Genomic DNA, 144179 nt, shown 5'->3' on the forward strand with positions numbered 1-144179 from the left:
TCGCCCCTGCCTATGGATGTCACACACATTATCCGCTGCCTTTTGGTGGTTATATTAATTTTACTTCTAGCTAAAGTAAGCTGATTAGGATAGCTAACACATTGCATCTGAAATAGTTTTCTAGCGAAACGGTGTGAAGACCAACACCTGAGTTTAGAGACCTACATCTAAAGAAGGGACAGAAAAGAACACGATCATTTCAATCTGAGTGGCATCAACAGAAAGACTGGCTCTGTGGCTGCGATGCTAGCAGCCGACTCTACTGCTTCCCCTGCCTGCTGTTCTCCACCAGCGACAGCGTGTGGACAAGAGTCGGTTACTGCGACTTGAACAATTTGTCTATGAGAAACCTGTCTCACATCCAAAGCCAGATAGTGCTTAAGGTATTTGGCAGCTGGCGGATAGATCTGGCATTGAATGAACAACGGAGATTGAACATCAGCATGCACAATGCAAAGGTAAAAGAGAACCGTGACATTTTGAAAGCCCTAGCTAATAAATGTTACAGCATGCTACCTAGGTAAACAGAAGTTGGCATTTTGCGGCAACGATGAGAGTGCCAGCACATCAACCAGGCCTAGGTGCCACTATATGGAACTATTACATTCCTTTATTGATTTTGTTTTACAGTATGATGGAAATTACAAGATTATGTTATAATTCTGTTATTGCATCAAATGGTTGTTTTATGCAACAGAATAAGGGGTTGTTAGAACACTCATCTGTGTGTGTTCTACTGAGGATGGGCCTCTGGAAGATTTACCATGTCTTTGGGGATACCGCATTCCAGAGCATGAGTTAATGTTTCTGTTCTACACGGTACCAGGGAGACATGGCTCCAGTATGGAGTTGGGGGGGCCAAACACTGGTCTCTACACAATGAGTTGTCATGTTTTTACGGCAGATACTGTCTGCTGTGAATTCTAAGTATCTTTCATACAAATCTTAACCTCGTGACCCATTCCATACATCAGTTGTGTGTCATGCAGACTGAAGGAGGATGGACTTTGCTATAAAATCCTGTGGCTCAAACCAGCTGGTAGAGTTTTCAGTGATCCCCTCCAGGGGTGATTACTGACCAGCTCCATTATTGCACTAATTAAATAATAAAGTTTGATTGTTTTGAAGAAATCTTAAAAGTCTCTCCTTTTGATTACAATTATTCCACCACAACAGTTAGCAACCCATCTAGAGACCGCCACCGTGTTTCCTTTTTGCTCATGACCTAAGATGGAATTTTCAAGGAAACTGATCCGCTCTTGTGTTCTGCAGAACAAATTGATGGATATGGGTGTCTGCCATACCCAGATCAGTGACACAATGAAATCACTGGGATGGCAGCGGCACGACTTTGATCGTTTCTATGAGTGATTCGAGCAGAAATGCAATGATCTGGGCCTGGCACGAAGCGAAACTCGTAGTAAACAGCCAATCAGAGTAGAGAGGGGGCAAATCAACAACAACATACTGGACAATATCAATGTTCAGATGAGAGCCAGGCTTGACCACTTTGGTGAACTTTCCTTGGCTTAGTGGACTGCAGAAAAATGTGAAACAATGTCACAAAAATTTGACACCAGCAAACAAGAGCCTGTCTAAATATGCCAAGTACTTTTGTTAGACTTAAGGCTGATCTTGTCGGATTGTACAGTTCACAAATGATACCAGACAAATCACCTGGACAGCTCCTCAGCTTTTTGTTCCAGCGTGACCTGACACAGACTGTCACAAGGCAACAAAGTTACTGCAGCTGATCCTCACCATAACAGCCACAGCAGCATCCATTGAGAAGTCATTTTCTGCACTGAAACGGATAAAGACATAGTCGAAAACCAGAGCGATCAAGCACGACTCTCATCCCTTGCCATCATCTCCATCACATTGAGACCAAGAGACTTTTAAAACTGAGGGCCAACAGGGAGGAGTTTTACAGTTTAGTCACTGACGTCTTTACCCAGAAGGATAGACGAATGTACTTTGTTTACAGGTAAACAGTAGCGCTGTCTACTATTATGACATTACATGTCTACCACATAGACCATAGAAGTGCAAGTATATATCTCAATCAGTAGTGCTGACTACTAGGCATTTTGTGTGTGTAGCGCTGTCTACAAGTAGACCTACTCGCTAGGATTTGGGTCGCTGTCTGTGGTGCTGAAAGTCGCCTATTCGCGCAGGGCAGTTGCGTGGGGCACAAGCGATTAAAGCCTGTGAAAGCGTGTCTAATGGTTGAGCCGCCTATCTGCTGCTGTTTGATGGTTGGTTGTGGTTGTTTGATGGTCATCTTTGTGATCGTGTCATACCGATAAACCCAGCTTTATGAGCCTTTATGAGGCTCAGTAGAATGTGCCTACCCGGCCTCAGACCTCACCGCACGTCACAAGGTGTAGAAGATCAAGGGAGATTTCATACATTGAATTATATATGGATGTGCATTGATACCTAAAATGAATACATGTATGCAGTATAACGACGCATTTAAACCCATTGTTATTTCTATAACTTTTTTACATTGAATATAAAAGCATTATATAAATAACACAGTTTATGCATTTCAGTACAACTTGGTACCAATACCTATTCTGGTGGTCTAGAAAGTATCAAACCTTGTGCTATACCATATTGTGCAACAAAGTTAACCAATAAGCTTGAGTAATGCCACTGACAAAGTCTAAGACATCTTTTCTGGATCAATTCAAGCCACACATTCACATTACTGGATACAGTTATTGAATTTAAATGAGGTAATATCTCTATATCTGTAGTTCTTATTAGTCCTAGGGAATGATTAGCCATGCTGTATTACTAAGATACAGACTATTTATACAAATATTAACGAGAAGGGATATGAAAAGAGAGACAGTAAGAATGCTGTTTTTGAAACAAGTCGAGACAAAAAAAATGATTTAACAAATCAATGCTATACAGACACGATTGTGTGTTCTTAATGTCCGCATATAAAATGTTGTATAAAATCATAATGTACACTTGAGTTATCCCCTTCAGTTAGACACAAGTCAGAGGATAGAGAACGCTATAGATCCCCAATTTTTAGCTCCTATTGAGAAAACAAAATGGGCTCCTAGGGCCCAGTGCCTGGCCACAGACCAAGTCCAAAGCAGCAGTTCAAATGTAGAAGTACGTATGCCTAGCCTACCCACTCTCTGTCCTGTAGCTCTGAATAAACTTCACCAACAATAGATGTAAAACATAGATAAATGAAACGTGCAAAGCAAAACAACATTTCCCCTTGAGGGATAAATAGTCTTTATGAGTAGTTACGAAACCAGTGTTACTCCCACTTCTAACCACGTGCTTCATTCCCCTATTCCCTTACTCCCTTTCACCCTAGCTCCACCCGTCAATTTACTTCCCAAATTCACAATGCACAATATACTGAACGTTGCGGATAGAAATGTGATGAATAGAGCTCCCATGATTCCTTAATCTACATGTCAGTTAGGCATTCCTGCTGTTCTACATAACAAGTCGTTCAGATAGAAATATGTTACCTCCACAATGTTTTGCCCTACTGAACACAGCTCAGGGCTCTCAGTCTCAAAGTAGGAATGCTGATGAAAGATCAGCTTTGCCTATTAGATCATAATAAATAAGATTACATGTATAATATGACATGTACAGTCCTACTTATGGCTGGGAATTGCCAGGGATCTCACGACTATTATCACGATACTTAGGTGACAATACGATATGTATTGTGATTCTCACAATTCTATCTGTATTTTGATTCGATACTGCGATTTTATTGCAATTTGATGTTCCAAAGCTATTGCTCTCAATATGTTTGCTGCAGAGAGACAAGAGAGCATGAGAAAATGAGTTTTGATCAGTAATGGAAGTAAAAGCATTGAAAACATTTTGCCTCACTATTGAAAAAGAAGATGGAGAGCAACAAAAAACGAATTTTTGGCGCAGGCATAGCTGACTTGCGCTAGCAACAATAACAAAAAGTAGCGCTATAATATTATCCAAAATAGTATTGCAATATGTAACTGTATTGATTTTTCCCCGATCACTAGTCCTACTCTGAGACGGTTTGTGATTAAGGTCCCTGGCTTCCTTCCCCTCACAGTGGGGTGTTGATGCGTTTGGCAGCGCAGGGCTCCCTGGGCACCTTGATGGCTCCTCCGAACACCTCTACTTCCCGGTTGGTCCAGGGGGCCACGTTACCCTTTGGCTGGGGGCCGTGCTGGCTGCAGTGGGCCAGGCTGGACACCTCGCTGGGGGTCAGGACCCGCTCCCATACATTCCACTGGGATAGCTCCCCCACCAGGGCCTGGGACGAGTCGAAACGTCCGCCCAGAGTGTCCTACAGGCAGAAGGAGGTGGAGAAATTAAAGGGGTGAAAAGAGGAAGGGATGTTTCAGAGTTTGGTTTAGTGGTAACTCCGGGACTTGGCATTGCCCTGAGAGACGGGGTTTGATGTTCAAGTCCACCACTTAAAATCTGCATGTTCCGCTCATCTGCCCCCTTTCATTTCACCCCTGTGTCTATATCTCAATGAACAATAAAATAAGTTATCCTTTAAAAACAACAACCCCCTATAGGTCTATGCCCATCACCCATCACTCCTGGCCTCACCAAAATACCAACCCCTCCAGGTCTTACCTGTTCCTGCCCCAGGATGAGGACTCCCCCAGGCCTGATGTGGTGCCAGGCTGCCAGGCCCTGCCCCTCTCCTCTCAGCTTGCCCCCCTGGTAGGCCTGCCACGCCCCGCCTCTCTGGCTCCAGCTTACACAGATGTGGTGCCAGCTGCCCCGGGACAGGTTCAGAGGTAACTCCGCCGCCTAGGGGTGGGAGGACAACAGTGCTGGTTAGTATGAGTGTTAGTGCTATACTACAGGTAATGCAGTGATACCGCAGACTATATTAGAGTGCAAATTAAGTATTTCAAATGGCAACAACAGCAAATCAATGGACAATCAATCATACGATGAAGTGGTTCTTAGTACTGACCCTAAACCATGTGTTGTACAGAGTATCCTAGACTAAAACTCAATATTATATTAGATAAAATAGTGTGCTTTTAAAGTGCTGATATCTTGATGCTTAACCCACTGTATGGAGACATTAAACAAATATCCCCCTGGAATACATTAAGGCAATTATTTATTACAGTAACATTTGGGGACTGCAGCATTACTTTCTCAAAGGCACGGACTGCACTTCCTCAAGGGCACAGCCAGCTAGGTAGCTCTCTATGCCTTCCAGGCATTGTATTACCATAACGGCATCATGCTAATCTACACTATACTCCCAGCTCTAGCCTAAACGGTGCTTTGTCTCTGTCCCAAATGGCATCCTATTCCCTATGTAGTGCACTACTTTTGACCATGGGTCTGGTCAAAAGTAGTGCACTACATAGGGAATAGAGTGGCATTTTGGTCATAGACATCATTCCACAGTAAGCTCCCAGGTACTGTTATAGCTACAGATTAAATTGTAATGTGTCTAACACAGTGTGCCCTAAAATACTGCTACTCTGTTTCCTCCATTACCTTGTCGTTAATGAGCAGCTCCACAGGGGTGTGCATGCCCTGCAGCAGAACTAGCTCGTTGGGCTGCTCCGCCACAGCATAGGAGAAAGGGGTGCCGATGCCCCCCTCGGCAGGTCTCAGCCAGAGGCACACGGTGAAGGCACGCAGCTCAGGGATGGGGTGCTGTACCACTGCGTACATATAGTTGGTACGCGTTGGGAAGGACAGCTTGTAGCCCTCGGGGTAGGTGTACTCTGAGAGTCCTGGGGTAAGGAGGTATGGGTGGATAAATAGAGAGGGAGGAAAAGAGTATTTGAGTAATGAGGTATTTCGGTAGGGGGAATGTTGACTAGACTTCTCTTATTAGGACTTTGTACTGTCTTTTGGGGGTTTATGCAATGGTTACATCACACGTTTGACTTCCTTCCTGCCCCCAGGATATCTCATCTCTGTTCTATGATACTTCCACTTGGATTTTTTTTTCTTGTTGTGTTCTTTTTTTCTTATTCTGTGTCATAATGTGTTGAAGTCATTTTCATAGATTGATAATAAGTTACCTTTCTGGTAGATCATTTATGGTTCATTGTCCCCCACTCGTAACCTCCCCCACCATATCAATTAATATCATTCAGGTATGAGTATCACTCATGACCATTGATCTTCTCTTACACCTAACCCTCTGCCCCTTCTCTCACCCTCCTCCAGGCCAGCGATGCGGTGGTGTAGGGAGTTGATCCCCTGGTCAATCTCCTGCCTGTGTCTTTGGGATTCCTTTCGCAGGGCCTTCCTCTCCTTCTCCAGGAGTTCCAGCTTCCTCTCAAGCTCTCCCTCCAGATCCTCCATCCGTGGCCACTGCTCTGGTCCATCCCCTGCCCCGGCCTGCCCCACTAGCCCTGCCTCACGCCAACCATCAGGGGCCTCAGAGAGCCCACCACCACCTGCCCCTCTTGAAGTCACCGCAGTTGCTGCATCCGTGTGGTTGTGAGGGAACGCCAGCGGTCCGATATCTGACTTCATGGGAGGGAGTGTGGGAGGGAGGGAGTGTGGGAGGGAAGGAGTGTGGGAGGGAAGGAGTGTGGGAGGGAGGGATACCAGTGCAGTGGAGGTATACAAATGATCAATTATGTAGTACAATAGTAAAATCATGCAAAATGTAGCCTAAACAATTGCAAAGCAGGTGAAATATATGTACATGCGCGCAGCACACACAGCCTTGTTTCAGAGGAATATCATCTGCAGGCAGCAGGAGTGTGCAGCTGTCAACTGGTTTTATCATGGAGCAGCTCACATAAGAATGACATCGGTAGCCGGTAGGGTAGGACAGACTTTTTAACATATCTACTAGTAAATGCCAACTAAGGCAACAATGGGTATGCAAACCAGGTATTGAAAAAGTTTGGTCCAAAGTCTTGGTTTGTAGATTATTTGTGATGTGCAATGCAGTCATCATGAGCTGTTGGCATCAAGGCCATAGGCATGAGTGGGCCTGGGTGGACACAGGCCCATCCACTAGGGAGCCAGGCCCACCCAATCAGATTGAGAAAAACAGAAAAAGAATACATTATCATTACAAAAAAACACAGTTCCACTTACCAGATGATGATCATTTGAAAGAACCCTTTCCTGCAGTCAATGACCAAAAGCGCCCTCTTTGGCCTCATGGGTGGAATGCTATTAATATTTGTCCTAATTTCATAATTAATGATTTTTTTTTTTTTTTTTACTACAATCCGGTGTTTCTATGTATATTTCAGTCTTCTGTGGTGTACATACAGTAAAGTGTAATATCGGGATGCAAACGAAACATTTTATACATTTCAACTCTATATCTGACATGGTACAGGTTTTTTATTTTATTTGTATTTTTTGACAGTGTGTATGAGGTGTATACTTTTGTTTCAAAGTAGATTTGTTTGACTACCAAGAATCACTCTTTGTGACCCTGATTTAGCCCACTGCAGTAAAAGGTTAACTTCTTGTTGAAAGTTATTCTTGAAAAGGGAGAATCTCCTGTGTGGCGCAGCAGTCTAAGGTACTGCATCTCAGTGCTAGAGGTGTCACTACAGACCTTAGTTCGATTCCAGGCTGTATCACAACCGGACATGATTGGGAGTGCCATAGGGCGGCACACAACTGGCCCAGTGTTGTCCGGGTTAGGGGTTGGCTGGGGTAGGCTGTCATTGTAAATAAGAATTTGTTCTTAACTGACTTGCCTAGTTAAATAAAACATTTGCAACAACATCCTCTTCGATAACAGCTGCTGCAAATTAGTCTACAATAAAAGATAGCAAGCTAGATGGTGGGAAAACTATTGCTTGCTATTGCACGTTGGCCTGTGAGAAGAGAACATGTTTTGTTAAAACGATCCCACCGATTACAAGTCAAAATGTGATTTGTTGATTCCACTGTCACTCCAAAATGTTGCCCTAATACAGTTCAATGGCAGACGCCTTCTATCTAGGTTCTGAAGGCCTAGACAATGGCTGACCTAGCTAGCCCCAGAGATGACCAAAGAAAAATTGTGATTGAATATGTTTGTTTTTCTTTTCAGTGTTAACCCTTTCCTTTCCAACAAAAACTGAAGAGAAATAAATCAGAACATAATTGAAAATAATAATACAATTAGATTTTTTGTTATTATTATTTTATAAATCCTTTGCCCTTCTCTGAAGGCGTAGAAGGCCCTCGTTGTTCCCCACTGTGTTTGGATTAGTAATCATTTGTAGAGTGGCTCTATTTGCCCTCAGCATGCATTTTTTTTTACCATTCTGAATGTCTAAGAAATCCTTATGTTCTTCTGAAATACGAAGACAGAAATAGTGGACATTTTGAACTCTTATTATGATGGCGATTTGACTAAATTAAATCATGGTCTTGAATTGGACTCAAATTTTTCTGGTCTCGGTCATGACTCGGTCTCGGACCCCTTGTCTCCCTCCGATCTTGGTCTTGACTCTGACTCAATTTTCTCCAGTCTTGGTCTTGAATCGGTTACACTTCAGGCAGTCTCGAACGCAACACTGGAAGCCAGTTCGGTTTTTAGAGCTGCACTCACACTTAATGTGCTGTGATTAATGTGGGCCTTCGTGTTAGATAAGCACTCTAATCTCTGGAGTTTTTAACATTTTTGAATTATGCATAATCAATTATGTGCAGCGAAAAACAGAAAAAGTGCTGGGAAAACAAGTAATTAAAGGTCCTCTCAGTCATTAGTCAGCCAAGAAAAAAAACACTACAACCGCAGCAAAACGAAGTGCAGTCAAATAGACACACAGACAATGCCACATCTTATTTACAGTGAGGCACATGCTGTAAGTTACACACAGAGCAGTGGTTCTCAACATGAGGTACTAGTACCCGTGAAGGTACCTCACCTTTCCACATGGAGTAAATGCGTTATGGTTTGTTAAGATCAGTTCCAACGTGACTGGAGGTTCAGTGACCAAAGACGGTTGGGAACCACTGATACAAAAGGTACACCACTGATATAGTATAATAGTAGTGTGCTAGGCAGAGCCGGCAAAAAGAACATGATGGTCTCTGCTCTTGACAAATATAGGTAACTGGTCGGATGAATAATTGATGATATTTTCTCCAGAAGAAATGGTGTTGTACATCACATGTTGCTTGGCAGGCAGCTATAAAGCAGCTTTGTATTACTCTACCCTCCCCTCCCTCCTCCACCCCTCCTCCTCTTCTCCCCTGGGTTAGTTATATTGGGAAGCAGAGGTGGCTGGAATAACACATTTCTCCTGTGTCTGTAGATTAGGGCTAATCAATTATCCTACAACGTTCTTGTTTTGGGGTTTCCATTAATCAAATTGGCTAAATTTAACTTGAGTTGTGAAGCAGGTTGAGAAGACATCGTAATGGTGCAATAGCAACAAATGATACCAAAATATGTAAATAGATTTTGGTGAAGTAACTGATTGGTTCCTCAACATTGTTTTGAACTCTAATAAGCTATTGCTAAGTCGAATGTAATGCATCTAATAAATTGTAATATAATGCATCTAATCAATTTTCAGGAACAATAAGTTATAGACATTGATATACAGGTAACTGCCAAAATAAAGGAAACACTTGAGTAAATGAGGGATATAAAGTATATTGAATGCAGGTGATTTCACACAGGTGTGGATCCTGAGTTAATTAAGCAATTAACATCCCATTCTTAGGTTCATGTATAAAAATGCCCAGTTGCCCATTATTTGAAGTCCTTGCTATCCGGGATCCTTGGGACTTTGACATTAACCCCTTGAAGTTGAAATTTAAAATGGTTTAGGTCAGGGTTAAGTTCAGGGTTAGGTAAGGGTTATGGTAAAGTTAGGGCTATGGTAAGGGTAGGGATGTCCCAAGGATCCCGGATAGCACTAACCATTATTTTAACCATGTCTACAAAAATAGATCTCAGTGACTTTGAGAGGAGCATAGGAAGTTTGAAGTTTAAAGTGTGTGTGTGTGTGTGTGTGTGTGTGTGTGTGTGTGTGTGTGTGTGTGTGTGTGTGTGTGTGTGTGTGTGTGTGTGTGTGTGTGTGTGTGTGTCACCAGATGTCAACCCATTGGAACACTTATGGGAGATTATGGAGCAACGCCTATGACGGCGTTTTCCATCAACAAAACACAAAATGAATTTCTTGTGGAAGAATGGTGTCGCATCCGTCCAACAGAGTTCCAGGCACTTGTAGAATCTATACCAAGACTCATTGGCGCTGTTCTGGCGGCTTGTGGTGGTCCAATGCTTTATGTTGGTGTTTCCTTTATTTTGGCAGTTACCTGTAGGTGGTCATCTAACCTGATCGACATCCTGTCCCTGATTCTATTAACTGGAAATGGTCTCAATTAAACCGTAAAACCACGTAGCCACACAAACACCGACATACTGCCATCAGAGACGTGAGTAGAAATTCAGAGTGAGTGCTATCGAGGTCTGCCAAGCAGGTCAACTGACTCGCAAGAGGGGCAGAATTAGCCTATTCACTGCTTTATTTAAAGATACAATAACAGTTCGTTTAAAATAAAGATATGTGATAGTGGAATTCAACACCAACAGACATGACACATGTTTCTCCCATTCCCCCTTACCTCCAGTTTCTCTATGCGGTCTTTCATCTGAACGATAGCCTGTTCCAGCTCGTCTACAGCCTGAGCGGTGAGCAGCTGTGCCACAGACGACGGAGCACTGTCCCGGACCATGAGCCGGCCCTCATCTACCCTCTTACCTCCCCAGAGCCCCGCGCTACTCTCCGGGCCTCTACGCCCCTCTATTCCGCTCTCACACTCCGAAAGCTTGCCTGACAGATCCCTAATGGTCCGCTGGTCGGTGATAATCTGGTCCTTCTGCTGGAGAACTGTCTGTTTGAGTTCCTCTGCCGTGGTGCGGAGGTATCCCCAGTCCTCACCGGCGAACAGCGACGGGTCGTCGGCTTGTTGCTGAAAGTTTTTGGGGTTGCATTCTTCGGCGGGGACTGGGGTGCAGATAAGTCGGCTAACCTGCCTAGTTCCACCAATGCCGTCTGAGCCGCTGGGGACGTGGAAGAAGGTGGGCGCTTCTCCGTCCTGCGTTTCAGAACCATGGAGAGCGCCCAGTGGACCCGCTCGCGCCACGGAGCCCCCGGGGAAAGTCTGCTGCACTCCAGCGTCTGGTGAATGCGACTGGTTGTCTGCCACAGGCTGCTGGGGAGATTTGGCAGCGGAGCCGGTATGGACCGCGGCGATGATGCAGATGACTGCTCCAACGAAGGCCACCATCCCGGCGGCCAAGATGATAACGATGAACTTCAGGTTGGCGGCGTCAGAAATCAATAATTACAAGAAAAAAAACAGAGGACTTGTCTATCTATTTCAACGACACCGAAAAAGCGCAGTCTGAGTACAAAAAATAAATAAAAAATTGGCTGATCAAAAGATCCGTGAAGATATCACGAAAGACGCATCTTATGGCTTTGCTAGGCTATTAGTCAATATATAGGCTATGTTCCAATTAATTGAATCATTAGGCTATAATGAGTACAGATACTTGCTCCAACCGTTTCTATCTCATCCCTCTGTCTTTTGGCTTCAGTGTTGTTCGGCTTCTTTATCTCGTTATCACCAGGACGACCAGAGAGAGAGAGAGAGAGAGAGAGAGAGAGAGCGCGAGAAAGAGAGCGAGAGATAGATACAACCAGAGAGAGAGAGCGAGAAAGAGAGAGAGAGATAGATACAACCAGAGATAGAGAGCGAGAAAGAGAGAGAGAGATAGATACAACCAGAGATAGAGAGCGAGAAAGAGAGAGAGAGATAGATACAACCAGAGATAGAGAGCGAGAAAGAGAGAGAGAGATAGATACAACCAGAGATAGAGAGCGAGAAAGAGAGATAGATACAACCAGAGATAGAGAGCGAGAAAGAGAGAGAGAGATAGATACAACCAGAGATAGAGAGCGAGAAAGAGAGAGAGAGATAGATACAACCAGAGAGAGAGAGCGAGAAAGAGAGAGAGAGATAGATACAACCAGAGAGAGAGAGAGCGCGCAACAGTATGCAAGTCTATATCAAGAGGCGGGAACGGGAGATGGTAAGAATGTTACGAGACGGTGTCTCGCGTCACACAAAATGCAGATCGAGATGACAATAATCCAACATTTTGTCGTTTAATAACAATATAGTGATAAGCATTCCATTTGTTTGTGCTTTTCATATGCTGTGATCGCTTGATGGTATGTATTTATGGCGATGAATGCATAACCTAAATAACAAAACAGGACAACCCGTGGAACTGTAGTAGCCTAGGGTATCATCACGCTCGTACAGTGAGTTCTCATCGTTCTCGCCAGGGACGATGCGCGGGCACATAGCACACAATCTAGCGTGCGCCCCCATTAGTCAAATACAAGGTTCATCTGAGACAGGAAGACTGGTGGTGTTGGTGTTGTAAGCGTTGGTGCAGGATAACGAGAAAGCGTGATAAAGCCAATCAAAATACGATTAGTGTACCCGGATAACCATGAGATCATTCCTAGCACGACCGGGTCATTTTAGAAAAGGCAATCTTAGCTAAACACAGCACATAGGTGCAGAGTGGTGTGAGTGTGTGTCCCCGTGACTGCGCGGTGTTCTCACATAAGTGACTGCAAAGGGAGATTGTGGTGAGAGAAGAGTAATCAGCCTAGGTATGTTTATGGAAAGCTTTTCCTCTGCGAGGGAATAGGTTCTATGCTCTAAAATATGTTTCAGAGAGAATAAAATGTCCTAGACTTGAAGTGCGCCAACACTAGGCTCTGGGTTCGCTTAATAGAAGAATAGTAAAATAGGCTGGTTTTGGCGCATTCTCAGAGATCGAGGTTGAAGGTGAATTCAGAATAAAAAGAGAGATAGGGAGATAAATTCAATGGATGACAGCCCAACAGTAACGGGGCATGAATCTGTTTCATATTTTATCATTTCCATTAATAGATCTCAAATATTATTAATATTTTAAGCTACAGTTTTATCCATAAACAAATACATAGCTTGCCCGAATCCAGTCCAGGAGAGTTCAGAGGGTTCATTGGATCACCACAGGTGATGCATGTAATGACAATATAGGCATACAGCTGTGGCATCACATTGCAGTATTTATTAATGCAACTGATGGCCACACCAGATACTGACTGTTACTTTTGATTTTGACCCCCCCTTTGTTCAGGGACACATTATTCCATTTCTGTTAGACTGAACAAGTTCCACACACATTTGACTATGTCTCAGTTGTTGAATCTTGTTATGTTCATACAAATATTTACACATGTTAAGTTTACTGAAAATAAACGCAGTTGGCAGTGAGAGGACGTTTCTCTTTTTTGCTGAGTTTATTATGCATGTAATCCTTTATGGAAAAACCACATGAATTCCACATGTGATCTTGTGTGAAGTTAATGTGATAACATGTGACAACATGTGAAGCAACATGTGATAACATTAAACTGCCCATGACAACATGTGAGCATGTGTGGTAAATAATAAGTAGAATTCTGTGTTTTTACATGCAAAAGGGATTAATTTTGACAAAAATGCTTTATCTGCCTTAGCAATAAAAACTAGTTTAAGAATTCAATCATATATTTTATGGAAAATAAATGTTTCTATGTTTCTTGTCGGTACACCACATTGCCTTGTTGACAAGATGACCGAGCGGAGAAGATTACTGTTCCATTTTAGAAGGGAGCTCCTCCCTCAACACGGCCATAGCCGGGTGCACCGTGGCTCATGTTAATAGAATTCCCTCTATGTTTTCACATGTTTAGATTCATCAAATCAAAGCAAATTGTATTTGTAATATGCGCCAAATACAACCTTACAGTGAAATGCTTATTTACAAGCCCTTGACCAACAGTTCAGTTTTGAGAAAAATACCTAAAAAAATAAGAAATAAAGTAACAAATAATTAAAGAGCAGCAATAAAATAACAATAGTCAGGCTATATACAGGGGGAACCAGTACAGACTCAATGTGCGGGGGCACCGGTTAATTGAGGTAATATATACATGTGGATAGAGTTATTAAAGTGACTTATACATAGATAATAACAGAGTAGCAGCAGAATAAAAGAGGGGGGGGCAATGCAAGTACCCTTGAGCTCAGTACGGATGTTGCCTGTAATCAATGGCTTCTGGTTGGGGTATGTACGTACAGTCACTGTGGAGATGACATCATCGATGCACTTATTGATGAAGCCAGTGACTGATGTGGTGTACTCCTCAATGCCATCGGAAGAATCCCGGGACATATTCCAGACTGTGCTAGCAAAACAGTCCTGTAGCTTAGCATCTGCTTCATCTGACCACTTTTTTAGTCACTGGTGCTTCCTGCTTTAATTTTGGCCTGTAAGCAGGAATCAGGAGGATAGAATTATGGTCAGATTTGCCAACTTGAGGGAGAGCTTTGTACGCATCTCTGTGTGTGAAGTAAAGGTGGTATAGAGTTTTCCCTCTGGTTGCACATTTACAAGTTGATAGAAATGAGGTAAAACGGATTTAGGTTTCCCTGCATTATAGTCCCCGGCCATTAGGAGTGCCGCCTCTGGATGAGCATTTTCCTGTTTGCTTATGGCGTTATACAGCTCATTGAGTGCGGTCTTAGTGCCAGCATCTGTCTGTGGTGGTATGTAGACAGCCACGAAAAATACAGATGAAAACTCTCTTGGTAGATAGTGTGGTCTACAGCTTATCATGAGATACTCTACCTCAGGCGAGCAAAACCTCGAGACTTCCATAGATATCATATAACAGTTGTTGTTTACAAATATACATAGACTGCCACCCCTTGTCTTACCAGAGGCTGCTGTTTTATCCTGCTGATGCAGTGTATAACCCGTCAGCTGTATGTTATCATCTTGTCGTTCAGCCACGACTGTGAAACATAAACTGTAATATCTTTTCATGTCCCGTTGGTAGGATATACAGTTGAAGACGGACGTTTACATACACCATAGCCAAATACATATAAACTCAGTTTTTCACAATTCCTGACATTTAATCCTAGTAAATATACCTGTCTTAGGTCAACTGTCTTAGGTCAGTTAGGAACACCACTTTATTTTAAGAATGTGAAATGTCAGAATAATAGTAGAGAGAATGATTTATTTCAGATGTATTTTCTTTCATCACATTCCCAGTGGGTCAGAAGTTTACATACACTCAGTTAGTATTTGGTAGCATTGCCTTTAAATTGTTTAACTCAGGTCAAACATTTCGAGTAGCCTTCCACAAGCTTCCTACAATAAGTTGGGTGAAATTTGTCCCATTCCTCCTGACAGAGCTTATGTAACTGAGTCAGGTTTGTAGGCCTCCTTGATCGCACAAGCTTTTTCAGTTCTGCCCACAAATTGTCTATAGGATTGAGGTCAGGGCTTTGTGATGGCCACTCCAATACCTTGACTTTGTTGTCCTAAGGCATTTTGCCACAACTTTGGAAGTATGCTTGGGGTCATTGTCCATTTGGAAGACCCATTTGCGACTAAGCTTTAACTTCCTGACTGATGTCTTGAGATGTTGCTTCAGTATATCCACATACTTTTCCTCCCTCATGATGCCATCTATTTTGTGAAGTGCACCAGTCCCTCCTGCAGCAAAGCACCCCCACAACATGATACTGCCACCCCCGTGCTTCACGGTTGGGATGGTTGTTCTTCGGCTTGCAAGCCTCCCCCTTTTCCCTCCAAACATAACGATGGTGATTATGGCCAAACAGTTATATTTTTGTTTCATCAGACCAGAGAACATTTCTCCAAAAAGTACGATCTTTGTCCCCATGTGCAGTTGAAAACCGTAGTCTGGCTTTTTTATGGCGGAGCAGTGGCTCCTTCCTTGCTGAGCGGCCTTTCAGGTTATGTCGATATAGGACTCATTTTACTGTGGATATAGATACTTTTGTACCCGTTTCCTCCAGCATCTTCACAAGGTCCTTTGCTGTTGTTCTGGGATTGATTTGCACTTTTTTAAATACTTTTTTTGCACTCATCTCTAGGAGACAGAACGCGTCTCCTTCCTGGGCGGTATGACGGCTGCGTGGTCCCATGGTGTTTATACTTGCGTACTATTGTTTGTACAGATGAGCGTGGTACTTTCAGGCGTTTGGAAATTGTTTCCCAAGGATGAACCAGACTTGAGGAGGTCTTGGCTGATTATTTTCCTAAGGAATGTAGTAAAGTAAAAGTAGTCAAACATATTACTAGTAAAGTACAGATACCCCAAAAAACTACTTAAGTAGTACTTTAAAGTATTTTTACTTAAGTACTTTACACCACTGACTTATATGTAAGCTGAAAACACTGTATGTGAAAAGCACTGTCACGTGAAGTGTTCCAAAAACACATACATTCACATGTGAAATGTCACATGTGGAGTGTTCCAAAAACACGTTTTCATATTCGAAATGTCATATATGAAGTGTTCCAAAAACAAATTGGTGAGTTCAAATCCATTACATGTGAAATCATGTGCTTTTTCCGTAAGGGATTGCATGCGGATGTATCCAAATCTAAATGGTGATGTGGTTTAACCTGTTATGGATAGGGGGCAGTATTTTCACGGCCGGATAAAAAACGTGATTTTAAACAGCAGTTGACATGCTTCGAAGTACGGTAATGAAATATTTAGAAATCTTTTGTCACGAAATGCGCCATGCGCGTGACCCTTATTTACCATTCGGATAGTGTCTTGAATGCACGAACAAAACGCCGCTGTTGGAACAAAACTATGGATTATTTTGGACCAAACCAACATTTGTTATTGAAGTAGAAGTCCTGGGAGTGCATTCTGACGAAGAACATCAAAGGTAATCAAACTTTTCTAATAGTAAATCGGAGTTTGGTGAAGGCTAAACTTGCTGGGTGTCTAAATAGCTAGCCCTGTGATGCCGGGCTATTTACTGAGAATATTGTAAAATGTGCTTTCACCGAAAAGCTATTTTAAAATCGGACATATCGAGTGCATAGAGGAGTTCTGTATCTATAATTCTTAAAATAATTGTTATGTTTTTTGTGAACGTTTATCGTGACTACTTTAGTAAATTCACCGGAGGTTTGCGGAGGGTATGCTAGTTCTGAACGTCACATGCTAATGTAAAAAAGTTGGTTTTTGATATAAATATGAACTTGATTGAACAAAACATGCATGCATTGTATAACATAATGTCCTAGGGTTGTCATCTGATGAAGATCATCAAAGGTTAGTGCTGCATTTAGCTGTGGTTTTGTTTTTTGTGACATTATATGCTAGCTTGAAAAATGGGTGTCTGATTATTTCTGGCTGGGTACTCTGCTGACATAATCTAATGTTTTGCTTTCGCTGTAAAGCCTTTTTGAAATCGGACAGTGTGGTTAGATTAACGAGAGTCTTGTCTTTAAAATGCTGTAAAATAGTCATATGTTTGAAAAATGGAAGTTTTCGGATTTTAGAGTAGTTTGTATTTCGCGCCACGCCCATCATTGGATATTGGAGCAGGTGTTCCGCTAGCGGAACGTCTAGATGTAAGAGGTTAACCTGTTAGGGCTAGGGGGCAGTATTTACACGGCCGGATAAAAAACGTACCCGATTTAATCTGGTTACTACTCCTGCCCAGTAACTAGAATATGCATATAATTATTGGCTTTGATTAGAAGACACCCTAAAGTTTCTAAAACTGTTTGAATGGTGTCTGTGAGTATAACAGAACTCATATGGCAGGCAAAAACCTGAGAAGATTCCTTACAGGAAGTGCCCTCTCTGACAAGATCTTGTTCTTCTTGTCTCTGTTTATTGAAGAAAGAGGATCTTTGCTGTAACGTGACACTTCCTACGGCTCCCATAGGCTCTCAGAGCCCGGGAAAAAGCTGAATGATATCGAGGCAGCCCCAGGCTGAAACACATTTGCGCTTTTGGCAAGTGGCCGATCAGAGGATAATGGGCTTAGGCGCGTGCACGAGTCGACCCAGTGCTTTATTTTCTTTCGTCTATTTACCTAAACGCAGATTCCCGGTCGGAATATTATCGCTTTTTTTACGAGAAAAATGGCATAAAAATTGATTTTAAACAGCGGTTGACATGCTTCGAAGTACGGTAATGGAATATTTAGAATTTTTTTGTCACGAAATGCGCCGTGCTCGTAACCCTTATTTACCCTTTCGGATAGTGTCTTGAACGCACGAACAAAACGCCGCTGTTTGGATATAACTATGGATTATTTGGGACCAAACCAACATTTGTTATTGAAGTAGAAGTCCTGGGAGTGCATTCTGACGAAGAACACCAAAGGTAATCAAACTTTTCTAATAGTAAATCGGAGTTTGGTGAAGGCTAAACTTGCTGGGTGTCTAAATGCCGGGCTATCTACTTAGAATATTGCAAAATGTGTTTTCACCAAAAAGCTATTTTAAAATCGGACATATCGAGTGCATAGAGGAGTTATGTATCTATAATTCTTAAAATAATTGTTATGCTTTTTGTGAACGTTTATCGTGAGTAATTTAGTAAATTGTTAGTAAATTCACCGGAAGTTTGCGGGGGGGTATGCTAGTTCTGAACGTCACATGCTAATGTAAAAAGCTGTTTTTTGATATAAATATGAACTTGATTGAACAAAACATGCATGTATTGTATAACATAATGTCCTAGGTGTGTCATCTGATGAAGATCATCAAAGGTTAGTGCTGCATTTAGCTGTCTTCTGGGTTTTTGTGACATTATATGCTAGCTTGAAAAATGGGTGTCTGATTATTTCTGGCTGGGTACTCTGCTGACATAATCTAATGTTTTGCTTTCGTTGTAAAGCCTTTTTGAAATCGGACAGTGTGGTTAAATTAACGAGAGTCTTGTCTTTAAAATGCTGTAAAATAGTCATATGTTTGAGAAATTGAAGTAATAGCATTTCTAAGGTATTACTTCTACAGGATTCCACTGGCTGTTACGTAGGTGGGACGATTTGGTGCCACCTACCCTAGAGAGGTTAAGTACTGCAGTGCATCTCCTCCTCATGGACTGCACCAGATTTGCCCGTTCTTGCTGTGAGATATTACCCCACTCTCCCACCAAGGCGCCTGCAAGTTCCCGGACATTTCTGGGGGGGAATGGCCCTAGCCCTCACACTTCGATCCAACAGGTCCCAGACATGCTCAATGGGATGGAACTCCGGGCTTTTCGATGGCAGAACACTGACATTCCTGTCTTGCAGGAAATCACGCACAAAACGAGCAGTATGGCTGGTGGCATTGTCATGCTGGAGAGTCATTATCAGGATGAGCCTGCAGGAAGGGTACCATATCATTGCCTGCAATGACAACAAGCTCAGTCCGATGATGCTGTGACACACCGCCCCAAACCTTGACTGACCCTCCACCTCCAAATCGATCCCGCTCCAGAGTACAGGCCTCGGTGTAATGCTCATTCCTTCGACGATAAACGCGAATCCAACCATCACCCCTGGTGAGACAAAACCGCGACATGTCAGTGAAGAGCACTTTTTGCCAGTCCTGTCTGGTCCAGCGACGGTGGGTTTGTGCCCATAGGCGACGTTGTTGCCGGTGATGTCTGGTGAGGACCTGACTTACAAAAGGCCTACAAGCCCTCAGTCCAGCCTCTCTCAGTCTATTGCAGACAGTCTGAGCACTGATGGAGAGATTGTGCGTTCCTGGTGTAACTCGGGCAGTTGTTGCCATCCTGTACCTGTCCCGCAGGTGTGATGTTCGGATGTACCAATCCTGTGCAGGTGTTGTTACACGTGGTCTGCCACTGTGAGAACGATCAGCTCACAGTACAGACATTGCAATTTATTGCCATGGCCACATCTGCAGTCTTCACGCCTCCTTGCAGCTTGCCTAAGGCACGTTCATGCAGATAAGCAGGGACCCTGGGCATCTTTCTTTTGGTGTTTTTCAGAGTCAGTAGAAAGGCCTCTTTAGTGTCCTAAGTTTTTATAACTGTGGCCTTAATTGCCTACCGTCTGTAAGCTGTTAGTGTCTTAACGACCGTTCCACAGGTGCATGTTCATGAATTGTTTATGGTTCATTGCACAAGCATGGGAAACAGCGTTTAAACCCTTTACATTGAAGATCTGTGAAGAAATTTGGATTTTTACAAATTATCTTTGAAAGACAGGGTCCTGAAAAAAGGGACGTTTCTTTTTTTGCTGAGTCTAGTTGTATGTATTGCTGCTGCATAGACCTATATCTGTAGGCAGCCTTTAGGATTCCATTCAAACTGTAAAAAGTTTTAGTGTAGGGCAGGGGTGAGAAAACCTTTTGGCTCGAGGGCCACATCGGGATTTTGAAATTCAACGGAGGGCCACATTTTTTGGGGGACTAATTGTTTGTTAAAATCAATTTGTGGGGTCCTCCCGAGTGGCGCAGCAGTATGTCTTGACGTTGGCCTCTTTGGGTACAGGGAGGACAGTTGAATCCCTCCCCTTTGTACCATCCCCCAACCTACCTTCCCCCCCAACCCAGGCCCTGTGTGAAAGGGTTGTAAAAACTCTAAGAGGAGTTTTTACACATGTTTCATAGAGAGACAAAGGAAATTCTTCCAACTCATAGAATTGGAGAACCGAGCGACATGTGTGTTCTGGAGAGGGTATGGAAGATTGGTGAAGAATCCAGCTACGAACTGGTCCGCTTGGTACCATTTTGTGATACTCAGAAGAGACAATATAGCCATATTACCATAAAACTGTTTATATAATAGCCTCAGCGATGAGACTTGAATCCACATGGTTGTATAAAATGTCTTAATAAGGATAAAGCTATTTGTAATACATTGAGATGCTATGTACTGATGTTAATGTGATATAATTGTATTTCTGTAACCAAGTCTAACTCAGTCATAGGCACGCCCCAAGGGACAGAGACAGGACCAGGCGTCATTTGACAAGCCTGTTCAAGGGTCACTATAAAACAACACCCTGAGCTACATTTCTGAAGACCAGGCCTCCACTCCATTGCGAGTTGGCCCATAGGTTTGACCATCCAAGTACTCTACTGAAAGTGAACTATACCACGTGGTTAACTTTTACTATCGAGACCAACAGAATAAGAACAAGTCTTTGATATTAATTATTAGTCTGCAGCTAAGTAAATTATATCATCGAACGCGAAGACCAACGAAACATCCATTCTATGACGACATTAATGAATGTCGCTCTGAAAGATCCATTCTAACCGAGTGAGAGAGAGAGAGAACGCGGACAAAACTCCTCAACAGAACAGAACTCTCCAACAAGAATCCCGACGACACATGAGCGTAAATATATATTGATTGCAATTGTTCCCGAATGAGTGAGCCTTCAATTGTCAATATTAATGAACTCTGTGTAACTTCTCAGCTGACCGTTTATGACCCATTGTCTAACAGACCAGCCATGCTTGTTAGCCATTAGGGCACATTACTATACCAATCCTTTGTGACGATAATTACTGTTTGTATGTTTTCTGTTAATTACTTAGTGTAGTAAATAAATGATTTTAAGACAATTGATGTATGGATGATTTTAGTAAAGACTGGGTTCGTGCAGATACAACAATTTACGACGTTTGGAATGAGACTGGACTAGAGGTAAAATACGCCATTCAAACCAGAAGATAATCGGCCTATATTATAATATAGGTTAAGTTATATTAGGAAAATTATAACTTTGTAATCTGAATATTTTTCTTGGTGCCCCGATCTCCTAGTTAATTACAATTAAACGATTAATCAGTTTAATCGCGTGATAATAATTACAGGGAGTTAATTGATAAACCTATCTTCAGTTTAATGGTACCCAAAGACACGACAAGTCTAAGGCACTGCATCGCAGTGCTTGAGGCGTCACTACAGACCCCGGTTCGATCTCAGGCTGTGTCACACCTGGCCGTGACTGGGAGACCCATGAGGTGGCGCACAATTGGCCCAGCGTCGGGCGGGTAAGGAGAGGGTTCGGCAGGCTGAGATTTCCTTGTCCCATTGTGCTCTAGCAAGATAAATACACGTTCAATTGTTTATGGTTCATTGCACAAGACTCCAGTCTTGTGAGACTCCTGTGGCGGGCCGGGCGCATGCACGCTGACACGGTCGCCAGGTGTACGGTGTTTCCTCTGACACATTGGTGCGGCTGGCTTCTGGGTTAAGCGGGCGGGCATTGTGTCAAAAAGCAGTGCTGCTTGGCTGGGTCGTGTTTCGGAGGATGCACGGCTATTGACCGGCCTCTCCCAAGTCCGTACGGGAGTTGCAGCGATGGGACAAGACTGTATCTATCAATTGGATACCACAAACTTGGGGAGAAATTTTATTTTTAACGTCTCGCAAGCCGTTTTGAAGTGCCTGGCAGGCCATAATTTGCATGCCCCCCCCCCCTGGTGTAGGGTATGCTACAGCACCGCTGCGAGAGAGTCAATGATGTGTGCCAATGGAGAGTTCAGATGTTTAAAATTCCAGTCATGTCTCCAGTGGTTTTATGGTGCCACCTAGTGTACAAATAGCCATCAGACAGACAGACCATGATTACTGCGCCACTAGTTTTATGAGAGCTCAAGGGCCTTCTCTCTCTGTGTCATCTCTCTCTCTCTCTCTCTCTCTCTCTTCTTCTCTTTCCCTTCTGTTGTTTCTTTAACTCTCTCCATCTCTCTTTCTCTCATTATATCTCTATCTGCCCCTCTCAACTTCACTCTCCCCCCTTTCCAACCAACATCTTTCTTTCTTTCCTCCCCCCCCACACACTTTAAACCTCTTAATTGCTTAATTAACTCAGGAACCACAACTGTGTGGAAGCACCTGCTTTCAATATACTTTGTGTCCCTCATTTACTCAAGCGTTTCTGGCAGTTACCTGTATATTACAAACAAAAAACTACGATTTAAGTGAGAATAGGCATTGGTCTGAAGCCAAAAAAGAAAGGAAATTCACATGAACACCACAATACCTACTCCACCCATGCTATACCAAGGTTTTCCAGCACACGGTTTTGACCAACTACAGTAGCTATATTGGTATTGTACTTCAAACTACTGTATGTGTAGGCAGGTTGCTATGGATTCAAACCTTCTCAAACAGACTATTTCATACTCTTCAGAGGGATAATGGACTTTACATTTCTTGCTTAAACTGACAGATTTTGATGGGGATTTTTTTAATCGTGTTACTTAGATTTTAAGACAATTGAACAACCTCATGGAAAATGCACACATAATCAACATGTACACATTAACTATTTACATGAAAATGTACCTTATAATTTACTGAAGAAAGGCATAGTACTACAATACCAGTAAACAAAACTGAGTTATAACTAAATATCAAATTTACAACTAAATGGATAGTCAACTTTGTAAATACAATTCAGGGATGGCCACAACTGCTCTTGACAAACTACAGGTTTATGCAGTACCACACCGGATTCTACTATTTATGGTCTCAATGAACAGCTGAGTAGTATAATCAGGTGTTGTAGCACTGGGCTTGATCAGAAAAGTCTGCATAACGCTGTGGATCATCAAGAGCAATATTGATAACTCCTGTCATCATCAGAATGTCCAGTTAAATAGGCCAGACTGTCCATATAAATAGTGTCAAGTTGATGTGCTTATAAAAAGGTCCGTAGTGTAATGGTTAGCGTCACCGTCTTTGGAACTGAGGACACAGTTTGACCATTCTCTTTAGTGTATAGTTTTAAGTGGCTCTTAAAAGAGCCTTTGGGTTCGTGGAGTGGCAGGCAAGAGGCAGTGAGTGGGGTGGTATGTACTACCACATCCGTCTCGCTAGAACGGAGGAGAGACCAGCTCTCAGAAGAAAGAGGTCGTTGCCCTCATCCATGAGATGCATGCCATCCCTACAGTACTGCCCAGGGAAACAGTGCTGTACGGCAGAGTGGCGGATTGTGGACATGTGCCTGGAAGCTTTTGTTGCACAATGTTTTTGTTGTTCATTCACTCAGTACTGATTGAACGTGTATTTATCTTGCTTGCTAAAAAATAAATCGTCTTAAACAGTTGTGTTGAAAACAGTATCATTTCAGTTAGGTCATATATAGAGTTAGCTCTAACCAGGTTAGCGAGATTCGGTTGCACTAGCATGTTTTAACTGGGTGCATGTGTGGCAAATTCAGATTTTTGGGAACACACTGAAAAGTAATTTGACACTGTATTGATCAGTCAGTCAGTGCACATTTGGATTATAATGACAGGAAGACAATTGCGTTGAGAGAGGAGGGCGCGCACTGAATCAATGCATATGATAAAGTCTGTAATGTTAGCTAACGTTAAATGAGCAAGCTAGCTAGCAGCTGTTATGTTAAAAGTTTAAATCTGGTTGTACATATAACGTTAGCAAGCAAGCCAATTTTACTTTATGGAGTAGCAAACGTTAGATGAGCAATGCCCATTGCACAATGTATTATAAATTAGCTGTGTGGCAGTTTTCCAAAGTTTGGTGTTGACTATGAACTTTACTTAGCTAGCTAGATAGATAGCTATACTTTATGGAAGAGTGTGGGATATAAGTTATTGCCAGACAAATGTTGGTGTTGACTATGAACTTTACTCAGCTAGCTAGCTATGCTTTGTGGAATATTATGGCATATAGCTAGCTAAGTTATTGTCAACATTGAGTTTTTACTGGCTAACTAGCTTGCTAGCTAACTGGCTATAGCAGGCAAGGACATTAGCTAGCTTATCGGTTTGTTTACACAGATGACTTCAGCCTTATAAAAAAAACCTTCCCAGGCAAAATATAGGTAGGTAGCTTTCCTCGCTTGTTGGTTAGCTAGCTAGCCAACGTTAGTTCTCATCTGACACATAACTTATTCTGTGGTATAACGTTACGTTAGCTAGTTATCTAATGTTACAGCTGCTGGCTAGCTAACTAACATTAGCTAATCAAAACAAAACCACATTCAGCTCACTAATAACAACCAACCCATTTTTCATGTTGGACAATTATCTGTGTGCATTTATTGATTAACCTCATCTTGAATACCAACATATAGCTATCTATAGTAGCTTAGGTTTGTCCTCAACCACTTCTTATCATGGCTGGCTGCCTGCTGCCTGGCTGATAAAGGCGGTGACCTGTTTGTGTTGGCGAGTTGCTGAGCACTGAGATTCAGCTGAAAATATCTTAGCATTGTCAGAAATGTTACAAAAAGTTAGCACATCATTGTTTTCTAATTGACGGAAATGTGCACGTGATAAATGATACATTTCATGAAAACTGTTGCACCTACAAACTTAGCCTATCCGACATTGAATTTAAACAATGGACACTATAGTCTCGCTTTTAATCCGACTTCTAGAATTTGAGCAAGGTAGCCACAAGAAATACTAAATTGCTAATGACAATGTTAAAAAAAATCTGGTATGTGGTTCTTGGCAGTGTTGCCAACTCCTCAGTAAGGAAGTAGCTATTGGCTGTCCTAAAAGTCGCTAGAAGTCGCTAAATGACATCATCACCTAATTTGCATGATTGTCAATTTGCATGTAATTGTGATGGATGCTGTAGGAGAGAGGAATAATGTCGTAGGAGAGACAAAATGTGAGTAAAAAACACCCTAAATATGTTTAGATCTACAAATGAACTTTCTTCTGTCGATTCTTTTTTTTTTTTATGTCACAATGCCAACTTTATCCGGACTTGGGACCGGCAAAAGTGACCCAAAAGAGACACTCTGGCGGAGTTACTCCGGGTTTTTTTTCTTACTTTGGTTTGGTTTTTAACCTTATGGTCCACTTAGGAGCCAACAAGTCACAGTAAAACATGAACATTTTTAACCATAACATTCTTTACATTTTTTTGTATACAATCTACATGAACAATCTAAATGGACCAAAAAGAGACAATATAAAAAACTGTCAATGGCAATGTGAGAAAATTATGGTAACTAGTCTGGCCCTATAGCCTGTGTGCCTTATGGAACTGTTTTGTCATTTTGTTTGAGTGTTCTCTTTTCTAATAAAGTAATAAGATGAGCACTATACCCGCTGCGCTTTGGTCTGTCCCTATCGACGCCTATGACAACAGGCAGTATGCCCGTGTATCATCTCCAATAAACGGCTTCAACCAGCCTTTGAATTCAGGGTTTGATTCTCACTCCTTTCTGTATTTTTGAGTGTACAGTTTAGACTGAGACATGATGAGCTAGCCAGCTAGATGTTTAGCTTATGTCACAGAGAGGCACACACACAGTGGACAAGGTGAGTAAGTCACTGATGCTGTGTGAGTAAAATGCAGTGATTTATTTTAGACAAATAACATTTTACATTTACATCCCGCCCTGAATGTAAGCCAGGGCGGGATCAGCCAGCGGCGGCTTCCAGCATTCGCGATTCATTTGCAGTCTGGACGTGGAGGGGTGAACATCTCCTGCTCTGACTGCAGCTGGGAGGGACTGCTGCGCGAGGACTGGGTCGCCTGTGAATGCTTTGGAACGGTGGTGGGGCCCACGGCAGCACCAGCTGCTCGTTGAGAAGAGTAAGAACTATACGTGCTTTCACCTCAGAGTCTCCAAAAGCCTCCAATAACACCAGAAAAAGTTGCTAGATTTGTCGCTAGTCGATCTTTTTGAAAATGTGTCGCTAGAGGGGTCTGAATACTAAATATAGTGACAACGTCGCTAAGTTGGCAACACTGGTCATTGGTAACGGATGAACGGATCATGACGAGAGATGGAGAGTGAGTTGTGTATCTCCAATCAAGTTGATTTGAAATTGGTGTCATATTGGCTTAGATATAGTAGGGAGATTTGAATTTAACAGTGAGCTTCAACCAATAGCTATATAGACGAGACTATCATCATGTTTATGATACAGTTTGGCAGTTACCTGTATACATTGGCGAAAATCTGATATCAACTTTGGAGGGGACAATTACATGAAATTTTCTCAAGAGCAATTCCTGAGGGGGACACCAAAAGTAGTGCTGTAAAACATAGCCTACATTGTAATATGGTAAATGTATATTGAGGAACCAAAGAAATAAGGTGTTTGCCGTACTCCTAACTACCGGTACCCAAAACTACACAACTAATCACAACAGCAATACCATTGCCTTTAACAAATCTTAGTTCAGTCACCAGTTTAAGTTGAGAGTGGGGGTATCCATGGCATTTTCCAATTATGTTCCTATTTTACAAGTAAAAAAAATGTAGAACCTTTCATAATGTTGCCAAACAAAGACTCAAAAAACTTACCTGAGACTCCCTGTCTCTGCCAGTCTGTCCCTGCATATCTGTCCCCAACTCTGCTGTCTGTGTGCCATCTGTTGCCTGCTCTGCCTAATGACATCATTGTGAAACATTTCCATTAGAATTTCATTTCTTTCTTATGAACATTTTATCAACTAGTCTTTGAGATATTAGGCTACTAGGGTTCTTACTATGCGTTTTGGTGTACTGAAAAATACTCTGATGTCCGTCTTTTATTTTTCTGCCATTTTTCTACCTGGCTGGCTGGCTGGCTACACACACAGTGTGTAGGTTATTTACAGTAGGAGATGGGCTTCTATCATTCTATTTGGGCTTCGATCTAAAAGGTAGCTAGCAAATGTGAAACGGATTAAAATGACAAGAGTTGACAGCTGTATGAGTTCACCATTTACACAACATATGCTGCAACCTTTTGTAATTTTAATAGTTTGTTTCATATTGGCTGGCTTCCAACAATAGCTGAATTTGCAAAGCTAGCGAGCACCAATTCCGTTTCAGTGGTGTTTGCTATAATCTTTGCTACCCGGGTTAAATAAAGGTGAAATAAAATAAATAAATAAAAGTTCACTTGCGACAATTTAGCTTTTGCAACGAGACCATTAAATATATTTAAGACAATGGTAGAAGAGAGTGTAGTTCTGTTCAGTTTGGATTTCAGTTTATCGCTAACCTTATCACAGGGACTTTGAAGCACTAACTTACATCATCTGCATACTGATTCCATCTTTGATGACGCCACATAAATGGAATAGGTACTAGCTAGCTTAATAGTTAAAATTTGCGTGCTAGCTCTGCATATTCAGCTAGTGTGTGTGCGCGATTGACTGGATTAACCTCACGTCAGTTACGTTCATTGAGTGCCTTTCAGACAGTAGATACGACCTCTCTGTTACCTAGCAAGCTAAGGAACTGGCAGCGGATCAAACCATTGCGAGACCAAGGTTGGGGGGGTTGCAATCTTTTGAAACTTAAAAACGCGCTATTAAGTGTCTATAATCAGCACAATTGCTTTCATTGCGTATTATTAATATGATTTGAATTACATAGTTATGTTTCAGTGATATATTGGGGGGGACAGTGATATATTGGGGGGGATTTCCGCCCCTGCCTGTATATAAATAGGAAATACAATGATTCTTCTAACATTTTGTCATATTAAATATTATAATAATTATTCTTATTCGTAGTTGGAAATTGGGAACTATAGTTCTAGCTACTATCACGAGCCTTTGTAATAATCTGTATTGTATGTGAACAGAAAGGTTGGTAACAGTAGTCCGTGGGGAGATGGGAGAATTATTTATTATTGACTAGTTCACTGCCTCACCTGAGAGTTGTATGTGTTTGAGGTCACAGGAGAATCTTATCAGTTATTCCTATTGGTCTATTTATTTGATTGGGTCAGGACCCTATTGTTCTCCCAGTGATACATCTGAACCCTCATGCTGGGATAGCTCACACACACGTGCGCACCCGCACACACGTGCACACGCACACACTATTCTGGGTGTGAAAAATGAGCTCATGCTCATCATATTGTGAATGTTATAACATTCACTCATTGAATGATTCCAGTTAACTTTGACATCTGATTAAAGTGTTGATGATGGTTGAAATGTATTATTAAAGGGCAATTCTGCCACTTTTCAACCTTGTCTTCATTATCTCCAGCATCATACCAGTGTCTACATGGTGTCTTTCTTTGATCTGTGGTTAAAAATGTAAACAGTTATTCTCTGTGACATCACAGGGTAGGATTAAAAGTAAAAAAAACTGATTTTGTAAGGACAGACGCTTGGAGACAAGAAGCAAGTACAGGGAGTGAACATTTAATTAATAAACAGACATGAAACAAGACATGACAGCGTCTGGACATGAAAAACATAGCGACATCAATGCTGACACGGGGATCAAACTGAGGAACAGACAGATAGAGGGAGCAATCAACAAAGTCAAGGAGTTCAGGTGAGTCCAATGATGCGCTATTGCGCGTAATGATGATGACAGGTGTGCGTAAGGATGGGCATACCGTCCTCGAGTGCCAGAGAGGGGGAGCAGAAGCAGGTGTGACAGTAGCCCCCCCTCTAGGGGCGCCACCCGTCTTCCCACCTGGGCGAGCCTGACGAACCGGCTGAGGCGTGGGAGCCCGATGAGCCGGCTGAGGCGTGGAAGCCTGACGAGCCGGCTGAGGCATGACGCGGGATGGGAGCCTGCCAAACCCGCTGAGGCGTGGGAGCCTGACAAGCCGGCAGCCTGGCGCTCGAGGGGGAGCGGGAGCAGGCGTGACAGATTTTCTAAACCTGCAACTAGTTTCTAGCCAGAGGAATCTGTATTTTCTTTCTTCCCACGTCACCTGAAACCCATAGTGTTTGAAAATCACCATCTTTAAAATGTTTTAGGTTTTGATGATGTCATCGGGTAGAATTGTATATATTTTTCTACAAAACGTAGAAATGCACAGTTTTCACATATGTAGACGCTGGTATTGCAATGGAGATAATGAAAATGGCCATTTAAGGCCCCTACTTACACAGCTAACCTATCTTTGTTAAGCTTAGGTCACTAGTCGCTGCGTGTTCTGTGTTGTTGAGTCGTTTATAGCTTTGACTTGATTAATAATTGACAACAGTCCTCTCTGAGCTCCAGTGTCAATTACTCACACATTCTGTTCTGCTCCTCGCCCAGTTTCCTGTGAATTAGAACATCCGCGTTGATACGGATAGGGCACTTTCGGGACTGTCACCTTATGTTTCACAACGTATAAATAAATAGATTAAACGTTTCATAGGCAGCCAGTGGGAACACTTTGAGAGTCAGAATGTCTGGACAAAACTGCGACCAGTTGCATCGTTCTACTTTGGGCATATATGCGGTGAGTGAGATTGGTTTGAACTCTTGACAATTGTAGCGTAGCCCTAGATATAAGCTTCAACTAATCTGCAATGCACATTTGTTGTTTGTATATTCTGTTCAATTTGGCGCACTATACTTGTGAGCAGTACTGTATTCTATGGATAAATACAATATGACTTATGAACAGGGTATATCTATACAGCTTACTGTTCAAGTTAAGCACCACACCTTTCAATGTTTCACTGTGTGTGTGTCTCTCTCTGTCTCTCTCTCTGTATGTGTGTGTGTGTGTGTCTCTCTCTGTCTCTCTCTGTGTGTGTGTGTGTGTGTGTGTGTCTCTGTGTGTGTGTGTGTGTGTGGGTGTCAGCAGAGCCTGATGGATCAGTTCAACCCAAGTCTACAGAAGCTAGTGTCTTTGGGAAACAGCTACATGCAGGCTTTCCAAGGTGAGAAAGAAAGGAAGTGAAACCGATGACCTTTGTGGCATACATTTGACTACAATGAAGCATTCCAATAAAATAGAGTACATTGTGACAAAAGAGTCATTCTCAGCAGAGTCATACATACAGTTTATGACTCTGATTTATACTAGAGGTCCTTCTCAGAACTATACAAAGCTTCCACATCTCATCAATGAGAGATCATTTGTCGTGCCCTTCCTTGCCACCTCTCCTCCCTTCTACACAACAAACCTGGAAATAAATACAAATTACTTTTCATTTTGTTAACAGAGTTCATCAGGTTTCCCTTGTAAAGTACTGCCATATCACTTGGGGATGTTTATTACGATGAACCTATAGGACATAATATAATCTACACATGTTTCTATTGGTTGAACTGCTGAATGTAAATGTGTCTGTCCAGTTTATGTTCTGTCTGCAGCAGTCCTTTTCCACTCCAAATCAATGAGATATGGAAATATGGAACATGTATATGTGATGGGCCCAGCTATTTGAATGAATTATAGATGAATCTGTCGATGCATATTAAACAACCTTTCTGCAATTTGCTGCTTTCAGATTCATGTGTTTGTTGTGCTTTTACTGACATGAGTCTAACTCTGGCATGTCAGAAAAGTGAATCATATCAACTGGATATGCAATTCAATTGCTTGTTTGTTTCTGTGTGTGTGTGTGTTTAGCCCTTGCTGTGACCAGTGAGGCTTACTTCAGCACCCTTGCTAAGATAGGGGAGCAGGCCTTCCACACCATGTCGTCTCGCTCCATTGGTAAGAATCTCTTCATTCACTGTGTGTGTGTGTGTGTGTGTGTGTGCGCGTGTGTGCGTGCGTACGTGTGTGTGTGCGCATTACATATGTGCATGTGTCTGCGTGTGTGTCAGGTCAGTTAAAGAGTATGAGAAAGGTAGAGAGATGCAGGAACAAAGCTAGAGAAACTCAAAGGACCAATGTACTGTATGGGTCCTTTGTGCTGTTTATGGTTGTGGTTATTACCCCAATCAATGCAGTGTCCTTCATCGAACCACACAGAGCAAAGTTTACCTGACAGGCAGCACATTGGTACACTTCCTTTTACCGTCACAATACCTCTGGAGCTTTCTTAGACGAGGGCGTGTGTGCATGTGTATGTGTGTGTATGTGACAGAGGGTGGACACTGGGTTGGGTTGAATAGCAGTTGTGGTGTATGCGTGTGAGTTTTTTGTTGTTGTGCCATACACAGTATGTCTGTTCCTGTTTGTATAGAGCAGAGTTATAGAGGGCATAGGTGCGTATATCTGTTATTTTTACCCCATAGTGGAATATGAATTAAAATTAACTTTGCCCACATCAGTGTGACTGTAATGTTGATGCATTTTGAGATAACAAGACAACCTGTGCGTGAGTCTAACCATAACAACTGGTCCAGAGTCAGTCTTCCCATTTCCCTCATAATGCTAATAAGAGGTATAATGTAACCGGAGCCCTTGTTAGGGGGTGTTATCTGTACTATAGCAGTGGAATCAGGTGACAGACCGACAGGTAGTCTTCAGAGCCATATGCATAATAGAGTGTAACAGGCTGTGGGTCCTGTTTAGTTCATTTAACCCAGCCTGAACCTAGCCACTCACAGACACTCTGAGACAAAAAGGCGTTACAGATGTAGGATCTTAATTTGATCACCCTGTTGCATGAGAATTTTCCTGAAATGTAAAACATGTACTGTATTTGAGGTTTAAAAAGGCTTCTGAAATTTGTAATTTCCACTTTGACATGATTGATACATTTACCTTACGGAAAATGTATCAACCCCTACAAAAAGTCAATTCATTATACATAATAATTCACATTTCCTGTTGCTGCTAGGTTATTTTCCTTCTATAGGAAACTGGCTCAAATTAAGATCTTACATTTGTATGTAAGGTTGGCTATGGAAACCCACATAGCAAACGGGCTCAGTGTAGTTGAGCATTCACTGATTGGACTTCTCCCACATTGCAAAACATTTCCTGTAAAATATACAGTAACTTACTGTCAGCAACGCCAAGTCAGCCCGTGCTCATGGTTCTCACATGGGAAGTGGAATGATGGGCTACAATGACTTTGCTCATGATCATGGCAATTTTCTTTTTCGCGTATGCTTTTTCATTATCTGGATAAACACTTGTGGTGTCCAAAATGCTATCATATCACGCAATTATACCATTTATAAAATGGTCAGATATATCTATATAAAGCTCCTATCTATCTAGTGCCTTCAGAAAGTATTCATACCCCTCAACTTATTCCACATTTTGTTGTGTTACAGCCTGAATTCAAAATGTATTAAATTTACATGTTTTTATATATTTTGCAAATTTATTGAAAGTGAAATACAGAAATATCTAATTTATGTAAATATTCACCCCCCCCCCACCCCCCCCCGAGTCAATATTTTGTAGAAGCACTTTTAGCGGCGATTGCAGCTGTGAGTCTTTTTGGGTAAGTCTAAGAGCTTTGCACACCTGGATTGTACAATATTTGCTCAATATTCTTTAACATTCTTCAAACGGTCAAGTTAATTGTTGATAATTTCTAGACAGACATTTTTAAGTCTTGCCATAGATTTTTAAGTGGATTTAATTCAAAACTGTAACTAGGCCACTCAGGAACATTCAATGTTGTCTTGTTAAGCAACTCCAGTGTAAATTTGGCCTTGTGTTTTAGGTTATTGTCCTGCTGAAAGGTGAATTCGTCTCCCAGTGTCTGGGGGAAAGCAGACTGAACAAGGTTTTCCTCTAGGATTTTGCCTGTGCTTACAGTAGCTCTAATCCGTTTATTTTTATTCTAAAGAAATCCCTAGTCCTTGCTGATGACAAGCATACCCATAACATGATGTAGCCAAAATTATGCTTGAAAATATGAAGAGTGGTACTCAGTGTTGTGTTGGATTTGCCCCAAACATAATGCTTTGTTTTCAGGACAAAAAGTTAATTTCTTTGGCACATTTCTTGCAGTAGTACTTAAGTGCCTTGTTGCAAACAGGATGCATATTTTTTAATATGTGTATTCTGTACAAGCGTCCCTCTTTTCACTAGTATTGTGGAGTAACTATAATGTTGTTAAACTCTGTAACTGTTTTAAAATCCCCTTTGGCCTCATTGTGAAATCCCTGAGCAGTTTCCTTCCTCTCCGGCAACTGATTTAGGAAGGACACCTGTATCCTTGTAGTGACTGGGTTAATTGATACACCATCCAAAGCCGAATTAATAACTTCACCATGCTCAAATTCACTACTGGAATTGAGGGACCTTACAGATAATTGTATGTGTATGGTAAAGAGATTGGGTAGTCATTCAAAAATCATGTTAACTACTATTATTGAACACGGAATGAGTCCATGCAACTGATTATGTGATTTGTTAAGTACTTTTTTTACTCCTGAATGCATTTAGGCTTCACATAAACAAAGGGGTTGAATACTTATTGACTCAAGACATCGCGTCTATACATTTTTGCATTCATTTCTAAAATGTTCATAAAAACAAAATTCCACATTGATATTATAGGATATTGTGTGTAGATCAGTGACACAAAACCTTAATTGAATCAATTTTAACTTCACAACAAAATCAGGAAAAAGTAAAGGGGTGTGAATGCTTTCTGAAGGCGCTGTATAGGTAGGGGTAAAGTAACTAGCAGCAGCATCTGTGGTGAGTGAGAAAGTGTGTGTGTATATGTGAGTGTGTGTGCATGTTATATGTGTGTGGGGGTATGTAGTGTGTGTGTGTGTGTGTGTGTGTGTGTGTGTGTGTGTGTGTGTGTGTGTGTGTGTATATATGTGTGTTGGGGTGTCAGTGTAAGTATGTGGGAGGGTGTGGGTAGAGTCCAGTGTTTGTGCATAGAGACAGTGCAAGAGAGTAAGTGCAAAAAAGTGACTGTATACGGTATATGGGTCTTTCTAAAAGATAATTGACCAATGTGGGATAAAAATGTCTAAATGGATTGAAAAAAAATCGAATGTTTTTTTATGCAGTTCAACATGTGTACTTAGAGGAATAAAAGTGAATATATGCAAATTGGCCAATAACTCTACCTATACAACAACATAGGCCTAGGACTATACATTCTTTAAGCAGGGTTCATACAGACATTGGCAAGTCTAATTCAAGGACTTTAAGGGACTTTTTCAAGCACTTCATTGTAATTTTCAAGGACCTGAATGTTATACAATTGTATAATCTATGTAATTGTACATATAGGGCCTAATATAGAACCTCCATCCATGCAAAAAGTGTAAAAGAAAAATTACACTATTACCACTTTAACATATTATTTTTTTAGGCCTTGATATTCATATTATTATTACATTCTAAAATATGTGAGAATAACGTGGACATTGCCTGACTAAAATATTATCTTCCCAGTCATGTGAAATCCATGGATTAGGTCCTAATTCATTCATTTCAATTGACTGATTTCCTTATATGAACTGTAACTCAGTAAAATCTTTGAAATTGTTGCATGTTGCGTTTGTATTTTTGTACAGATTGGATTTATACATGCCGATTTTTCTGTAGCCTTGTTCCCGACGTCGGCACACATAATAAAGCCATGAATAGGGACAACATCCCTAGCCGTGTCCTCAAAGCATGCACAGACCAGGCAAAGGCAAAGATAACTGAACTAAATGACTACCGCCCGTAGCGCTCACTTCTGTCATCATGAAGTGCTTTGAGAGACTAGTCAAGGATCATTCACCTCCACCTTACCGGCCACCCTAGACCCACTTCAGTTTGCATACTGCCCCAACAGGTCCACAGACGACGCAATCGCCATCACACTGCACACTGCCTTATCCCCTGGACAAAAGGAATACCTATGTAAGAATGATATTCATTGACTACAGCTCAGCATTCAACACCATAGTACCCTCCAAGCTCATCATCAAGTTGGAGGCCCTGGGTCTCAACCCCACCCTGTGCAATTGGGTCCTGGACTTTCTGACGGGCCGACCCCGAGGTGGTGAAGGTAGGAAACAACATCTCCACTTCGTTGACCCTCAACACTGGGGCCCCACAATGGTACGTGCTCAGGCCCCTCCTGTAGTCCCTGTTCACCCACGACTGCGTGGCCATGCACACCTCCAACTCAATCATCAAGTTTGCAGACGACACAACAGCAGTGGGCTTGATTACCAACAACGACGAGACAGCCTATAGGGAGGAGGTGTGGGCACTCGGAGTGTGGTGTCAGGAAAACAACCTCTCACTCAACGTCAACAAAACAAAAGGAGATGATCGTGGACTTCAGGAAACAGCAGAGGGAGCACCCCTCGATTCACATAGAAGGGACAGCAGTGGAGAAGGTGGAAAGTTTTAAGTTCCTCTGCGTACACATCACAGACAAACTGAAATGGTTCACTCACACAGAAAGTGTGATGAAGAAGGCGCAACAGCGCCTTGTCACCCAAAACCCTGACAGACTTTTACAGATGCACAATCGAGAGCATCCTGTCGGGCTGTATCACAGCCTGGTATGGCAACTGCACCACCCTCAACCGCAAGGCTCTCCAGAGGGTGATGCGGTCTGCACAACGCAAACTACCTGTTCACACCCTACTATCCAGAAGGCGAGGTCAGTACAGGTGCATCAAAGCTGGGACTGAGAGACAAAAACAGCTTCTATCTCAAGGCCATCAGACTGCTAATCAGCAATCACTAACTCAGAAAGACACAATCACTGGCCACTTTGATAAATGGATGACTAGTCACTTTATACAATGCACACTAAATAACGCCACTTTAATAAAAAAAAAAATAAAAAAAAAAAAAAAAAAAAAAAAAAATATATATATATATATATATATATATATATATATATATGACCTTTATTTAACCAGGTAGGCTAGTTGAGAACAAGTTCTCATTTGCAACTGCGACCTGGCCAAGATAAAGCACATCTACCATTCCAGTGTTTAATTGCTATATTGTAATTACTTCGCCACCATGGCCTATTTATTGCCTTAAGTTACCTCATTTGCACTCATTGTATATAGACTTTTTGTTTTCTTTTGTTCTACTGTATTATTGACTGTATGTTTTGTTTCTTCCATGTGTAACTCTGTGTTGTTATATGTGTCAAATTACTATGCTTTATCTTGGCCAGGTCACAGTTGCAAATGAGAACTTGTTCTCAACTAGCCTACCTGGTTAAATAAAGGTGAAATAAAAATAAATAAATAAAAATATACAGTGAGTGCAAATGAGGTAAGATCAGGGAGTTAAGGCAATAAATAGGCCATGGTGGCAAAGTAATTACAATATAGCAATTAAACACTGGAATGGTAGATGTGCAGAAGATGAATGTGCAAGTAGAGATACTGGGGTGCAAAGGAGCAAGATAAATAAATAAATACAGTATGGGGATGAGGTAGATGGGCTATGTACAGGTGCAGTGATCTGTGAGCTGCTCTGACAGCTGGTTCTTAAAGCAAGTGAGGGAGATATGAGTCTCCAGCTTCAGTGATTTTTGCAGTTCGTTCCAGTCATTGGCAGCAGAGAACTGGAAGGAAAGGCGATCAATGGAGGAATTGGCTTTGGGGGTGACCAGTGAGATAAACTTGCTGGATGGAGCGTGTGCTACAAGTGGGTGCTGCTATGGTGACCAGTGAGCTGAGATAAGGCTGGGCTTTACCTAGCAGAGACTTGTAGATAACCTGGAGCCAGTGGGTTTGGCGACGAGTATGAAGCGAGGGCCAACCAACGAGAGCGTACAGGTCGCAGTGGTGGGTAGTGTATGGGGCTTTGGTGACAAACCGGATGGCACTGTGATAGACTGCATCCAATTTGTTGAGTGTTGGAGGCTATTTTATAGATGACATCGCCGAAGTCGAGGATCGGTAGGATGGTCAGTTTTACGAGGGTGTGTTTGGCAGCATGAGTGAAGGATGCTTTTTTGTGATATAGGAAGCCGATTCTAGATTAAATTTTTGGATTGGACATGCTTAATGTGAGTCTGGAAGGAGAGTTTACATTCTAACCAGACACCTAGGTATTTGTAATTGTCCACGTATTCTAAGTCAGAGCCGTCCAGAGTAGTGATGCTGGATGGGCGGGCAGGTGTGGGCAGTGATCGATTGAATAGCATACATTTAGTTTTACTTGCGTTTTATAGCAGTTGGAGGCCACGGAAGGAGAGTTGTATGGCATTGAAGCTCGTCTGGAGGTTAGTTAACACAGTGTCCAAAGAGGGGCCAGAAGTATACAGAATGGTGTCGTCTGCATAGAGGTGGATCAGAGAATCACCAGCAGCAAGAGCGACATCATTGATGTATACAGAGAAGAGAGTCGGCCCGAGAATTGAACCCTGTGGCACCCCAATAGAGACTGCCAGAGGTCCGGACAACAGGCCCTCCGATTTGACACACTGAACCCTATCAGAGAAGTAGTTGGTAAACCAGGCGAGGCAATCATTTGAGAAACCAAGGCTGTCGAGTCTGCCAATAAGAATGTGGTGATGGCAGGTCGATCAATACGGCTGCACAGTAATGTCTCTTATCGATGGCGGTTATGATGTCGTTTAGGACCTTGAGCTTGGCTGAGGTGCACCCATGACCAGCTCTGAAACCAGATTGCATAGCAGAGAAGGTACGGTGGGATTCGAAATGGTCGGTAATCTGTTTGTTAACTTGGCTTTCAAAGACCTTAGAAAGACAGGGTAGGATAGATATAGGTCTGTAGCAGATTGGGTCTAGAGTGTCACCCCCTTTGAAGAGGGGGATGATCGCAGCTGCTTTCCAATCTTTGGGAATCTCAGACGATACAAAAGAGAGAGGTAGAACAGGCTAGTAATAGGGGTTGCAACAATTTCGGCAGATCATTTTAGAAAGAGAGGGTCCAGATTGTCTAGCCCGGCTGATTTGTAGGGGTCCAGATTTTGCAGCTCTTTCAGAACATCAGCTATCTGGATTTGGGTGAAGGAGAAATGGTGGGGGGCTTTGGCGGGTTGATGTGGAGGGTGCCGGGCAGTTGACCGGGGTAGGGGTAGCCAGGTGGAAAGCATGGCCAGCCGTAGAGAAATGCTTATTGAAATTCTCAATTATAGTGGATTTATCGGTGGTAACAGTGTTTCCTAGCCTCAGAGCAGTAGGCAGCTGTGAGGAGGTGCTCTTATTCTCCATGGACTTTACAGTGTCCCAGAACTTTTTTGAGTTTGTACTACAGGATGCAAATTTCTGTTGGAAAAAGCTTTCCTTAGCTTTCCTAACTGCCTGTGTATATTTGTTCCTAACCTCCCTGAAAAGTTGCATATCACGGGGGCTGTTCGATGCTAATGCAGAACGCCACAGGATGTTTTTGTGCTGGTCAAGGGCAGACAGGTCTGGAGTGAACCAAGGACTATATCTATTCCTAGTTCTACATTTTTTGAATGGGGCATGCTTATTTAAGATGGTGAGGAAGGCACTTTAAAAAAATAACCAGGCATCATCTACTGATGGGATGAGGTCAATGACATACCCCGGCCAGGTCAATTAGAAAGGCCTGCTCGCAGAAGTGTTTTAGGGAGCGTTTGACAGTGATGAGGGGGGGTCGTTTGGTCGCAGACCCATTACGGATGCAGGCAATGAGGCAGTGATCACTGAGATCTTGATTGAAAACAGCAGAGGTGTATTTGGAGGGCGAGTTAGTTAGGATGACATCTATGAGGGTGCCCGTGTTTACGGATTTGGGGTTGTACCTGGTAGGTTCATTGATAATTTGTGTGAGATTGAGGGCATCAAGCTTAGATTGTAGGATGGCCGCGGTGTTAAGCATGTCCCAGTTTAGGTCACCTAGCAGCACGAGCTCTGAAGATAGATGGGGGGCAATCAATTCACATATGGTGTCGAGGGCACAGCTGGGGCAGAGGGTTGTCTATAGCAAGCGGCAACAGTGAGAGACTTGTTTCTGGAAAGGTGAATTTTTAGAAGTAGAAGCTTGAATTGTTTGGGTACAGACTTGGATAGTAATACAGAACTCTGCAGGCTATCTTTGCAGTAGATTGCAACACCAGCCCCTTTGGCAGTTCTGTCTTGGTGGAAAGTGTTATAGTTAGCGATGGAGATTTCAGGGTTTTTGGTGGTTTTCCTAAGCCAGGATTCAGACACGGCTAAAACATCCGGGTTGGCAGAGTGTGCTAAAGCAGTGAGTAAAACAAACTTAGGGAGTAGGCTTCTAATGTTATTAGAATATTTGCATTGACATGAAATCAGTCAAAACACCTCAAAACAAGACATGGTATCAATAACATGACGAAAAATGCTGAAATGAGTCACTTACGATTCCTCACACGGCATTTTGTCATTCTTGCTAGCAATCTGGCAATCCAGAATCACAACAGGCTGACTTCTGCCCCATGGAAGCGCGCACATCGTTTTTGTGACGTTGTCAGCCAACCCATCTATATAGCTAGATGCTAAATAATTTTATTGTAAACACACACACACACACATTATCTATTCACTTACTCCTGCAAATACAACAACCGTCTCACTCTGTGTTTGGTGAGCTGCATCTCTAGCCCTCTTTCTCAAGAATTTCCTATCTTCTATAAATTGGGAAAAAAAGTTATTCAGCTATCAAGCTTTGTTTTTCAACAGATACGGTAGCTAACTAATTGAGCTGACGTTACTGAAAGTAGCTAACGTTAGTCTTAAGTTAGCTAGCTAGTTTAGCAATTCTTTGCATATTTGAACAGTAGCGTTACTTGATTAGACAGTAATTGGTTTGTTAGTGATACTTGTGGGGTAGTGAACGAAGTTTTCAGTGTCTAGATAGCTAATCAATTACTGTCAAATGGTGTAAAGTACTTAAGTAAAAAATACTTGAAAGTACTACTTAAGTAGTTTTTTGGGGGATCTGTACTTTACTTTACTATTTATATTCTTGGTCACCTCCCTGACCAAGGCCCTTCTCCCCCGATTGCTCAGTTTGGCCGGGCGGCCAGCTCTAGGAAGAGTCTTGGTGGTTCCAAACTTCTTCCATTTAAGAATGATGGAGGCCACTGTGTTGTTGGGGACCTTAAATGCCTCAGACATCTTTTGGTATCCTTCCCCAGATCTGTGCTTTGACCCAATCCTGTCTTGGAACTTTACGGACAATTCCTTCGACCTCATGGCTTGGTTTTTGCTTTGTCATTGTGGGGTGTTGTGTGTAGAATGATGAGGGAAAAAAACTATTTAATCCATTTTAGAATAAGGCTGTAATGTAACAAAATGCGAAAAAAGTCAAGGGTTCACGCCTTATATGTTAATGAGCCAGCGATTCTTTTCCCTCCCACAATATTTTACCACAGCAATATTTTTATATAGCAAAAGAGCAATACAGTACTTTATTGTTGAATTGTACTGAAAAGCTATTCAGCAATTGCTAATAGTGAAAATGTAATTCTATATTACAGCATACCAACTGATATTTGGTGATTTATATCACTTGTACTTTGGGCCTTAACAAAGGCTTCGAAACTGACAGTGACTGCAGGGCAAAAGAGACACGGTTGTTGAATTCGTTCATTTTCAGTAATTTGGTCTTCACCAAGTGAGTTAATAGGATAATGTTATCATTATAATGAAATTCTATGAAAATACATTAGATAGTCCTTATTTTGAGGCCTAGCTTTACCTTAATACAGTGGCCTGAAACATATGGTTTACAGGCCACACACATCAGGCTAGCAAGTAGGTTTTCAAAGATCCAGTAACTTTCCCCAAATGTCCTGATTTTCCAAAAATCCTGGTTGAAGGATTTCCAGGAATCTTCCAATTGGGATTTCTGGAAAACCTGGGAAATTTACGTGTATTGCATGTTGTTAAAGGCCTGGTTTCTGTATAGCACTTTGTGACATCTGCTGATTTAAAAAGGGCTTTATAAATACAGTTGATTGATTGATTACAATATGTCAGTTAAATTCATACAGCATTCTCACTAATGGGTGCAACAAATACAGCCTCTTACAAGTCACACCTAAAAATATGTCAACAATCTTTAGAAACTGGTTTCATCCGTCTCCTGTTACCGGGCAGAAAAATTGTGGCTCAGTCAATCAGTGGCCTGGTTAAGGACAACACCATGCACCCACTGGTGTTAAAAAAGTGTTTGCGCTCCAAAAATGCAGTATGATACAGTATTTTGCATAACAGTGAATTACTGGCAGAAATTGACCAGTAAGTTACTGTACATTTTTGGGACAAAGTTTGTATATTACTGTATTCTCTGGGGGTAGAACATTCTCACTCAACTAGAGCTTCTTACAAGGCATGCCTTAAAATATGTTAATGAGATTCTTTCCCCACCCACAGCATTTTCCCACAATGCACCATCATGTATTCTGTAAAACACATTTAAGGTATGTGTCTGTGCATTCTACAGTGTTTTACTGGCTTGTGCCATCAAACCCCTGCAACTTTTACAGAACGCTGCAGTCCGCCTGGTATTTAACCTTCCCAAGTTCTCCCATGTCATCCCGCTCCTCCTAACACTCCACTGGCTTACAGTCGAAACTAACATCCACTACAAGACCATGGTGCTTACCTAAGGAGCAGGAAGAGGAACGGCCCCTTCCTATCTTCAGGCTACACTTAAACCCTACACCCCAACCTGAGCAATCTGTTCTGCCACCTCTGGTCCTTTCGCCTTCCCAACCCTACGGGTGGGCAGCTCCCACTCAGCCCTGTTCTGGCACCCCAATGGTGGAACCAGCTTCCCCCTGAATCTAGGACAGCAGAGTCCTCGGCCATCCTTCTACCTCTGAATTTTTCTGATATCTATTTTATTGAGGAAAAATGTACTTGCCTGTGATATGTGGTTGACCCACCTAGCTGTTTTAGGATGAATACACTAACTGTAAGTCGCTCTGGAGAAGAGCATCTGCTAAATGACAGAAATGTGAAATGTAAATGTAAAATGACAGAAAACTCTTACAACGTGCTTTAAAACACGTTTACGATATTTTACTGTGAATTCTACCGTGTTTTACTGTTGAAATTACAGAAACGTCTTACAGTGTAGTCAGAGAGATGCGCCTTGGGATGTTGTTAAAGATTATAAAAGCAGGCTCTCATTCAGTGTGTGTGTGTGTGAGGGGTGGCGGGGAAGGAGCGTATGTGTGTTCTGACACTGTGTGTCTCTCTTTCTGGGATGTGTGTGTGTGTGTGTGTGTGTGTGTGTGTGTGTGTGTGTGTGTGTGTGTGTGTGTGTGTGTGTGTGTGTGTGTGTGTGTGTGTGTGTGTGTGTGTGTGTGTGTGTCTTAATGTCTGCCTATGATCATTTCTCATTGTGTCTCCCAGGAGATGTCCTGATTCAGATTTCAGAGAACCAGAAGCGTCTCACCACTGAACTGGAAGGAATAGTAGGTTACTTTACACTCCTCATCAAACAGTAGAACAGTGGCACTGCACTAGTTCTTGTACTGTATTAGAATTCAAAATGAAGAATTACGAGTGTATTGTAATTAATTGTACCTGGGGTTGTAGGTACACCTGTCAAAACAACTCACAACTAAGCAACCCACTTATTAATATGTTGTACTGTATATTTTACTAGATGGTGTAACAACACAGTTGATTCTATAATCGGACAATTTGAGATGTGATTGTTTGGCTTACCAGTGGTGTTTCGACTACTGCGATCATAATAACCATTCTCTGTGTTGCTCTAGTTCCGCTGGTTCCACACTGAGGTGCTACAGGAGATGAACAACAATGTCAAACTGGATAGGGACTACATAGCAGTGAGTAGCCACTCTCCTTCACATATGGGGCGGCAGGGTAGCCTAGCGGTTAGAGCTTTGGACTAGTAACCGAAAGGTTGGAAGTTCAAATCCCTGAGCTGACAAGGTACAAATCTGTCGTTCTGTCCCTGAACAGGCAGTTAACCCACAGTTCCTAGGCCGTCATTGAAAATAAGAATTTGTTCTTAACTGACTTGCCTAGTTAACTAAAAAAATACTCCTTTCAAATACTGTAGCCCCTTGTGTTGACAGTACAGAAGTTGTGTAGTAAAGCTCATGGACTGGCAGACTGAATGTAGTGGGCAGTGCTCCAAGTTTGATGCTTGTGTGAGGATCAAACAAAGTGTTATTTACTCCTGGACCATTCCTTATTGACACTTTTACATGAAAACTATGGTGGTGTTATTATGTATACACTGAGTGTACAAGACATTAGGAACACCTTCCTAATATTGAGTTGTACCCCCTTTTGCCCTTAGAACACACTCAATTTGTTGGGGCATGGACTACATGCCCCAACAAATTGGGGCCCATGTTGACTCCAATGGGAGTCAACAACAACATGGGATGCTGGCCCATGTTGACTCCAATGCTTCCCACAGATGTCCTTTGGGTGGTGGACCATTCTTTATACGGGAAACTGTTGAGGGTAAAAAACCCAGCAGCGTTGCAGTTCTTGAAACACTCAAACTGGTGCGTCTGGCAAGGGCACTTAAATCTTTTGTCTTGCCCATTCACCCTCTTAATGGCACACATACACAATCCATCTCTCAACTGTTTTAAGGCTTAAAAATCCTTCTTTAACCTGTCTGCTCCCCTTCATCTACACTGATTGAAGTGAATTTAACAGGTGAGATCAATAAGGGATCATAGCTTTCACCTGGATTCACCTGGTCAGTCTATGTCATTGAAAGAGCAGGTGTTCCTAATGTTTTGTACACTCATTGTAAATGTATCTGACATTGATGTAATGTGTCCTCCAGGGCAGCAGGAGGCAATATGAGATGGAGGTACAGATCCAGGCCATATCTTTGGAGAGGCAGCTGAGGAGAGGGGCTCACCAGGTCAATCCACTCAATGTGTGTGTGTGTGTGTGTGTGTGCCAGAGGAGGTTGGTGGCACCTTAATTGGGGAGGACGGGCTCATGGTAATGGCTTGAGCGTAACAGGTGGGATGGTATCAAACACCTGGTTTCCATGTGTTTGATGCCATTCCATTTGCTCCGTTCCGGCCATTATTATGATCTGTCCTCCCCTCAACAGCCTCCGCTTGTGTGTGTGTGTGTGCGCGCGTGCGCGTGTGCGCGTGCGTGTGTGTGTGTGTGCGTGCGTGCGTGCGTGTGTGTGTGTGTGTGCGTGTGTGTGTGTGTGTGCGTGTCAGAAAGAGTATGAGTAAAATAAATAAAATATAAAGATTAAGAGTGCACGAGGGAGAACGCTATTACATTTCTGTAAAGTATTTACACAGTGCGTGTCTGTGTCAGAGGAAGTTCTATATTTACACATTGCATGTGTGCTCACAGGATGAGTACATTCACTTCCTGAGGGAGAGTCAGCGCGAGGCTCTGATGGAGGAAGAAAGGCGATACCGTTTCCTGGCTGAGAAACACTGTGGTCTCACTCAGTCCATCATCTACCTCATGAACAAGGTAGTGTAGCTTAGTTCATTGTACTACAGTCTCATTTAATCATACACACTCAATAATATGCCATTTAGAAGACACTTTTATCCAAACCGACTTACAGTCAGGGATGCATGCATTTTACATATGGATGGTCCCGGGAAGCAAACCCACTATCTTGGCATTGCAAGTGCCATGTTCTACCAACTGAGCTACAGAGGACCACCCTCTCCATTACTGTCATAAAACACATTCATCATAGAAAGAACCGTGGCTGGTTTGCAATATGACAACCTGCTCCTGGCCTTTTCCTTTTCCAAATCTCCAATTTGTGGATTTGAAGGGAATGAATAAGTAGAGGCACCACCTAGTGTGTTGCGTTCTGTTTTTATTTTTTGAGAGAGAGTGTTAAGTAAGAGAGAAGAGATTGAGTTTCCTGACTAGATTAAAGCCAATGAGTAAACAAGGTGAATGAAAGTAATGTAACGTGTGTGTTTTCGATGGGCCAGACAGGGGCAGGGGGAGGCCTACAGCAGATAGCTGATGGATGGAGAGACCAGGTCAACGCCACCAGACGACCTGGATCCCGGAACCCCTCTCGCCTGGACCAGGACAACACATCCAGAATGAGGGAGGAGGACAGGGGGAGCCAATGGTCAGGCAAAGAGGAGCAGCCTCTGGGAAGATTGCCCTCCAGAGGTGGGGGCATGATATACTGTATATCTACACTACAGTATACCAAACCTATAGTGTTAAATAGAGTACTCATCTTCGGGCTCAGTGGACAACTTTGGTGGAAGCTATCAATGGCAATGTCCATGCTAAAACAGGTTACGTCCATCTGGATAAATACTATGTACATACCATACTCATGGTGTTCAGGTGTCTTTCCTCTCCTATGACCTGCCTTCCTGGCCCTCTGATGTTCACACATCCTCTCCCCTCTCCTTCCTCCCCTCTCACCCTTCACCCCCCCAGGCCCATCACCCCAGAACACCCGTTCCCGCTCCAGCTCATTTGGCGAGTCCCTAGGACTGGGTGGAGGTGGAGGAGGGAGACCTATGAGAGCTCTGGTATCCCACCCCGCTAACTCCAACAGCCCCACCATGCTGCCCTTCTCCCGGGGGGAGGTGGTGAGCGTGCTGGTGCAGGAGCCCCGTAACGGCTGGCTCTACGGCCGGGCAGAGAGCAGCTCACGGTGAGGGCGAGGGAGGGAGAGAGAGATGCTCCTGCCTTCAAGGCAGAGCTGCCCTCACAGAACAACATTGTATAAGGAAAACTTAAATCCGTTCAAGAGATACTCCACTTGATACTGTAGTCTTTAGGATATGAACCAGAAAATGTAAAATACCATTTTAATATATATATTTTAGCCTACTTGCTTATGAAATGTGCTGAATGCTAGCATGCCATAGCTCTCTGTCCTTCATAGAAACTCATAGAAATGTATCTCTTCTCTGCTTCCCCCCACAGTCAGGGCTGGTTCCCAGCTGCCTATGTGGGGACACTGGAGGAGGCCCCTAGATCAACTGGCTCCAGGTGATCCACTAGCGCCACTGTCTCTTAAAGGGACAGTTCACCCAAATTTCCCCTCAAGGGAAATTATAATTTGCCTATAATTTCCCTTGAGGGGAAATGTGGGTGAACTGTCCCTTTAAGAGATAGTTGCTAATGAGTTGCTGATGCTAATGCTGTTTTGACTTTTGGTGACCTTTTGACCCTTTAGTAGCTCCACCCTTAGGAGCGCCCACAGTATGGACAACCTGCTGGACCAATCAGGAAGCAGCAGCCACGGTAGACCCCCGCCCCCGCCGCCGCCTCCACCCAATAGACAGACAGAGATGCGTCCAATCACACCCAGCATGGAGAGAAGGGCGGAGACTCACTCTGACAATAAGGTAATGCTGCCTGGGTGAATGATCACTGAGGATCGATGTTGGCCATGAAGTTCTTAAAGTCTAGTGTTTACACTGTTTACTCTATGGTGAGCCTGCTGTACGACACTAACGTGGTGTTTCTAATAAATCAATGTTGGTTTGTTATTGTTAACATGATAGTCTGAGGAAAGTCTCTGAGTGAAAGTCATTCCTATTCAGGTTTTTGGTGAGGCATAACAAGTAATGAAAAGCTACCTATAGTAAAAGCTAGTTAGAATGGAGTTAAAGCTGAAAAGGTTAGAGAAATTAGTATTTAAAATCTGCTGCATGTTTGTCCTCCGGCCAGCAGGGGCACTGTGGCAATGTGCTGTTCTCTATGACGCCACAGCCCTCCTTCTGGTGGATGCAGGGGGGAAGCTCCAGCTGCTGACAGTGTAGGGGGGTGAGGAGTGTGTGAGTGTGTGTGTGTGTCTGTTTGTGTGTGTGTTTGCATGGTGTTGGATCTTTGCATGGTGTGGATTGCACACCCGTAGATGCTCTGCCCCCCTCTCTGGGTTACAGCTATATATATGTAAAAATGTTTGCATGGGATGGAATACCTTTAAAGTTGTGTTCTTTCCTCCCCTTGCAGAGAGGAGAGCGCCATGGTGGACCTGGGCCAAACCTCTTCCCAAAGTAAGGAACAGCCATTGCAGTTCTCATCAGTCCTATTTGTGTTTATTCATTACTAAGAAGTGATATCTATAGAGATCGTTCAAGATTGACGTCGAAATTGGATGTTTATCCATGTCCCGAGGGAAATGCCATCCAAACCGGCAACTATGGGCAACAGTGAACACTATTACCGTCAAGTAGGCTTGGGTTTTGCTAGGGCGTGGTGCCTGGGTGTAATCCCATGATTCTGGGTCAGAAGGTTGTGTGTTCGATCCCAGTTGTGGACACAGTTTTTTTATACAGAGTGCCTTCGGAAAGTATTCAGACCCCTTAACTTTTTCCACATTTTGTTAGGTTATAACCATATTCTAAAATTGATTAAATCGTTTTTTCCCCTCATCAATCTACACACAATACCCCATAATAAAAAAGCAAAAACAGTTTTTTTGACGTTTTTGCAAATTCATTTTACTGAGGAGTGGCTTCCGTCTGGCCACTCTACCATAAATGCCTGATTGATGCTGTCCTTCTGTAAGATTCTCCCATCTCCACAGAAGAACTCTAGAGATCTGTCACAGAGTGACCATTGGGTTCTTGGTCACCTCCCAGACCAAGGCCCTTCTCCCCCGATTGCTCTATTTGGCCGGGCGGCCAGTTTAAGGAAGAGTCTTGGTGGTTCTAAACTTCTTCGATTTAAGAATGATGGAGGACACTGTGTTCTTGGGGACCTTCAATGCTGCAGAAATGATTTGGTTCCCTTCCCCAGATCTATGCCTCGACACAATCTCGTCTCGGCGCTCTAAGGACAATTCTTTCGACCTCATGGCTTGGTTTTTGCTCTGACATTCACTGTCAACTGGGACCTTATTTAAACAGGTGTGAGCCTTTCCAAATCATGTCCAATCAATTGAATTTACCAAAGGTGGACTCCAATCAAGTTGTAGAAACATCAAGGATAATCAATGGAAACAGGATGCGCCTGAGCTCAATTTCATGTCTCATAGCAAAGGGTCTGAATACTTATGTAAATAAGGTATAAATGTTTTTTAGTTTTAATACATTTGCAAACATTTCTTAAAACCTGTTTTTGCTTGTGTGTAGATTGCTGAGTATTTTTTTAATTTATTTAATCCATTTTAGAGTATGGATTAACGTAATGTAACAAAATGTGGAAAAAGTCAAGGTGTCTGAATACTTTCCGAAGGCACTGTATATAACCTATCCAAAACCTTAACCCTTACCTTAAAGCAGCAATCAGCAGTAGAAACAATAACAAAGAGGACTCCCTGCCACTGTTTTGGTAAAAAGCTGAGGGATGGGGCTGGAGAAATGCAATCACTCTCGAATTCATAGACAGACTATGGATGCAAAGACTGACCATCCATGATATCAAAATTAGAGTTTTAACCATGTTAACATTCTCTTTGTTTACAAATGTTGAGCAAAACAAGCTGATATTTTAAGTTCTACTGGGGTACGACAGTTGAACTAAGCTCCTGAGGCATTTCTAAGTTATATTCTTCAAGAATCAATGGGTACATATCATACATGTATAAGTCCAAAAATGGATGTAGCAATTGCTGATTGCCGCTGTAACCATTCAGAATGAGTGCCTAAACTTAATGTTTTAACCCTATCCCAAACCTTAACCCTTACCTTAACCTTTGGAATGAGTGGCTAAACGCATCCCTTAACTTTGAAATTTGACGTTTGGAGGAATGGAACGATACAGAGCAGCAGGAGTCAACCCAGGGTATCAAAAACATTTGGAGCAACTTCAAAATTTGACGTTTGGAGAACGTGGAAAAATGTCTAATTCTGCAGTGAGACTGTGAGAGCTTGTTGGAGATATTGTAATCTGCGTACACGTTCAAATGTCTCTCATTTTATCACAAAAGGTTATGCAAATGAGTTGCTGTATGTGATGATGCTGGGCCATGCTGGGTCAGTTAGTTTTGGAGAGGCGCCGCTGTGCGTTGGGTTAGTGCTGCTGTACACTCTGTTCATCCAAATAAACGACAACTTCATTATTTCATGGGAAATCATCATTCTGGACTGTTTATGCTGGTTAACAAACTACGTGTGAGTTTCGGTTTTCTTTCAGGTTCGTTTAAACATAATGCGGGAGCTAACACATCTCTGTTCTCTCACTGTCTTTGTTGTATAGGGGCACCAACCCTTTCGCCACTGTCAAGCTGAAGCCCACGTCCACCGATGACAGATCTGCGCCACGGCTCCGTCGGTGATGAGGTCACGCCCTTGGGAGGTATTGGGCGCGTTCCAGTTCGACTACATTCCAGTCATTGCATTCCATCAACAAATGGTTTCATTCCGCGTTATCGACTGTGCAGTCGACTGCTACATCATATGATTCACTGATATGTTAAATAAATACCTATCCAGGCGTTGTGAGATCTGGCAGGTGTCTGAAATGTAGTCATGCAAATGCAGCAGGGGTTTTAGGGTTGATGCCCTAAAACTGCCCCAAATCTTCCCAAACTGTTGAAAACTGTCTTAATTAAAACTGCCCCAAACTTTCTCTAAGCAGCTCCTGATACCAATCTTGTACAGTTGGTTATTTAAAAATATGATGGAGTTTATCAGATGATTACAGTGATAAAGGAAGTTCGGGCGGTAATGTAAGATGCCAGAAACCCGAACAGATGCTTGGTGCACTGATTTATCTGGCAAGTGCATTAATACGTTTTATTTAATTAGTGACAAATCTTTTAGGGCGCTCATTCATGCACTTTTATTCAGAATCAGGAATATTTTCTGACTTTATATACAGTTGAAGTCTGAAGTTTACATACACTTATGTTGGAGTTATTAAAACTCATTTTTTTCAACCACTTCACACATTTCTTGTTAACAAACTATAGTTTTGGCAAGTTGGTTAGGACATCTACTTTGTGCATGACACAAGTACTTTTTCCAACAATTGTTTACAGACAGATTATTTAACTTATAATTCACAATATCACAATTCCAGTGGGTCAGAAGTTTACATACACTAAGTTGACTGTGCCTTTAAACAGCTTGGAACATTACAGAAAATTATGTCATGGCTTTAGAAGCTTCTGATAAACTAATTCAATCCCAGAACAACAGCAAAGGACCTTGTGAAGATGCTGGAGGAAACAGGTACAAAAGTATCTATATCCACAGTAAAACGAGTCCTATATCGACATAACCTGAAAGACCGCTCAGCAAGGAAGAAGCCGCTGCTCCAAAACCGCCATAAAAAAGACAGACTATGGTTTGCAACTGCACATGGGGACAAAGATTGTACTTTTTGGAGAAATGCCCTCTGGTCTGATGAAACAAAAATAGAACTGTTTGGCCATAATGACCATTGTTATGTTTGGAGGAATAAGTGGGAGGCTTGCAAGCCAAAGAACACCATCCCAACCGTGAAGCACGGGGGTGGCAGCATCATGTTGTGGGGGTGCTTTGCGGCAGGAGGGACTGGTGCACTTCACAAAATAGATGGCATCATGAGGTAGAAAAATTATGTGGATATATTGAAGCAACATCTCAAGACATCAGTCAGAAAGTTAAAGCTTGGTCGCAAATGGATCTTCCAAATGGACAATGACCTCAAGCATACTTCCAAAGTTCTGCCAAAATGGCTTCAAGGACAACAAAGTCAAGGTATTGGAGTGGCCATCACAAAGCCCTGACTTCAATCCTATAGAAAATTTGTGGGCAGAACTGAAAAAGTGTGTGCGTACAAGGAGACCTACAAACCTGACTCAGTTACACCAGCTCTGTCAAGAGGAATGGACCAAAATTCACCCAACTTATTGTGGGAAGCTTGTGGAAGGCTACCTGAAACGTTTGACCCAAGTTAAACAATTTAAAGGCAATGCTACCAAGTACTAATTAAGTGTATGTAAACTTCTGACCCACTGGAAATGTGATGAAAGAAATAAAAGCTGAAATCCTTCTCTCTACTATTATTTTGACATTTCACATTCTTAAAATAAAGTGGTGATCCTAACTGACCTAAGACGGGGAATTTTTCCTAGATTAAATGTCAGGAATTGTGAAAAACTGAGTTGTAATGTTTTTGGCTAAGGTGTATGTAAACTTCTGACTTCAACTGTACATGTCAGGTACAGGAAATATCGTGGTAGAAGTAGTTGTTTTTGTCAAAGCTTTTTGCGTTGTTTTCTTCAAGTAGCACTTTCATTTAGTTTTGCTTGTACAGTAACAGTATGCCAATTTAAATCAATACTTCACTTTGATGCTAAACTACAGTGAACCACAGTGAGCTAATCTTTCTCTTAGGAATGCCATGCAGGTAGATTGTTATGACAAGTGAGTTTTAGCGCTTAACTTAACAGTGCTGTTTTGTTCAGTGCCTTTAGTAAATGTACTATGAGATTTGTTTTTGTTTGCTCATGCAGGCAGTAGGGTGGCCTACTACTCTAGTGAAGAACCCAGGGTTTGTCAATTCTAATCCACCAATGGGGATACTTAACCTAAATGACCCTTAGTGTGTATCCAGCTATGTAAATGGCTGACATGTGAGAGTGTTGCGCTAATGTAATATCTCTAACAAAACAATGGCTTTTGACTTTACTGCTAGAATAAAAATGGTAGCTGCTTTTCACATTGTTTCCAATTCCTTTAATCAGACAGAAACACATCCTCTGATTCTGTTTTTTAGTTGCTGTTGATATTTTACACATTTATTTTCTAGTTATTGAGGGCCAATCGGTAGTGCTGAGCGATTAACTGAAATTTATTGAACAACCAATTAACCGACGTCGGTTCATTTATTTGAATTCCATTTAGTTCTTTTTTTTTTGTGAGCCCAACGCGCCGTTTCTGTAGAGAGAAATCCAATAATTCACGAGCAAAATCAAGTCAAGAACTATGTGGGACGCTTGGCTGTAGTATTAAGCCAATAATTAAACCTAATTCAGCACAGAAATTTGGTAATTAACTACAATGACCATAATCCATTGCGCCTGTACTTCCCGGCTTGGATTTGAAACACACAGACCAAATAGACCGCATGAGAGGAATGTACAGAACACAACAATGAGAGGAACAGAGACAATTTGTGAAAGTATGCCTTACCTTCTTTGAAGAACTAGTAAAATAATGATTTTAACAGACTGCTCTGCAACATTATTAAACAGGCTAGCCTAGCTAAATAGGATGACTAAATACAGTACGGTATATGAAGCACAGAAATACTGTTAGATGGTCGGGATGGCTGGCTGCTACTACTTGAGCAGAGATGAGATGATGACTTTAAGGAATTAAAAATTATAAAGACATCAGATAAAAACGAAGTAATGTACTGAAATATGTTATCATTATGATAGTAGTTTTCTATTTTTCAATGGATGTCTACCCAATGTGGACCTGACAGAGACAATGGAATATTTGAAATGTTTTGACAATATAATGTTCACTATTTTTGGTTTGTAATTTCCATTAAAAAGCTTTAAAATCATTTAAATTGTTTTATTTCGTAATGCATTTAATGTGTACCCCATCCCTGCAGTCAAAGGACCAAATTGCCCTCTAGTGGCCTCATTGGTGGAATGTTATTAATAGTTTTCATAACTTCACAATTCATTAACATCCTTTTTAAAAAGCCGCCGAAAATCTATGTCAAACGGTTTTGCTATATTTCTGTCGTCTGTGATGCAATATTGGGAAGCAAACTCAAAATGTAATACATTTCAACTCTATATCTGACATGGTACAGGTGTCTTATTTTTTTAAGCCCATAAACATGTGAATGAGGGGTATACTTTTGTTTCAAAGTAGATTTATTTAACCAACACTCTGTGTGACTCTGATTTAGCCCACTGCAGTATAAGGCTAAATATATTATTGAAACCGAAATCGAAAACCGTGATTACTTTTTTGTAATCAAACCGAAACCGAACCGACCTCAAAAAGCACTAATCGCTCAGCAATACCAATCGGAGAAGAGAAGGAGACAAACAGAGGAAGCATTCAGAGTGAGTCAGTTGCTCTTGAGGCATTTTTTAAATTTATTTTAGTTTGATCGTTCACAGCTTCATCTTTTGGTGTGTTTTTACAACAGCTCATTACCAAAGGAGAGAGGGGAAGAAAGGAAAGGAGCAATGCCAGAAAGTTGAAATAGAGACAGAAACAAGGGACAGATAAAGATAAAGAGTGGGGGAAGAGGGACAGCGTAAAAGGAGGGTAAAGTAAAATGACTTTCTCTCATTTTGAAATATCTACATTATTATTTTAACTTGAGGTTATTGGCCTTCCAGGCGGTCTGATAACTATACATAAACAGAAACACATACGTTTTGTATAAAAAGGAAAAAATAAATAGGTTGTGGGTGGGAATTGTGGAGAGGGGTAAGTTAGCGGGGTGGGGGGCGGGAGCCACGACCCCATTCCTCCAGTGCAGTAGTAGTAGTGCGCTTGAGTGGGAGATAGCTGGATGTCAGTGAGGGCAGGTGGAGGGATGAGGTGGGGGGGGCTGCAGACTTGGAGAGGGGGAATATCGGGGCCGGGTGGTGGAGCGCTAGTCGGTTTAGGGATGTGTCTATTACTCGTGCACCAGGGCAACGAACTCTGAAAGAGAACAAGGAGAGACAAGAGGTTAGAGCACTCTGTGGAGTCTGTGGAAAATCGGATGACGCTATGATGACACAGGTGAGTATATGTGTCCGTCGGTCAGAGAAATAGTTTACTTACCGTCGATGCCGATCATGCCGTCTCCGTCCTTGTCGGCTTCGTTTAAGAACGCTTTGGTTTCTTTGTCGGTCAGGTCCCTGCCGTCTGAGGCAAATCCCTTCAGTACGAACCTATGGACAACAGGAGGATGGCAGAGAGACTTGAATAGAGACAGTACAAAAACTAGGAATGCTCTGGTGCCTAAACAGTTAAACGTGAGTGTTTGTTTGTGGATATGGGATGTGGACGCATGTCCACGTGGTCACTGGATAGTCACCACACACTGTATGTTATTTAATAAATGAAGGAGTGTGTAGTTAGTCAAAGTGTCGGTGTGTGTGTCTCTGTCTGTGTCTTTCTGGTTGTGTGTGTCTCTTACTTGAGCTCCTCCTCCTCTATGAATCCGCTGGCATCAGCGTCCAGCACCAGGAAGGCTTTCTTCACATCCTCAGCTGACTTGGCCTTCAGACCCACCATCTCAAAGAACTTCTTATGGTCAAACGAGTCAGCCGCTGCAAGGCATAATACACACACAGTTTAGTGAACACACACGCATGTGCGCACACACACACATACAGAGTACAGACACAAATGGAGGCAGGCACACGCATACATATGCACACACGCGACAGGCACGCATGCACGCAGACAGACCGCTTGGCAAGCGGTACCGGAGTGCCAAATCTAAGACAAAAAGGCTTCTCAACAGTTTTTACCCCCAAGCCATAAGACTCCTTGAACAGGTAATCAAATGGCTACCCGGACTATTTGCATTGTGTGCCCCCCCCCCCCCAACTCCTCTTTTACGCTGTTGCTACTCTCTGTTTATCATATATGCATAGTGACTTTAACTATACATTCATGTACCTACTACCTCAATTGGGCCGAACAACCAGTGCTCCCGCACATTGGCTAACCGGGCTATCTCCATTGTGTCCCACCCACCACCCACCAAGCCCTCTTTTACGTTACTGCTACTCTCTGTCCATCATATATGCATAGTCACTTTAACCATATCTACATGTACATACTACCTCAATCAACCTGACTAACCGATATCTGTATGTAGCCTCGCTACTTTTATAACCTCGCTACTGTAAATAGCCTGTCTTTTAACTATTGTTTTATTTCTTTACTTGCCTATTGTTCACCTAACACTTTTTTTGCACTATTGGTTAGAGCCTGTAAGTAAGCATTTCACTGTAAGGTCGACACCTGTTGTATTTGGCGCACGTGACAAATAAACTTTGATTTGATTTTAGACAGGCGCGCACACACGGATGCTTGCACACGCACACACTCACACAAAATACAAAAAACAGCATAGGTGGCTGCCTGGATACAACACTCCAGAGGCTAAACGTTAATGCTAAACAATCATTAAGAGATTACTGTTTTTACACTATGATACAGTGTTTGTCTGAGTGTATGTGCGTGTGTGGATCCAGAGCATGTGTTGTGCCAGTGGTCATATCAATTCTATAGGTTAGAGGACTGTGCCAACACCAGGACTAGCTGGCATCCTCTGGCAGATGTGTTTACACAATACCAGTTATTACACTATCATAATTATGTCAGATATGATGTGCTATTACAGTATCATAATTATGTAAAAATGTGTTGATCCCAAATGGCACCCTACTTGCTATATAGGAGGGCACTATAGGGAATAAGGTGCCATTTGGGACCCATCCAATGTGTATGTTTGACCAAGGAGCTCCTCCTGTTAACACTTTAGTATCGAGAACACATATTAGCCACTAACGTGTAATCAATAAATGAATGATACCTTTATTAAGTATTATTAGCCATTTATTTAGCCTCTATTCAGTATTTTCTTGTTTACACATTATGGGACAGTTTCCCATACACAGATTAAGCCTAGTCCTGGACAACAACAGGAAAACTTTCAATGGAGAATCTTCATTGAGAATGCTTCTTAGTCCTGGACTAGGTTTAATGTATGTCTGGGAAACTGTTCCTAAATGTGATGTAAGAAAATAAAATGGAGTAAAAGGTGTTTGGTCACCTGCGAATGCGTCTAGGGCTTTCTTGATATCGGCAGCGTTGAGAATGCTGTTCATCGCCATCTCTGCAGCTGGACCGTCAAAGGGGGGGGGAGAGAAGAAAAGGGGGGAACCAAGTTAAACACGAGGGTACATGAGAGCAAAGACATTCAGAGAGACATTCTCATATTACACTGCTGAGACTTGTGAACTGGAGCAAGGAAACCAGGGCGAGAGCGAGATATTGAGAGAACAAATTAGAAAGGAGGGAGGAGGAGAAACTGGAGGGGTGCTCAGTTCTCCATTTAGTGTGTGTGTGTGTGTGTTTTTGGGAGGGGGTTGAGGTTATTATAAGAGAAACATGGCTGGTCTCCAGGTGTCTACTCAGCAAGGTTAGTGCCATAGGATCTGTGCCTTGTGCTGTGTCGGACATACCATAGAACAAGAACGAGCTGTGGAGCTAGGAGGCCGTTGGACATACCGCAGAGTTGGAGCTGTGTAGAGCTATAGTGTGGGCCGGGGGCTCCTTCTGTCTCACACTTTGAAAGGTGAGCTGTGTGTCCAACTCTGTGTGCCATTGAAGTCAATTGCTTCGTACTTATAAACGTATCACCTTACCCTTCCTACCCCAGCTTCCATCTGTCTCCCAGAAGAGAGGAGAGGAGAGGAGAGCTGGGGAGTGAGTGGTGTTGACTAAGGGGTTATTGAGGAATGGATTAGTGGGTTGAGGTATGGTTGCTGTGTGGTGGCCATGCTATGATATCGTGCGAGGGCAATTTATACGTCTATTTTTGGATTAGTTTACGTCTGCAATGGCCCCCGAGGGGTGGCCCTGCTCCAGGACGTCAGGACCGCAGGGCCAAGTAGGGTGCTCTAAGATATTTCCCTAAGACACCGCTGAAGCAAAGGCTCATGGGATAAGTGAGCAAAAAGGCCCAGCTAGACATATATAGTACAATAGAGCTCGCCAGCTTGTAGTCCTAAAAAACGCATTGCCTCTGGTTCGTTCAGCCGTTCCTATGGGGGAAATGAATAGGGAAAGAATGGGGTTTTGGGATAAACGCCGAAAATAAGGTCTGAGGTTAACACAGGCTTAGGATATCTTATACGTTTTGTTCTATAAGATAATATCAGTTAGTTAAAATGACCTTTATGAATTATGAAGCCTTTCCCTTTCAGAAAAAAACACACCATTTCCCATGTGAAATCATGTGAAAACGTGTTTTTGGAACACTTCACATTTTTTCATGTGATTTTCCACATGTGAAATCATGTGGTTTATCCGTAAGGGGGATGCCAGCAATCTGATTTTCTGACTTCACAACCAGGCATTAGGCCACAGATTTATAGGCAAGAATAAAAGGTCAAAGTTACACATAAGGTACCTTCAGAGATACACAGGAATTCACATGGTACTGGCAGGGCCGGCTTAATGCAGGGGCTTACCCCAAAAATACACAGTATATATTACATATATAATATTCTGCAACTGCCAACCACAGGAGGATTCAGGAGCCCACTCTCAAAGAGTGTAGATAGCCTGCTGCTGCCTGGTGCCACTCTGCTAATCGTTAGATCAAGGGAGGAGATACATGTGACTGGTCAATTGTGTGAGTCAGGGGCAGAGGCAGGGGCCCAAGCCCATAAGGGACCCAGTTATTATATATATGTTTTTTTTCCAACAACAGGAGCCCATCCTCAAAATACACCAGAGAGCATAATTTAGCCACAGAGGAACAATAGTTTCAAAAAATATTACTGTGGATAAAATGTTATCACAAGCACATACAGGTAACTGCCAAAATAAAGGAAACACCAACATAGTGTCTATAAAGGGTTTGGCTACGAGCTGTCGGAATAGCTTCAATGCGCCTTGGTATAAAGACTACAAGTGGACCTAAAACAAACCATGCCAGTAAAATGCACACCAGACCATAACATATTATTTGAATCCCTCGTTTACTCAAGTGTTTCCTTTATTTTGGCAGTTACTTGTTGCCTACAGTCGGAAAGGCCAACCTTTTTGGCAAGCACGCACAACAAATATACAGCCTGTGGCACCAGGGCCATGACTTCTTAATATGGCCCTGGGTACTGGTCAATATCTTGTGCGGATAATCTAGTATAATGGTAATTTTTTCTAGGTACAATCGCTACTGCACTCCAAAAAAATGCTGGGTTAAAAGCAACCCATAGCTGACTACATAGTGGACAGAACACGTGTTGGGATATTTTTGACCCAGCCAGTTGGGTCACTTAGTTGGGTTATTGAGCTATGATCCAGCATGTCAGATCAGAATACTGGAGGCATAGCTTTCAGTTCTTTTTGGCCACCTGTGAAAGTAAATGTTGCTCCGGTTAATCTGTTCTGTTGTATTGTCAACACATGTTAAAGTTGAGCACTGACACTTTTGTAGCTTAATGAAGCGTTTTCTACTTTTTTTTTGTAACCAAGGGAACAACACTGTACACTAACCATACCCTTATTTTTTTGTATTTTCAAGCAATAAGTATGAACCCGGTGGCACTGCAGAAACTTTGATGCACTCAACCAAGCGGTTGAAAGTTTAAATCCCCCAAATATTTATGTATACTCTATGTCTAGCATTGCTAGTTTTAGGTTAATGCAACATTGGTGGTGATAATTGGGCAATTACTTACCTGATTCTGGGCAGCTTTTAGTAAAGTGCAGGAATGTATTATTGCCAATAAGTCTGTAGCCCTATCTCTTTTATGCTCACAGACCTGGTGGTGTAGCAGGACATTTCAGATGGCTACCAACAAAGAAGTTGTGAGTTAAAATCACAACTGAGGTTTAGTCCCAAGTAATCCAGGGTACCATGACACAATGTTCTAAAAAGGTTGTTGGGGATGTCCTGGGAACTAGACTAAACTTGCAGGGGACCATGACTGTTTAAACTGAATGCATGTCAATTATGCCGTTTAAAGTCAAATATTCTCAATGACATTCGACACCTGTGTTTTCACGTGCTCAAATGTCACGTGTAGTTTCATGGTATCACATGTTGAAATATGCCATCCCCATGTTGTCACATTTATTTCACATGAGATCATAATTTCGCATGTGCTACCATGATCACATGTTATCACATTAACTTCACATGTGATCACGTGAAATTCATGTGTTTTTTCCCGTAAGGCTTATGTGGTTTATGTTTGTTTTGATTACATAAATGCTTCAACATTCACAAAAAGTGATATTAGCTGATGAAGATTATCTCATGGAACGAAATGTACAAAATCTCCTAAGCCTGTTTACCACAGACGTTATCCTAAACCCCTCCAAACACCCCATTAATTTCCCCATAGGCTTTGGCCAATTAGCCATGGTGGAGTTAGTGCCTACAAAAAGACGCCTACAGGATCTCTACAGGATCCTACAAGACCCTATTTAGTAGTTAGCCTCTTTCCACAGTTTGTCCTATGCGAATGCCTCAACAGTCAGCCTCATCTTAGTGAGATATAGCGCTTCCTTTCACCCATCCCCTTTCTAACACTCCTCCATTTGGCTAACCCTTTGGCTCCAATGAAAAGTAGAAATATGAAACCCTCCTTTTTTCCTGCGTGAGAGCCGGCTGTGCCCTTCTTCTCACCCAGAGGTGAGGGAAACCCAACCGCGCCTCAGCAGAACGGACCGACTCCTAGCCTTGGAAGAGGGGTTCTGGGGATCAAGGGAGAATGCACTTGTGTCTCAAGAAACTCGAGCCCCTTAAGTTAAGCCCCCTCGATCTCAATTTACTATAACATGTGTACGTTTGAACGCGGTCGTTTGTAGTGTCAGTGTGTGAGGGAGAGTGTGGGTTTGTGTCTATGAATGTGTGGCTTTGCTAATATGTCTGTGACGTGTGTGAACTTAGATTTGATCTTAGTGCTTGGTATAGGTTAGGTGTGCACATGGGGGGGTTATGAGTTTGTGTGTGTGTGTGTGTGTGTGCATGCTCCCATGGGGTGGGGATGAGTTTGTGTGTGTGTTAATGTACATGCATATATGTACGTCTGTGTGCTGTTGGTGAGATAATATTTTGCGACATTGTGTGTCTGGACTCATATACAGTTGAAGTCGCAAGTTTAAATACACCATAGCCAAACACATTTAAACTCAGTTTTTCACAATTCCTGACATTTAATCCTAGTAAAAATTCCCTGTCTTAGGTCAGTTAGGATCACCACTTTATTTTAAGAATGTGAAATGTAAAAATAATAGTAGAGAGAATTATTTATTTCCGCTTTTATTTATTTCATCACATTCCCAGTGGGTCAGAAGTTTACATACACTCAATTAGTATTTGGTAGCATTGCCTTTAAATTGTTTAACTTCGGTCAAACGTTTCGGGTAGCCTTCCACAAGCTTCCCACAATAAGTTGGGTGAATTTTGTCCCGTTCCTCCTGACAGAGCTGGTGTAACTGACTCAGGTTTGTAGACCTCCTTGCTCGCACACGCTTTTTCAGTTATGCCCACAAATTTTCTATAGGCTTGAGGTCAGGGCTTTGTGATGGCCACTCCAGTACCTTGACTTTGTTGTTAAGCCATTTTGCCAGAACTTTGGAAGTATGCTTGGGGTCATTGTCCATTTGGAAGACCCATTTGCGACCAAGTTTAAACTTCCTGACTGATGTCTTGAGATGTTGCTTCAATATATCCACATAATTTTCCTACCTCATGATGCACCTGCAGCAAAGCAAGCTTGCAAGCCTCCCCCTTTTTCCTCCAAACATAATGATGGTCGTTATGGCCAAACAGCTCTATTTTTGTTTCATCAGACCAGAGGACATTTCTCCAAAAGGTACGATCTTTGTCCCCGTGTGCAGTTGCAAACCGTAGTCTGGCTTTTTTATGGCGGTTTTGAAACAGAGGCTTCTTCCTTGCTGAGCGGCCTTTCAGGTTATGTCGATATAGGACTCGTTTTACTGTGGATATAGATACTTTTGTACCTGTTTCCTCCAGCATCTTCACAAGGTCCTTTGCTGTTGTTCTGGGATTGATTTTCACTTTTCGCACCAAAGTACGTTCATCTCTAGGAGACAGAACGTGTCTCCTTCCTGAGCGGTATGACGGCTGCATGGTCCCATGGTGTTTATACTTGCGTCCTATTGTTAGTACAGATGAATGTGGTACCTTCAGGCATTTGTAAATTGCTCCCAAGGATGAACCAAACTTGTGGAGGTCTACAATTTCTTTTTCTAAGGTCTTGGCTGATTTCTTTTGATTTTCCCATGATGTAAAGCAAAGGCACTGAGTTTGAAGGTAGGCCTTGAAATACATTCACAGGTACACCTCCAATTGACTCAAATTATGTCAATTAGCTTATCATAAGCTTCTAAAGCCATGACATCATTTTCTGTAATGTTCCAAGCTGTTTAAAGGCACAGTCAACTTAGTGTATGTAAACAACTGACCCACTGGAATTGTGATATAGTGAATTATAAGTGAAATAATCTGTCTGTAAACAATTGTTGGAAAAAGTACTTGTGTCATGCACAAAGTAGACGTCCCACCCGACTTGCCAAAACTATAGTTTGTTAACAAGAAATGTGTGAAGTGGTTGAAAAACTAGTTTTAATGACTCCAACCTAAGTGTATGTAAACTTCCGACTTCAACTGTACCTCTTAGAGCTCTAACTTACAGATGATTTTACATTTAAATACTCACTATGTAAGTGAATCAGAATGATTTAAACACAACAAATTGGGGATTGTTTTGTTTTTTAGCATACTGTACAGCAGAAACATTTTATTGGAGTATTTTGATTCAGAATGATAGCCAACTTGTAAATGAATAGCTGAAAGTGTGTCGAGAACAGGTCAACTGGGTGGCTACAACGCAATGCTGTAGCTCCAACGGTAATGATGTCTTTAGTTATGGCTGCTATCTTGTGCTAAGTGTATCCAATCTAATGTTTGCTATTCACTGTCCATCAGAACAAATGCTATTGATTCAACAAGTCATTGATTTCATTATAAAAAGTGGAGTCAGACTTTCGTCAATCTAACGATACCGAAACACAAAGAGCAGTGGTCCGAGTGGCACTGCCATAATAACAACGCCCAGATGGATTGTGGAGGATCGTCTTTGGACATAACACCAAAGTCCACTATCTTATCTCACAGCATGGTGTTGAAAATAACTGCTGAGCTACCTACCACCACAGTACAACTGAACAATCAGACCTGTGTTCAAATACTTTCAAAAAACGTTTCAAATACTTTACCTGTACTTGACTAAATTTGACTGTTGCAACGGAACCAATAGAGCGGTCCGAGTGCAAACCTTGCCCATCTGGTTGTCCAGGTAGGCTGATAGGCTGATAAAATTATTTCAAATAGTATCCGAACCCAGGTCTGGATACCAAAGTACCCACAATTCAATGACTGAGCAGCCACAACAATAGGCATTGTGTAGTAGTAGGGACTCTCCTGGCTGGCACACAAAGGTACCGCTATGATAATGTAATCTTGTCTAATCAACTAATCACATCGTCTCGTAATTCCATTTGGGACAATGGGACAATCAATAATCTACATGCAAATTCCAAACATGTCAATAATGAAACCACGTCACAAGACATTTACATAAAACACAAACAGAATAATATTATATTATTAAATAAATAGAAATGTGAGTCGCTTAAGCCAACTATTAGCATTTAAATCAACATCTGAAGTCTTTAAGTCGTATATATTTCATTATGACACACAAACAACACATTAAATATGTCCCTAATGGCACCCTATTCCCTATATAGCGCACTACTTTTGACCAGAGCCCCATTGGGTTGTTATTTGTCTCTGTTTAATTAACAGGGGCTATAGCCATTAAAACAGTTCACTGACTCCATGAATATGCATTAACATAGAGATATGAGCAGATGAGTATCATGCAAATGCACTAATCATACTCAACGACTCAACGTAATCACATACAGAATGATAATGAGGGAAGGTTATGGTCTCGATAGGCGACTGAGTTAAAAAATGTAATTAATAAATACAATTTCCCAGTGTCAGCATTTTACACCATACTTAGTTAATGTCCTCTTCATCATTATTGAAAGGTTTGGTCGTTTGGTTCATATTCTTTATACAGTACCCATTCCCATTATACAACTAACACCACAAATTGCACCTGCTCATGCTATTTTCCAACACGTAACTACCTACATACTTAAACAAGAGCTTACGCACACAACTTTGCGTAGAACTTTTGTCATTTTTTTCCCAAAGTAGTTGTTAGTAAGTGTACTGCAAAACTGCCTAAAATTGAATTAGAGATATTCTCTACTGTGGTGACCAATTGATGAAACCTCTTCCATGCTATTACTAGGGTTGGGGTCAATTCCATTTCAAATCAGTCAATACAGGAAGTAAACTGACATCCCAATGTTTACTTCCTGATTTGGCTGAATTAAAATGGAATTGACCCCAATCCTGGTTGTTGACCAAAGTACGCAGCCTTACCTGAGTTAAGGTGAGGAGTAGTATGGAGGAGATGGAGAAATGGGCCAGAGAGGTAGGCTGGAGGTCTGATAAAGAGACAGAGGGTCCACTCCTTTCTTTTTTATACCCCTCCCCTCCACCTATTTTAGGAGGGAAAGATGGAAACCCTATCGCTTCCTTTAACCAGACTTAACTAATCAAACCCCTGCTATTAATAATCACCTGCTCAGTCTCCAGCACCCATTCCACTTGCCATTTCTTTCTTTGCCCTCGCTCTTTCTGCCTTCCCTCCACCCATCTGATTTTCTTACCTAATTTTCTCCCGCTCAAGGGGCTCTGTCCTTAAATCCTCCGTTGATGTCACTCTTTCTCACAAACTCTCTCTTTCTGTGTTATATCGCTCTCTCTTTCCTCCTCTCTCTCTGTCACTCTGTTCATCTCCTAAGTCCTGCATCTTCCAACTTCCCCTGTCTCTCACACTTAACCATTCTCAAAGCAGAGATAGGTAGTAGTTCTGTTACATGTATTTGAAATACGTATTTAAACTACTTCTGAGTATTTTGTACGTTGTATTCCACTGGGCTGAACTACAGTCCAATGTACTTTGTAACAATATATTTTCGAAAGCCGTAATTTTCAAATGACAAAATACTTTTCTATACCATTTCTTTATAGAAGTTAAACATTTTGTGGCCCTCTTTCACCCTACACTGTTATCAAAAGTCTGACGGCACTATGGAGTGATAAGACTATCTGCTAAATTAACTTGATGTAAATGTACAGTATATGTAAAAATGAACAATTGCAAGGCATGCTGAGTATTATTCTAATGAGCACCACCCTGAAACAAGGCCAATTACAATACCCAGTGTACTTTGCAATTGTTAATTTTCATATATACATTTTGGTAATTTAGCAGACACTCTTATCCAGAGTGACAGTGCATTCAAGTAAGGTAGATAAAAACAAAATATCAGTCATAGCAAGAAAGAAGTTTCTGTAACCGTTACTGAGAATGTTGTTTCTGTTTGGCCGGTTACTTGCAAATGTATTTATACAAAAGACATGTATTTAAATTAAATACAAAACTTTACAAAAGTATCTTATATTATATTTTGATACATTTGTCTTTAAGGTATTTTTTTAGTTGCATTTTCTAATTGTAATTTCTAATTTATGCGCATCCCTATCTCAACGTCTCTCTCATCTACCATTCTTTCTCATGGGGGATTAAAAACATCAACCAACTTCCTTAATCCATCCCTTTATATCCACCTTCATTATCCTATTCCTTTCTTTGTCTGTCCCTAATGAATCTATATTTAGCAGACACAAGGCAAAGCCAAACTGAAGGTATATCCTGAACAATCATTACTTATTTTTACGTCCATGATCATAACTGTAACTGAAATCTGATACCCGTGGGCTACCTTATGCTCTATGCTCGTATGAGTTTGTCCAAAAATGGCACCCTATTTCCTGTATACAGATGTAGCATCTTAATTTGACCAGTATTGTCGCAGCAAAATAATTCTGCAGCAACAGGACTTGAACGTTGCTTGATCCGTGGTTAGGCTATCAGCTGGTAAAAATTAGACTACATGAAAAGTGCAATACTGTTGACATAGCGTGTTTAAATGTGAATTCTCAGCAACAAAAGAGTGATCAAATTAAGATCTTATATATTGTACAGTGTAGGTGTGGTCAAAAGTAGTGCACTATATAGGGAACAGAGTGCCATTTGGGACACAGGCTATATTAATTTGTGGGGAGAAAATCCAAACAGGGTCTCGGCATCAATTAACCATAAAACACAGAGGCTTGGGTCACTCTGGCGCAAGCAGCACCCTGTCAGGAATCTCCAAACGCCTGTCATATATAGATATGTATTACTGATTATGGCTGTACCAGTGGACTGCACACATCAGCTGTTTCCATGTCTGAGATATTATTGAAGTGTGTGTGTGTGTGTGTGGGGGGGGGGGGGATTGTGTGTGTGTGTGTGTGTGTGTGTACAGTGTGTGTGGGTGCGCAAGCATGCGTGTGTGTGTAGTCGTTGACCTTTGGAAAGGTGGGTTTTGAAGGCTAGAGATAGGGACTGCGATGTGGGCTGCGTTGCTACTGTATTGTACATAAAGAGAGCAGTAAACAGGTTTACTATTGGAGAGGATGGGGGAGGTAATGGTGGTGGTTGTGGTGGTGATGTGGGTCACTGAGCTCCCATGTATAAATGTACTTGGACATGGTGTGATGAGGAGGGATTTGCTGCTCTGTAGGGGACCTCAGTGACTGTTGCTATTAAACCTTCTTACCTTACCTCATTGGGACCATTTGGAGAGCAGATGCTGTACTTTAAAAAAACCTGATATAAAGTTTTGTTTCTGGAATGACATGCATTTCTCAAACGAGGTTAATCACGCCGTTTGAGTAGACGTTGAGTCATCGTGTCATATTTCCAATCACTTTGATATGGAACACCTCCCCATCTGTACTTCTTTGCAATTTACCACTATAATTTACCACTCTATAATTTATCCCTCTGTTTCTCCTGTCCCTTATTCCCTCTGGTACCACTCATGGGAATGTTATTCCCCCGTCCAATTCTAATGCGCCCAAGCACTTTAATCTTTTTAACTCTTTCTCTCCTCTCTTTCCCTTCAACGTAGCATTCCTTCCGTCTTCCGTTCACTGCATGAAGAGGTATATACAGTACCCTCCTTTTAAGGAGCCCCTTTCTTCATTTCTTCCGCTAAACTTGTGTGCTCTCCAAACTTCCTTAGACTAAATGTATCATCCTCCTCTCTCTGCCTTTCAGGGCCATGCAGCCAAGAGCCACCAAGAGGCTTGACTTAACCCCACAGCGTGCTTGTTTGTTGTCTGGGTCTCTCTCAGGGAGGGATGACAGTGGTGCTCAGTGGTGGAGCCAGGGTGGTGGCAGAAACGGACGGGCCATAGGGCAGCTCGGCAAAATAACAGATAGGCTGGTCCATCTTTAGCTCAGTGGGTCGGTGATACATTTTTGGGGGGCTAATATTGAAGGGTTTGCAAAGAAAAAATGGGTTGGTGTGGGGACCTCAAGGAAATGCCCGGCCGGTTTCTGGTCACTGACTTTACCTGGGTGGAGGAGTGATGCAAGAGGGAAGCGGGAAGCAGAAAGGCGGGCCGAAGGGTGGTGAGATACATTAACAGGTTGTATGGAAATCAGTGTTGACCTGGGATTTTTCACCCTAAGTTGTCAGGGCCTGGAGGGTGGAGGGTGAAATGACATCTGTTCTCTTCCAAATCTCAACCTCTACCCCAATGCCCTAGCTGTCATTAGCAGGCATGGCACCTGACACCATCAAAAACCTTTTGAGCAAAACAATATAAAAAATGTGATACATGTCGTGGTTTTGTAAGGGAATTGATGGAAGGTGATGGAATTATTTGCTTCTTTGATTAAAAATGACCTTTTATTTACATTTCTGTTAATTTGAAAGGTTTTTGTTGAGGTTGACTTGAAAATGGATGCATCAATAAAATGTGTTCTGACTAGCATGTTAATAGGGAAATCAAAAGTTCCTTGTCGGTTTGTTTAAAGGGTGCGTGTTTTTGTTGTCTATCCCCAACAAAGCACACAATGCACATCGACGGGCTGTTGTGGGACAGGTCAAGAGCTGGTATTTCAGTTTTTTATGTTTAATAAACTGTTTTTAGCTTTTTCATTATGGGTACCGCAGGTAGATTGATGAGGGAAAAAAATGATTTAATACATTTTGGAATATGGCTTGTGTTATTATTTTATATTTTTCTCTACTATTTCTCTTTTTTTCCCTCTGTATTGTTGGGAAGGGCCCGTAAGTAAGTGTTTCACTGTTAGTCTACACCTGTTGTTTACAAAACATGTGACAAATAACATTTGATTTGATTTCAAACTGTAATGAGTTCAGTTGTATGTCATTTCCAGTAAAGGTCTTTGAGTGTTTGATTTCAGTTTGTCTTGTTATAATATGAAACAAAATGTCAAATTTGGTCATAAAACTTTTTCCAAACCACATATTACATTTTTACATTTCTGGTGGGCGTCTGTCGTTCCAAGGCCTTCTCTTTATAACACACTTCCTAGCGAGAGCCACTTCCTGTGGCTGAAGAAAGCACAAATATGTTTACATATTTCCCTGTTTCCCTGCCTGGAATAACAAAGACAGAGTTATTCTGAGGAAGACAAAGGATAGAGGATAAAACTGAATAGGTTTTAGAGGAAGCCGAATTCCAGGGAGAAAAAGAGAGGGGATGGGGATGGGGGACGGAGGGAAGCTTTGAAAAAGTCCTAAAAAAGCTCAGCTAAAACAGACAAAAATCTCATTCCCTTTGAAACTGACAGCTTTTGAAGAAGCAGAAGTCAGGGCTGTGCGGCTGGTCCAGGGTGAGATGAGAGGTAGTGGGATCTCCAAATGTCATCTTTGCAGAACAGTATGGGTCTGGATGAAATGTTGGACGATATGAAGGCTTGAAACAACCACAGTTTATATAAATGCGTTAGCATTTTTTTTCTTTTTCTTTTATGTACATTTTGGAGTGCTAGCCTTTTCTTGTCACCTGGTTTATTTACTGTATCATCAGTATCCAGTGAAATACTGGTGAAGTCTGATTCAGCAAACCACTGAAAGCAATGCATTGTTCACTTGTTTAGCTGTGCTGTGCTGAGCCTTGCCACCTGGCAGTAGGTGTGGGTATGTAGGGGCATTACTGTTACCGGCTGTCTGGCCTGCTGTGGGACATCACATGACAGACCTAATACAGACAATCTGTTTCAGCAAATTTCTCCAAGGGAGACGCAGAGCGAAAAATGACACTGACAGGGATGAAGGGAACAAGGGAACGATGGATGAAGGGAACATGAAAGGCGTAAAGAGCAAGAGAAAGACCAAGGGTAGGAAATGGAATCAGATACTGTCGGAGGGAGGGAGGGATGGAGGGAGGGAGGGGAGGGGGGAGGAGAGCGAGAGAGAGAGAGAGAGAGAGAGAGAGAGAGAGAGAGAGAGAGAGAGAATGGACAAGGACATCCATGGGTCCTGACAGAGGGAATGAGAGGAGAATGAGAGCTGGACGCCCATGGGACAGAAATTAATGAGTTATTTAATAAAGGAGCTACTGGGTCGTCCATCTGCAGGGATCCTCCCTTAGCCTTAACAAATGGGAGTCTGCATTTGAAACATTAAGACGGATGGGCTTCTTCTCTCACTCCGCATGATCAGCCGTTCCGTTGCAATGATGCAACACTATTTAGCGCCGCGAGCATCATCTGATGCAAGAAAAGACAGAATGCTGCAGGGCTGAGGAATACCAAGAGACACACAGAGACAGTAAGAATGATGGGCCAGTCAGGAGGCTAGAAGAGAAATAGTGTGCAGAAGATACAGAGGAAAGAGACAGGAAGAATGATGGGCCAGTCAGGAGGCTAGGAGAGAAATAGTGTGCAGAAGATACAGAGGAAAGAGACAATAAGAATGATGGGCCAGTCAGGAGGCTAGGAGAGAAGTAGTGTGCAGAAGATACAGAGGAAAGAGACAATAAGAATGATGGGCCAGTCAGGAGGCTAGGAGAGAAGTAGTGTGCAGAAGATACAGAGGAAAGAGAGTGTCAGAATGATGGGCCAGTCAGGAGGCTAGGAGAGAAGTAGTGTGCAGAAGATACAGAGGAAAGAGAGTGTCAGAATGATGGGCCAGTCAGGAGGCTAGGAGAGAAATAGTGTGCAGAAGATACAGAGGAAAGAGACAGGAAGAATGATGGGCCAGTCAGGAGGCTAGGAGAGAAATAGTGTGCAGAAGATACAGAGGAAAGAGACAATAAGAATGATGGGCCAGTCAGGAGGCTAGGAGAGAAATAGTGTGCAGAAGATACAGAGGAAAGAGAGTGTCAGAATGATGGGCCAGTCAGGAGGCTAGGAGAGAAATAGTGTGCAGAAGATACAGAGGAAAGAGAGTATAAGAATGATGGGCCAGTCAGGAGGCTAGGAGAGAAATAGTGTGCAGAAGATACAGAGGAAAGAGAGTGTCAGAATGATGGGCCAGTCAGGAGGCTAGGAGAGAAATAGTGTGCAGAAGATACAGAGGAAAGAGAGTATAAGAATGATGGGCCAGTCAGGAGGCTAGGAGAGAAATAGTGTGCAGAAGATACAGAGGAAAGAGACAGGAAGAATGATGGGCCAGTCAGGAGGCTAGGAGAGAAATAGTGTGCAGAAGATACAGAGGAAAGAGAGTGTCAGAATGATGGGCCAGTCAGGAGGCTAGGAGAGAAATAGTGTGCAGAAGATACAGAGGAAAGAGACAGGAAGAAAGAGAAAGGAGAGGCAGGCAGTGAAAGAGGTCAAGTAGAGTTTTGGTCGGATGTGATGAAGGAAGGTTGCTCAATCTATAAGGAAAAAAATAGGATGGACGCCAGTGTCTTGTTGTCAACCTCAATCAATCATCAACGATGGACAGTGTAATGGAGGTGATTCGGAGAACTGCGCTCGCATGATTAGTAGCCTAACCTTTTCTTAGACCTGAAGACTTGTGTTAGCTCCTCAAGTTAATGCCTAGGCTTTAGCTTAGCAGGCTAACAGACCCCGTTGGTCACACCAGTATGGAAAACCAATGTGAATCGCGCCAACAAATCTGAACTAAATCATTTCAATAAGTCTTGAAAGCCCCTTGAGATGACGGTGGCCGCAATAGAAAAGCTGAATCTCAACAGAGACGATGGGGTGGGTTATTCACACGGAGTATACATCCCAAATGGTACCCTAGTCCTATATGCAATGTACTCCTTTTGACCAGGGTCCTAAGGGCTCTGGTCAAAAGTAGTGCCCTACATAGGTAATAAGGTGCCATTTGGGACGCAGAGAGTATCAGAGCTGGTCTCTACTGGACTTGGCACAGGGAGGTGTGTAATCCATTCAGCAGGTGCCTTGGGACCAGAGAGACAGGCTTTGGGAGAACATGAGGTTGTGAAGGGGAGATATGAGGAAAGAGGGAGAACACGGGGAAAGCGATATGAGGGAAGAGAGGGAGAGTAGAAGGGTGTGGGGAATTGAAGAGGTAGGTATAAGCGAAAGGAAGGTGAGGAAATATGAGTTTGAGGAGGGAGAGCGAGCGAGCGAGCGAGAGGGAGGTGGGGGAGATAGAGTAGAGGGGTGAGGAGATTCCTCACGAGCATCTGTCGACTTACAACTCAAGAGATAGGTGTTGAGTTGCACCCGGCGATGCTACAAATGTTTTATGGGGGACAGACACTGTATCCCTGGCGATGTCGTCATAACTAATGTTGGATGCTGGCCAGTTTGCATTTTTGTCATACATTTTCTAGCTCTCCTTGGGTTCTAATATCAGTGTGTTCCTGTTTGTTTTAGGAAGGATGTCAGCGAGTCAGTGATACCTTCTCTTCCTCTGTAGGCAACTGACAACATGACATTTATAACCGTGTCACTTGAGAATCACACCACCAAGCAAGCACAAAAATGCAAGCATGCATGTTGATACACACGCTCACACACACACACACACACACACACACACACACACACACACACACACACACACACACACACACACACACACACACACACACACACACACACACACACACACACACACACACACACACGCGCACGCACGCACACCAAGATGGGTTTGACCTTGAAGTCCTAGGCTACATGTGTCAGATGTGTGGGTGCAGTATGTAGTGTGAATGAACTGTGATAAGACTGTAAATAGTAGCTCTAATATATACAGAGAGCACAACACCAGCTCAAGGCCTGAGGCAGCGAGAGCACTAAAGTTCATTTGACTGTAGATGCAGTCAGGCTTAAACTGCAGCCCCAAATGGCCACATCACAGCATTATAAGAACTACTACAATGATCGTTATTCCCCCAAATGTATACTGAACAAAAAATTTAACGCAACATGCAACAATTTAAACAAATTTACTGTTACTGTTCATATAAGGAAATCAGTTCAATAAGTCCTAATCTATGGATTTCACTTGACTGGGCAGGTTTGCAGCTATGGGTGGGCATGGGAGGGCATAGGCCGACGCACTTGTGAGCCAGGCCCACCCACTGGGGAGCCAGGACTTTCAATCAGAATGAGTTTTTCCCGACAAAAGGGCTTTATTACAGACAGAAATACTCAGTTTCATCAGCTGTCCAGGTGGCTGGTCTCAGACGATCCCGCAGGTGAAGAAGCTAGATGTGGAGATCTGGTGTGGTAGTCTGCGATTATGAGGCCGGTTGGATGTACTGACAAATTCTCTAAAACGACATTGGAGGTGGCTTATGGTAGAGAAATGAACATTCAATTATCTGGCAAAAGCTCTGGTTGTTACGGATCCCTCCGGAACTTTCATCACGCACACCTGTCCCCTATTCCCACTGATTAGTATTTGTATATATGTGCCCTTTTGTTTCCATGGTTTTGACGATTATTGTTACAATGTCCGTTGGTACCTGTGCTGTGTGTTTTGGGCTTTCGTGCCCTTGTGGATTGCGCAGATGATTACAGGTCTCGTCCCGTGCCTGTGTGCGTGTGTATTTATTCGAGGTACTCCTCGCTCTTTTGTTTGGGTTTCAACACTGTGTTTTTGTTACGTGTTTGTTTGGTCTTTGTCCCTGTGCCTTTACACGGCACGCTGTAATTTGGGCTTAATAAAAAAAAAGATTACGCATTCCTGCGTCTGTCTCCCGATCCTTCATGCCAACGTGACCCTGGTAGACATTCCTGCAGTCAGCATGCCAATTCCACATCTGTGGCATTGTGTTGTGTGACAAAACTGCACATTTTAGAGTGGCCTTTTATTGTCCCCAGCACAAGGTACACCTGTATAATGATCATGCTGTTTAATCAGCTTCTTGATATGCCACACCTGTCAGGTGGATGGATTATATTGGCAAAGGAGAAATGATCACTAACAGGGATGTAAACAAATTTGTGCACAACATTTGACAGAAATAATACATGTTGCGTTTATATTTTTGTTCAGTAATAGTTGTTGTTGAACAGATTTGAAAGGCTGCCGCTGGTTCTGACTCGTGTCCATTTAGGGGGATATGCTATCTCTGTCTGTGTTTCCAAATGTACTACATTATAAAAACATTAAAGAGACGGTAGCGCTCACAAAGACAGAACACACACCGCTGAAATTGAAACATCAACACATCCATTCAGTCAGGGGTGCGTTCATTTAGGACGCAGACAAGATGTTGGAGTGGAGTGTATTCACATATGAACAAATACAGTAGGCTTCTTGAAGGGCCCTTTAACAAACCACTGCCGTTAACTCGACGCTCCCTGTTCTGCCCCGGGACCCAGCCGCATTGCAGTTATAATCGAAGTCTGTTCGCAGGTGAAGGATGCCTTGAGTCGCTTGGTTGGGAAGGTCTGTATTATTACTTCACACAATCAATTAGCTGTTACATGGGCTATGAGGGTGGTGCGTGTGTCTCTCTATGTGTGTGCGCGTCTCTCTCTCTCTGTGTGTGTTTGTGTGTGTATATGTATGGGCAGCGTGTGTGTACGTATGTGTGTGTGTATGTGTGTGGGCAGCGTATGGGAGCCAGGGAGTGGCCACCATAGAGCAATTAAGCCAAGTTAATGCACCACCCCCTGTGCACATCGATCCACTATACTCTAATATCCCTCAGCAGTGCCAGTCATTAGACTGTGTCCAAAATGGCACTATATCGGGAATTGGGTGCCATTTGGGATGCACTCATTATATTTATCATGGTCGATGCAATAGCCAACCGCACCATAGTGTAATTACCTAAAGAAGCATTAACCGTTTCGGGCTATTTATTTAGTAACATATACTGTATGTAAAGTATAGGTGGTGTTAGGTTTGAAAGTGTGTGGCAGATTTTGAAGTGGGGGGGATCATGAGTGGTTTTTCAGATATGCTCAATATAGGGAATGAGATTTACCCCAGTAACTGTTGTTATCTCCCTTAGAAGAAAGTACATTCACAAAATATCACATTTCAGTTTAGGAGAAACTAACCAAAATGTTGGTTCATTTTTATTCACACTTATTTGGGGAATTCCAGTCGACACAATCCCAATTTAATGGGCGAGACACACACACATGTACACATACACACACACGCGCGCGCACACACGCATGCACGCACACACACCGCACGCACGCATGCACACTCAAGCCATTGTCTTCTAATTGGGGTATCGGGTGATATTTCTCAGAGTCTTTGAACTACTCTCTTTCTGAATCATTCATGGTTTGTATGAACAAACGGAAACAATGAATCTTTTACCAAAAATATAGAATAACCGAGCCCTGCTGTTACATCTGAGGAAAGTCATAGAGGGATCGCTGGTTAAAAAAAAGATAAAAGAAGAGTTTTGAAACAGAATAAAAGTAAATATTCCCAGCTTCAGTTTAATCTTTTAAGATAGAATAGTAGCTGACAGCACACCGGGGACCTCATTTCTCAGTCATGCATAGGTCCAAATCTGTGCGTAAACCATGCGTGAGATTTATCAATATAAATGTTTGCTTGAGAAGGTGTGTACATTTGCACACAGCCATGACCATGTGTACACAGAGAGCTTGTTTTTAGAGAAAGGTGAGACTTTTTTTTGCAGAAAGTACAGATTAGGCCATCAGATGTTGTATCCCAAAACCAATCTTGTAGGATTTTAGCAAGGATTTAGACCAACTTTAAAAAGGCGAACACATGCCATTCCAGTGCACATCCAAGTGCTATCCAGCGGCGGGTTTTGGCAATGGGCACTTTTCAGCTTGGAGTTTGCTGATCGGCATCTCACAGACCTCGATGAGCCAATGTTTTGGATGCATAATCAGCAAAACAAACAGTTTTGTACACTTTCCATACACCATCGCACAACAGGTTGATGTAAGAGGGGTTTCTTTGCCGTCGATGGGATCCCAAATACGAAAGGAGCAATAGATGTCACCCACATTGCCATTAAAGCACTATCCCAAAACGAGTTCAACTATGGTTAATGTGATGTGATGCGCAAAAGACGCGGCTGATCGTGGTGGAAAGGTGACCAGGTGGAGCGCATGACTCATTCATTCTGCAGAACAGCAATAGCACGACTCGTTCATTCTGCAGAACAGAAACGTTGTCCTACACGCCTAAAGGAGGGAGCTGTTGAGGATGGATGGCCTATTGGTGAGTGTTGCCTACTCATTTGAAGTATATTTGCCATAGCTAAAGCAACTTGAATAGTCTTAATGGCCCTCTCGTAGTACTTTTATTTTTTACTGGTCAGGACACAACTGAGCGAACCAAATAAAACCTTTTGGTTGTACCTAACCTCTGACACTAGCACATCTATTTCAGTTTGTTTTCCATAGCTTTTTTTGGTTGTGCCATTGTATTTCATGGTACGGCATTGTATATTCCCTGCACGCTTTAGTGGGGTGATTTTGACCATATACAGTGCATTCTGAAAGTATTCTGACTCTTTGACCCTTTCTATACTTTGTTACATTACAGCCTTATTCTAAAATTGATTAAATTGTTGTTGTTTTTATCATCAATCTACACACAATACCACATAATCGACAAAGAAAAAACTGTTTTTATTATTATTTATATTAAAAAAATGAAATATCACATTTACATACAGTGGCTTGCGAAAGTATTCACCCCCTTGGCATTTTTCATATTGTGTTGCATTACAACCTGGAATTAAACAAGAAATAAGACAAAAAAAACTGAAAACTTGAGTGTGCATAACTATTCACCCCCCCAAAGTCAATACTTTGTAGAGCCTCCTTTTGCAGCAATTACAGCTGCATTTCTCTTGGGGTATGTCTCTATAAACTTGGCAAATCTAGCCACTGGGATTTTTGCCCATTCTTCAAGGCAAAACTGCTCCAACTCTTTCAAGTTGGATGGGTCCTGCTGGTGTACAGCAATCTTTAAGTCATACCACAGATTCTCAATTGGATTGAGGTTTGGGCTTTGACTAAGCCATTTCAAGACATTTAAATGTTTTCCCTTAAAACCACTCAAGTGTTGCTTTAGCAGTATGCTTAGGGTCATTGTTATGCTGGAAGGTGAACCTCTGTCCCAGTCTCAAACCTCTGGAAGACTGAAACAGGTTTCCCTCAAGATTTTCCCTGTATTTAGCGCCATCCATCATTCCTTCAATTCTGACCAGTTTCCCAGTCCCTGCCAATGAAAAACATCCCAACAGCATGATGCTGCCACCACCATGCTTCACTGGGGATGGTGTTCTTGGGGTGATGAGAGGTGATGGGTGTGCGCCAGACACAGTGTTTTCCTTGATGTCCAAAAAGCAACATTTAATCTCATCTGACCAGAGTATCTTCTTCCATATGTTTGGGGAGTCTCCCACGTGCCTTTTGGTGAACACCAAATGTGTTTGCTTATTTTTTTCTTTAAGCAATGGCTTTTTTCTGGCAACTCTTTCCTAAAGCCCACCTCTGTGGAGTGTACGGCTTAAAGTGGTCCTATGGACAGATACTCCAATCTCCGCTGTGGAGCTTTGCAGCTCCTTCAGGGTTATCTTTGGTCTCTTTGTTGCCTCTCTGACTAATGCCCTCCTTGCCTGGTCCGTGAGTTTTGGTGGGCGGCCCTCTCTTAGCAGGTTTGTGGAGGTGCCATATTCTTTCCATGTTTTAATAACGGATTGAATGGCGCTCCGTGGGATGTTCAAAGTTTCTGATATTTTTTTATAACCCATCCCTGATCTGTACTTCTCCACAACTTTGTCCCTGACCTGTTTGGAGAGCTCCTTGGACTTCATGGTGCCGCTTTCTTGGTGGTGCCCCTTGCTTAGTGGTGTTGCAGACTCTGGGGCCTTTCAGAGATCTGAGATCATGTGACAGATCATGTGACACTTAGATTGCACACAGGTGTACTTTATTTAATAATTATGTGACTTCTGAAGGTAATTGGTTGCACCAGATCTTATTTAGGGGCTTCATAGCAAAGCGGATGAATACATATGCATGCACCACTTTTCCGTTTAAATTTTTTAGAATTTTATGAAACAAGTAATTTTTCATTTCACTTCACCAATTTTGACTATTTTGTGTATGTCCATTACATGAAATCCAAATAAAAATCTATTTAAATTACAGGTTGTAATGCAACAAAATAGTAAAAATGCCAAGGGGGATGAATACTTTTGCAAGGCACTGTACTGTAAGTATTCAGACCCTTTACACAGTACTTTGTTGAAGCACCTTTGGCAGCGATTACATTCTCAAGTCTTCTTGAATATGGCGCTACAAGCTTGGCACACCTCTATTTGGGGAATTTCTCCAGTTATTCTCTGCAGATCCTTTTAAGCTCTGTTAGGTTGGATGGGGTGCATTGCTGCACAGCTATTTTCAGGTCTCTCCAGAAATGTTAGATTAGGTTCAAGTCCGGGCTCTAGCTGGGCCACTCAAGGACATTCAGAGACTTGTCCCGAAGCCACTCCTGGGTTGTCTTGGCTGTGTGCTTAGGGTCATTGTCCTGTTGGAAGGTGAACCTTTGCCCCAGTCTGAGGTCCTAAGTGCTCTGGAGCAGGTTTTCATCAAGGATCTCCCTGTACTTTACTCTGCCACCACTATGCTTTACTGTAGGGATGGTGCCAGGTTTCCTCCAGACGTGACACTTGGCATTCAGGCCAAAGAGTTCAATCTTGGTTTCATCAGACCAGAGAATCTTGTTTTTTTGGTACCCTTCCCCAGATCTGTGCCTCGACACAATCCTGTCTCGGAGCTCTACGGACAATTCCTTCGACCTCATTGCTTGGTTTTTGCTCTGATATGCACTGTCAACTGTGGTACCTTATATACTCAGGTGTTTGCCTTTCCAAATCATGTCCAATCAATTGAATTTACCACAGGTGGACTCCAATCAAGTTGTAAAAACATCTCAAGGATGATCAATGGAAACAGGATGCACCTGAGCTCAATTTTGAGTCTCAGAGTAAAGGGCCTGAATACTTATGTAAATAAGTTAACTTTGTCATTTAGGGGTATTGTGTGTAGATTGATGAGGACATTATTTTATTTAATCAATTTTAGAATAAGCCTGTATTTTTTTTTTTTAATTGAAAAAGTCAAGGGGTCTGAATACTATCCGAATGCACTATATATGGTTAAAATATTTGGTTTCTCTTCAACTCTCACTTTCTCTCTCACACATTCTCCCTTTCTATTGCCATCTCTCTCTCTTTTTCTTTCTCTCTGCCATCTTCTTATGTCCTTTTACTATGCATTCTATTACTCTTTCTTTGTTCTCGGAGATGACAGAGAGCACTATTAAACATGCACGACACACGTGCACATGCACATGCACACTCTTTTTGGAAGTCAAGAACATTGACATTCGCCTGGCTTGCGCAACTTTTTGATTCTGGCCATTGAACAAATGAACAAACTCAGAGTCCCAGGAGAGTAACGGATACTATTCAGCCATATCGGCCCAAAGGTCGAGCTATTGATCAAGCTTTAAACCTGCTCACACCCTCTCATGCTTCACAGAGCCTGACGGTCAGAGGAAGGACTGGGTTTGATATTACGCCCATACTGTCAGCAGCTAGCGAGCAAGGACCCGATAGTGCTCACTCTTAGATTATCATGCCACTGTAGGCTATTTTTTTATGCCTGCCGTGTATATCTCTCTCCCTGCCAGTACATTGTGTTTTCTTCTGCCTACACAGAGAGGTGGAGTCATAGAGAAGACACATTTCGGCTCACATTATAGGCCTGCCTATATGATGAGGATGGTTCATGACCCTGTTGGTTCCCCTCGGGTCAGTATGTAGGATGAGGATCACTGTCGTGTTAACATGTAGGATGGGTCCATGTCACCTAGGGATGAGAGGAGAGGAGAGGAGAGGAGAGGAGAGGAGAGGAGAGGAGAGGAGAGGAGAGGAGAGGAGAGGAGAGGAGAGGAGAGGAGAGACAAGTGGTGTGTAGGGTCGGAGGGTTAATTCCAGGGTTGGGGTCAATTCATTCAATTCCAGTCAATTCTAAAAAGTGAACCAAACTCCAATTCAAGGTCAAATGTTCCCTAATTGAAAAGCATTGAAGTTAATTGGAATTTTATTGTACTTCTTGAATTGACTGGAAATTAAATGGAATTAACCCCAACCCTGGTTAATACAGACGCATAATAACTAATTGAGTCGTAAACTATATTGTGACTCTTTCCACACAATTACAGGTTGGTGAAAGGATATGAGTTATCTTGGAGGTTATACTCACTGGCCAAAAGGCAAGCCAGTGGAGGGACAACAATGCATTTGAGAAGGAGCCGGCTTTTTCAAGACATCACGCTAGAGCAGAGAGCCACGAGAGCTCAGTTCAGTTACTCACATACTAATGTTGCCTGTTTCTCCCGAGGCACTTAGATGCCCACACTTTCACACGAGCTGTCTCTCACTCATAACCTTCCACTGGCTTGCTCTCCCTCACTTTTTTTCATGTCTTCCACTATTTCTCTCTCTATATCTTAGTCTCACAGATATCGGCAGAGGGGTTTGAATGTGAACACAAAGACGGGACTAGTTAATCTGTAGCCAGGCTTGGCTAGAAGCTCTTCTACTAGTGAAAGACACAGATGATAAAGACTATCAGACTGAGGGCAAAAATACAAATATTTTGGGGGGTTGTAAGGACGTTTGATGCAGCCAAACGTTTTAACCAGTACTTTCTCTATGTCTCGTTCCTCTTATAGAGCACAGGCAGTGGGTAAGTCGACAGAACATAGGCGAGGATCACCTGGGGCCTCATATATCAATTTATCTCAATTACTATTTACGAATGGAATTTAGAATGTTCATACGCATAGAAAAGGTGTGATTATAAAACAATCCAATGAGTGTCATACACACACCGGTAGGAGATCACCATTGATAAATGGCAATCCTTCTCAACCTTAGTGCTCGTGCATGACCTTGGCTGTTTGCATTTCGAAACGCCCCTAAGTAAACAAGGTAATCCCAAGGAATTGACCAGGGTTCAGAACAATGATAATCTATTGAAGTTGGCCACTGTTGTTACCATTCTGCTACCAACCTCGATTTGCTGTTGCCATGATGATAATGGAATCTGCTCAGAATGCCAGCATTGGTTTTTAACCTGAAGTGGCCCTGCCAATAAGCCACCTGAACTAGAATTGGAGGTGACAAGATGAGCGGGGGGAGAGAGAGAGAGAGGGGAGGAAGGGGGAGGCTGGGAGACAGACAGGGGGCATAATTAGGAGAGGCGTGTGAGGGTTGTAAGGTGGCAGCGCCCCGGAGGGAGGAATGGAAGTGAGGGAAGCCTCTGAGGAGAGGAGCTGATAAGCTAAACCGTTCAGTAACGGCGCAGTGAATGCTGCTCTGAACAGAGATAGATACGGTGTGATTGAGGTGCCATGCTGCTGGCTTGGCTGAGTTTTCTCCTCATCGCTCTGCTCCTCCAAATGCAACCGGCACCAAATGAAATGCAAGAGTGCCACCTCCTCTCCTTTACTCTCCTCTCTTCCTCTGCCCCCTGTATTTCTGTCAATTGTACGTACAAATGGAGTGGAAATCTGTGGAGCTGAGTAGTAGTCTACCTGCCAGACAGGAGGCACCTCACCTGCCCTCTCCCTGTCAAGGGCCTGTTATGCATATGGAATCACCAGTCTCTTCTCACAGCTAGATGCCTTAGCTAGCTACAGTACATGTTTAATCAGCCCATTTGAAGGACTCTGCTTATTCGCTACTCTTTATTAAAGAAATATATATATTCTCCCTCTCTCTCTCTCCCCCTCTCTCTCTCTATGCATCTCTCTCAATCCATTATCATGACTGTATCATTTGGCTTCTGCCCCCTCTGTTCCAGGTGGGTTAGATATAATAATAACAATGAGGACCGGGTGTACCTTGGCAGGGAGTCGCTGGCTTTACATTAAATAACATCAGGGTCGTATTCATTATTGCCAGTGGTGGTTCTAGCTTGTATGGCTCCCTGGGCCATATCCTATATCACACAAATAGAATAACACACTTATAAAGAAGAGAACCTGATAATTACACTATTGCACTTCAAACAAGAAACACACAAACTAAATTGCACAACTAATTGCATTACTAATTGCAGTACTGTACAAAGATAGAGGTTCGCTATTTAATAGATTCCCCCACTCCCCTCTACCTCGGGCTTCCAGTGGGGAGACCTGAGGTCAACCAACCCCCGCCCCCCTCCCCATCTCGTACTTCTGAGTGGGAGACCTTCCCAGGCAGTGGCCTGCCTAGCTCACAAACTAGAATCAGGGCGCCCACTCCGACAAGGTTAATTGACCCACCGTCCCATATGGTGACATTAAATAATTGACGTGACGTGCAAATGAGCAATAGAAAAATGATTGCGCAAATGTATTCCGATTTTTTGAATTAATATTATTATAATTTTTTTGTGAGGGCGCCCCGTGCCGCCCACGGCAAGATGCCGCCCTGGGCGGCTGCCAATGTCGCCAATGCCTAAATGCCTAAATGCCTAAATGCCTAAATGCGTTCCTTATAGGTTCAGGCAGTCCCTTCCCATTACCATCTGTTCTCTTCAGTTTGTTATCGAGTGAATACGACCCTGGTTTTTATGTTACGTCATTTCTGCTTTAGCTTTGTTTTTCTTTACTGGCTTAGTCATCCCCTCTCCCCTGCCCCCTCCTCTCTTGGTGGAAGCCAGGCAGTCAGGTGACAAATGTCACCCGACTGAGATGTGTCCTCGCGAACAGTCCCGGGTTTCCTTCCAAGTCATTACTAGATACACTATTTCTGAATGCTCTCTCTCTCCGGTCTCTCTTCTCATTCTTTCCAAATGGATAAATGCATCTTCTCTTTTAATAACCCCTGTTTTAGATTGTCATTTAGCTATTTGATTTGGATTTGTAGGACCCTGTCGGTATATATAGTACCAGTCAAAATATTGGAACTACTCATTCAAGGGTTTTTCTTTATTTTTACTATTTTCTACATTGTACAATAATAGTGAAGACATCAACACTATGGAATAAAACATATGGAATCATGTAGTAACCAAAAAAGAATTAAACAAATCAAAATATATTTTAGATTTTAGATTCTTAAAATAGCCACCCTTTTTGCCTTGATGACAGCTTTGCACACTCTTGGCATTCTCTCAACCAGCTTCACCTGGAATGCTTTTCCAACAGTCTTGAAGGAGTTCCCATATATGCTAAGCACTTGTTGGCTACTTTTTCCTTCACTCTGCAGTCCAACTCATCCCAAACCATCTCAATTGGGTTGAGGTCGGGTGACTGTTGAGGCCAGGTCATTTGATGTAGCACTCCAGGTAGCCATGCTGGTTAAGTGTGCCTTGAATTCTAAATAAACTACAGACAGTGTCTCCAGCAAAGCACCCCCACACCATCACACCGCCTCCCCCATGCTTCATGGTGGGAACCACACATGCGGAGATGATCCGTTCACCTACTCTGCATCTCACAAAGACATGGCGGTTGGAACCAAAAATCTCAAATTTGGACTCATCAGACCAAAGGACAGATTTCCACCAGTCTAATGTCCATTGCTTGTGTGTCTTGGCCCAAGCAAGTCTCTTCTTTTATTTGGTGTCCTTTAGTAGTGGTTTCTTTGCAGGAATTTGACCATGAAGCCTGATTCATGCAGTCTCCTCTGAACAGTTGATGTTGAGATTTGTCTGTTTCCTAAACTCTGTGAAGCATTTATTTGGGCTACAATTTCTGCAGCTGGTAACTCTAATGAACTTATCCTCTGCAGCAGAGGTAGCTTTGGTTCTTCTTTTCCTGTGGCAGTCCACATGAGAGCCAGTTTCATCATAGCGTTTGATGGTTTTTGTGACTGCACTTGAAGAAACTTTAAAAGTTCTTGACATTTTCCGCAGTGACTGACCTTCATGTCTTAAAGTAATGATGGACTGTTGTTTCTCTTTGCTTATTTGAGCTGTTCTTGCCATAATATGGACTTGGTCTTTACCAAATAGGGTTATATTTTGTACACCACCCCTACATTGTTACAACACAACTGATTGACTCAAACGCATTAAGAAGGAAAGAAATTCCACAATGTACTTTTAACAAGACACACCTGTTAATTGAAATGCATTCCAGGTGACTACCTCATGAAGCTGGTTGAGAGAATGCCAAGAGTGTGCAAAGCTGTCATAAAGGCAAAGGGTGGGGCTACTTTGAAGAATCTCAAATATAAAATATATTTTGATTTGTTTAACACTTTTTTGGTTACTACATGATTTCATATGTGCTATTTCATAGTTTTGATGTCCACCATAATTGTATAATGTAGAAAATAGTAAAAATAAAGAAAAACCCTGGACTGAGTAGGTGTGTCCAAACCTTTGACTGGTACTGCATATAAATTGGCCTTTATTGCTATAGCCTATAGAAATGTATTGAATAACCAATTTATAAATGGCAAAACAGGCAGTCCAAAAATAAATCATAAGGTTTTTAAGTATCTGTCCTATATCTAGGTGATATAAGAAAGCTCAGGAATTATTTATTATAATTTTTTGACACATATATTTAGCATATTTGCACAAAACGACTTATGTACTTCCGTATTCTTTTTAACCAGTACCGGGTTACCTTCAGAACAGTCCCGTGAGATCATAGTTGGTTGTTAGCCCAAACTGTTCAGGCGCAACAGACAGAAGTTGGCACATTGGCGGTACCGACTTCAGACGAGTCCCATGAGACGAGCCCCATTTTTGTGAGAGGATCGATTTTCGGGATGTCTCCTGGTCTGACAAACAAAGCTGTAGCTCTGCCACTTTCCACCGTAGTTGTGGAAGGCCGACATCGGCGGATGTGGTGGATTGAGACGCAGCCCATACAAAACAGATATCTCTAGCTTAAACAGACGGATTTTGGTGGGGATTTTTTTTATTAGGTTAATTAGTCAACTCAACTTTTAAGAGCCGGTATTTCCAATAACACTCAAGACCATTCCATCACTGTCATGCAGTGCTTGACTTGGACTGAAACAGGTTCCGGTATTCATTTTGGGTGCCGATATTGTTTATATTTAGGTGCTCCTGTGATGTTATTCCACTGCTACTTCATCTGATTTGATGGGGCTTGATTTGCCTTTATTGGTAATGACATCATGACATGTGATCTCCCATATAAACATACATATTCTGTGATTGTGGGTAAAAAGTTGAAGTCTACAATAATCCACTGGCAGTGAAGGGTTTATGGACAGTCAGTAGTGCTCTTCCTCTCTCCACAGAGCCTAACACCAAACATATGTGACAAGTCTCGTCTCAGCAGGGGGGCAGGAGTACTCTGAACAACTCTGAACTGAGCGTCAATTCACCACATGGGAACAACTCCCCAAAAAATGGGCTCATCGTAATAGCTGCAATGGAACGGATGGAAAGGTATCAAACACATGTCCATGTTTTTGATACCGTTCCATTTATTCCATTCCAACCATTACAATGAGCCCCTCCTCCTATTTATTCACCCACCAGCGTCCTCTGGTTCAAATTGGCTCCCCCTCCAAATATGCTAAGAGCGTTTGATTGAGTCTCGAGTGACAACTGCCAGATGGGCATGGATGGGAAATGCTCTTTCGGTATTGAACCCCTTCTGTACCTTCATGGACAATATGTATATGACTGCATTCCACTAGTCAATGTTAGATTGTCGTGATATTTACAGATAGCTATTCGCACCAAAAAAGTGTCCTATAGGTGCACTACTAAGGGTACTATCTGCAAGGACAAAAACCACAGTCCCTTTCAAGCATGAGTGCCTTACACGGTGTGATGTAAGGGCTTATTTTTTTCCCTGAACTATAAAGCTCTACTGTTCACCCCCATTTTCCCTTTGTGTGTAGAGAAAGACACTAAATCAAGTGAGACAGATGTTGTCGCCCCCAATGCTGTGTGTTTGTGTTTGTGATTGAGCATGTGCGTGTGTGTGTGTGTGTGTGTGTGTGTGTGTGTATGTGTGTGTGTGTGTGTGTGTGTGTGTGTGTGTGTGTGTGTGTGTGTGTGTGTTTGTGTGTGTGTGTGTGTGTGTGAGAGAGAGAGAGAGAGAGAGAGAAGGAGAGCAGTTTCCACAGGGGCAGGCCACTGTAGTGAACAAAGGAGGCTAAAAGAGGTCATGGTGGTGTCAGGAGAGTGTGTGTGTGTGTGTGTGTGTGTGTGTGTGTGTGTGTGTCTAAGTGTGCGTGTGTATGTCTATGTGTATGAAGGGGATTCCTGTTTCCTTTAGTATAGTGTGAGTGGCAGCCAGGCCTGTCCAGGATGAGTCTGATGAGTTTTGATGGCCGCTGAGGCTTGAGTCACACAGCCCTGTGTGCGGAGTAGAGGGTGACAGAGGATCCTGGGGGGAGGCGTGCGAGAGAAAGAGAGAGAAAGTGACTATGGGAAGTGGCTGGATATCAGGGTCCTGTGTATCACTTAGCCAACTAGCATGGTGCTAAGGCTGAGGATTCATACATCCGCAGAACAGTGCCTGTCCATCCTGATGCATCCTTCATCTTCCTTTATTTTCTTGTCTTTTATCCCTTGCTCCTCTGGCTCCTCTCCTCTGTCTCTGGTTTGCATTTTCCTTTTCTTATCCGTTTCTTTCTTTCTTTCTTCCTTTCTTTCTTTCTTTCTTCCTCGCATGCCCTCCAGCACCTCCCTTTCGCCGGTCCACCTCCTTCTTCTTCCCATTTTCTCTTGCTCTTTTATTCTCTGTTTCTCTCATTTCTTCTCCTCTCAGCTTGTTGTCTGCATCAGGCTGGTCTAAGCCTCTCTATTGTGCTGGATCCTTTCTTTCTCTTCCTGGGACAGATTCACTTCTATTCCCCATTCTCCTCATGCCCTAGGCTTACGGTACCAAAAAACTAAAGCGCAACACAATTTGTATTCTGTGCTAGTCTTTGATAGAGGGGAGGGGGGGGGGGGGGTAGAAGAGGGATGACGGAAGAGGGAGACAAGGTTTAAAGTCACAGTCGTGGGCTGCTTAAAATTGTTGAACATACAATTTGTTTGGGCGTTACATTGTCAGCACATTCTGTTTGTCTGAGATTTAACCCATGGTTCTGCAGGCTGCGAACACAAAAGCCCAAAACCCTATAATTGTGTTGTTATCGTAATAACTCGTAATTCAGTCTTCCGCTTGTAAGGCTCTCAAAATCGTAATTCCGGGATCATCGGCAAATAAGTAGCACATTACATAAGTGGCCTATCCGTCAGAACTTTGACATGACATCACGTCACTTAAATATGTTTTGTTGTGTGTGGTTGTTTGCATCAGACGAAATATAAACCAGATATTGAGTATGTGTTCATGTATTTGCATTAGCTCTTGATGTGTTTCCTCGTGCAGTGTGGGTGACTGGGTGGGTGACCACCATCCACGCAGAACTGCACATTCCTCTGCTCATGTTTTTTACTGAGTGTGTGAGTGAGTCAGGGTGTGTGCGCGCGTGTGTCCGTGTGTGTGTGTGTTTCGGTGTAGATTGTCGGAGTGTGTCTGTGTATTCAGAGAGAGAAGCTGAAGCCCCTGTCCCATTGGCAGTGGCTTGCCTTGTCAGCAGTAGTGGCAGCAGAAACTCTGCCGCCTGACAGCGCCTCTTGTCTTGCAGAAGTGTGTGTTTGTGCGTGTGTGTGTGTGTGTGTACGCTCGGCTATATAAACCCTCCATTGACCTTGCACCATAAAAGCCAGTCCAGCACTGGGCTTCCGTTACTCCTCTACTGCTCTCCTCCTCTCTTACTCTGACACAGTCTTCACACTCTGCTGGTGGGAGCCGGGGCCGAGCCTGGGGCAAGCTGAGTTGAGTGTGTCCAGCTAGCTCTCTCACAGCTCCACACAGAAAAGAGGGAGGGAGGAGGAGGAGAGATGGAGAGGAAAGAGGGAGAAGGGGATGCACACATTCATGGTTCTACAAAGGAACGATATGTGCTGTCATTCATAAAGATAGATAATAGAGAGAGATTAACACAATCTAAAAGAGCTAAAGGGGCTGTTGGCAACTGGGCACAGACACACACACACACACACACACACACACACACAAACACACACACACACACACACACACACACACACACACACACACACACACACACACACACACACACACACACACACACACACACACACACACACACACACACACAATCAAACCATCTGTGTTTGTGTGTGTGTATGTGTGTGTGTGCGTGTGTGCGTACGTGTGTGTGAATCTACAGTACTACAGTATCATGACCAAAGCCCATTCACTGATAAGGCTTCAACCTAACACTCCCAAATAGAGAATGACGTTAGAGTAAATGAAGCTCATCAGTGTAATACGTGATTATCAGAGACGTTTAGCGCTGGCTATACTGCAGGCCCCTTGCTCACACTGACATAACGATTGCATCCAAAATGGCACCCTATTTGCTAGATAGTGCACTACTTCTGACCAGGGCCCATAGGGCTCTATTAAAAAGCAGTGCACTATGTAGGGACATAGAGGATTTTCGGACACAGGCGGGATTGCATGTTTCCTGCATTCAGATGATCTCTACGATGATCAGGGGCCAGTCCCGAATGCTCCCAGCTCCCGTCTAAAATATAATAGCAGGCCGGCAATGGGAGAGAGGAGGGGAGGAAAATGTCCATCATCCGCTCATTTTCAGGAATGTATGTTAATATAACAGCTGATGTGGAATATGATGTATATTGGTCACCACGAATGCTATTCCAAGTCCTGCTTATCTTTGGTATCACACTGATAATGCAATGACATCTGGTCATCGTAGTCATTGCTAGGAATAGAATAGAACACGTTGGAACGGAATAGAATAGAGTTTGGTAACTTCTGCACTTCTGCACCCACTAAGTTGTCCTTTCTTGGCATCTATTCTCTATGCAGGGAGTAGAGAACAGTAGTTCTAAGATTGAACTGTTCAGCCAGGGACCAGGCAGCAGTCTTCTGTAAGGGACTAATTGTGTAGCCGGTAAGTGGCAGGTTCATGAGAAACCTGAGGAGGAGACGGAGCAGAAGTTTCAGACCTCATATAGGGAATGCAGCAGTATCTCCATCTACTCATATACTTGTCTGTGAAACAGTGTCCCCTGTCTCACTTAGATGAACTGTGGTGCAGAGGGATGCTGTTTTAAGGTCACAGAGCAGGAGTACACTTTTGCAAATGATGTTGGGTAAGAAGCGTCGTTTCTTGTGCTGTGTGTGTGTGTGTGTGTGTGTACATCTACGTCTATATATCATCCACATCCACTGACTCTCCCAAAAGAGTAAGGACTTTTAAGTCACACCACATCAAAATAGGTCACCATGTTACATTATCATCCCATTTACTTCACCAAAAACTCCCTCCCTCCGTGACCCATAAAAATAATAATCTCAATCCACTTTCGTCTCCTCTGCCTCTTCCCAGATGACTTCCATCCATCCCATCACACTAATGATCTCATTTAGGAGTTTGTGGAGGTTTTAATTGCTAGGCCTGACTCCTGCAGCGCTGCGGTGACCTCTGTGTCACTACTAAAGTTAGATTCGCTCTCAGCGACCTCTGTTGCTCGGGCGGTTTAAAAATACGTTGGCCTTAAAAAAATACATGGCCAAATCTCTAAAATAGATCGACTGAACTTTGGCACAAAGTGGGAAGTGTCCCCTTTTAACACCTTTGTTTGGATAGGGAGAGCGCTGGTGATAGAAAGTAAGAAAACGCGAGGCAGTAAAAGAGTGAGTAAGAGAGAGAGAGAGAGAGAGAGAGAGAGAGAGAGAGAGAGAGAGAGAGAGAGAGAGAGAGAGAGAGAGAGAGAGAGAGAGAGAGAGTAAAAGAATATACAAGAAAGTGAGTGTATTGCAGGTGTGCTGGCAATTACATCAGCACCTGGCATCTGGTCAGGTGCAGCACCATTCAACAACAGAAAAACCCCTCATCCATCAAAACAATACGACAGTTTCCCCCTCCACATATTAATACACGTACTGCAAGATAACACAGGTAGTTTGTAAAACTAGAATGTCTGAAATCTAGATGCAAATGTTGACGGAACAACAGCTGATGTTCCAGCGCCATGCATCATTAGCTTAGCATGGGAGCCAGTCTGTTTCTGCTCTCTTGCCAACTCCTTATGGAATGCTAATGGCGTAGGGAAAAGCACAAACAGATCTGGGACCAGGCTACACCACAGTCATAATTCTCTATTAGCAGGTGACTCAAAGTTATGGCTCCCTTCCAGCTTCTGGCTTCCAACTTCCAGCCCTGTAATGCCACTTGGTCCCACATGTGCTTTCATCTGATCGGTAACACACACACACACACACACTGCATACATACACACACACATACACACAGTCTTGTATAACTAACCTTGTTGGGACACACAATTCAGTCCCATTCAAAATCCTATTTTTTCTAACCCCTAACCATAAACATAATCCTAACCCCTACCCTAACCCTAACCCTAACCTTAACCCCAAAGCATTATGGGCATTATGAGTTGGAGGATGATGTCTAAGTGCATTTTGTTGGCCAAAGTTCAAGAGATGAATGCATTGCATTGGTGACCTGACCGTGGGAGTTTATGTAGGTGGGGATGGAGATGGTATTGTGCTATTCTGCTGAGCAATGGAAAAACGAAACGTCCTCTTCCGGAACGGTGTGTGTGACCTCTCGCTATGTGTGCATCTAGGTGAATGAGTTTATAAGTGTGTGTGTGTGTGTGTGTGTGTGTGTGTGTGTGTGCGCGCGTGTACGTGTGTGTGTGTGTGTGTGTGTGTGTGCGTGCGTGTGTGTGTGTGTGTGTGCGCGCGTGTGCGTGTGTATGTGTGTGTGCAAGAGTGTGTCTCAACACAGTAATGAATTGTCATGAGTGTCAACCAAATTGGGATCAATCCCCACGATGCTGACAGGCAGGCAGGCAGCACCTTCTGAGTTTCCCACTCCTTACAGCAGTGGAGGCTCCTCAAAGGAGGAAGAGGAGAATCATCCTACCCAGTGATTTTTAAAATCCTTTTTAGATCAATCTCTACTAAATATATTCAAATGTCTACAGTAGCCTCAACAACACTCTGTAGGGTAGCTCCATGGTGTAGCCGGAGGACAGCTAGCTTCCGTCCTCCTCTGGGTACATTGACTTCAATACAAAACCTACTGTAGGAGGTTCATGGTTCTCACCCCCTTCCATAGACTTACACAGTAAATATGACAACTTCCGGAGGACGCTCTTACAGCATGAACTGATATGTTGCCCACCCAATCAAAGGATCAGAGAATGAATCTAGTACGGAAAGCATAAGCTACAGCTAGCTAGCACTGCAGTGCATAAAATGTGGTGAGTACTTGACTTAAAGAGAGAGAAAGACAATAGTTGAACAGTTTTGAACAAATTGATTTATTCCAAAATGAAGGACAAGCAAGAGAGATAGAGAGAAAGGGATTTCATAATTAAAAAAAAATCTGTTTCATTTACTTAGCGAGCAAGTGCAGCTAGCTAGTTTAGCCTACTCAAATACCCTACTCAAACAGAGGGATGCTATTTTAGCTAGCTGGCTATGAATTTCCAACACAACACTGGAACTCTTCCATGTCAAGATGAGCTGCTTACTGACTGTACACTGTAACGTTACTGCATGATTGTAGCGGGTTTACTAACACATTAGTTCTATTAGCTATGTTGACTATGACGTTACTTTAGCTAATATGGTGACATCGATGCAAGCTGTGTGTAGAGGTTATGATATGGTTTGGCTTGAAATGCTTTTTTCACCTGGTCACATACAGCTGATGTGCTGTGCATTGAAGTCCACAAACAAAGGGAAAAGATGAGAGGAGGAGAGCTCATGGATGCAAGAAGGAATACAACGTGGCTGCTATGAAAGTGAACTGTGTTTACGCGTGATCAGGGGTGTATTCATTCTGCTGATTCTGTTGAAAAAAAAAGTTTCTTAAACGGAAGCAAACGTTTGCAACTGTTGGACTAAGGATTACACCCTAGATCAGCGAGATGCAGGCAAGAGCGTGCAAGGCGGTATTGAATGTGTCACTGTCTGTCCATGTGTCACTGTCTGTCGCCTCAAATTTTTCACTCCACCTGTGTGCACCTACATTGTAAACTTTCATTCATAGGCTAGGTTGTGCCACCATGATGGGTATAGGGTAAATTTGAGTATTATGTATTAGCCTAAACCTATCAATGTTATATTGAGCTGAGTGAATGGAATACGAACGACAGTCATCCAATATACTATAATAGAAATAAGGCCATGCTCATTAAAAAAAAGACCCTTCCTTATCTTAAACGGCACCGACCGCCACTGCCTTACAGTATAACAACAGCCTGCCACTTCAGCAAAGAGAGAGGAAAATGCTCTCTTCTTTCTCATCCCCCATTTATTCTCCTCTTTATAATGATGGCGATCTGTTTTTTAATTAACGCTCTGCACCGGAGGTCGATTAAGTCTGTGTTAATTGCATGTTTTTAATGTCAAAATCTATCAGCGCAAATTGCGAATAGCTTTGTTTAAATTCATTCAATTTCATCTATCAGAAATGTACATAATGGGGGATGGCTACTTGCAAGTAGCCTTTTAAGTGAGGGAAGCTACATATTATAGTCACATCCCTGTACACTCTTAGAAAAAGAGAACTGAAAAGGATTCTTTGCCTGTCCCCATAGGAGAACCCTTCGAAGAACCCTTTCCACAGAGGGTTCTACATGGATCCCAAAAGGGTTCTACCTGGAACCAAAAAGGGTTCTAACTGGAACCAAAAAGGGTTCTAACTGGAACCAAAAAGGATTCTCCAATAGGGACGGCCGAAGAACCCTTTTGGAATCCTTTTTTCTAAGAGTGTAGTTGTGGGTGTGCGCGCCTGTGAGGTCGTTTTTGAATTGCGAGTGATGCCTTTCGGACAGTAGAATCCAGCTGTGCTTTAGTTTCATACAGTTCAGTTTTGAGGGTGCCCACGTAAAAATTCAAACATGCACTCTGGATCCGTCCGCACACAATTAGCTGGTCCTATCTAACATTTACCAACCTCTCACCTACACAATCCCACACAACACATTTCTCTTCTTCCAAGTAATCATGACATTCTCCTATTCTTTCACCCACTGGCAGCCAGCTAGCTACCCACTCACTCAAACTCACTCAAACATACGTGCGCTGCACACGCAGAAAGGCACCCACACACGTCTATGTGGAATTGTAGAAAATATATAGATAATAAGTAGATCTGCAGTTTGATGTATGTGGGGCTGCTAAACTGGTACTGGTACACTGGTACTAGCAGGCTAGATTGATCATCTCTGTTGGATTGGTACTCTAATCCCTTCCACGTTCCATGATGTCATTAATCTGCCCGTGCCTGAGTCAGAGACAGGGATCGAGGATGAGATATGCTTCATTAACTGCGGTGCTACATTGCGCTGAAGAGGCCAGCTCTGCTCTGGGCTGGTCCGGTTTGTTTGCAGACACACACACACACACACACACACACACAATAACATGCTTGAATTACTCCACTATTTTAGACAGGGTTTGTGGAGAGACGCCTCAAGAAGAAGGACGATGAAAGTCACTCTAACACACACTGCAGCGGCAAACTAAACCAGAGGCAGAACCCTTGAACACATAGCTGCCACCAAGCAGAAGGTGTACGTACCACACAAGAACTCAGTTACCCGCACTGACACAACCCTGAAATCTCCCCAGAGTCCCACCCTTACACCACGCTCCCGTGCACATCCCCATCACTCCTGTCCTGTGCTGTACTGGGTATCCCAGCAGATCCCAGCTGCCACAAATGCGACAGACACTTTGGCGGTATATTTCACAAGGTTGTATTTCACACTCCAAAGAGCCACTCGCCTCTAAGTCAGTGAATCCTTAGAAATTCACGAGATGATATAGACTAGAGTCATGCATCACACCCCTCACATTCACTTCTAATGAAAGAGGAGTGATGGGGTGTGAGATACTATATGTAGTGAAAAAGAGATGGAGGATGGATGGAGCAGGGGAAAGAAGTATCTTTCTACACACTGGGCACCGACGTCAATTCAACGTCTATTCCAGGTCTTTTTTTGTGAATGGGATTTTACGGAGAGGCAGAGCTGTCGCTGCTTCCTGCAGCTGCACAGCTGATACATCAACATTTTCTTGACATTCTCTCTATTCTCTCTCTCTCTCCATCCCTCTCTCTTACGATCCTTCTCTCTCTCCCTTTCTGCATTTCTGCCTGCTGCATACATCAAACTGTTCTCTCTTTCTCTATTCTCAGACAGTTTCCTCAAGACCCACCATTTCCATCTAACAGTGCACTGTATTACCGCCTAGCTCTCCACACATCTCTTTCTCGTTCCATCGCTACCTTTCTCTCTCTCTCTCTCTCTCTCTCTCTCTCTCTCTCTCTCTCTCTCTCTCTCTCTCTACTCCCTTTATTCTGGCTGCCCAACCCTCCTCCTGTTTTTCTCCTGCCATCTGATTATAACCCTCATTCCCTCTATATGTCAGTTCATTGTTTCTCTCTTCTCTCTCTCACACTCTTTTTCTCTCTCTCCCTCTCCCGGTCTCTCTCTCTCTCTCTCTCCTCTCTGTCCCATGAACTCCCGTGTGGTTGCTGAAGTTCTCCCCGTCGCTCTATCCCTCTCTCTCCATCCCTTTCTCTCCATCCCTCTTTCCCTCCCATATGTACTTCAGGTTGCCCGTACTTTGCCGCACCCAACGACAGTTTCCCAGAAATGTAAACGTCACTCTTACAGGCTGCTATTTGCATGCCAGGAGTGCAGCCCCTGTTTCTACAGATGTTATCAAAGGGGAGCAGGCTGGAGTGAGAGATGAGGCAATCAGGGAGTAGGGGAGAAGGGGAAAGGAAGGGGAGGGAGGAGTTGAGGAGGGAAAGTGTCCCAAAGTCTGTCGCAAAGTCACAGCGATCGTCTCTGTATCTATAGCCTGCATTATGACAAGCGTACCAACCCGCACCGGCGACATCACTCATTATTTTCATTTGGACCCCCCCTTCCTCAATACATTACATATTGTATTAAAGTGTACACGCCTACTCAGCCCATCTCTCTTTCTCTCTCTCTGTTAGTCTGCATGGTGTGTGCTGCTGGAGCAGCCGCTCAAGCACAGCATTAGCACCAGACCCACAGAAGAGCTTTCTAATAGACTTTCTATTCCCCTCCTCCCTCCCGCTTTCCCTCCTCCCCTCTCACCCTCTCTCAATCTCATTCCCTAATACAGTACACACACACATTGAAGCAAACACACACCGCTCGGGGACCAATCGGAGTCCGCGGAGTTCAGCTCTTATTTGTGAATGGGATTTTACGGAGAGGCAGAGCTGCCGTTGCTTTCTGCAGCAGCACAGCTGATACACCAACATTTTCATGACATTCTCTCTATCCCTCTCCATCCCTCTCTCCCTTTCTGCAATTCTGCCCGCTGCATGCATCAAACTGTTCTCTCTTTCTCTGTTCTCAGACAGTTTCCTCAAGACACCTAATTTCAATCTAAACATCTCTTTCTATATATTCCTCTCTTCTCACAAGTAACAGTGCACTGCATTACCGCCCCTCCTCTCCACTCCTCTCTCCCTCTTCTTTTTCCACTTCATCTCTTCTCATTCTGGTTCTCCCCACTCCCTCTCTCTTTCTTTCCCTCATCCTGTCTGCCTCCAGCATCAGTGATAGTTGAGGGAAGCAGAGCCCCTCTCTCCTCTCCTCTCATCTTCCCTTATTTCTTACCTTTGTGAGAGTCTGTGTCCCGGTTGGTGCTGGAGCTTCAGCGGGATCGTCGGACAGTCAGGCGGACAGGCAGACGGGCAGACAGATGGACCAGGAGCCTGGGAACCTTCTGTGAGCCAAAGAGAGAAGGAGAGAGAAAGAGAGCGGGCGGTGCTGCTGAAGAGGGAGAGGGAGCGCTGAGTGGCTGGAGGTGAGATGAAGGGGAGAGAGAGAGAGGGTGGGAAAGATAAATGGAGAGGGAGGGAGAGAGGGAGAGAGGGAGAGAGGGCTGGATTGGGATAGGAGGGTATTTTGTGATGTTTAAGAGGGAGGGATTGCAGCAGTGGAGGGAGATAGTGGAAGAAGGGATGGGGAGAGGGAGGGTGGCTAGGGAGATGGAGAAGAGTGGAGAGAGGAGGGAGGGAAGTAAGAACTTGAGGCAGAAAAGGAATGAAAAGGTGATGGAAAAGGGAAGAGTGGAAGAGTACAATGTGGAGCGAGGGATGAACCCCCTATAGATGAAGTGCTGATGAGAGATGGAGAGAAAGGCAATGAGAGATAAGAGAGCATGTCAGTTTGTTCTGGGGCCTGGGGTGAGTGCACTTAGGAGTGAAAGGTTACGGGGAGGAGGACAGAGGAAGAAAAGAACAGGCTATTTTGAGGCTATTTTATACAAGATGCCTCTAGACAGTAGAAGTTCCTGTTCCAACCTGGACTCAGGGGTAGATGTAACATAGTAAAAGTCAATTATATGATATGTTACGAATTACAATTCGAATGATATGTTACGAATTGCAATTTGTTGTGGCTAACGTTAGCTAGGTGGCTAAGTGGCTAATGCTAACATTAGCTAGAGTTAAGGTTAGGAGTTAGGTTAAAGAGTTAAGGGTTAGGGTTAAGGGAAAGGTTAGCTAACATGCTAAGTAGTTGAAAGTAGCTAAAAAGTCGTAAGTAGTTGCTAATTAGCTAAAATGTTAAAGTTGTCTGTGATGAGATTCAAACACGCAACCTTCGGGTTGCTAGACGTTCACGCTATACGCCTACCCATCCAGCTCGATCGTTTTTGCCTTAAGTAACCGTCTGTCTTATGCAACTATACCAAACGTAGCATATCATACTCATTTGAGTGTCACAGATTTACATTTAGTATGTTATGTCTAGTCTATAAGACTTGGCTGGCTGTTCTAGACCTTGGCTCGGTGTTAGTACTGGAATTCACTAAGTGTCTCAGAGCAGGTGCTGATCTAGGATCAACAGAGTTTTAGATCAGAATTATTGAGGGAGGACCTGATCCTTGATTAGCAACCCTATCATAAGTTGCTTTGTGAATAGGTGAAGGTGTCTCAGTTGATTTGCAGTGAGTGAGATGTCGAGAAGTCAGAGTGGACTTCTACCTTAGCGAAAGGAGAGGCTTTAGGGGCAGGGGGTTTTGACTTAACTTGAAACACAGCATACAGTCCTGCTGTCTACAACAGTATAGAACGTAAAAAAGCACAGAATTGTCTATGAGATGCTAGATTATGAGATGCCAAATTATGAAAGCCACATTCAGCCACTGCCCGAGCAATGGAAAGTGTGATTGTAACATCATCCTTCCTCTAGTTGTCTGGAAAGAAACGACATGAGTACATGTATTTCCACACGGTCATGATGGGTTCTACTGTGATGTATATCAAAACATGTTCATTCCTTCTTCTTCTATTCTCAGGGGGACCTGAAGGAAATTAGAGGAAAAACACACATATCTCACAACTACATGTCATTAACTGTGTGTGTGTGTGTGTGTGTGTGTGTGCGTGCGTGCGTGCTTGCTTGCTTGCTTGCTTGCTTGCATGCGTGCATATGTGTGGATATGAGATAACGAGGGAGCTAGAGAGAGGGAGGGAGAGAGAGAGAGAGAGAAAGAGAGAGAGAGAGAGAGAGAGAGAGATGAGAGAGAGAGAGAGAGAGAGAGAGAGAGAGAGAGATGGCGCTGCTTTAAGACAAAGCAGACACGATGTGCTTTGGATGCGCATCTGCTCCTCTCTATATATCTCATTCAAAGGCAGTTTTAGAGAGGTATCTCCTCCGCTCTGCCCGCCCGCTCCCATATATCCCCAAAGCACTTCACTTAGATTAAAACCACAAGTGCCTTATAATTACAATAATGTATCTATAAAGGGGAGGCCGAACTTAACAGCTCTCTCCCATCCATCCCTCTCTATCTATTGGTCTGAATGGTCCTGTACAGTTACATTAGTTTGAGCTTCTACTTTTAAAAGTCCACCGTTCCAGAAATAAGTCTCTCACTGTTGCCGCATTTTATAGACCCCCCTCAGCCCCCAGCTGTAACCTGGACACCATATGTGAATTAATTGCCCCCCATTTATCTTCAGAGTTTGTACTGTTAGGTGACCTAAACTGGGATATGCTTAACACCCTGGCCGTCGTACAATCTAAGATAGATGCCCTCAATCTCACACAAATGATCAATGAACATACCAGGTACAACCCTGAATTTGTAAATACGGGCACCCTCATAGATATCATCCTGACCAACCTGCCCTCTAAATACACATCTGCTGTCTTCAACCAGGATCTCAGCGATCACTGCCTCATTGCCAGCGTCCGTAATGTGTCCGCGGTCAAACGACCACCCCTCATCACAGTCAAACGCTACATAAAACACTTCAGCGAGCAGGCCTTTCTAATCGACCTGGCCCGGGTATCCTGGATATTGAACTCATTCCGTCAGTAGAGGATGCCTGGTTATTCTTTAAAAGTGCTTTCCTCACCATCTTAAATAAGCATGCTCCATTCCAAAAATGTAGAACTAAGAACAGATAAAGCCCATGGTTCACTCCAGACCTGACTGCCCTTGCTTGACCAGCACAAAAACATCATGTGGCGTACTGCATTAGCATCGAATAGCCCCACAGGCAGTTAGGAAATTTAGGAAAGCATTTTCAAACATAAATTTGCATCCTGTAGCACAAACTCCAAAAAGTTCTGGGACACTGTAAAGTCCATGGAGAATAAGAGCGCCTCCTCCCAGCTGCCCACTCCACTGAGGCTAGGAAACACAGTCACCACCGATAAATCTACTATAATCGAGAATTTTAATAAGCATTTTTCTATGGCTGGCCATGCTTTCCACCTGGCTACCCCTACCCCGGTCAACAGCTCTGCACCCCCCACAGCAACTTGCTCAAGCCTCCCCATTTCTCCTTCACCCAAATCCAGATAGCCGATTTTCTGAAAGAGCTGCAGAATCTGGACCCCTACAAATCAGCTGGGCTAAATCAGCTGGACAATCTGGACCCTCTCTTTTTAAAATTATCCACCGCAATTGTTGCAACCCCTATTACTAGCCTCTTTTTAGTATCGTCTGAGATCCCTAAGGATTGGAAAGCTGCCGCGGTCATCCCCCTCTTCAAAGGGGGTGACACTAGACTCAAACTGTTACAGACCTATATCTATCCTACCCTGCCATTCTGAAGTCTTTTCGAAAGCCAAGTTAACAAATAGATCACCGACCATTTCGAATCCCACCGTACCTTCTCCGCTATGCAATCTGGTTTCCAAGCTGGTCATGGATGCACCTCAGCCACGCTCAACGTCCTAAACAATATCATAACCGCCATCGATAAAAGACAATACTGTGCAGCTGTATTCATAGACCTGGCCAAAGCTTTCGACTCTGTCAATCACTGCATTCTTATCGGCAGACTCAATAGCCTTGGTTTCTCAAATGACTGCCTTGCCTAGTTCACTAACTACTTCTCAGACAGAGTTCAGTGTGTCAAATCGGAGGGCCTGTTGTCCGGACCTCTGGCAGTCTCTATGAGGGTGCCACAGGGTTCAATTCTCAGGCTGACTCTTTCGTCTGTATACATCAGTGATGCCGTTCTTGCTGCTGGTGATACTCTGATCCACCTCTACGCAGACAACACCATTCTGTATACTTCTGGCCCTTCTTTGGACACTCTGTTAACAAACCTCCAGACGAGTTTCAATGCCATACAACTCTCCTTCCGTGGCCTCCAACTGCTCTTAAATGCAAGCAAAATTAAATGCATGCTCTTCAACCGATCGCTGCCCGCACCCGCCCGCATCACTACTCTAGCATCACTACTCTGGACGGTTCTGACTTAGAATACGTGGACAACTACAAATACCTAGGTGTCTGGTTAGACTGTAAACTCTTTTTCGAGACTCACATTAAGCATCTCGAATCCAAAATTAAATCTAGAATTGGCTTCCTATTTTGCAACAAAGCATACCTCACTCATGCTGCCAAACATACCCTCGTAAAACTGACTATCCTACCGATCCTTGACTTCAGCGATGTCATTTACAAAATAGCCTCCAACACTCTACACAGCAAACTGGATGTAGTCTATCACAGTGCCATCCGTTTTGTCACCAAAGCCCCATACACTACCCACCACTGCGACCTTTATCCTCTCGTTGGCTGTCCCTCGCTTCATATTCATCGCTAAACCCACTGGCTCCAGGTCATCTATAAGTCTTTGCTAGGTTAAAGCCCCGCCTTATCTCAGCTCACTGGTCACCATAGCAGCACCCACCTGTAGCACGCGCCTCAGCAGGTATATTTCGCTGGTTACCCCCAAAGCCAACTCCTCCTTTGGCCGCCTTGCCTTCCAGTTCTTTGCTGCCAATGACTGAAACGAATTGCAAAAATTCCTGAAGCTGGAGATCCATATCTCCCTCACTAACTTTAAGCATCAGCTGTCAGAGCAGCTCACAGATCACTGCACCTGTACATAGCCCATCTTTAAATAGCCCACCCAACTACCTCATCCCCATATTGTTATATTTTTTTCCCTCCTTTGCACCCCACTATCTCTACTTGCACATTCATCTTTTGCACATCTATCACTACAGTGTTTAATTGCTAAATTGAAATTATTTTGCCACTATGACCTATGTATTGCCTTACCTCCCTAATCTTACTACATTTGCACACACTGTATATAGACTTTTCTTTTGTGTTATTGACTGTACGTATTTTTATCCCATGTGTAACTCTGTGTTATTTGTGTCACACTGCTTTGCTCTATCTTGGCCAGGTCGCAGTTGTAAATGAGAACTTGTTCTCAACTGGCCTACCTGGTTAAATAAAGGTGAAATAAATGTAATTTAAAAAAAAATATGATCTCATTATTCGTATAGGAAGACTGAATAATAACCTGCTATAAAACAGGAATAGAATAGGGTGAATCGTTCAGATGATATGTTGTGTGTCATGTTGGATCAGAGGAGGCTGGTGGGAGGAGCTATAGGGGGATGGGCTCATTGTAATCAATCAATCAATCACATTTATTTCTAAAGCCCTGATGTCACAAAGTGCTTTACAGAAACCCAGCCTAAAACCCCAAACAGCAAGCAATGCAGGTGTAGAAGCACGGTGGCTAGGAAAAACTCCCTAGAAAGGCCAGAACCTAGGAAGAAACCTAGAGAGGAACCAGGCTATGAGGGGTGGCCTCTTCTGGCTGTGCTGGGTGGAGATTATAATAGAACATGGCCAAGATGTTCAAATGTTCATAGATGACCAGCAGGGTCAAATAATAATCATCACAATGGTTGTAGAAGGTGCAACAGGTCAGCACCTCACGAGTAAATGTCATTTTGCTTTTCATAGCCGATCATTCAGAGCATCTCTACCGCTCCTGCTGTCTCTAGAGAGTTGAAAACAGCAGGTCTGGGACAGGTAGCACGTCCGGTGAACAGGTCAGTGTTCCATAGCCGCAGGCAGAACATTTTAAACTGGAGCAGCAGCATGACCAGGTGAACTGGGGACAGCAAGAAGTCATCAGGCCAGGTAGTACTGAGGCATGGCCCTAGGGCTCAGGTCCTCCGAGAGAAAGAAAGAAAGAGAAAAACCGAAAGAATCAGAAAGAGCATACTTAAATTCACACAGGACACCAGATAAGACAGAAGAAATACTCCAGATATAACAGACTGACCCTAGCCCCCGACACATAAAAACTATTGCAGCAAAAATACTGGAGGCTGAGACAGGAGGGGTCGGGAGACACTGTGGCCCTGTCCGACAATACCCCCGGACAGGGCCAACCAGGCAGGATGTAACTCCACCCACTTTGCCAAAGCACAGCCCCCACACCACTAGAGGGATATCTCCAACCACCAACCACCAACTTACTGTGACAAGTCATTATTGTGACATAGTAGCGTGGAAATTATGCATGATGAAATGTCTGTCAGTAACAAAAAGAAGAAGCCCTGGAGAAAAGCCATTTTATAAGACGTGTATAAGTATCTCCTGAAAATTAAGGCTTCTTCTGAAAATCAATTTCTGAGAAGAGTGCCTATTAGGAAAACTGTCCATATTATGATTGTGAACTCACTATGGAATGGTTTTCTAAAAAGAAACATTACATTGAAAATCAACTGAAAATGACATTTCCTTTTCTGATCAACTGGATGAGAGTAAAATTTTGTGGTCACTAGATGGGAGTGGTGAGGTTAATATAAATTGCGTTTGCCTAGGGGCATTTTCAGAGGTTTATTAGCGTAAGGGCATTACGAGGGAGGGGGGGGGGTTCTTCCCTGATGAGACGTTAGCTCCCCAAAATGCAACAAAAGTCAAACTTTGGGGGGGGTCTCTAAATAATGCTAATTTAACCATTCTCCAATTTGTTTAAAATGCAGTGGTAAATATGTTTTACAGTGGTAAATGAAACAAACACCCCCACCTCTCTGTAATGGTTTAAACCATTTATTTCTATGCGGCAGAGTAGTTCATCCAGTAGCGCTGAATTTGGGCCTCAGCTGAGCTCCTTTGACCATAGATTTTCCTTTGTGTGTCCTCTTTATCGCCATTTGTTTGCCATGCGTCCTTGATAAAAAATTGCCTTTATTCCAATGCATTAGATTTATTAATAGATTTATAATTGTTTGCTTTTGTTAGTCAACTGTTAAGAGAGCTCTTTGCTTTCGTTTTTCAGTTGCGCGCTAGTACTGGTGTTCTCCGTGCCGTCTGTGTCCAGAGGAAGTAGACCATTTGTCTAGCTTCATTATTTTCTATCATTATTTGTTTTCTTTCCTGTATCAGCTGATGATGGTTGACAATATTACTAGACAACTAACCTACAGCTAGACACCAATACACATCCATTCAACAAGTATACATTAATGACAGTAGGCCTACAGTTGACTCTTTCGGTTAGAAGTGTTACATTTTGCAACGACATAAGCCTACATTATTTTAGATTTGTGTTCCCATGAAAACTGTTTTCACAGCGAAACGTAATGAAATGTTACATAGGTATAGTTACACTTAGACCTACAGTGCATTTTCGTTGATCTCCAAGATCCTTGATTCGTACAGCGTTTAAGTTCAGTGTTCTAATTCAATTGTTAAATGCTTAATAACGACAAATAGCACTGTCATAAATGTCATTAATGTAAGGAAAGAAAGGTATGTTACACGATCTGTGAAGACTCCAAGCATTAACACATGAACTATGGACAACTCATGAACTAGGGTGTAAAACATGTTTCAATTCAACTCAAATTACTATATATTGAATGTAGGCTACCTATTCTGGGTGTGTTCATGTGGCAGTGGTGTAGGCCTAGTGGAGGGTAAACACAAGCAAACACTGTTAACCACTTTTTTTTAAATGCATTGAAAGTATAGGGACTATTACTTTTTTCACGCGACCGGCAATCAGAGTTTTCTCATATTGTCACGTCCTGACCATAGAGTGCTTTTATTTTCTATGGTAGAGTAGGTCAAGGTGTGACTGGGGGGTTTATCTAGTTTATTTTTTCTATGTTGTGCTCTAGTTTTTTTTCTATGTTGGGGTATTTGTATGATTCCCAATTAGAGGCAGCTGGTCATCGTTGTCTCTAATTGGGGATCATATTTAAGTAGTTGTTTTTCCCACCTGTGTTTGTGGGAGATTATTTTGAGTTAGTGCATGCTGCACCGCTGTTGTCACGGTTCGTTTGGCTAAGTTTCACAATATAATAAAGATGTGGACCGATACTCACGCTGCGCCTTGGTCCGTTTCTACACACAATCGTGACACATTTTTTTAAACAATGCATCACTGGTTACTGGTAGGCCTTTTTGAAATTCATGTTAATACACATTGTAGCGTTGTCTAGTAAGTTGACCATGTGTGTTAGGATGACCATCCTGTATTTCCTGGGCCAGTTTCAGCCCCATTTCAGGTGTCCCGACTTCTCAGGCTATAAAAAAGGTTAATTTGTCAGCAAGAGCATCAATTAATGTTGGACTAATCAATATAGAACTAATTAATGTAGGCCTAATCAATGGCAATCTGCAAATGTCATTAGGCACACTTTTTGGTGTTTTGTAACAGGTGTCTATTTCCATTCATCAAATGGCGCAGGAATACGCAGTTTGGATGCTAGAATAATTTTGGAGTGGACGAACATGCCTACTTTTTGAAGTGATTTGTTTGACAATCAGATGAAAACATCATGACTGGTTGTGTTCATGCCACATTGAAAGGTCATGCATATTTTATTATTAGGCCCACAAAAATGTTTCAGTACAGAGACCCCGAATGTCGTGGTTTAATTTGCACTGTGCATAATAGGCGTACTTCTATATCATCCTTATGCAGAGTGCGAATCACAATCCTACACATAACACCTTTCAAAAACCTAACAGTATCACCATTACAATCACTATTATAATCTAGGATGGCGAGGGCGTTTGTGAACTTGTGTTGAGAACAGTAAGGACCTCCTCCTTAGTTACGGTATATATACATTTTTCTCAACACTGTGATAACGTATGAAATGATGTACAGTGCAACCAATTACTGTATTTGATAGAATATCTCCTTCTTTGGAAAGGCGTCGAACACCCACAAGACAATTCTAAGAGCACATTTATTTCAGAGAAAGAAAGAGGAACTACTTGCTGCTTAGTTTGGCACTTGCTTCCAGGAAGCTAAAGCAAGTGAGACACAACAACACATTAAGACACTTCAGAGGGTTATACTACAAAGCAGAATCTAGCCAGCTAACTTTGATAAATAACTATTGATTTTCTAGTTAATTAAGAAAGCTAAACTTAGATATGTGTTTTTGGTTGTTGAGCCAATAAGACCATACCCATGTCAAGCTCATCTTTAAAAAATAAATACAAAAATAAAAATATTTAGGCAAGTTATCTGGATAACTCTTTGATCCTAGTTCTGCCGGTCTCTAGATGACAGATAGTTACAATGTGTCACGTTTACTCCCGCTCCACCGCTCTGTTATGGCAACACATCATTACGCACACCTGGCAACCATCATTACGCACACCTGGACTTCAACACTACGCTGATTACTCCCCCTTTATTTAGCCCTCAGTTGTTAACAGTCCTTAGGTGTTATTGTTTTCTCTCACGTTCAGTATGCGGCGCATGTTTGTTCCTTTGTTTGGTCCTCCCGGTGTGTACATTACACAATGTTAAAGCATTTAATTGGCAGACAGATGGTGAATGGAAAAGGGAGTTGAACACAAACAAACTGCAATACACTGTTACATCCCATTCACACTATTTGACTTTAATCAACCAATCAATCACATTTATTTGACAAAGCCCTTTTTACATCAGCAGTTGTCACAAAGTGCTTTATAATAACCCGGCCTAGACCCCAAAGACCAATAAAAGCAGAAGTGAGAACACAGTGGCCAGAAAAAACTCAGTGGAGGGAAGAAACATAGAAAGGAGACCCGGGTCAGATGTGTGGTCCATCCTCTTCTGAGTGGACTGAGTAGAGATTAAGAGTATGCCAGATTGTTTTAACCTAAACAACAAGGTCATAGTCCAACATAGTATAATTGATAAGCCACAGAAAGTGACGCTTTTGTGAAAAGTCAAATGGTGTTTTCTGAAATGCAAAACAACGACCATGTCTGACTGACTAGAAGGAGTCTTCACAGATCGTGTTTCTGAGTACGTGGCCAGGCGGAGTCTGGTGGGAGTGAAGTGAACAGTGTTGCTGAGAGTATCTGACCTGAACTCAGTCACTCAGGGGTTAATTGTCTGTGTGACTTTGATACAAACATGCCAGGTTTGTCATTAGAAGGGCACTGTATGACTGCTGCTCATGAGGGATAGTGGTGAGGGACCTTACAGAAATAGAATGGAATCAAATAGAATTTAATTGAATAGAATTGAATAGAACAACTTTATTTGAATACAACAGATGAACAGTAGTTGTTCAAAGAGGTTACAGCTGGGGAAAGATGGCACAGGACTATGGCTTATTTGTGGTAGTTATGGAAGTGAAGTAAAAACAACATAATAAGGACTTGTTGCATCCCAAATCATTTTCTGGGTAAAAGTAGTGCATAATGTAGGGAATTAGGTCCCATTTGTGATGCAGACCCTGACTTTATCACAGGCCAGACTCTAGTGGAATATGACACCCAGTGCCATAATTGAAATGGTGAAATTATGGCACTGGGTGTCATTTTATTTCAATGTCAATGTCCTACCGTCCACTAGGGGCAACGCGAACCCCTATTACCATCTAGTAGGCTTGCGATGAGCTACGAGGTTGAGGATGGACTTAAACCAAAGTCTCAAAATGAATTCCTAAACTTAACCATCAAGGTAAGTTTTGGGTTGACTTTTGCACTGTTTGACTGTCAGCTAACGTAGGGGAAGACTGAGGAAGGTTGTAGCACTTTTAACATTAGAAAAAGTTCTCCGAGATTTGTTGGAGCTACATTCAAAATGTGATAGGAACAGCTTCCATCTGTCTGCTACAAATTGGTATTATCTCTCTAAATCAAACAGACAAGGTGTGACTTTGTCTCAAATACAAGGACTGAAATGTTACAATTTACCCCACCTCCCCGGTCAGCAACATGGCTTGTAGTGAAACGTAACAGTTTGGAAAAAATTATAAATCATAACATTGCCATGTTTCAAATTTTGTGCGGCAGAAATAAAATAATAATACAAATCATCAATTGTTTATTTTTGCGTTCCGTTAGCTGGCCCTTCTCAACTAAACAACATCTGGCAGCCAAACAACAACATCTGGACTAAACATTTGAATTCATCATGTGAACATGTGTGATCTTGAGGGATCACATGTGCTTTTATGTAAAGTTAATGTGATAACGTGACAACATGCGAAGCAACATGTGACAGCATGAAACTACACATGTGACATGTGAGCACATGTGAGAACATGATCTCATGTTAAAAACATGTGGGCATGCAACATTTCAACATGTGATACCATGTGATACCATGAAACTACACTATTTGTGAAATTTCACATGTGAAATCATGTGCAAGTGAAATTTCACATGTGAAATAATGTGCAAATGTGTTTTTGGAACACTTCACATGAGATATTGAGGGGATTTGAGTATCGGACACAGGTTGCCCCGGTGGGAGGAGTTTGCCCCGGGTGAATAGTGATTGCATTCGTTTTAGAAATGTGAAATGCTCTAAAAACACATCAATTCACATGTGAAATGTCACATGGGAAGTTTTCCAAAACCACATGTTTCTTTCCATGTTTGTGTGTGATTGGTGTGTGTGTGTGTGTGTGTGTGAGTAAATGCTGGACATGCTCACTGAATCAGAGTCACAGTTGTAACCTTGGTATGGTAGTCCTGGGGTACAGGCTTGGAGGGCCCATCATTTGTATTCCCTTAGGCTTGTTACATCTAACCCTGACCCTTGCAGCCATTATTTATCTTCAAGTTTAGCTAAGTTCAAACTTTAGCATTGCTAACTTACATGAAATACATCTACACACACTGGTTATAAACCTGATATAAGTTTTGTGATTCTAACGACAAAGTAGGTGATGCCATCACCAACATGCATTTGGTGAAGGCATTTGATTTTTTTACCTCAAAATCATATTTCGGTCAATAAAATATGCAAAGTCTATCACAGGGTCTTGTTTCTTCACATGAGGGTTGAGGACTAAACGGACCATGTGCACAGTGAGTCACATGATTCTAGCTTGTTCCTGATTAGAGATATTGAGTGTTACAACCATCCCCGGTCTCCCCTATGCCAAAATATGCCATAAATAAGACAGCCATACAGTCCATAATCTATAGACAGCACCACAGCCTGTCCCACACACCATCATTAAAATGGCTAGGGATGGCGTATCTCTGTTGCTGCCTTTATGGTGGTGTTTTCTTTGGAGCTTGTGTTGCTTTATCATTATGCTCAATTGTCACTGTTCTTTCTGTGTTGTGTCGCAGTAATGATGTTCGAGTGTAGGTTTTGGCCTTTGAGTCAGCTTAAAAAACCTCATCAGTGGTCTATGTGAGTAACATACATTTAACAGAGCCAAATTGTCACCCTGCTAGGGACTAGGCAGGCGTTCTTCTACAGACATCGAGCCTCTCCCTTCACGCCACAGTGAGCAGGATAAGCTGCTCTAGCAGCCCAGCACAGCTTCTAGACTCCGTCACAAATTGCACCCCGTAGGCCTCTGTTCATAAGTAGTGCACTATGTAGGGAATGGGGTGCCATTTGGGACACAGTATCCAGACTCAGGCGTTTCCCTGTCTGTCTGTGTGCTAGCTAAGGACTGCTGTATTATACAGTGAATTTGCTCTGCTACTGAAGTGCAGTCCTGGCATGCCAAAGGGACTTAAAGGGCATCAATGGTGTGCGTCCCAAATGGCACCCTATTCCCTATTTAATGCACTACTTTTGACCAGGGACCATAGGGTTCTGGTCAAAAGTAGCGTACTATATAGGGAATAGGGTGCCATTTGGGACAAAGATAATTACTGTACTGACGTGACACTGCCTGAACCAACTAAGAAACTTCACTGATCAGTCTTCACACTGTTCAGTAGCACCTCACTGGAAATCCCCATCACTCATAAAAGGCCTGGGCTAGAAGCTCACTCTTGTGTAACAGCAAGACAATTATAAGATGACAGAAAAGGAATAAGTTATTTTAGATAAATTGTGTGAAAGTGATATTCATAATTTATGCATACTATACATACTAGGCTACTTATACTACCCTCAGGGCAGCATTTCATTCCATACTATATCCCTATGAGCACAATATGTGAAATTATGTTGAAAATGTTGAAAAGATACCTTTTTTGGTTGAAAATATGTTGAAAATATGTATTTTTGGTTGAAAAGTGTTTTTTCAATGTTTTGTGCTCACTGAGAGCGTACTGATCACACTGTGATGGAGCTGAATGTTGATTAAGTGTCATTTTTGACCACATGATAAACAGCCAAATGAAAAGAGGAAGCAGATAAAGTTGAGGCTACAGACCGAACACATTTGGCATGAGTCTTGACGTTTCTTCGCACACCATAACTTCTTGGAAATAGAACTACAGAATTCACTGAACACTGAATAGGAGACTAGGTGAGAACAACTTAAATAGTATAAATAAGCTTACATACAAGTGTTCATTTTGGGGGATTCTTACCATCTCTTTGTATTTTAACCTCTATCCCACAACGTATTCTTAGAATGCTTATTTAGAAACGCACGCACAGACAGACACAGACACAGACACACACACACACACACACACACACACAGTATCTGATGGGGATTTCTCAACGTCACTACAATCACAATTCTCTGCCACTTTTTTTGTTCATGCTTCTAGTCCAAAATGTCTGTGCCTGATAGAAGGACATTACAGTGAAGAGAGTATCACAATCAAAAGAAACAGAGGCTACGTCCAAAATGCCAGCATAATATAAAGTGCAATACTATTGACTAGGTCCCATAGGGTAGTGTGCACTCTATATAGGGAATAGGGTGCCATTTGGAACATATAAAGACAGAGCAAGCAAACAAGGGTGAGAAGAACGGATGTGTGGTTACAGCGGATGGTAGGAGGAACATCAGAGTCACTCAGTGAAGAATATACTGTAAGGGAAGTGAGTGGTAATGATGTCATTTTTTCCGAGAATTGTGATATTTGCGTGTGTGTGCACGTTCATGAGAGAGAGAGAGAGAGAGAGAGAGTGAGTGAGACTTTTTGTATCTGAGCCATTTTTCTCTGAACCCTGACAGATATAGCAGTCAGTCCACATAATGCGGGCCCAAGATGGTCTAGATCTAGAAGGTTAATTACTGAGACCCACCTGCTGACCCTTACCCATGTTCTTCTGCTCCAGGGGACCTGTCCTCCTGCGCACCCCGGGAAACATGCTCCTCTTCTGGATGTCTTGTGGATCACTTCTCCCTCTCCTGGTCCTTTGCTATAACGGACAACAGCGCTGCACAATCCAGGACAACAAACAATATCATGGTAGGGTCTAAGTCTAAGAATCTTTTTAGCAGATATCGATGACAACAAAATGTATAATTTAGACATATGGTTAAACGTTTAACTGTGGACATTATAGAAAGTCTTATTAAGATACAGACACTAGCACAACACTGTCACCACCCACTTGGAAATGTATTTTTTTCCAGAAGTGATTGTAGATCATATTTTCTACCCTATAGAGAGAACTGTACACTACATCATAGAGCACAATGTGTTCTAATTATATTGTCTATGTCCTTCTTCCCACTCCCTCTCTCCATAGTGTCCCCTGTGCTTGAGTCCCTGCGGTGCTACAATGACTACAGCTCCTACGTCCGCTGTAGCTGGGAGGAGAGTCCACGCCCGTCCTCACAACCGTTAGCCCTATACTACTGGGACAGCACTGAGAACCGGTAAGGATGGAGCTGATGGGGTGATGAGAGAGGGAGGGAGGAACACCAAAAAACAATGTACTCAATGAACTCATGTCTCCCTCTTTCTCCGACCCTCTAGTGAGTCCTTGTGTAAACCCTATGGTCAGCCAGTACTGAATCCCAACAGCATCAAGCTCACTGCCCAGTGTCAGTACAACACTGGTTACTTTGGCATCAATACCAACCATGTCTTCTTCTTCAATACCTCCTGTCCCCCTGCCCTGCTTCTGTCTAAGAATGGTGAGTTGTAACATTGCAGGACCCCCTGTCATAAGTCATTGGTTCTCAATTATTTTACATTTACATGTTTCATTTTAGTTACAAGTTAGCTAGCAGATGACCAAATTCAGTCAAAATATATAGGGTCCTATATCTGTATTTGTCTAGTCATGTATGTGTTGATTTGTTTTTGACAGTGTGTGCATGTGTGTATTACAGTGAGGGTGCGTACACCAGTCCACCTATCACAGCAGCTTGTAGAGAGAGGGGGCCGTTTGCTCAGCTGGAAAAGCCCCTACCCCACATCATCCCTCTTGACCCCCACTCTCAACTACCAGGTCAACTACAGGAGGTCTAACCAGGATGACTGGACAGTATGTACTGGAGTAACAAACAATTAGCTTGAGTGCCATATCTTGTTTGTGCTACATACACTGCGTGCACAATTATTAGGCAAATTGTATTCCTCTGCATTAATTTTATTGTTGAACAAACACAATGCTCTCAGTCAATCCAAAATGTTATTGAAACTCAAACCTGAACGTTTAACAAAGGAAAAGTGAGTTTTGTCTTTCTCAGGGAAATATATAAGTGTGCACAATTATTAGGCAACTATTAGTGTGCAGAATTATTAGGCAACTAAATTATAAAAATGATTTCTCTCAACTCACTTGTTTATTCTCAATTTTTAGAGTAAGTGTAACAGATAAGTAACACAAAATGACAATTATAGAACATTTTTGGCCTTTCAAAAATATTCAGTGACCAATATAGCCACCCTTATTTTCAATAACTGCCATGAGCCTTCCATCCATGGAGTCTGTCAGTTTATTGATCTGTTCACGATCAATTTCTCCCACAAGTTCTCAATAGGATTTAAGTCAGGTGAGGAAGGGGGCCAGGCAGGGGCGGAAATCCCGGGGGGGACGGGGGGGACACGACCCCCCCATCCTGAGAAAAATATGATTTGTCCCCCCCAATATATCACTGAAACATAACTATGTAATTTAAATAATATTAATAATACGCAATGAAAGCAATTGTGCTGATTATAGACACTTAATAGCGCGTTTTTAAGTTTCAAAAGATTGCGACCCCCCCCACCCTTTGCCTCACAATGGTTTGATCCACTGCCAGTTCCTTAGTTGGCAAGGTAACAGAGGGGTGGTATCCACTGTCTGAAAGGCACTCAATGAACGTAACTGACGTGAGGTTTATCCAGTCAATCGCGCACACACACTAGCTGAATATGCAGACCTAGCGGGCAAATATTAACTATTAAGCTAGCTAGTAATTATTCCATTTATGTGGCCTCGTCAAAGATGGAATCTTTGCTATCGTCAATTTATTCCAAGATCAGCATGCAGATGATGTAAGTTTGTGCTTCAAAGTCCCTGTGATAAGGTTAGCGATAAACTGAAGTCCAAACTGAACAGAACTACACTCTCTTCTACCATTGTCTTAAATATATTTAATGGTCTCGTTGCAAAAGCTAAATTGTCGCAGGGAACTTTTATTTATTTATTTTATTTCACCTTTATTTAACCCGGGTAGCAAAGACTATAGCAAACACCACTGAAACGGAATTGGTGCTCGCTAGCTTTGCAAATTTAGCTATTGTTGGAAGCCAGCCAATATGAAACAAACTATTAAAATTACAAAAGGTTGCAGCATATGTTGTGTAAATGGTGAACTCATACAGCTGTCAACTCTTGTCATTTTAAGCCGTTTCACATTTGCTAGCTACCTTTTAGATTGAAGCCCAAATAGAATGATAAAAGATAAGATGATAGAAGCCCATCTCCTACTGTAAATAACCTACACACGGTGTGTGTGTGTAGCCAGCCAGCCAGGTAGAAAAATGGCAGAAAAATAAAAGACGGACATCAGAGTATTTTTCAGTACACCAAAATGCAAAGTAAGAACCCTAGTAGCCTAATATCTCAAAGACTAGTTGTGAAATGTTCATAAGAAAGAAATGAAATTCTAATGGAAATGTTTCACAGTGATGTCATTAGGCAGAGCAGGCAACACATGGCACACAGACAGCAGAGTTGGGGACAGATATGCAGGGACAGACTGGCAGAGACAGGGAGTCTCAGGTAAGTTTTTTGAGTCTTTGTTTGGCAACATTATGAAAGGTTCTACATTTTTTTTAGTTGTAAAATAGGAACATAATTGGAAAATGCCATGGATACCCCCACTTTCAACTTAAACTGGTGACTGAACTAAGATTTGTTAAAGGCAATGGTATTGCTCTTGTGATTAGTTGTGTAGTTTTGGGTACCGGTAGTTAGGAGTACGGCAAACACCTTATTTCTTTGGTTCCTCAATATACATTTACCATATTACAATGTAGGCTATGTGTTACAGCACTACTTTTGGTGTCCCCCTCAGGAATTGCTCTTGAGAAAATTTCATGTAATTGTCACCTCCAAAGTTGATATCAGATTTTCGCCCCTGGGGCCAGGTCATTATTCAGGCATCTTTGAGGCCCTTGCAGGCTAGCCAAGCAGTAGAGTACTTGGATGCATGTGATGGAGCATTCTCCTGCATAAAGATCATGGCCTTCTAGAATGCTGAGGACTTCTTCCTGTAATGAGGCTGTTTGACGAAAGAATCTTCCAGAAACTGGCAGTAGGTTTGGGAGTTGAGTTTCAGTCCATCTTCAACCCGAAAAGGTCCAACTACCTCATCCTCAATGATAGCAGCTCATACCAGTACCCCTACTTCACCTTGCTGGCACCTGACTCAAAGTGGTGCCCTGTGTCCATTACTGATCCAGCCACGGGCTCATCCATTTGGTCCATCAAGAGTCACTTTCATTTGCCTAATAATAATGCACACCTTGATATAAGGTGTTATTCACTTTCACCACACCCTCCCTCATTACACAAATACATATCACCTGAAAATGATTAAATCCAATAAGCATTCAAGTTTATATGGTTTGGAGTTCGAAAATGTGAATAGAAACAATGATAAGATCAGAATACTCACTTGCCTAATAATTGTGCACTCAGTGTATTGCCAACTCCCTGTTACTCATTGTCAAGGACAGCAGACAAAAGCGCAAACAATTCTGGGACCAGGTTACATACAATGTTCTTTTAAAGACTGCTATTCATCTAAGACATGTGCTTCTGAATCTTCATAAATACAGTACACACTCTTAGAAAAATGGGTTCCAAAAGGGTTCTTCGATTGTCCTCATAGGAGAAACCTTTTTGGTTCCAGTTAGAACTCTTTTGGGTTCCATGTAGAACCCTCCACAGGAAAGGGTCTACGTGGAACCCAATTGGGTTCTACCTGGAACCAAAAAGTGTTCTTCAAAGGGTTCTCCTTGGGAACAGCCAAATAACCCGTTTAGGTTCTAGATACCACCTTTTTTTCTAAGTGTTAGTAAACATATTGCTTATGTTTTCTGACCCTCTTGTAAAAAGACATACTAACTCTCATGGTTTTTCATCATGGCATGAGATATCCCCCGCAAAACAAGCACAAGTTTAGGGTAGTTTTGCTCGGTGACAAAATCATGAATCACTTCTTTAAAATCATTCATCACTACCTCTTTGCTTCCTGCCCAGTGGTGTCACCAGAGTTTCATATCATTTGGGGGCTCAGTCCTGAAGACCAGGGGCTGAGGGGTTTGTGGGTGAGAAAAAAGGGGCCTTTTCTAAAATCATTTCCTGTAATTCTACATCATTTTACATGACTGGAGACATTACAATAATATATTTTTATACCACACAAATTATCTAAATGTCAAGCTGCTAAAACAAACAACCCTTGTCTTAAATGCAACAAGAGGATAGGCAAATGAAAAGAGTGGATACTCAGATCTTAGGTCTACAATATGAGGAGGAAATTATAGTCCATCAACTTTCCAGTGTTTACTCACCAATTTAAACAGAATTGTTTCGCAAGTGTATTTTGAAATATTGCGAAATACCTTCTAGCTGCTGCCTGCTGTTCATTGACAGCCACAACTCAACAATCAGCTGTTTTATATTTGCCGTAATCGCTCACAATGTGACAAAACACAATCTACAGCAATTATTTTAAATAAGCTATTGATCCTCTGTGTCTAAGTTATGCTGGGGTAGTATTTTCAATGGTTTGTTGTATTTTTATAGAGACAGGAGTAATTATATAATTTGTCAAATTTAATTCAATTTATCTGCAGCACTTCCAGCACCCCTTCCTGCAGCTCTATGGTTTCTTCCATGCGCTATGCTCCCCCCAAGGCCAAATAATCAACACTTCTTATTATTAATTAAATGGATTGTGGTCAGTAACCCCATATGAGGTTATTGTATAGGTAGGCCTACTGTTACAATAATATTTTAAATAATCAAGCAGCAAATAGCCTAGCCTAAAATTACAAGAGAATAAATTCAGTAAATCAATGAAGCCAATAGTGGTTTCAGCTATATTGTTATTAAATATATTGTTATTACATTTTTTAAACAATAACAAAAAAAACATGTCAAATTGCTTAAATAGTCTATGGGAAAAGTGTACAATGTGTATTCACATCAGTAGGCTGTGTGACTAAAACGCATCAGAAAAGTATTGGAAAGTTCAGGAAACATCAGGGAAGCTCATCAGGTAGGCTATATAGGCCTAATTGTGTGTGTGTAGAGAACATCTGCGTTGCTTTTAACTGCTAGATGAATGATCATGAGCACTCAACTAAACGTAGCTAACATTACCCAGCATATTTGTAACCTAACATCCAAACAGAGTTTCAGTGAAAACAAAAATTGGACATTGATTGATTTATCAAGACGAGTTCCCAAGCTGTCCCAATCAAAACAGTGCTGGATTGATCAGTTGACCACACATGGAAATTGCTTTACATTTATTATAACCAGTGCTATTGTTTTAGGTAGCCTACCAGAGCACCATTTTATCACTTATTAAGCCATTTCTGAATGAAAGTTGGTACCAACATGAAACCTTTCATTCAGAAAATCCTAAAACACCAAGTTAGGCCTACCTTATTATAAATCAGGCCATCATCACTGTCAATCGTGAATGATAATTCTTCACGTTTTACAGGTTAAACGTCCATGCTGCATGCATGCCAACAGTTCGATCCCAAACAGGTTGATGGGAATATGCAATTTGATCTGTCTCAATAGTCTGAAGTGGTTTCCACCCTTTCATCTGCACTAATTTGAAGCCAAAGGATAGGTGGAAGCAGTTGAAAGATTCTTTCAGGAAGTCTACTTTCACCTGTCCAGACCAGGTCCTTCACACTAGTGCAGATGAAGGGAAGAAAACAAAGAAAGGAACCCACTGAGGACACACTGGTTGAATCAACGTTGTTTCCATGTTATTTCAATGAAATTATGTTGAACCAACGTGGAATAGATGTTGAATTGATGTCTGTGCCCAATGGAGAGCCACTTTAGTAAATTGAGATGCACATATAATGTGCGTACCAAATGGCATCCTATTGCCTTTATAGTACACAACTTTAGACCAGAGCCTTGTGGGGCACTATGCCATTTGGGACTCCATATTCTTTGTCTGTTTCTCTCTGTGCAGGCAGTGGAGGTTCAGGACACCCAGCTGAGTGTGAAGGCTGAAGCTCAGGTGCCCGGCTTCCAGTATGAAGCTAAGGTGAGGGCAAGGGGGAAGACGGGACTGTGGAGCGAGTGGAGCCCCCTAGTGACCTGGTTGACTGAGGAGGGTGAGTGGAAACACTACATATACATAAACATACTCCATCCTCCATCCTCCATAATGTAATGTCATACAATGAAATGTATTAATTTCATAGGATTGTAATGAGTTTGTAATGAAATTGTAATGAGCGACTTGCGATGGCATGTGATTTACGTGGAGGTGTCAGGGAGTTGTGATCGCGTCATGTTAGCATTGCTCAGTCGTGCATCAATGTCTTCTTTCCTTTTGTTCACTCCCGTCCTCCCTAATTCCCCTTCTCTCTCTCTCTCCCTCTCTTTCTGTCTCTCTCTTCCTCCTGTCCTCCTGTCCTCCTGTTCCCTCCCTCCCTTCCCTCCCTCCCTCACTCAGACCCTGTGCCAGGCCCCTCCAATGCGCAGTGTGTGTTGGATAATGAGACTGCGGTGACATGCAGCTGGGAGGTGAAGAGAGACCTGGCTCAGTTCCTTACCTTCCATCTGTCCTGCAAACACAACCACGCTGCACCGTGAGTTAAGATCTGTGTGTATGCCTTTGTGTGTGCGCGCTGCATGTGTTCATGTGTGTGCGCCCATGGATGAGACAGAACAGTTGACTACGCTTCAGTCTCATAGATGACTACTCTCTTTCATTGTCCTCCCGCTTCTCCATCCAGCCATCCATTTCTCTCTTCCTTTCGCCATCTCTCCAGAGCCCAGAAATGCTGTGATAACACCATGGTCAGCACTCCATCCAGGGGTCCAATGCTCAAATACATCTGCTCCTTCCATGTCCAAGACTTAGAGCAGCTAGAGGTGGAGCTCGTACCCACACGCAACAGCAAAAAGTTTAAGACACACAAAAACAGTGAGTCCTTTTCACACCGAGACAGGGGTGATATTTGGGGGAGAATAAAATCTCATAGCTGAGACTCAATTTATGATGATATTTGTTTTGATGCAATTCAGAAAATATACTGCCTCAGTGATTGTGTATCAGTGCTGCCACCTGGAGTTTATATTGTGGTATTACAGGCACCATTTTCTAGAAGGTTTTGTATAATTTTAGCCAGTAGTTTAGAAATTAGTGCTCATGAGCCAAAACGAGACTTGGGAAATTGTGCACAACTGTGTACAACGTCATCCATTTCATACGATATGTTACGTCCTGCAAAAAAATAAATACATTCGTAAGTGCTTAAGATCCCATTCAATCTCTTTAAAGTTTCTTGATGTCTGACTCTTGATGTCTCTCTCCACACAGTTCGTCCAAACCGTCCACTCAAAGTGCAGGTAGAAGAGAGAGATGGGAACTGGATTCTAAAATGGAATCCGCCAGAATCTAAGGTTGATCTGACCTATCAGGTGCACTACTGGAGTAATGACACTCAGGTAGGAGAAGTATGTTATCTATTTTTGTGCTATACTTTCACAGGAAGCGGGACGATCCAAAAGCAATGTCTTTTCATTTTCACTATTACATTTGATCATCTCTAGTTCATCAGCTAAAGAACGCTTATCAAGCGAGATAGACTGTTGCTTTTTTAAGCATCTCATGAATAGATCATTTGACAATGACTGATAATTCTACTGTGTCTCACTTGGTTCTGTCCAACCTTCTCTTTTTCAGGAGGATACTACGTTCCTCAATGTCTCCCAGGGGTCCCGCTCGCTCTCCATCCTGGGGGTGTCCCTACGCCCCTCTGAGTGCTACCTGGTTAAGGTGAGAGCCCTGGTGGTCCCGGGAAATGGTGATACTTTTGACGGACTCCCCTCAGAATGGACCGACCCAGTGGAGTGGACCACACAACCAGGTAATGGACCTAGATAGTATCTCCTGGTTGAAGGATGTTTTTAATAGTATTCTAATCTATTGTTGTATTCTATTCTAGCCTGAGAGAGTCAACTCCTTGTCACTCATTGTCATGTCAATTGCTGTATATGGCTTGACAATGACAGCAATGGAGTTGGCAAGAGCACAAACTTGGATCAAGCTAATTCTATTTTTTTTTCCAAATAACTCTGAAAACATATTTTATCATCAGAGAAAACCAGTCTGCACTGAAACAAGTACAAATGGGGGGATGTGAACCATATTTTATTATTTACAATTCATCTAGTCGTGCCAGCCATGCGAGTCAAAATAGCGGAGCTCTAAAAACTATAATGTGATTATCTATTCATGAGATGCTGAATGAAAAAGCACCAAAGTTCATATCCCTTGAATAATGTTTTCAAAAACAAATGTAAAGACTTTCATTATGTATTAAAGAGTGTTTTTTTTTTGTTTCCATGTGTTAGTCTTATGTGAAACCACGATATTTGCTTTGATGTGAAAAATGAGAAAATAAAAAAGGAGAAAATAATATTGAAATGTGTTGAACACACCGTTCGGAGGGTTCGGAGAGTGAAATAATAAGAAATTAAGACTAGACTTGATGAAGGCAGCATACAGGAGCTGATCAAATGTGACTTTGTTCTCTTGAAGCAACCACCATCTCAATCAGTTCACATGACAGACAGGAATATTCAGACACTACTAATCTATTACTCATTGATGATCATCAACTACATTTTCCACTCTTACATATACATCTTTTGTCCCATGTCTCCTGGTAGCTTCCTGGTCCATCACCACCTTCCTCTACGTCTTCATCGGTATACTGGTGGCCATTGTCTTCATCGCTCTCTATGTTACCATACCAGCCTGTCACAGGTGATTACTCAGACTTCTCCAAATGTTTCTATTGTTTTTCTACCATTTTAATTCGCCCCTTCAAATCAAACTTTATTTGTCACATGGGCCGAATACAATAAGTGTAGACTTTACCGTGAAATGCTTACTTACAAGCCCTTAACCAACAGTGCAGTTCAAGAAAAATAAAATATTTACCAAGTAGATGCCCTTGTGTTATTACTAGTGTTAAAGCCGGTGCTTCCATACAGGTGTGGTTCCTGAGTGAATTAAGCAATTAACATCCCATCATGCTTAGGGTCATGTATAGAAATGCTCTGCAGGCCATTATTTTGGCTACCATGGCTATGGGAACACAATAGGATGACAATGGCCCTATCCACAGGGCACGAGTGGTCACTGAATGGGTTGATGAGCATGAAAACCATATAAACCACATGCCATGGCCTTCTCAGTCACCAGATCCCAACCCAATTGAACACTTATGGGAGATTCTGGGGTGGCGCCTGAGACAACAGTTTCCACCACCATCAACAAAACATCAAATTATGTAATTTCTCATGGAAGAATGGCGTCGCATCCCTCCAATAGAAACTTGTCGAATCTATGCCAAAGTTATGTTGGTGTTTCCTTTATTTTGGCGGTTACCTGTCATTCTATTCATTCATCCATCCATTGATTCATTCATTCGTTTTCTGTCTGTAGGAGGGTAGTCCTGTGGGAGGTGTCTGTCCCGTCGCCCCTCAAGAGCAAGGTACTGGGAGAGGTCATTAAGGTAAGTCTGAATACATCTGAATGGCTGAGTATTCATCCAGCATTATTCACAAAGCATCTCGCTGTGGACTATTCAGCTATTGAATATATGACAACTGCACTCAATAATAATACAAATCATCTAGACTGTGCACAAAGATCATTTTTCATAACCACTATAAATTACGTTGTGTGTATCCAGGGCTGTGCACTGACCTTTTAGCGGGCAGGTGCTCAAAATGAAAAAAATGGCAATTCATATCTCGAAATTCATAACATACTAACTGCCTCTGTAGCGAACATTTAAACATGCTTTAGCATTGGCCTATTTAGTTCTGCAACAACACACTCACAAGATTGTAAGCAAGCTAGTTACAGTGCCTCCTAAAGACATGATTGACATCGGGAAAAGAGGGTCGGCTATCAGCTAATCATTAATGTTGATTGACGTAAATCTGCTAGTTTGTGAACTTGACAATGTCATGACGACTTGGGGGCAATGGGTTCAGAACAACAACGACAAAAACTGTACACAAAAAAATATACCACCACCCAAAAGGGCGAGTGGGAGGGCAAAGGGGAGTGGGAGGGCAAAGGGGCAGGTGGGAGAGTAAAGGTAGGTGGGAGAGTAAAGGCACCCCTATCTGTGCACGTGCCTGCATGTATCTATCTTTCATAGTTCATCACTCACAGATAATGGTATGTCCTCTCTTTCCCAGAAGTCTCCTGATAGGTTGTTATTCCATGAGAGTGAGAGAAGTGAGAAGACCTACATCTGCAGAGTACAGACACTGGAGAGCAGGGAGGATAACAGTCTCTGCTCAAGCTGGTAAAACTAGCTCATATCTTTATACTTATTTAACCTACACTATCCAACACTTATAAAAGATAACTCGTACACATGGTGACCTGGCTCAACCCTAACCCTAGCCTCAATCCTAACCCTTACCTCACTATGTTGTGTTGCAGCTCTTCAGATAGTCCATTCTGGTTGAACCCAGATGTAAAGGCCAATGGACTGTTCCATTCCATTACCAAGGAGGGGTGGAAGAAGTATGACCCAAACTCTTCCTCCCTCCATTTGCTGTCTGTGGACAGATCTGGCCCTCCTGCTCTAGACTCATCCGGCTTCAGCTTCAGTGGCCCTTACATCTTCTGTGGCAACAGTTCACCGCCGCCCTGTGAGGAGTCCGACAACACTCTCTCTAACTCTAAACCCACTTCTCCGTCCTCCTCGGAGAGGTCTGCCCCATCCCACTCGGAGTCGAGTGAGAGCTACGTGGTGATGCCTCAGGCCTGTGCTGTCCTGTCCAGATCAACAGAGGGAGTGTCTGATGGTGTTATGAGCGCTGTAGTAGCGGACAACAGTAAGAACACCGGTAACAACAACGGCAACAACGACATCATGGCATGGCCCAAGTCAGAGCTCCTCCCACCCGGACCTAGCTCTATGCCCACCTGCTCACCACCCAGTGAGATTGAAAACCCTCCTCCAGCGTACACACCGCCCACCACCACAACCACCCCCCTCACCTTGACCCCAGTGGGCCCTACCCTACACACCTCTGGGTACTGCTTCCTCCCGGCCCTACAGGCACTTGGGGGCTGGGGCAATGTGCAGTCTTCTGGACCACCTAAAGGGGGCAGTCAAGAGCAGCAGGCCTGTAGGAGGGAGATGAGGCAGGAGGAGCAGTGCAAGGAGGATCCCTATGTCAGACTGTCCCAGCTAGCCACTTAGCTAACTAGCTAACCCCATCTAATGCTGGACAACATGAGGGCCACTATACATCACTGTTCTCAATATTTATCCATTCTAACACTAACACACCTGTCTCAACTAATCACAAGAGCTTGATTATTAGTTGGACTAGTTCATTCAGGTGCGTTAGTGTTGGAATGGACCACATGTGTAAAACTACTGATTTGTGGTCACTGAAGACTGGGTTGTGATTGAGAAACACTTCTATTTCTGGGACGGAAAACTGTTAGAGCCTCCCTTGATTACTCACAATGCCCAGCAGATGGCAGCACTGTACTTACTGTGTATCTGTTGAACTCACAGAGGTGACCTATTTATTTATTTGACCTTTATTTAACTAGGCAAGTCAGTTAAAAACAAATTCTTATTTTCAATGACAGCCTAGGAACAGTGGGTTAACTGCAAAACGACAGATTTGTACCTTGTCAGCTCGGGGATTCAATCTTGCAACCTTTCGGTTACTAGTCCAATGCTCTAACCACTAGGCTACGCTGCCGCCCCTATGGATTCTACTGTAAGGACTAACTACAAACACAGAAGCATTCCTCTCTGGGTGGTAAGGTGACTGAGGGCCAGATTCCCAGGTGTCCACCACATCACATGGATGGTACATGTGTAACAGTGTGGCACTGTTGAGTATGTGAACGCAGCCTTATGCCTCTGTCAGTGCCAGTGGCTGTTCATGTCGTTCTACAGCAGGGGTCAGCCCGCGGGCCGCAAAGTGCTGTGTTACAGAATGCAGAATGGTGATGACGGTCTCCTGGTCAAATGTCATTCGTCACAAGCTTTGTAAACAACTGGTGTAGACTTAAGGTGAAATGCTTAATTATGGGCCCTTCCCAACAATGCAGAGAGAAAAATATAGAAAAAAAGAATAGCACAAGGAATAAATCCACAATGAGTAATGATAACTTGGTTATATACACAGCGTACCAGTACTGAGTAGATGTGTAGGGATACGAGATAATTGAGGTAGATATGTACATATAGGTAGGGGTAAAGTGACTAGGCAACAGGATAGATAATAAACAGTAGCAGCAGCGTATGTGATGAGTCAAAAGAGTTAGTGCAAAGAGAGTCAATGCAGATAGTCTGGGTATCTATTTAATTAACTATTTAGCAGTCTTATGGCTTGGCGGTAGAAGCTGTTCAGGGTCCTGTTGGTTCCAGACATGGAGTATCTGTACCGCTTGCCGTGTAGTAGCAGAGAGAACAGTCTGTGACTTGGGTGGATGGAGTATTTGACAAATGTTTTCCTCTGACACCGCCTGGTATAGAGGTCCTGGATGGCAGGGGCATACGCACTACTCTCTGTAGCGCCTTGCAGTCAGATGCCAAACCAAGCAGTGATGCAAGATGCCTTTAATGGTGCAGCTGTAGAACTTTTTGAGGATCTAAGGGCCCATGCTAAATATTATCAGCCTCCTGAGGGGGAAGAGGCATTGTCGTATCTTCATCACAAATGTGTAGGTGTGTGTGGATCATGTTTATTTGTTAGTGATGTGGAACTTTGGAACTTGAATCTTTCATCCTGCACCACAACAGCCCCATCAATGTGGTAGGCACGTGCTCAGCTCTCCGTTTCCTGTAGTCCACGATCAGCTCCTTTGTCTTGCTGATGTTCACATTTCACATTTTAGTCATTTAGCAGACGCTCTTATCCAGAGCGACTGCATACATTTCATAATTTTTTTTCTCCGTACTGGTCCCCCGTGGGAATCAAACCCACAACCCTGGCATTGCAAACACCATGCTCTACCAACTGAGGGAGAGGTTGTTGTCCTGGCACCACACTGCCAGGTCACTGACCTCCTCTCTGTAGGTGGTCTCAGCAACCTTAATGATGGTGTTGGAGTTGTGGGCGGCCAAGCAGTCGCAGGTGAACAGGGAGTACAAGAGGGGACTAAGCACGCACCCCTGAGGGGCCCAAACATTTAAAAAATAGAGGGGAAATATGTAACAGGGTGGAACTGTTAAGTTGGTGAATGCAGCCTTGTGCCTCTGTCAGTGCCAGGCGTGTGAGATTGTAATTAAGGGTGTGGCCTTCAGTATTTAACCTGGCTGTTCTTGTTGTTCTACAGATTGGCATTACCATGAGAAGGTTGGCATGTGCAGGGAGGATGGGAGTGTTGACACTGGGTTAGTCCAAATTCTGAAGCATATCCGGGGATCTTGTGTTTATGGCAAGAGTACCCATATGCCAATTTGACCCGCTCTCCTTCACCTATGGCATGCCCTCCTGAGAGTATTGTGCAACATGTTCTGTGACCACGAGTAATTGATCTGATCTGTGTTATGCTCAGGCATATATCGAATGTAATTGTGGATTTGTATGTCAACTAAAGTTTGTTTATGTCCTGTGATAGGGAATCAGTATGAGCTAGAGCTTCCAAGGAACATGTATGCCTGGAGATGAAGATGAAAACATTGTTTTGTTTGCTGTAAAATAAATGAATGTTGTTCGCTATACCTCTTCCTATTATTCCCATGCTCCACTCCCTGATGTTAGAGAACCTGTATGTTTTAGATTAGTCCCGAGGACCTCCCCTCGCGTATATGGAAAATGTGGCGTACTATCGACCCCAGGAAGAGATACAGGTAAATCCCCCTTGTTACACATCAGAAGAGGTTTGAGTCCCAAATGCCTCCCTATTAACTATGTAGCGAGGTTTTAGTTCCAAATTCCTCCCTTTTCACTATGTAGGGAGGTTTGGTGTTATGAAGTTATGAAAACTGGTTGTTTTGCAAAAGTTGAACTTTTAACATGGCTGCTCATACTGGAAAAGCTAAATCAAAGTCCAAGTATACAGATTTGACGATATTCTTGCAGAAAAAAATGTAATATGAATGCAAATGTACCCGATTTGCCCAAATGTACCTGGGTGACTTCAAACTAAATGTCATGTAGAACGCTCATTACTTCAAGTTATCCGTCTGAAACCTTTCACATACACTGCTGCTATCTTGTGGACACCATCAGAATTACAACCAGAGTGATGGACAGAACTGGGACCTTTCTCTTGCATTTCAAAGATGGTGGTAAAAAAAGCTGGTTGGTTTTTTCTTTGTATTTTCTTCTACCAGATCTATTGTCTGCTAAATGACTTAAATGTAAATGTAAATGTAATCTATTGTGTTATATTCTCCTACATTCAATTCACAGTTCCACAAACTTCCAAGTGTTTCCTTTCAAATGGTACCAAGAATATGCATATCCTTGCTTCAGGGCCTGAGCTACAAGCAGTTAGATTTGGGTAAGTCATTTAGGCAAACATTTTAAAAAAGGGGGCTATCCCTGAGAAGTTTTATTCCAAAGGGAAGTTTGAGTCCCAAATGCCTCTCTATTCACTATGTAGGGAAGTTTGAGTCCCAAATGCCTCCCTATTCATTATGTAGGGAAGTTTGAGTCACAAATGCCTCACTATTCACTATTCAGCCTTAACTACTGTAAAATGACCAGCGACAGGGACTGTCGGCTCCGGACTGTCGGCTCCGGACTGGGGAGCGTTGCTGGAGGCTCCGGACTGGGGAGTGTCACTGGAGGCGCCGGACTGGGGAGCGTTGCTGGAGGCTTGTTGACGCCTGCAGGTCAGGCCTGGCTTCGCTCCACAGGTAATATTACATTTCATTACATTACAACGGTTTGATTTGTTTGATCTGAGCAATTTGTCTTAGCTAGCTACATAGCCGTCTTTGTATCAAAGATAATTGTGTAGTTTAGAGTAATTATCGAGGTTAGCTAGCCAGCTATTTTCGTCCTCCTAACGTAGTCAACACTGCTAGCTAGCCAACTAGCCAACTTCTACCGACTAGCAGCACTGTAGAAACTATTACATTACAGCGGAACGACTTGATTAGTGTAGTGTTAGCTAGCTACATAGTTGTCTTTGCTGTCTTTGTATCTAAGATAATTGTGTAGTTTATAGTAATTATCGAGGTTAGCTAGCCAGCCGCGCCGCGATGCGACACCGTTGTCCAGACTCCAGACTTAGTCAACACACTTAGTCATCATCAAACCCACTGCTAGCTAGCCAACCGTTACCGACTAGCAGCACTGTAGAAACTAATACATTACAACGGAACGATTTGACTAGTGTAGTGTTAGCTAGCTACATAGTTGTTTTTGTATCATGATAAGGTGTAGTACTGAAACTATCGAGGTTACCTAGCCAGCTACACGTTCAAACAAAGTCAACAACGCAGCCACTGCTAGCTAGCCTACTTCACCAGCCAGCAGTACTGTATCATTTTCGTCATTTTAGTCAATAAGATTTTTGCAACATAAGCTTAACTTTCTGAACATTCGAGACGTGTAGTCCACTTCAAGTCATTCCAATCTCCTTTGCATTAGCGTAGCCTCTTCTGTAGCCTGTCAACTATGTGTCTGTCTATCCCTGTTCTCTCCCCTCTGCACAGGCCATACAAACGCTTCACACCGCGTGGCAGCTGCCACTCTAACCTGGTGGTCCCAGCGCGCACGACCCACGTGGAGTTCCAGGTTTCCGGCAGCCTCTGGAACTGCCGGTCTGCGACCAACAAGGCAGAGTTCATCTCAGCCTATGCTACCTTCCAGTCCCTCGACTTCTTGGCGCTGACGGAAACATGGATTACCACAGATAACACTACTACTCCTACTGCTCTCTCCTCGTCTGCCCACGTGTTCTCGCATACCCCGAGAGCATCTGGCCAGCGGGGTGGTGGCACTGGAATCCTCATCTCTCCCAAGTGGACATTCTCTCTTTCTCCCCTGACCCATCTGTCTATCTCCTCATTTGAATTCCATGCTGTCACAGTTACCAGCCCTTTCAAGCTTAACATCCTTATCATTTATCGCCCTCCAGGTTCCCTTGGAGAGTTCATCAAAGAGCTTGACGCCTTGATAAGTTCCTTTCCTGAGGATGGCTCACCTCTCACAGTTCTGGGTGACTTTAACCTCCCCACGTCTACCTTTGACTCATTCCTCTCTGCCTCCTTTCCACTCCTCTCCTCTTTTGACCTCACCCTCTCACCTTCCCCCCCTACTCACAAGACAGGCAATACGCTTGACCTCATCTTTACTAGATGCTGTTCTTCCACTAATCTCATTGCAACTCCCCTCCAAGTCTCCGACCACTACCTTGTATCCTTTTCCCTCTCGCTCTCATCCAACACTTCTCACTCTGCCCCTACTCGGATGGTAATGCGCCGTCCCAACCTTCGCTCTCTCTCTCCCGCTACTCTCTCCTCTTCCATCCTATCATCTCTTCCCTCTGCTCAAACCTTCTCCAACCTATCTCGTGATTCTGCCTCCTCAACCCTCCTCTCCTCCCATTCTGCATCCTTTGATTCTCTATGTCCCCTATCCTCCAGGCCGGCTCGGTCCTCCCCTCCTTCTCCGTGGCTCGACGACTCGATGGCTCCGGGCAGCCGAGCGCAAATGGAGGAAAACTCGCCTTCATGCGGACCTGGCATCCTTTCACTCCTTCCTCTCTACATTTTCCTCTTCTGTCTCTGCTGCTAAAACCACTTTCTACCACTCTAAATTCCAAGCATCTGCCTCTAACCCTAGGAAGCTATTTGCCACCTTCTCCTCCCTCCTGAATCCTCCTCCCCCCCTCCTCCCTCTCTGCGGATGACTTCGTCAACCATTTTGAAAAGAAGGTCGACGACATCTGATCCTCGTTTGCTAAGTCAAACGACACCGCTGGTCCTGCTCACACTGCCCTACCCTGTGCTTTGACCGCTTTCTCCCCCCTCTCTCCAGATGAAATCTCGCGTCTTGTGACGGCCGGCCGCCCAACAACCTGCCCGCTTGACCCTATCCCCTCCTCTCTTCTCCAGACCATTTCCGGAGACCTTCTCCCTTACCTCACCTCGCTCATCAACTCATCCTTGACCACTGGCTACGTCCCTTCCGTCTTCAAGAGAGCGAGAGTTGCACCCCTTCTGAAAAAACCTACACTCGATCCCTCCGATGTCAACAACTACAGACCAGTATCCCTTCTTTCTTTTCTCTCCAAAACTCTTGAACGTGCCGTCTTTGGCCAGCTCTCCTGCTATCTCTCTCAGAATGACCTTCTTGATCCAAATCAGTCAGGTTTCAAGACTGGTCATTCAACTGAGACTGCTCTTCTCTGTGTCACGGAGGCTCTCCGCACTGCTAAAGCTAACTCTCTCTCCTCTGCTCTCATCCTTCTAGACCTATCTGCTGCCTTTGATACTGTGAACCATCAGATCCTCCTCTCCACCCTCTCAGAGTTGGGCATCTCCGGCGCGGCCCACGCTTGGATTGCGTCCTACCTGACAGGTCGCTCCTACCAGGTGGCATGGCGAGAATCTGTCTCCGCACCACGTGCTCTCACCACTGGTGTCCCCCAGGGCTCTGCTCTAGGCCCTCTCCTATTCTCGCTATACACCAAGTCACTTGGCTCTGTCATATCCTCACATGGTCTCTCCTATCATTGCTATGCAGATGACACACAATTAATCTTCTCCTTTCCCCCTTCTGATAACCAGGTGGCGAATCGCATCTCTGCATGTCTGGCAGACATATCAGTGTGGATGACGGATCACCACCTCAAGCTGAACCTCGGCAAGACGGAGCTGCTCTTCCTCCCGGGGAAGGACTGCCCGTTCCATGATCTCGCCATCACGGTTGACAACTCCCTTGTGTCCTCCTCCCAGAGTGCTAAGAACCTTGGCGTGACCCTGGACAACACCCTGTCGTTCTCCACTAACATCAAGGTGGTGACCTGATCCTGTAGGTTCATGCTCTACAACATTCGCAGAGTACGACCCTGCCTCACACAGGAAGCGGCGCAGGTCCTAATCCAGGCACTTGTCATCACCCGTCTGGATTACTGCAACTCGCTGTTGGCTGGGCTCCCTGCCTGTGCCATTAAACCCCTACAACTCATCCAGAACGCCGCAGCCCGTCTGGTGTTCAACCTTCCCAAGTTCTCTCACGTCACCCCGCTCCTCCGCTCTCTCCACTGGCTTCCAGTTGAAGCTCGCATCCGCTACAAGACCATGGTGCTTGCCTATGGAGCTGTGAGGGGAACGGCACCTCCGTACCTTCATGCTCTGATCAGGCCCTACACCCAAACAAGGGCACTGCGTTCATCCACCTCTGGCCTGCTCGCCTCCCTACCTCTGAGGAAGCACAGTTCCCGCTCAGCCCAGTCAAAACTGTTCGCTGCTCTAGCACCCCAATGGTGGAACAAGCTCCCTCACGACGCCAGGACAGCGGAGTCAATCACCACCTTCCGGAGACACCTGAAACCCAACCTCTTTAAGGAATACCTAGGATAGGATAAAGTAATCCTTCTAACCCCCCCCCCTTAAAAGATTTAGATGCACTATTGTAAAGTGGTTGTTCCACTGGATATCATAAGGTGAATGCACCAATTTGTAAGTCGCTCTGGATAAGAGCGTCTGTTAAATGACTTAAATGTAAAAAATGTAAATGAGAGCGTCGCTGTAGGTTCCGGACTGGGGACCTTCGCTGCAGGCTCTGTGCCATGGATCATCACTACTGGTTCCGCGCCATGGATCATCACTGGAGGCTTTGTGCCATGGATCATCACTGGAGGCTCTGGGCCATGGATTATCATTGGAGGCTTCGTGCCATGGATCATCCCTACAGGCTCCGGGCCATGGATCATCACTGGAGGCTTCGTGCCATGGATTATCACTACAGGCTCCAGGCCATGGATCCTCACTGGAGGCTTCGTGCCATGGATTATCACTGGAGGCTTTGGACCATTGATCATCACTGGAGGCTTCCTACGGGGAGCTGGAACCGGTTTCACCAGACTGGGGAGATGCACTGAGGACCGCGTGCTCAAAGCAGGCACCGGCCATACTGGGCTATGGAGGCGTACTGGAGGAAGAGTGTGAGGAGCAGGCACAAGACATATTGGGCTATGGTGGCGCACTGGAGGGAGAGTGCGCGGAGCAGGCACATGGTACACTTGGCCTTGGAGGCACACTGGAGGTCAGGCGCTTAGGGCTGGCACAACCCGTCCTGGCTTGATGTTGACTGTAGCCCGGCAAGGGCGGAGCGCTGGTACAGGACGAACTGGGCTGTGCTGGTGAATGAGGGGTACCGTGCGTAGAGCAGGTGCAGGATAACCTGGGCCGAAGAGACGCACTGGAGACCAGATACGTTGAACCGGTGCACTTCTCCCTGGCTGCCGGCCAACTCTAGCACGGCAACGGTGAGGAGATTGCACCGTGCGCACCGGACTGTGAGTACGCACTGGCGACACAGTGCGTATCACCGCATAACACGGTGCTTGCTCGGTCACTCGCTCCCCACGGTAAGCACGGGGAGTTGGCTCAGGTCTTAACCTCTCCTTCGCCAATCTACCCCTGTCCCCCCCCCCCAAAAAATTTGTTTTGGTGCTGCCTCTCTGCCTCCTGTTGCTTGCCTAGCCGTTCCTCCCAGTATCGCCGTTCCACCTTCGCTGACTCTATCTCCCATTGCGGACGGCGATACTCTCCAGGCCTTGTCCAGGGTCCTGCCCCATCTAGGATCTCCTCCCAGGTCCACTCCTCTGAGCCATACTGCTTGGTCCCGCTCCTCCTCCTGGAGAGTGCACGCTGCTTGGTCTTTTTGTGGTGGGTAGTTCTGTCATGGGCGTAAAAATGAGTAGACCAAGGTGCAGCGTGGAATATGTTCATCTTGTGGTTTAATGAAAGAATGAACACTTTACAAATTAAACAAAAATGACAGCAGACAGTTCCGTCAGGTACTTACAACTAAACGAAAAACAACTACACACAAAACCCAAAGGAAAAACAGGCTGCCTAAGTATGGTTCCTAATCAAAGACAACGATAGACAGCTGCCTCTGGTTAGCAACCATACTCGGCCCAACACAAAGAAATACAACACATAGAATGCCCACCCCACACCCTGACCTAACCACATAGAGAAACAAACCCTCTCTCTCAGGTCAGGGCGTGACAGATCCGTCCTCCCCTCAGCAGCCTCCACTGGTCTGTAGCGTATATGTAGGCCCATACAGTGCATGAAGAAAGTATTCAGACCCCTTGACTTTCTCCACATTTTGTTACATTACAGCCTTATTCTAAAATGGATTAAATTGTTTTTTTACCCCTCATTAATCTACACACAATACCCCATAATGACAAAGCAAGAATTTACATAAGCATTCAGACCATTTACTCAGTACTTTGTTGAAGCACCTTTGGCAGTGATTACAGCCTCGTGTCTTCTTTGGTATGATGCTACAAGCTTGCCATACCTGTATTTGGGGAGTTTCTCCCATTCTTCTCTGCAGATCCTCTCAAGCTCTGTCAGGTTGGATGGGGAGCATCGTTGACAACTATTTTCAGGTCTCTCCAGAGACGTTCGATCGGGTTCAAGTCTGGGCTCTGGCTGGGCCACTCAACGACATTCAGAGACTTGTTCCGAAGCCACTCCTGCATTGTCTTGGCTCTGTGCTTAGGATTGTTGTCCTGTTGGAAGGTGGACCTTTGCCCCAGTATAAGGTCCTGAGCGCTCTGGAGCAGGTTTTTCATCTAGGATCTCTCTGTACTTTTGCGCCTTTCATCTTTACCTCCATCCTGACTAGTCTCGCAGTCCCTGTCGCTGGAAAACATCCCCACAGCAAGATGCTGCCACCACCATGCTTCACCGTAGGGAGGGTGCCAGGTTTCCTCCAGATGTGACACTTGGCATTCAGGCCAAAGACTTCAATATTAGTTTCATCAAACCAGATAATCTTGTTTCTAATGGTCTGAGAGTCCTTTAGGTGCCTTTTGGCAAACTCCAAGCAGACTGTCGTGCCTTTTACTGAGGAGTGGCTTCCATCTGACCACTTTACCATAAATCCCTGATTGGTGGAGTACAGCAGAGATGGTTGTCCTTCTGGAAGGTTCTCCCATCTCCACAGAGGAACTCTAGAGCTCTGTCAGAGTAACCATCGGGTTCTTGATCATCTCCCTGACCAAGGCCCTTCTTCGCCAATTGCTCAGTTTGGCTGGGCGGCCAGTTCTAGGAAGAGTCTTGGTGGTTCCAAACTTCTTCCTTCTAAGAATGTTGGAGGCCACTGTGTTCTTGGGGACCTTCAATGCTGCAGACATTTTTTGGTACCCTTCCCCAGATCTGTGCCTCGACAATGGACAATTCCTTCGAACTCATTGCTTGGTTTTTGCTCTAACATGCATTGTCAACTGTGGGAACGTATATAGACAGGTTTGTGCTTTTCCAACTCATGTCCAATCAATTGAATTTACCACAGGTGGACAACAATCAAGTTGTAGAAACATCTCAAGGGTGATCAATGGAAGCAGGATGCACCTGAGCTCAATTTGAAGTCGCATAGCAAAGGGTCTGAATACTTATGTAAATAAGATATTTCTGTTTTTGGTTTTTATGAATTAGCAAAAGTTTCTACAAAACAGTTTTCACTTTGTCATTATGGGGTATTGTGTGTAGATTGATGGGGATTTTATTTATTTAATCAATTTTAGAATAAGGCTGTAACGTAACAAAATGTGGAAAAAGTCAAGGGGTCTGGATACTTTCCAAATGCACTGTATGTGACATATAGGTCATATCCAAAGCCATAGTCATTTTACTCTTAAATAATAATAAAAGTATACATTAACCTCTGACTATAGGAACATAATCTAATTGTACGATCACCTAGAAATAGGCCTACAGCACAAAATTCATTAAATAAGGAAAAAGTTAGTATACCTTTTCATATATCAAACTGCTTATCATATCTCATGTAAAGCATAATATAAAATGAATATTAGATTAAATATTTCATAAATTAATAGAACAGACAAATAGTTAGCACAAAGTTAAGGGCACCAGATGATCCAACAGGGCATATACAGTATAGTGTGCCAAAGATGAACATTTACTCTGTGCTGGCAAAGCGTTCATAACGTAGGGGAGACTGGGGATGGTTGTAACACTTTTAGCATTTTTGCCATTTTCTCAGATATTTTTGGAGCTGCTACATTCAAATTGTGGTAGGAACGGCTTCCATCTATCTGTCTGCTATAAATGGGTATAGGTATTTTCTCTCTAAATCGAACAGACAAGTGGTGACTTTGTCTCAAATACAAGGAGTAAAATGTTACAATTTACATCACCTCCCAGGTCAGTTGTAACAGGGCTTGGGGTGGAATAAAAAAAATGCATAAATCATGACATGCAACGAAATATTGAAAGCCTTATTGAGAACATGGGAACAACATTGCCATGTTTAACATTTTGTGCAGCAGAAATAATAAAATAATAATACAAATCATAAAATATCATTTTTATGTTCCATTAACTGGCCCTTCTCAACCACTACAACATCTGACAACTAAACAACAACATCTGGACTAAACAGCTGACTCTTTGTGGTGTCCCTAATGAGTTCCACAAGTGACCACGTGTGATCTTGTGTGATCACATGTCATTTTATGTAGTTAAAATTACATATTCCACGCTGCACCTTGGTCTACTCATGTTGACGCCTGTGACAGGATCATAATAATGGCCGGAAAGCAGTGAATGGAATGGTATCAAACACATAGTTATCATCCATTCACTCCATTCCAGCCATTATTATTATCACTGTCCTCTCCTCAGCAGCCTCCACTGCTACAGACACATATTATAGAAAATATACATGAAGTACAATATATGCTTGGGTAATTCAAGCCTCTTTCTTGTGCACATATGTTGTCTCTGTGGCCCCCCTCTCTGACAGACATCTGGAGTGGGAGAGAAACAGCTGTTCATACACCCCATCTGAGATGTATAATCCCTCTAGTCAGGGCACTCAGCACCCGGTGGACCCCTCAACACCTCTTTCCTCTATTCCCTTTTTCCCCTGTCTTTTTCAACACTTACTTCTGTTTTATGATGTGCTTGAGCCACCTTTACGCTAGAGTAAGAGTATCTCAGTTTCGCTCCCGCTATCGTCCCCTTGCTTTCTCAGATTTATGCAGTCTCTCTAGAACCTTGCTCTTTGGGAAGTTTTTGACCTATGGATCTTGATTCTACCCATGAAACCTTATATCATGCCTGGATTTGGGGCAAACCAATAAAGTTAGCACATGACTTGACTTTTTCCTTTTAGCTCCTAAAGGAGCAAAGGGCCTCAGCAGTGCTGTACTTTTTTTGGTTTTCTTGGCACCATTCCAGAAAACCTGAAAAAGTGGAGCAGAGATGAGGGCTACATCCAGTAGTTTCCAGAACATCAAAATTGAGCACTGTAGGGAATAGGGTGCCATTTTGGCTGCACTAATAAGCTAGGTTTCCGTCCAATTTGCGACAGATTTTCATTCAAATATTCTCAAATCTGGATAAAATAATATGCTCATTTTCCCACCAGAGATGTTTCCATCAAACTAACTTATTGCAGATAAAAGTAGTTCACGTAAAAATAAGATTTGTGGTTAAATTCATGTACCAAATGAAAAATGCAAGTTAAATGGTTCACATCACATTTTCAACTCTACTGATGGTTTCGACACAAAAACTGGTGAGCGATATTATTTTTATTTGTCAAACGGCAGCCACATCGATCATCATGTTACCAAAATAAGACCTTCGATATTTATTGGAAAGGAGCATCAAGCTCATCACGTGCACTTTCACCAATTTATTTCATCTGTAGCCCAATAAACTGCATGGGTCCCCAAGTCGTGGTGGGAGGACCACACAACATATCATCCCATGACTCCAAGTTTAGCTTTCATCGATATAGTATTTATATCAATATTTGCGCATAAGGTGTTTCCAGCGCAACTTCCCGCATAATACATTTTACCAACACAAAAAGATCTCAATGTCCAACGAACAAATTGTCTGTCGGCATTTATTACAGCCCGTCGTCACTTCTTTCATGCGTCAGGCTGTGGCGTGTATTCATGTATGTTAAGGGAAGCCAGGCTTCCCCAAAAAATTTGCCAACACATTTTTTTCAATAAATGAAATAATTTATGTTTCATCGCTCTGTGTTTCATAATTGTTTATGTCACAGGAGAACGTATCCACGAAGCGAAACAGCGCCCCTCTGTCTCTTTACCTGTAGGCCATCTATCTGATTCTGTCTGGTCCAAACAAGTATGACATTGTTGCCGCCCGTAGCATTAAAGGCAAGGGAAGCCAGAGAGCATCTGGCCTCCCTTGACAAAAAAGTATAAAAAAATATCCAATCATCGTTGAGCTAAAAGGACCGAGCTAGACTGTGAATGGTCCAGGCGAACAAAAAAAAGTGTCAAGGGAAGCCAGCTTAGATTTGCCCTCACTCCTATGAAATCCCATTGAGAGCATACATCATTGACAGAAAAACTTGAATTGTTGCATCTCGTTGTGTTGTCCTCCGGTAGCTAGCTAGCCAGCTAGCTAAAATTGGTCCTTTCCTAAATTAAACACGGATGGAGATAAGGATTTGAACTTGTGGTTTTACTTAGTTCTCAGTACTGGCCAATGATTGTAATGGTGATTTTGATCAAAACATGAATTCAAACATTGTTGTGCCCCTGGCATGAGAGGATGGAAGTGCAATATGTACTGTAGCTAGATGTAGAAGGGTAATGTTAACTAGCTAACGTTGCCCATGAAGCTAGGCTGGCGAGATAGCATTTTAGCCAGGTAGCCTAGGACATCAAAAAATAAAAGTGTGTACTTTGTGACAGTGATACACCGTTTCAAATCAAATGAAACATTATTGGTCACATACACATGGTTAGCAGATGTTAATGCGTCAACATGAAAGAGAGGACTATGGCATTGGCGTTTCTCAACAAGTAGGGTGAGTCAACATGTTTTTCTACTTGCATGAATGTGCACGCACACACACACATGCACACAGAAATCAGAACCATGGACAGCCACATCATATTTAGTTCATGTTGATTGGAATAAATCGTTTTTGGTATCTTTTAGTTGTCACTGTATTAGACTATGCAGAGGGGATTTGATCATGTTGAAATGTTGAAGGTTAAATGGTGCTGGAATAGTGGAGGCAGCTCCTGTTTTCTTTGCGACTTGCGTTAACTCTGTAGTTCTAAATCAATAGTTGTTAATAGTTGCTATCCGGTTTTGCCATCCGTCAGGTAATTAATCCGCATTAAATGGTTGGATGTAAACCTGGTCATAGAGAATTACTTTTATTGAAGTAGTTGAATTGAAATTGTGCAGTGTCACTCGTTCGATTTTGCGAGAAGTTATGAAAAACATTTGTTCATATTTTGATTTTTTTTATTGTAATTTTGTGAAAAACTTAGTTTCTCTCCAGTCCCTGTCTGTTTCTGCTTATAGGTGCCAGGTCTCCAGTTATTTTAATGTTGTAATTTGGCTGGCTGTCTGTTGGCAGCTAAAGCCTGGCTCGTGGGGAATATTCCTGTGTCTGCAGTACTGAATGACTTACCATCAAATTTATGACCATGTGTATCTGCTCATCCAACTAACCACTTTCTGAGCTGGTGTCAGTATGTGAGAATTACATTAGCATATATTCATGGTTAATATCTCAGTGGCTCTTAGTGTGGGTGTCATTCGTGTTGTGTGTGTGTGTACTTGTGCGTGTCTCTGTCTGCACAGAAAACACAATGCAAGAATTTCAGGCATGATGATAAGAACTTCCTGTGTTTTCAACCCATCACAAGGTACTACTTCCTGTTCACAAGGTACAGCATCCTGTCTTCTGAGGTTCAGTTCAAAGACGTGTGTGTGTGTGTGTGTGTGTGTGTGTGTCGGTCAAACTGCCCATAAACATGCTCATGTAGCTTTTTTTTTTTACTATTGTGATAACGGCCTTGACTGTGGCATGAAGGTAAAGAGGTGATTCATTTTTTCCAAACATTCCAGACTGGTTCAGATGTTGACCACTGCCCCAAAACACTCACATTCCTCTGTCCCACATTCCTCTCTGTCCCCACCACAGTTTTATTGTTCACAGAGAGAGGGGGAGAGATAAAGGGAAATAGACAGAGACAGAGAGAGAAAGACAGGGAGAGAGAGAAAGAGAGAGAGAGGGCGGCTTGGGTTGAGGTAGAGTCGGTGATGTCTGGGGTGGGGGCTCGGGGGCTTTTCTGTGTACAGTATGTCCCCATCCTTTGTCGTAAATAAGAACAAGAAAATAAAAGATTAAGAAGGTGTAGGGGATGCATGGCGCCACACAGATGCTTATGCAACGGCTTGTTCAAAGTCTTTTGTTCTATTTTCGACAGGATCAATTCATCTCGGTCAACCTCACCCCTGACAGGCGGGAGCCACCAGGTAGTGCCACAGAGGACGCCATTATATCACCCCCCCCCCCCCCAAAAGACTGTATGGAATTTAAAAAAGGATCACAATTGAGGAGCTTTAGGCTTGAACATTCCGAACAACACTTTCAAGTTCCAAAGCCAACCGAAAACATAAAACGAGAAAAGCCAAGACCAGTTTTCAACACATCATTTACCCACCATGGAAACTACAGGAAACCCCAAGCACAGTATGCTACCTCTGTCTTTAGATCAGTTCTGAAGGGTAGGCCTACACATACTTACACCGCAGTGGCGGTTAGTGCGGTTTAAGATTAGGGAGGATTATTTAAAAAATGTTTGAGCATGGCGTTACTTCTATTACAGCATATTGGATGATTGTCATTTATATTCCATTCACCCAGCTCAATGGAACATCGATAGGTTTAGGCTACTACATGATACTCAAATGTTCCCTATACCCATCATGAGGTTGCTACCACCTAGCCTACGAATGAACATTTACAACATCGGTAGAGAGAAAAGTAATCAAGGGGATGGACAGTGACACATTCAATACTGCCATGCCTGCATCTAGCTGATGTAGGGTGTAATCATTAGTCCAACAGTTCAGTTCAGGACAAATTCAGGTATGTTTATCCCCGTTTCGTTCCATTTGCTTCCGTTTTAGAAACATTTTTCAACAGAATCAGCGGAATGAATACACCCATGATCATCATCAAATACAGTTCAACTTCATAGCAGCCACATACAACCAGCATGATCGCTTTGCTCAATGTATAATTCCTTCTCGCATCTACACACTATTCTGTGACCAGGTGAAAAATGTTATACCATAACCGCTAACTGCTACACACAGCCTACATCATTAAGACCATATTAGATAACATCATAGTCAACATACACTACATGACCAAAGGTATGTGGACACCTGTTCATCGAGCATCTCATTCCAAAATATCATGGGCATTAATATGGAGTTAGTCCGCCCTTTGCTGCTATAACAGCCACCATTCTTCTGGGAAGGATTTCCACTAGATGTTGGAACATTGCTATGGGGACTTGCTTCCATTCAGCCACAAGAGCATTAGTCATGCTATCATGCTAAAACAGGAAAGGGCCTTCCCCAAACTGTTGCCACAAAGTTGAAGGCACAGAATCATGTAGAATGCAATTGTATTCTGTAGCATTAAGATGTCCCTTCCCTGGAACTAAGGGGCCTAGCCCGAACCATGAAAAACAGCACAAGACCTTTATTCCCCTTCCACCAAACTTTACAGTTGGCACTATGCATTTGGGTATGTAGCGTTCTCCTGGCATCCGCCAAACCCAGATTCGGCTGTCGGACTGCCAGATGGTGAAGTGTGATTCATCCCTCCAGAGAATGTTTCCTCTGCTCCAGAGTCCAATGGTGGCGAGCTTTACACCACTCCAGCTAACGCTTGGCATTGCGCATTGTGATCATAGGCTTGTGTGTCGCTGCTCGGCCATGGAAACCCATTTTATGAAGTTCCTGATGAACAGTTCTTGTGCTGACGTTGCTTCCAGAGGCAGTTTGGTACACGGTAGTGAGTGTTGCAACCGAGGCCAGACGATATTTACTCGCTATGCGCTTCATCCCTCGGTGGTCCTTTTCTGTGAGCTTCTGTGGACTATCACCTCCTGGCTGAGACGTTGTTGCTCCTAGATGTTTCCACTTCACAATAACAGCACTTACAGTAGACCGGGGCAACTCTAGCAGGGCAGAAATTCGACTAACTGACTTGTTGGAAAGGTGGCATCTTATGACGGTGCCATGTTGAAAGTCACTGAGCTCTTCAGTAAGGCCATTCTACTGCCAATGTTTGTCTATGGAGATTGCATAGCTGTGTGCTCGATTTTATACACCTGTCACCTGTAATAGCCGAATCCACTAATTTGAAGGGGTGTACACATACTTTTGTATATATATTGTAGCTACTACAACTAACGCGTTAGTAAACTCGCTATGATCATGCAGTACACTGCACAGGAAGCACTTTAACAGTTACACTGGCGGGCCCCAGTGGCAATAAATTAATAAAACCTTACCTTGACTTGGAAGAGCCATAGCCAGCAAGCAAACATAGCATCCCTCTCTGTTTGAGCTGGGTGTTTGAGTAGGCTAAACTAGCTAGCTGCATTCGCTTCACATATAATTCTCATGTAACTTTCACATAGAAATGTGTGTTGTAGATCTGTCATTATCATTGAAAGCAAGTGTAAGAAGCGGTAAATCTGTTCTAGGTGCGCTATTTCTATGTGTCACGTTCTTATGTTTTGTTTTTGAGTCTTTTACTTTTGATTTGTACACCAGCTTCAAACAGCTGAAAATACAATATTTTTGGGTTATGGAAATGATATTTCACAGCGGTTTAGAAGGTACAATAATTCTCTACACAATACTTGCTTTATTTGTCACATAAACTGAAATTAAGCAAAATATTAGAATTTTAGCAACCAGGAAATGGTGGAGAGATTTCTACATAGTGTATTTTTAAGTGAAAAAAAATATGAAATATAGCTAGCCCTCTCTAGCTGCAGTCCAAACACATTATTTTTTCCCCCTCAACCCCCGCGCTAGCCTCTTTCCCTTGGGGGAATCCCTGTCGAAACCGGATGTAGTTTAATTACCATTTTAAGTGGAGGTCCAATTTACTAACGTTGCCCCCTCGGCCCTTCAATGCAAACTGTAGTCACGTGTCATACTCCGGTGGCTGCGAAGTATCAAATTTAATCAACACGGCATGTCAGATTATGAAGCTAGCTTGCTAAAAAAAATATATAGATGACATTTATTTTAGTATTGGCAAATTGGCTTAATCTAGTAGTAAGGACCCTATAAAACGTAGACAGCTTCTTAAACATATTTTGGGTAATTCTGAAACGTATTGGCATAACCAAACTATAAAACTATCTTGCCGACTGTAGCTGGCTAGCTACCTGACAGGAGTGCTAGCTAGCTATGTTTTTTATTTAACCTTTGTTTAACTAGGCAAGTCAGTTAAGAATAAATTCTTATTTTCAATGATGGCCTAGGAACAGTGGGTTAACTGCCTTGCCCTGAACAAGGCAGTTAACCCAACGTTCCTAGGCCATCATTGAGCAACAGATTTTTAACTTGTTAGCTCTGGGATTCGATCTTGCAACCGTTCGGTTACTAGTCCAACGCTCCAAACACTAGGCGACCTGCCGCCAACGTTAGCTTGCTAGGTACATTAATATATTTAGGTAGATTTTTTTAAAGCTCAATTTCAAGATTTCACCAAGGACGTTGCCTCTCTGATCATCACTCTCCCTCGCTTGGGCATGGGACATTTAAGGTACACTTGGATGTGACGATGTAAAACGTCATTCAAGGGCTGAGGATTTAGGCCCAAGGGCTATGTACTTTGAATTTGGACTGCAGCCTCTCTCTCCTTCATTTTTGAAGAAATGTATTTGTTCAAAACAGTTTAACGATTATCTTCGTAGCACGCGCTCCAGCAGGTATATTTCACTGGTCACCCCCAAAGCCAATTCCTCCTTCGGCCGCCTTTCCTTCCAGTTCTCTGCTGCCAATGACTGGAACGAACTGCAAAAATCACTGAAGCTGGAGACTCTTATCTCCCTCACTAGCTTTAAGCACCAGCTGTCAGAGCAGCTCACAGATCACTGCACCTGTACATAGCTCATCTGTAAATGGCCCATCCAACTACCTCATCCCCATACTGTTATTTATTTTATTTACTTTGCTCCTTTGCACCCCAGTATCTCTACCTGCACATTCATCTTCTGCACATTCTACCATTCCAGTGCTTAATTGCTATATTGTAATTATCTCGCCACTATGGCCTATTTATTGCCTTACCTCCCTTATCCTACCTCATTTGCACACATTGTATACAGACTTTTTCTATTGTATTATTGACTGTATGTTTGTTTATTCCATGTGTAACTCTGTGTTGTTGTTTGTGTCGCACTGCTTTTCTTTATCTTGGCCAGGTCGCAGTTGTAAATGAGAACTTGTTCTCAACTAGCCTACCTGGTTAAATAAAGGTGAAATAAAAACTAATAATAATAATCTGGTGACGTGAATATGCAGTATTTAGTATAGTTTCATCTTAAAAATATATATTTTTTAAATGTTTCACTATTTTATTTTCATGAAATTCACTGAGGAGGATTATCCTCCCGTTCCTCCTTTGAGGAGCCTCCACTGCTACACTGTAATTCCAACTCAGACCTACAATCAAAAAAACAACCTACCACCATGCACTGCAGTACTTTGAGACTTTGTGTTCAATGGACCTTCCCCTAATTCTTACGACTCTAAATATGCTTCCCATAAGGCCCTACTCAAAAGTAGTGCACGGAGTAGGGAATAGGCTACCATTTGGGACAGAGACTCAGGCTTGTTATATCTCTGATCATGTGCAAGTCTTGGAAATTGAACAGAGGAGAAATTGAAAATGGCTTTAAATTAGAGAGAAGTGAAAAAGTTGTTTACTGATGTTTGCAGACTTTTCATGCAGTAAAATGACATGTTCCATGCTCTCTACGTCAAAGAGATGGAGGTAATTAGGGAGCCACAAAAGCTTTGTGAAGGAGACATTGGGGACTCTAAGTAAGCAACATTAGACTACAGGTCATCTGTAGTCTTCCTTTAGTACTTGGACACATGACTCACACAGTCGCACAGGGGCAGACACACACACACACACACACACACAATGGATATGATCTTTATATTTCCCTGCAGCACAAGGGCTCTTATCTTAAGGGCTGTTATCTTATTCAGGCTTGATTTCTTCCTCCGTGTGTGTGTGTGTGTGTGTGTGTGCGTGCGCAGGGGCACAACTTTCACTGTGATACAAAAAGGGGCATCGGTGTGCATTGGGACCATATGGATGCCTCAGAGTAGTCGGGTAGACTGTTTGGCGTATCAACCGGCTGGATTTAGGATCATGCAGACACCACAGTACAGACACCACAGAGCGTGTGAACAGAAGCAGCTGTTTGTGTGTGCTTTTTCTATGAGTTGTAAAAGTAAGCACAAATCTTTATGTGATTGATGTAGCTGGCAAGGTAATTGCTATTTGACTTAACAGAAAATATATATATTCACAGTGCTGAGTTTGTAGTGTAACTGACATGAAACGTTAACTAATGCTTTAGCTACAGGTTTCATCCCCTCTCGACTGAAGTTCTCTCTGACGTGAATGAACTAGCTAGCTAGTACTGTAGCTACCACAGCCAGTTCAGCTCTAGTCTCTAGCTGTCTGTCGGGAAGCACTATAAAACAGCTGTTGTGGGTATGGCAATGTTTTGTAGCCTTTGTTTTGTCCTGTTTCAACAGAAGTAAATTAACTTGGCTAGATTTGCCAGTTGATATACCATTAGAGCAAGCCAAAAGTTGGCTAACGTTAGCTCGGTAGCTAGCTCACGAACTGTAGCTATTCTTTTTGCCTCAATCATACTAGCCTAGACCTGAATCAAATGATGAAACCAGCGGCCAAACGATTGGAGACCGATATTCTGACGGTTTCTGACAGCGCAATGTGAGTTTTTTGGGGGTGTCAGAATAGCAATGTAATGTTATTGATATGTCAGTTTCCCTAGCTAATTCCCTACTTTTCACAGTGACATGGTATAAACAGCTCTACAGGCTTCATTGTCATGATGCACAGTCGGTACACAACACTATGCTCATCATGTCTTTGCAGGATCAGATGGTGACGGGTGTCCCAGCAGTGTTAGACAGCCAGGGAAGACCAGTCTTCGAAGCGATCTTGAGTTGATGGATGGGCTACTGTCTCAAGAGGGGTGCGTCACTTGAGGAGGTTGAGCCACTGACGTGGTCTTCCTGTCTGGGTTGGCGCCCCCCCCCCTTGGGTTGTGCTGTGGCGGAGTTCTTTGTGGGCTATACTCGGCCTTGTCTTCGGACGGTAAGTTGGTGGTTGTAGATATCCCTCTAGTGGTGTGGGGGCTGTGCCTTGGCATAGTGGGTGGGGTTATATCCTGCCTGTTTGGCCCTGTCCGGGGGTATCATCGGATGGGGCCACAGTGTCTTCTGATCCCTCCTGTCTCAGCCTCCAGTATTTATGCTGCAGTAGTTTATGTGTCGGGGGGCTAGGGTCAGTCTGTTACATCTGGAGTATTCTCTTGTCTTATCCGGTGTCCTGTGTGAATGTAAATATGCTCTCTCTAATTCTCTCTTTCTCTCTTTCTTTCTTTCTTTCTCTCGGAGGACCTGAGCCCTAGGACCATGCCTCAGGACTACCTGGCATGATGACTCCTTGCTGTCCCCAGTCCACCTGGCCATGCTGCTGCTCCAGTTTCAACTGTTCTGCCTGCGGCTACGGAACCCTGACCTGTTCACCGGACGTGCTTGTTGCACCCTCGACAACTACTATGATAATTATTATTTGACCATGCTGGTCATTTACGAACATTTTAACATCTTGACCATGTTCTGTTATAATATCCACCCGGCACAGCCAGAAGAGGACTGGCCACCCCTCATAGCCTGGTTCCTCTCTAGGTTTCTTCCTAGGTTTTTGGCCTTTCTCAGGAGTTTTTCCTAGGGAGTTTTTCCCAGCCACCGTGCTTCTTTCACATGCATTGCTTGCTGTTTGGGGTTTTAGGCTGGGTTTCTGTACAGCACTTTGAGATTTCAGCTGATGTACGAAGGGCTATATAAATAAATTTGATTTGATTTGATTTGAAGTCTGGGATCTGGGAATAATGGTAATTTCCATTATTGAAGCATTGATTCTATTCTTGGATAAAATAATGTAAAAATGTACACCAAGGTAATTATTTGACATGCCTCATCTGAGCAGGTTCATATGGTGACTGGGGTCTCAGCAGGGTCAGGCAACCAGGGAAGACCAGTCTGTGATGGAGCTAAGGTGAACTTTTGCAGATGCAACACTTTATTCTCTTTGTGCAGCAAACACTGGACAAGCAAGAAGCTTCAAAGATTGAAACTATATTAAGGCAGTCTGACAAACCACTAAAGTTGATTTCCCAACTGTATCAATTGTTGAGAGTCTTTTCCTGATGGCACAAAACATGTAAAACAGAAATGTGAGGAAGACCCGGGAGAGACTATTGATGATGATGAATGGATACAGATATGGTTGAATACCCTGTCTTGTTCATATAATCTCAGACATAAATTACTGTAGTTTAAGACCATCCGTAGAACGTACTATGCCAGTGAAATGGAATATCATGCACTCTGAAATGTAATTCCTCTGCTGGTGGTGTAAAAAACAAAAGGGGAGACATTTGCATATGTTATGCTCTTGTGAAGGTTGTCTGTATTCTGGAAAAGAGAATGTTATTTTATGTCAGCATGTTTACAGATTCTCCCTTCTGACTGGTTTTTGTTTCCTTGGAAATGTTGATACTGGAGACTGGTATCTGAAGAAACTGTGTAACCTAGCATTTATAGCGGCTAAGAGATGCATTGCCATTAAATAAAATCAAAATCCAATGAAATGTTATTGGTCACATACACATGGTTAGCAGATGTTATTGGGAGTGTAGTGTAATGCTTGTGCTTCTAATTCTCACAGTGCAGCAATATCTAACAAGTAAAACAACAATTCCACAACAACTACCTAATACACAAACATCTAAGTAAAGGGATGGAATAAGAAAATGTATGTATAAATATATGGATGAGCAATGACCGAGTGGCATAGGCAAGATGCAGTAGATGGTATAAAATACAGTATATACATATGGGATGAGTAATGCAAGATATGTAAACATCATTGTTAAAGTGGCATTAATAAAGTGACTAGTGATCCATTTGTTAGGGTGGCCAATGATTTCAAGTCTGTCTGTAGGCAGCAGCCTCTCTGTGTTAGTGATGGCTGTTTTTCAGTCACTCGGTCCCAGCTTTGATGTACCTGTACTGACCTTGCCTTCTGGATGGTAGCGGGGTGAACAGGCAGTGGCTCGAGTGGTTGTTGTTCTTGATGATCTATTTGGCCTTCCTGTGACATTGGGTGCTGTACTGTAGGTATCCTGGAGGGCAGGTACTTTGCCCCCGGTGATGCGTTGTGCAGACCGCACCACCCTCTGGAGAGCCCGGCGGTTGTGAGTGGTGCAGTTGTCGTACCAGGAGGTGATACAGCCCAACAGGATGCTCTCAATTGTGCATCTGTAAAGGTTTGTGAGGGTTTTAGGTGACAGGCCAAAGTTCTTCAGCCTCCTGAGATTGAAGATGTGCTGTTGCGCCTTCTTCACCACACTGTCTGTGTGGGTGGATAATTTCAGTTTGTCCGTGATGTGTACGCCAAGGAACTTAACTTTCCACCTTCTCCACTGCTATCCTGTCGATGTGGATAGGGGGGTGCTCCCTCTGCAGTTCCCTGAAGTCCACGATCATCCCCTTTGTTGAGGTTGTTTTCCCTGACACCACAATCTGAGTGCCCTCATCTCCTCCCTATAGGCTGTCTCGACATTGTTGGTGGTCAAGCCTACTACTGTTGTGTCGTTTGCAAACTTGATGAGTCGTGCATGGCCACGCAGTCATGGGTGAACAGTGAGTACAGGAGGGGGCTGAGCATGCACCCTTGTGGGGCCCCAGTGTTTAGGATCAGCGAAGTGGAGATGTTGTTTCCTACCTTCACCACCTGGGGGCGGCCCGGCAGGAAGTCCAGGACCCAATTGCATAGGGCAGGGTTGAGACCCAGGGCCTTAAGCTTAATGATGAGCTTGGAGGGTACTATGGTGTTGAATGCTATAGCTATAGTCAATGAACAGCATTCTTACATAGGTATTCATCTTGTCCAGATGGGATAGGGCAGTGTGCAGTGTGATGGTGATTGCATCGTCTGTGGACCTATTGGCGCGGGATGCAAATTGCAGTGAGTCTAGGGTGACAGGTAAGGTGGAGGGGATATGATCTTGACTAGTCTCTCAAAGC

The 144179-nt window shown here is 43.0% G+C and overlaps 4 protein-coding genes across 9 annotated transcripts in view; 2 read left to right on the plus strand and 2 right to left on the minus strand.

Moving 5' to 3' along the window:
- Nucleotides 1-11307, minus strand: part of LOC115170912 (neuronal pentraxin receptor) — a gene marked incomplete at its 5' end in the record, with an annotated part of 11899 nt that extends 592 nt beyond the window's left edge. Inside the window, 5 exons of the mRNA XM_029727284.1 lie at nt 1-4330; nt 4630-4809; nt 5521-5762; nt 6195-6510; nt 10585-11307. The exon at nt 1-4330 is cut by the window's left edge and continues 592 nt beyond it. Coding sequence (XP_029583144.1) covers nt 4088-4330; nt 4630-4809; nt 5521-5762; nt 6195-6510; nt 10585-11307 — 1704 coding nt within the window. The remainder of the gene's footprint in view (nt 4331-4629; nt 4810-5520; nt 5763-6194; nt 6511-10584) is intronic.
- Nucleotides 11308-29795: 18488 nt separating this feature from the next.
- On the plus strand, nt 29796-50237 carry baiap2l2a (BAR/IMD domain containing adaptor protein 2 like 2a). 3 transcript variants are annotated; one of them, XM_029727287.1, is made up of 13 exons: nt 29796-30034; nt 30386-30461; nt 31157-31243; nt 42757-42818; nt 43128-43199; nt 44183-44263; nt 44722-44847; nt 45330-45519; nt 45799-46018; nt 46294-46359; nt 46562-46718; nt 47329-47372; nt 49519-49617. In XM_029727287.1, the coding sequence occupies exons 1-13, from the start codon at nt 29981-29983 to the stop codon at nt 49595-49597; spliced, it is 1314 nt and encodes a 437-aa protein (XP_029583147.1). In that variant the 5' UTR covers nt 29796-29980; the 3' UTR covers nt 49598-49617. The 3 variants fall into 3 exon arrangements, with proteins under 3 accessions (XP_029583147.1, XP_029583146.1, XP_029583145.1); XM_029727286.1 differs by having other exon boundaries at nt 29797-30034; nt 46550-46718; XM_029727285.1 differs by having other exon boundaries at nt 29799-30034; nt 46547-46718; nt 49519-50237.
- Nucleotides 50238-53350: 3113 nt separating this feature from the next.
- Nucleotides 53351-94412, minus strand: LOC115170914 (parvalbumin-7). 2 transcript variants are annotated; one of them, XM_029727289.1, is made up of 5 exons: nt 94226-94412; nt 56065-56133; nt 54415-54547; nt 54057-54166; nt 53351-53933 (listed from the first exon to the last, which is right to left on the minus strand). In XM_029727289.1, the coding sequence occupies exons 2-5, from the start codon at nt 56123-56125 to the stop codon at nt 53908-53910; spliced, it is 330 nt and encodes a 109-aa protein (XP_029583149.1). In that variant the 5' UTR covers nt 56126-56133; nt 94226-94412; the 3' UTR covers nt 53351-53907. The 2 variants fall into 2 exon arrangements, with proteins under 2 accessions (XP_029583149.1, XP_029583148.1); XM_029727288.1 differs by lacking the exon at nt 94226-94412 and adding an exon at nt 63520-63626.
- Nucleotides 94413-107381: 12969 nt separating this feature from the next.
- On the plus strand, nt 107382-120862 carry csf2rb (colony stimulating factor 2 receptor subunit beta). Of its 3 annotated transcripts, XM_029727293.1 has the most exons (14): nt 107382-107590; nt 108358-108491; nt 108775-108904; nt 109005-109165; nt 109364-109518; nt 114701-114845; nt 115190-115325; nt 115509-115663; nt 116060-116187; nt 116426-116609; nt 117415-117511; nt 118196-118265; nt 118963-119072; nt 119213-120862. In XM_029727293.1, exons 2-14 carry the CDS (start codon nt 108389-108391, stop codon nt 119979-119981), a joined length of 2343 nt encoding a protein of 780 aa, XP_029583153.1. In that variant the 5' UTR covers nt 107382-107590; nt 108358-108388; the 3' UTR covers nt 119982-120862. The 3 variants fall into 3 exon arrangements, with proteins under 3 accessions (XP_029583153.1, XP_029583151.1, XP_029583152.1); XM_029727291.1 differs by lacking the exon at nt 107382-107590 and having other exon boundaries at nt 108202-108491; XM_029727292.1 differs by lacking the exon at nt 107382-107590 and having other exon boundaries at nt 108202-108491; nt 118966-119072.
- The last annotated feature ends 23317 nt before the right edge of the window (nt 120863-144179 follow it).

This window comes from Salmo trutta, chromosome 32 (assembly GCF_901001165.1).
Source record: "Salmo trutta chromosome 32, fSalTru1.1, whole genome shotgun sequence".
NCBI lineage: Eukaryota > Metazoa > Chordata > Actinopteri > Salmoniformes > Salmonidae > Salmo > Salmo trutta.

Bases quoted from the DNA above. Each gene is read 5' to 3' on its own strand.
- LOC115170914 (XM_029727289.1), bottom strand. From the start codon at position 56,125: ATGGCGATGAACAGCATTCTCAACGCTGCCGATATCAAGAAAGCCCTA. The intron at 54,167-54,414 runs GTAAGAGACACA...TGTTGTCCATAG, and splicing joins ATAGAGGAGGAGGAGCTCAA to GTTCGTACTGAAGGGATTTG. The intron at 53,934-54,056 runs GTAAGTAAACTA...GTTCTCTTTCAG, and splicing joins CGGCATGATCGGCATCGACG to AGTTCGTTGCCCTGGTGCAC.
- csf2rb (XM_029727291.1), top strand. From the start codon at position 108,341: ATGTTCTTCTGCTCCAGGGGACCTGTCCTCCTGCGCACCCCGGGAAAC. The intron at 117,512-118,195 runs GTGATTACTCAG...TTCTGTCTGTAG, and splicing joins ACCATACCAGCCTGTCACAG to GAGGGTAGTCCTGTGGGAGG. The intron at 119,073-119,212 runs GTAAAACTAGCT...GTTGTGTTGCAG, and splicing joins AACAGTCTCTGCTCAAGCTG to CTCTTCAGATAGTCCATTCT.
- baiap2l2a (XM_029727285.1), top strand. From the start codon at position 29,981: ATGTCTGGACAAAACTGCGACCAGTTGCATCGTTCTACTTTGGGCATA. The intron at 30,462-31,156 runs GTGAGAAAGAAA...GTGTGTGTTTAG, and splicing joins CTACATGCAGGCTTTCCAAG to CCCTTGCTGTGACCAGTGAG. The intron at 47,373-49,518 runs GTAAGGAACAGC...TTTGTTGTATAG, and splicing joins GGGCCAAACCTCTTCCCAAA to GGGCACCAACCCTTTCGCCA.